General features: G+C 46.7%; 5 protein-coding genes, 1 long non-coding RNA gene and 5 other non-coding genes across 14 annotated transcripts; 3 read left to right on the top strand and 8 right to left on the bottom strand.

Moving 5' to 3' along the window:
* Positions 1–39274: 39274 nt before the first annotated feature.
* Positions 39275–60448, bottom strand: SCARB1 (scavenger receptor class B member 1). Of its 2 annotated transcripts, none has more exons than XM_027651992.1 (12): positions 60271–60446; positions 55948–56105; positions 54169–54310; positions 53517–53720; positions 53220–53315; positions 52491–52603; positions 50364–50530; positions 49639–49757; positions 48521–48594; positions 47581–47632; positions 46974–47120; positions 39275–41341 (listed from the first exon to the last, which is right to left on the bottom strand). In XM_027651992.1, the coding sequence occupies exons 1-12, from the start codon at positions 60388–60390 to the stop codon at positions 41219–41221; spliced, it is 1515 nt and encodes a 504-aa protein (XP_027507793.1). In that variant the 5' UTR covers positions 60391–60446; the 3' UTR covers positions 39275–41218. The 2 variants fall into 2 exon arrangements, with proteins under 2 accessions (XP_027507793.1, XP_027507792.1); XM_027651991.1 differs by lacking the exon at positions 39275–41341 and adding an exon at positions 44519–44644 and having other exon boundaries at positions 60271–60448.
* Positions 60449–64047: 3599 nt separating this feature from the next.
* Positions 64048–65614, bottom strand: UBC (ubiquitin C). Of its 3 annotated transcripts, XM_027651996.1 has the most exons (3): positions 65475–65605; positions 64820–65048; positions 64048–64591 (listed from the first exon to the last, which is right to left on the bottom strand). In XM_027651996.1, the coding sequence occupies exons 2-3, from the start codon at positions 65040–65042 to the stop codon at positions 64125–64127; spliced, it is 690 nt and encodes a 229-aa protein (XP_027507797.1). In that variant the 5' UTR covers positions 65043–65048; positions 65475–65605; the 3' UTR covers positions 64048–64124. The 3 variants fall into 3 exon arrangements, with proteins under 3 accessions (XP_027507797.1, XP_027507796.1, XP_027507795.1); XM_027651995.1 differs by having other exon boundaries at positions 64048–65048; positions 65524–65614; XM_027651994.1 differs by having other exon boundaries at positions 64048–65048; positions 65475–65604.
* A 113-nt stretch (positions 65615–65727) lies between these two features.
* LOC113951240 lies at positions 65728–66677 on the top strand. Its single transcript, XR_003529092.1, has 2 exons — positions 65728–65910; positions 66263–66677. It is a non-coding gene; the product is annotated as an uncharacterized LOC113951240 (long non-coding RNA).
* Positions 66678–68341: 1664 nt separating this feature from the next.
* Positions 68342–68413, bottom strand: TRNAA-UGC. Its single transcript has one exon. It is a non-coding gene; the product is annotated as a tRNA-Ala (tRNA).
* Positions 68414–68714: 301 nt separating this feature from the next.
* On the bottom strand, positions 68715–68786 carry TRNAD-GUC. The gene has a single exon. It is a non-coding gene; the product is annotated as a tRNA-Asp (tRNA).
* Positions 68787–69016: 230 nt separating this feature from the next.
* On the bottom strand, positions 69017–69089 carry TRNAF-GAA. Its single transcript has one exon. It is a non-coding gene; the product is annotated as a tRNA-Phe (tRNA).
* A 329-nt stretch (positions 69090–69418) lies between these two features.
* TRNAD-GUC lies at positions 69419–69490 on the bottom strand. The gene has a single exon. It is a non-coding gene; the product is annotated as a tRNA-Asp (tRNA).
* Positions 69491–69724: 234 nt separating this feature from the next.
* TRNAA-UGC lies at positions 69725–69796 on the top strand. Its single transcript has one exon. It is a non-coding gene; the product is annotated as a tRNA-Ala (tRNA).
* Positions 69797–70859: 1063 nt separating this feature from the next.
* DHX37 (DEAH-box helicase 37) lies at positions 70860–87123 on the bottom strand. Its single transcript, XM_027651990.1, has 27 exons — positions 87006–87123; positions 85905–86074; positions 84846–84958; positions 83908–84235; positions 83067–83215; positions 82243–82335; positions 82024–82120; positions 81530–81643; positions 81052–81153; positions 80455–80569; positions 79975–80070; positions 79330–79406; positions 78516–78654; positions 78187–78263; positions 77380–77612; positions 76830–76941; positions 76146–76252; positions 75574–75762; positions 75325–75449; positions 74941–75057; positions 74649–74821; positions 74143–74257; positions 73561–73698; positions 73166–73260; positions 72655–72728; positions 71696–71793; positions 70860–71250 (listed from the first exon to the last, which is right to left on the bottom strand). Exons 1-27 carry the CDS (start codon positions 87106–87108, stop codon positions 71174–71176), a joined length of 3426 nt encoding a protein of 1141 aa, XP_027507791.1. The 5' UTR covers positions 87109–87123; the 3' UTR covers positions 70860–71173.
* Positions 87124–87408: 285 nt separating this feature from the next.
* BRI3BP (BRI3 binding protein) lies at positions 87409–93622 on the bottom strand. Its single transcript, XM_027651874.1, has 3 exons — positions 93416–93622; positions 92453–92555; positions 87409–91886 (listed from the first exon to the last, which is right to left on the bottom strand). The coding sequence occupies exons 1-3, from the start codon at positions 93605–93607 to the stop codon at positions 91468–91470; spliced, it is 714 nt and encodes a 237-aa protein (XP_027507675.1). The 5' UTR covers positions 93608–93622; the 3' UTR covers positions 87409–91467.
* Positions 93623–100938: 7316 nt separating this feature from the next.
* AACS (acetoacetyl-CoA synthetase) lies at positions 100939–139613 on the top strand. Its single transcript, XM_027651873.1, has 18 exons — positions 100939–101175; positions 104260–104363; positions 107960–108080; positions 110539–110652; positions 116435–116532; positions 120233–120347; positions 120858–120939; positions 121613–121760; positions 125867–125947; positions 127061–127185; positions 129924–129988; positions 130167–130289; positions 131561–131674; positions 132168–132293; positions 133868–133937; positions 134614–134672; positions 135516–135718; positions 138318–139613. Exons 1-18 carry the CDS (start codon positions 101058–101060, stop codon positions 138453–138455), a joined length of 2004 nt encoding a protein of 667 aa, XP_027507674.1. The 5' UTR covers positions 100939–101057; the 3' UTR covers positions 138456–139613.
* Positions 139614–140705: the final 1092 nt, after the last annotated feature.

Below are 140705 nucleotides of genomic sequence, written 5' to 3'. Positions count from 1 at the left end.
TTTCAGCTGATGGGTTCAGGTGGAGGGAAAGCAAAAGACATTTGCTTCTTTTTTTAGACTTGAACGGAGAAGTTGTACAATTTCAGCGTATAAATAATTGAAGGGCTAATGTGATCTCAAACTGAGCACTTATTAAATGGAAACGTCCCTGTTGACAGATGAATTCCTGTAAATTTTCTTTGGTTGAGCTCAGATGCCCATTTTCTGCTTCGAAGCAGATGAGGTCACACCGGCTGGACAGCACACGCTGTGCCTGGCAAGGACCTGGGTCTTTGGAAAGGAAAAAAGGATAATAACAATAATAGTTGTAATAAAGGACTGAGATTTTAAAGGCTGCAGGGTGGTGCATATAGCTCAGTGCACACATTTTCTTTCCCTCTTCTTCAAAGACCCAAAGAAGGTCCCCTGGGGTGTCCCCAGGCAGCTGAAGATGACCCTGGCCAAGCCCCTGTGCATCACCCCAGGGACCACAGTACCAGTGATGTGGGAGGAACGGAGGGGAAGGTCAGGACCCCTCACAGATGGGCAGCACGGAGCTGCCCCTGGCGTGCCATCACCTCCCCCCTTGCTGCCGCTGTGTTTACGTTCTGCCTTCCTTCAATTATAATTAATAGCGGCTCATTATCAGGAGGGGACCGTTTATAAGATTCAATTAGAAGCCATTTATTTTAATGCTTTTGAACACAAAATGAGTTTGATCTCAGGAAACATTTCATTAGCATAATCTTCCCATAACAAGATCATCTCCTGAGCTTGACATATTTACAAGCCGGTACCAGGCGGAGGGACCATGTCTGAGGGGCTGTGGCCCTCGGATGCTGGTACTGGAGGTGGTTAACAGGGCACAGCCTGCACCCTTCAGCATCTCCCACTCTTCTGAGAAAAGCATCCTTAGCCAAGGGCTTCGCTGTTTTGTGAGAGTTTGGCCCTCACCTCTCACCCTCTCCTCATCTCAGGCACTAACATGTGGCTCTTGGAGCTGCCTCACCCTGGCAGGCACCAGCATGGTCCAATGTGCTGGAGCCACAAACCCAGCACTGAGTCACCAATAACCCTTTGCCCTTGACCAAACACAACCTGGGGGCTCTTGGCAACACTCCCTCTCTCTCCCCCAGCTGGAAGCCAGCCTGCTCCAGCTCTAGCAAACAGCTCCCAGCAAAGCTGTGCCATGGCACAGAGAAGGAGTGAGATCATTTTATTTGACTGTTCAGCTTAGGAAATTTAGTCATGAAGCAGGAATGAAAACTTGTGTCTACTCCAAGTCAAAATACTCAATACAGCGTGGCCATTTTTTTTCCCTGGGGATAATCATCTCTGATTTGTTGCCCATATGGAAGATGTATTGGTTTTCCATACACCGGATGAGTTATACATTTCATAAGCTAAGCCGTCCATATATTAAAAGTAATATGATATCATTCACTTACAATTAAGCTGCATAGTGCACTGCCATGTATTTTGGGTATAAAACTATGCCATGAACATATTTTTAAATGCTTTGTCTTTATCAGAGTTCTGTCTGGAGCTATTGCCTTCCAGAGAATGATGCTCATAGAGTTCTGCCACATCCACTGCAAAACAGACGAATAAAACACCCCAACCCTCCTGCAGGCACCGAGCCTCGGCAGCGCCCGTCCCTGGCAGGGGTTGTTTTGGCTCCAAGACACATGGATACAGGACCACAGAGTGCAGCAAAACTGTGCTTTGTTTGTTGAATGGAGAAGGAGCCCCCTTAGCCCAGGGTCCCCCCAAGCCCCCTCTCCAGGCTAGGCTGACCCTGGGCTCAGTCACGCTTTCCCAGGCCTGGTGCTACCTCCCTGTTTAACCCAGGGACAGGTGAACTGCAAACGGGCACGGATTCAGGTTCCAGATCATTGCAAGTGGACAAAGGATAAAAAAAGAATATAATTATTATTAGAACATTGGCATTAGGGAACGGGAGTAGGCAGTGCCCACACTGCTGGCCCCTCTGCTGCCCGGCTCAGGCACAGGGCACAAAGCCAAATGTTCCCTTCCCCGCTCTGCATTTCACAGGATCATATTTTAAAGCCACCTAAAACGCTGGGAAATAAATTCTCCTCCAAGGAAATCTCTGGTGTCGCAGCTCCAGATTATCTGCTAGTGCAGGAGGCAGTGCTCAAATATTTTAAATGTATGGGCCATACGTTCTGGGAAATATAACATACACAGCGAAAAAAAACATTGCTTCCCATATGGGCTTGGAGAAGCTGCGGATTACAACGCATGGAGCCAGATGGCCGGTAACTCAATGCAGCTGAACAAAAATCTCTGGGCCAAATTCATCCCCACCGCAACCACCCCGGGCCCAAAAGGCTTACGACATCGTTTCGCTTGGCTCCTCATGTTTGACTCCTGCAATGTGTGAGTTATCTGCTCATGGAAGTCAGTTTGTGACAGATAGCTGGAGCCTTGTGTCTGCAGTTGTTCTTTCCACTCCTGTGGGGGTCTGTCCCTCCTCCTTGAGGTGTGGGAACAGATGGACCCCTCCCAGTTCTCTCACTCCAGGGTTGGGAATGGGGCACTTTGGGGGAAATTATACAACAGGTTCAGAAACACCTCGTTGCACCAAAGTGTTTCAAACCCACTCTATAGGCTCTCCCTTCTTGGAGTGTTGGGTGTCCTTGAATTGGGGCTGACCATGCCATGCACCCATCTCCTCACCACTACACCTCAAGCTCTGTGCTGCTGGATACCCTCACCTGCACTCTGTTGCTTTTCTCTGATGTTTTGGTCAGGATAAATGAACAGAAAGATCTATTTTTGTGCTTAATTTGCTGCAGAGCTCGGGTGGTGAACAATCCCTGAGCAGCCCCTACAAACCCTCTCAACACCCACATCAAACCAAACAGCACCTGCCCACTGATGGCACAGAGCTGCAGAGGGACCTGGGCAGCGCTGGCATGTCCAGGCCACCAAAATTGCCCCCTGAAAGTGCCCAAACGCCAGAGGGACAGAGAAGCTCCTACAGCCACAGGAGCAACAGGTGTCTCACGCTGACAACACCCCCAGTGGAATTAAGCAGCTGATTACACGTAGGGATTGGAAATCAAGATCTTTCCTAAAACGTGATTAAAATGCCCATTGCTATCACACAAGATGCGTTTCCAGCTGTCACACTGTTAAATAACCGGCTCAGGAAGGAGAGAAGGTTGGAGCTGGAGCTCCCCAGGCCCTGGGCAATGCCAACGCTCCCGGGACAGGCTAAGCCTCCCGCTGCCTTCACGTCACCGAATTTTCCCTGGGAAGCCGGAGCGCCCAGCGTGCCGCATCCTGCCTGGCGGTTTGCCGTGACTCACCCACGAGCCTCCCCATGGAGGCACCAATCCTGCTCCTCTCTCTCCGCTCTCCCTGCCTTACTGTCCCTATGAATCATTAGTCTGCAATAAGGACACCAGATGCGTGTAAAGATGAGTCATTTGAAGGAGGTGAAAGGAAAACCAGACCAGCCACATATTGAAACTCCCTGTAACAATAAAAGGACCCTGTACGTAAATCAGTTTATTTTGACTACAGCGATAATGCTTTGCTGAGAACATGTTGACTCCTAGAGAAAACACCAAGACAGAACATAATCCTGTTCCCCAGCCAAGGGCAGTGCCCCAAAGGCCATCAAACCTGGTGCCTTTGCTTAACGTGGGGCTGAGAGGGGGTACTGGGGGACACAGAGTCCATGTGGCCTCAGAGCAGACACCCTGGCACACCACAGTGCTGCTGGGATGGCTCTTCTGTTTTGAAATGGATACAGAGCAGCTCCGTGTGCATTAGGCACAGGTTAATGCAACCCAGTCACTCAGGCAATCATTCAATCAGAGAATCCCATAATGGTTCGGGTTGGAAAGGTCCTTAAAGATCACCCAGTTCCAACTCCCTTGCCACGGGCAGGGACACCTTCCACTAGACCAGGTTGGTCCAAGCCCCACCCAACCTGGCCTTCAACACTTCCAGGTATGGGGCAGCCACATCTTCTCTGGGAAACCTGTTCCTTCATTAATGCCTTTGGTTAATGAAGTTGAATCTAAACACAGCTCAGGGTTGGAACAAGTCCCTTGATGCAGCACTGGGGCGCTCAGGTCTCATCCCTGAGGTGCACAGGAGCCCAGGTGCTGCTCCAGAACCATGCCCCTGGGCTTGGGGACCCCAACAAAAAGTCAGCCAAAGAGAAACAGCCCTGCAGGGAGCTGCTGCTCCAGCCACGCTTGCCCACCGAAGGGAAGGCAGGAGCTGTGATCGTGGGATTAAAGTCAATTTACTTGGTGACATGGATTTAGATTATTGCTCGGGTACAGTGTGATTAGAGGGGCTCAATGTCACCCTAGTGGGGAGGGAGGGAAGAGAAAGGGAGATGCTGCAAAAGGGTCTGGCCATGCACTCAACGAAGAAAAAGTACAGCTCCCCTCATTATCTCGGCTCTGTAATGGGACCAAGGGATTTTATGGGATTTTTTTTTTTTGAGTCTCACACACACCCGCACCCCGGGACAGCCCTGCAGTCCTGGAGAAGGAGGGAGGGGATGAGCCCCTCAGCACCCTGTGCCTGCACAGGGCCCTGAGGATCCCAGCTGCAGAAGGGAGCCCTGGCCGTGCCAGGCAGCACCGTGGTTCTGCCGGCTCATCCCAAATTATTCACATTCCTCCACTAATCTCCAGGCTGCCCACGCTACTCCTCTCGGCGCTTCCAAGGAACCAAGGGCTCTTTCTCCCCTGCCCTCCCCAACGCTGCCAAAAGAGCTTTTGCAGCAGTCCCAAGGAAAGCAGGGGATGGAATGGGGATGGATTTGGGGCTCCAAAGTGATGTGGACAAACACATCCTTGCTAAGAAGGAATATTCTTCCTCCAGCTAATGAAATCACTAAATGGGAGCGATCTGCCCCTCCCAGACCCTACAGCCGAGCAGGTGTGTGGGGCACAGCTGCTTGCACACTCAGCAAGGCAGTAAATACCCAAGTGCAGCCCTCCAGCCCTTGCCTGCCTCCTGCAAGGAAAATGCCAGGAACAGAGCCATTGCCAACCAGCAGGATGCCAGATTTGTGTGTACCGAGTCTCTTACATGGTAAGACAGAAAGGAAGACGACTTTGAGCTACAGAGAGAGGTACAGAGAGCTCTGCAATCCCTCTGGCTTGACTTCACCAAGGTCTATGTTTAACCAAGCCAGCTCCCTCCCTGCCAAATGCAAACATGATCCTTGGGGGAATAACAGAGCGAAGAATTTGGATGAAGAAGCTTTTAAAAAAAAAAAAAAAAAAGGAAGACATCCAACAAATACTTAAGGATACAACTGAAGAAGAGATTTTCAAAAATTCTGAAGCGTAAGAGGTTGCTCTTAAGAGACAGCCAGTTTGAACATTCCCAGAAGCTGCCATTCCAGCACTGTGCTGATCCTCCTTGGGACGCCCCTGCCTGCCCTGGCAGCCTCCATGCCCTGTAAGGTTGGTTTTATTTCTGAGTATGCCCAGTGGTTACCTACTGAAAGAAACCACAGAAACCACCTCAGGACATATGCAGCAGCTTTAAAGAAAAAACACCAATTCATCTTGGAGAAATCCTGGGGTCCTTCACTGCACCATCCTCCCCCTCAGGCTGAGCAAACCTCCGTGAAACTCCACGTGCTACCTGCAGGGCAGATCACAGTGCAGCCTCATGGGGCGTGCAAGTCCCTGGGGATTGTGGATAAACCAGACTTAATTACCTCTCTACCTTCCTTTTTTAATTTTCTCTCCCTCTGGTCCTCTGTTTCTAGACCACAGCCACTGCTCATCCCCGTGGCAGCAGGATGTGGTGGTGTCCTCCCCTCTGGCCCCATGGGTAGGATGCTCTGTCCACTGAGCACACGAGGGGCTTTGAAACATTAACACCCACCACCAAGGCTCATCCTCTGTGCCCCCTGCTACCACTGCTGACAGAGACAGATGGCCATGGGCCTGCAAGGTCTGAGCAAACAGGAGAGAGTGAGGAGGAGAAGGGAGTGTGCCCTTGCTTTTATTTGCCCGGCAGCAGGGTCACGCCAGGGATTTGGTGCATTAACTCTGCACCGGTCCTGACTCTGCTGCGCCAGTGCCATCCCGGCTCCCCTCACCCCACAGCATCGTCCTGCTGCATGTGCACCCACTGAACAGACATTAAAGACTGTTGGACACATTCATTTAAGTAAATTATGTTGTTGTAAGATTGATTTAGCTGTGTGGTCCTCTGAGTGCTATATTAACATCCTATTAGAGGAAGGAGAAATCCTCTCCCCCAGCTGGGATGGAGGAGCTGTGGAGCATCCCAGTAGTATCATTCCTGTTCTCCTTGGCAGGGCCAACAACAGCACTCAGGAAGATGGGAAGAGAAGTTTGTTTTCAAGACAGCTTTGTCCAGGTTTCTGGGTTTTCCAGATGGTTTGGCTGTCTGGGGATGCCTCTTGATGCCTTTCACAGAACAAGCCCTCCCTAAAATACGGGAAATGGGAACTAACACTAGAGTCCAAAAAACAGATTGCAGGAGACTAAAAATACAGATGTGTCAAGAAACCGAAGGGTGGCTTTTCCCCTTCACCACTATGGTCGTGGGATTCTTTTTATAGCCAGAATATTGATGTATAACAAGCCTTTCCTAAAATGTATAAAGTTCAGAGCCTCTTCCTGCAGCAGAAATCACTGCTTCAACATAGGGTAGACCTGCGTCCGCAGGAAATGGGAGGCTGGAGGAAAACCAGGGAATTCCTGGGGAGAGCATCCCTGGATGAGCCATGGCCTCCAAAGGGATGTGTAATACTGCATATAGACTAGATTACTGTTGTAGGTCCCTTCCAACTGAACTGTCCTGTCCTATCCTATCCTATCCCTGTCGGTGATCATCTCTGAAGTAACAGGAGCCTCTCCAGATGCCTATTCTGTGGATGGGACAGCACAGTACAGTCTCACTCCAACCACAACACCTCCAGCAGCTCCCTCCCAATGCCTGAGGAACCACCCAAGGCACTGCCCTGTTTTATCTGTCACCCCTGGAGCCATGAGTCCTCACAGGGACCTTATTTTGTACCCACACCTCTTGGAAAACCTCCATTTCCACTAGTTGTTTCCAGGGAGAGTCTCTGCTGCTCTGGCACCAGCCCAGCACAGTGGAGAAAGCACTCGGTGCCTCCTTTAAGCAAGAAAATCCATACATGGTAGGAAAGTTTGTAAAAGGCAGAATCATTTCGATCTCAGATAGAGCCAGCATGTGATGGAAAGAATTTCCCAATTGGCAGGGCAGGAGAATCAATTTAAGGTGTTTACACAATGCAAAGCTCCCAGTGTATAATTATCATTTTATAGTCAATCAATTGTAATTCTGATCCAGGAGCGCAGCACGGGAAAATTAGCATTCAGGAGCACCTTTGATAAATTAGCGAGGATTACAGAGTCTGTGTTTGCAGAGATTTTGGTCTGGCACTAGGGGAGGATTTAAAAATGGCAAAGTTTTTGCCTCTGTGGCTCAATACACTTGGGACTGAGGAATTTAAAGCTGTTTAGTTCTGGAAGAGAAGTAGGATTAAAGCTATGGAGAGGGCAGGGATCTCTTCTGTATTTGATTAGGAGTTTTATGATGCAAAGAAGCTTTAGGGAACGCTTCAACTCTCTGTGCATGGGATTATACACATCACTGTATTAATTATTAGTATTAGAATAAAACCTAGAAATCCCAGCAGCATGCAGAGCCCTCCTGTTCCAGGCACTGAATATTTTGGGTATGATCCAGACCCTGCTGAAGTGACCCAGGGATCCGAGCCCACCGCTCACTGAGGTTTGGATACTGTCCCTGGAAGGGATGTCTGCACCCAGTGAAAATGCTCAGGAGCTTCCAGGGATCCCTCACTGCTGCTGTTGTGAATCTGGGAGACCCCAAACCAGGCACAACAAGAAGCTGTTTTCTGAGGAACGGCCGGATAAGGATGAAATCACCCAGTGCAGCCACAGATCTTCCCCAAAGGAAATCCCAGGCAGGGGTTGAAACAACCATCTTGCCTACAGACCTGATGTCTTCCTTTGTTCAGATTCCTGCAATAGGTTCATGTCCTTGTCCCCTGAGAGCTGATGCAGCATTTCTCCCTGCCAAGGTACCACTTTACTGGGCACTCTTGTGACTGTGGGGAGCAGTGCTGAGCTTAGGAGTGTTGGGGTGCCCAGGGCGTGTTTCTCACACAGGGTTTGTTTTATCTCAGGTACCCAGATGCTCAAAAAGGTGAAACTCAGCTCCTTGCAGCAGTCTCACAACCTGCCCCGAGCCCTTTTGGCAACCCTCAGTCACAGCTGGGCTTATTTTGAACATGGTGCTGAGCAGAAAATGCAGCCTTTCCTTTACAAAAAGCCAAAACACCCTCAGCAGGGGGGGAAAAGCCAAGCTCTCAAAAGCTTTGGTGGGCCTGGAATTAGTTCCTTGGTGTCAGGAAAGGTAAGATGGACCCAGTAAAGACAGAGAGAAGCTCATCGGATGCCAGCATTTCCTGCCTGCCTCACCAACTGTCAGGGCTGAAAGCATTGCCAGAAAACAGCAGAAAATCAATCCAGTAAAAAGAGATGTTTTTTCTGCCAGAGGAATGACTTGCCCGGCTCACAGACTGCACTTGAAAAAACAGCTTCCAAAAGCTGATGAACTGAGAAGCTGAGTGCCGGGGTGGCTCCTGGTGGAAGTGGGGCTGGAAGGAGATGTCCAGGGATGGGCAGTACCCTGCACACCCACTTGCTATCCACCTGCCCCTCCAAGCCTTTGCTTTGGGAAAAGGATGAATTTGGAAAGCCCTGGTCCCAGAGGAGCCAGGTAGCCACACCAGGCTTTCCTTCCCTGGCCTGTCCCATCACACTCCTTTCCTAAAAGGCCTTTTAACAGCAGAATTAATAGACAGAAAGGTTCGGGGGAGGAGGGGAAGAAGCAGCAAAAGGGCCCCAAGCAGCAGCTGGGTGCAAAGAGTGTGTGACCAACAGTCCCTCATCAGCTCCATCCTTGGGGAAGCCATCGGGCTCTGGATGGGGAAGGGAAGCTGCTCTGTATGCACAGCCCACCCCTCATCTGCACCGGCTTTATCATGGTAATACCGGGAGCCCAGTCTGGTGGCAATAATCTCCTCATTCTCTGCCATTTCCTCACGGGGGTAAAGATCATGGAGCATTAACACAACGGATGTGCACTTTGAACCAGAAGCTGTTCCCTGGGCTATAAATCAGCGCCTGCCACTGCAGCACAATGGCCCTGAAATTAATTACCCTGTTGCTTTGCCAAAGGGAAAGCGCCTTGTGCCGCTGCGGATGCAGGCACCGGCAGGCACACAGACCCCAGGGACAGCCCTGGGGACGTGCCATGGGGTGGCTGGAGCCATCACCGGTGCCTTTCTGCCAGCCAAGGGCAAACCCTCACTGCCAGCCCAAGGGGTTTTCTGGATACACATCTCCCTTGAAACCTCTTCGGCCATTTGACTGTGCCTGGGACAGTCTGCCCTGCTCCCTCCTCATCCTCACAATGCTGCTGGAGCTCGAGGAGAGCAGTAAAAGTACCAAATTGGGCCATGGAGCCCAGTCATTCATCTTGGGGTAAAATCCCCATGGTTTTGGTCCCTGTGCTGATCCAACCAGCTCTCCCATGGACCAGAGAAAACTGCTTCCCACAGGCTTCAAGATGGACTGCAGTATGCAGGCTGGGTTTATGGGGAGAGCAGACATAAAGAACAAGCTGAGAGTCAAAGAGGGCAGGGAAGGAATGTGGTTTTTTCATTAAATCCTGCAAAACACAAGACATTTGTAACCATTCTCAGATTAAAGAGTCATCCGCTCTTTTTATGCCTTTCCCATTGTTTCTCAGAGGCAGAAAGGAAAGGAACAGGGAAGACACACCAGGTCTGGAATCTAGATGATCTTTTCTGGGTGACTCTCAATTCCTAACAACAGATCCCTGCTGGAGATTGTTGCCCAGTGGGGTCTGTTGCCCCAATTTGCCCCTCCACATTCACCAGAAAGTCTCCCACCACCAAAGGATGCTGTTGCATCCCCACAGATATGTACTTTTCCCTCCAGTCTTTCTGGTTGAAGCTCTCTGACAGCAGACACCTCTCAGGTGACACACTGACCCCACTGAACAGCCGTCACTTGCCAAATTTCACGCTCAAGGAAGACAAGGTGCTGCAGTGGGTGTGCTGGCACTGCCAGGCAGGAGCACTGCCCAGTGGGAATCCACGGCAGGACTGTGCAGAGCAGGGTTACCCTTAGGCTGCTCTGAGGGATGCTCTCCCTCCACACCTCCTGCTGTCCTACGAGACGCTATTTATGGGAAACACAAACCCGCCTTCCCTTCCCTGCAGCCAAAAAGGTCACATCAAATGAGTGGTGAGATTTCCAGCTCGAACAGACTGTTCGGGGGTTGTTTGCAGTAAATTTTTGTATTTTTTTTAACATCTCGAGAACCGGCGCAGCAGAGCCCTCGCACAACGCTTACTCCTTGTCTCACATGAAACACAAGAAAGAAAAACGCAGTTGGTGCCCAGTCCATTCAGAGCCTCCCCTGCCTGACTTCCAGATCCTCCTCCTACCCTCTGACAACTCTCACCTCGGCCCTTCCTGTCTCACCCTCAGTGCCAGGGCTGGCAGTGCCATCCATCCATCTGCATGCCCCAGCAGGGTGACTGCTCGTCCGAGACATGCCGACAGCAGCTGTGATGAGAAGCCGAAAGCGTCGCTGCCTTTGGGAGCCGGCACAGCAAAATTTATGGGAAAATGAGACCTAAAAACATTGGTGTTAATGGAAGGGAGAGGTTGTATAGCACAAATAAAAATACGACCCGAGTGATGCAGAGTAAAATGGCAGTATCCATCAGTTCTGAAATGTTTGCTTGCAAAGCAGAGGCTCTGGCTATTAGTTTGATGATGATTACAGAAAGGAAAGGGGAAATTACAACGCTTTTTCAGCCTGGCTTCCCTCCCACCTGGGCAACCCATCCCTCTCTGTACTAAAAGGTGCAAAAGGACAAAGATGAACCAAGCAAACAAAACACAGACCACAAAGCAAGTCCATTTATTTAAGAGACATTTACATTTTAGGACAGAAAACCAAGTGCATCCCAAATGAACAGCAGTTTTGGCTGTTGGTCCTCTCTCCATCCCCAGTGCAGCCCAGAACCAACAGCTCAGTAAATAACACCCTGCACCCCTTTGCACCTGGGTGAAACCTAGTTAAGCAAGGCCTCTTGGGAACCTCCAGCTGGGCTCTGTTGCTCCATGGCACAGTGCTTGCCAAAAGTTTGAACCAAAAAAAGTTTTCCTTGAAAATTAGGATAGGAAAGACGGAAAAGCCAGCAAATTCACCATGGCAAAACCTGTTGGGATGTGCCAGCACCACCTCTTCCATGAAGGTGCTGCATCAAGAGGGTATTGTACTGGGATGCTAAGGAGCAGTGGCCAAAGCATGGCCTTGCACTCCTCTCCCTGTGCCCTGGACCAGGCCAGCAAGAAGAGGAAACCCCAGTATTGCCCATCACCAACTGGGCACTCTCCTGGATCTATTTGCTCTTGGCCAGGACCATATTCAACATCCAGGAGCTGCCTGGAGAGACTATTTTTTAATTGCTTAGTGTTCTTCAGTTAAGAGCCACAATGCCCAACTGAGGGAGGACCCAGTACTGCAACTGCACCCACCCTGCCATGTATACACCAGGGACATAAAACATGGATATAGTTGTCTGTAACAGGAAAATGTTCCTCATCTCACAGTGAACACCAAAGTACATTTTCAGGGCAATTCCCCCTGAAAAACCTCTTTCCCCAGCATTTGCTGTTGCAGCATTAATTCTTTCTGTTCTGCTGCTTTATAATTGGGACAGAACCCAAAGCGTTTCATACGTGGACTTCTGCAGGAGAATCTCTAATAGCTGTTTACAGCTGATATGATGGAGCAAAAATAAAGCCCCTGTGCTCAGCAAGGCGAGGAACATCTCGCCTCTATGTTGCCATTTTTAGCTACCTGAAGGTACTTGACTGCTCAGAGGCAGAGCCCAGGGACGGGCCTGCTCATCATCCATGGAGTATCTGATATTGATGGAGAAGAGAGAGAGACACAAAGCCCTACCTACCTGTGGGGCTGCCACGAGTAATGGCAGAGCACCTTCTAGGAAAAGAACTTTAATTAAAATTAAACCCTGTTTTCTGCTCACTTGTGGTCACACATCCACTGGTGACGTGAGCTGGTGTGACCACTTTACTAATCACTTCTTTTCCTCTGAGTGTAAAGTAGAACCAAAAGGAAAAATCCTTGCTCACCGCTGAGTTGGACTCAGTGATCCTTACAGGTCCCTTCCAACTTGAGATATCCAACAATTCTATGACAGTTCACGCTTCTGGAGCCAACTTGGGGGTCCAGAGGAGCTATTGCTGCCCAAAGCCCCGTCTCCCTCCCAGCTGGCACATCCAGGCTTTGCTACCCTGTGGACACCCTGTTCTGCACCTCGGCACTGATGCGCCTCGAAACGACTCCCTGACGAGCAGAGCAGGAAAAGTACATTTTTAATTAAGTGATTTTGGCCGAAGTTTTCATAACCGAAAGGCCCCAGAACAAGAACAAAAGCTTCCTTTCAGGTAAAATAAACGTTTGATGAGGTATTTAATCAAAACCAGCACAACTTTGAGGGAAGGAAAAAGGAATTGTGCCAAGATGGTGCGTTGCTGCATTTTGAAGGACACTACGTCCCCCAGCTCAGGCCACCCAGGACAAGGCTCAGCTGTCCATCAGGACAGCATCCCCCAGCTGTCCTGTGACTCCCACCCCACTGTTCTGATTTTACAAGGGACAAATGACCACACCCTGGGCTCTACTCAGACATCCATGGGGGACCAGGGCTGATCCCTTTCAAGAGATTCAGAGCTGGTCCCAGGGAGGGCCCTGCTCTGCAGGGGTTCTGAGTCCCACCAAGTCCCTTGCCTCCCAAACCAAGGCTGCTGCTTCCAAGCCCCAGCTCAGCAGATGAAAGTGGGGAGCTGACTCTGTGCTTACAGGGACCTCACAGCTATTCATCCCCTGGAGAGGGTGCTCCATGCCCCCTTATCCTTTTCAGCAAGTGACCCATGCAAGCATCACCTCATCCTGCTCCAGAGAGCTGCCTTCCCAAAACCCTCTCTCAAAGACCTGCCTTGAATATATATATTACTTTTTTTTCCTTCTAATAATAAAACATTTAGTTCTAGGTCACTAAGCAGAGGAGATGGAAGAGGAGAGGCAGAGCTGCTCTGATCTCTTTTGCAGCTTTTTATAGAGAAATGTTCTGCTTAACTGCCTTTCTGGAAAAAAAACCCCAAACCTGTCCACAGTATAAATGAGGACTGGCCCTGAGCCAAGGCTGCCTTGCTTCAACCTGCTGGTGTTATCAGCTCTGGGGACTCACTGGTAACCAAAGGTAAGTAGTAATTTAAAGGAGTGGTGTAAAAACCCATTTTCCCTGGCTGGAAGAGCCAGGGAAGCTGATGGCAATAACCAGCCCCAAAAACATTCATCTGCATGAGACCCTGAGAGAGGAGATGGGAAGGAAGGGGCACAAACCACCTCCAGCTGAGGAGAGCAGGGCATCACATGGAGCAGGATCATCTGCACCCAAAGGACATGGAGGCACAAGACCCAGCTCTGCCCCTTCCCTTCCCCAGTGCCCCAGCCCCATCCAGCAAAATGTCACAGCTTTCTGGTGACACGACATTCCCCCTTCCCACACAAGTTCTCAATCCCTTATTAATCATCCCCCATCAGTCATGCTCTCCATCCCTTCATTGGTTTTTATTCCCCTTGCCTAAATTTCCTCTGATTTGTTAGTATGAAGGAATAGCTCACGGGTGGTTTCCCCATCACTGTGAGCTGCACAATGTCATGGGAGACTGGGCAGGGGGTGAGACATCAATAAAGCAGATGCAGAAGATAATGATGCAGGGATTTGGGTGATGTGAAGTGCTGGACATACAGAGTCAGACCTGAAAACCCACCAAGGACCACGATATGGCCATGGCATGGTGAGACCATGGGGAGTGACCTGCCTCCTCCTTAAGCACCAGACTTGTGAGGGGTCTGGATTCAGCCTTTCACTAATGCTCACGTGCAGGCAAACGCTGCAAGAAATCACAGGATAATTAAGATCGGAAAAAACCTCTGAGCTCACTGAGTCCACCATTAAACCCTGTGCCTAAGCACACACATCTACATATTTTTTGAACAATTCCAGGGACAGTCAACTTGCTTTGCCCTAAATCACAGTGTTATTGTTGGGAATAACACTGGAGAAATAAAGGGAAGGGGAGTACAAAACAGCACTGGTATTTGGGTGGATTAAGCAGAGCATGAATTTAAACTACTGGAAGTTCATATGCTCCTACAGCAATATGCTATAAAGCTTCATGCACTTTGATTTAGATAAAAAGCAGTTTGCTTATTTTTCATTCTGCACTACAAACCAATAAGAGAGCAAAACCCAAGTCATTACTGAAAAGCCGGTGCTCACGTAAGCCTTACAGAAAATGTCTGTCTCGTGGCTTGATAGCCATAACAAAAATGATTAATAATCTGCTGCAGACACTTATAATTGCGATAGCTTCCTCTTGTGAATTTAAATAGCTTTCTTGAATTACTGCCTTTGACATAATCAATAAAGCTGAGTTATTGCTTTATCAGGTGGTTCTGTATGGCAGGGGAGAAACAGAAACCAGGGGAGACAAAATCCCTCCAAAAATTCAAAGCCAGGGGCTTGTCCCCAGCAGGGCTGGGCCACTGTGGCCCCAGAGCCCCTCCAGGCTTATTTATATCCTTTTAAACAGACTTGACAGCGAGCTAGAGACAGAGTGGGAACCCATCGCAGCCCAGCAGCAAATATTTAATGACTACTTGTAAACCCAACAATATGTTTAACTTTTCTCATTCCCTATAAAAGGGCTCTTATTTAGCCTAAGCAGACTCTGAAGTTAAATATAGGGTCTTATGATGTGCCAGGGCTTCAGGGGGACACAAGGAGATTTTCTAGACCAGTTTCTGTCCCAGGGCAATCCACGCCAGCAGTGCAGGGATGTGACTCTTCCCTCTCCCCAAATAGGACTTTTCACCACAATCAGCAGTAAGGGGAAACACCTTCAAGTTTCAGATTGAAACCAGAAATGTATACATAATTTTTCCCCTCCTCCGAAGAAAATAATAATATTTCTTTCTAATAGGCAGAAAAAAAGCAAGAACTCACTTTGAGCTTTCAGGAAAGTGCACTGATTTGGCAAAACCCTGTTTTAATTTAATACCCTTCCACACAAACTTCAAAGACTAAAGAAAAACAGTCCAAAGCCATCAATTGAATAACTTTAAAGCAAGAGCAGAAAGTCCCAAAGAGATGCTGTCCCATGCACCATCCCTCACGACTGACCAATGTGACCAGCACAGAACCTGTTTCTCCACCTGTCTGTGACAATGGGTCTGGATGGGTTTGAGCAGCACCAAAGCTCCTCAGCAATCCAGAAATGCTCTGGGGACAGATCCTGCTTTCTGGCCTCATCCCACTCTGGTGGGAAGAAGCCTAAAAATGAGATTGGCTAAAAATAACCTCCCTGAGGTCAGCAGCTTCTTGGGGAACAAGTGGTCTCACACAAGAGAGATTTCCGTTTTTGAGGCCAAACTAAATGTTGACTTTTTATTAGATTGGGTGTTTTTTTAAAGCTACTTATCTCATTCCCTGACTGGGGATGGAAACAACCATCCTGGTGAGAGCCCAGTTTTACATTTGGCTCCCCATCACAGAGAGATAATGGATTGACAAGATTTTCTGGTCAGATAAAGGGATTTTTCTTGTTTCCAAATTCATGCCTTTGATAGATTTTTTTGAAGTGCAAAATATTTCCTTTTAATAAATGCTGTACCATATTAGCATTAAACTTGTTTTTTTCCATGAGAATCCTCTGCTAGATCTGCCCAGCGAGCAAAAACACCCCCAAAATTAGGAAAAAAAAAAATTCCCCTGAGGTTAACAAGGACTTCCCATAACTCACTCTGAGTCTCTGCCCTAATGGAGATGGATGAGTCACAGGTGGGGCCACTCCGAGAAAATCACATTTTTCATTTTGATAGCACCTTTTAACAGGAGCTCTCAAAGTGCTTGAAAAACCTTTAGTGCTGCTTCCCAGGAGTGGGGCATGGATGGAAATTTCCCTTGAGGGGGAGGATCAAGGCAAGCTTTTGGTTTTGTTTTTTTTTCCCCTCTGCTCAGTGAAGCCCAAACCCAACCTGATGCCAGGACAGCCTCATGGCTGCAGGACAGGAGCTCACGTCATGCCCTAACATCAGCATCCTGGACCAGTGTTGCCCTGCACATGTCCAAGCTTTCCTGGAAACAAACAAGAAAAAAACTATACCCACAACTAAACCTCGCTACCATTTTGCTCCATCTGTGCTCTCAGCACTGTGGGGGAGCCAGCACAACAAATATTTCCCACAGGATATTTTTTTTTTTTTTAAAGATAAATGAGAAAAATCTTGTTAAATTGAAGACTAGAGACAAGTATAAAGTGGGATTTTCCTGTCTGGGAAGAAAGCGTTCCTTTTTCTTGACTAACCAAACTGTGCAGCATCTTTTCTTGTCACCTTAATTCCCCAGCTGATTCCACCTCATGTTGGGAAAAGCCTTGCACAGCAGGAGAGCACCCGCCATGCTCCCTGTCACATCTCCTCTGGGGAGGAAAAAAAGGGGATTAACACACGTAATCAAATCCCAGTTTTAGTGGAAGCCTTTCTTTAATTTAATCAGCATCACGGATATTACACCAGCGACACGTTAAGCTAATGTACAGGAACGCCTCTGCTAAAGAATTAAGATGATTGAAAACCAGAGGCGATGCTGGCACGGTGGGATGGCTCAAAAGCTGCCTATGGGTTTACCCAGCCCTGAGCCTGGGCAGTGAGTCCCACAGTGCCCATGGAGCAGCACATGGGTGGAAGATAAAGCTGAACTTAGGGGCATTATTCAGGGGAGAAGCTGGTTAATTCTCTTAGATGAGGGTTAAGCAGTAACACAAAGCTGGGGCATGAAAGAGTAACCAAATAGCAACTCATATGAGGTTTGGGTTTCATCAGAGGTGGATATCATAGAGTCATAGAATGGTCTGGGTTGGAAGGGACCTTTAAGTTCATCTTGTTCCACCCCACTGCCATGGTCAGGGATAACTTCCACTATACCAGGCCATGTCCAATCTGCCCTTGAACATTTCCAGGGATAGGAAACTGATGCCAGTGCGTCACTACCCTCTGATTAAGGAATTTCTTCCTCACATCTGATATAAATCTTCCCTCTTTTAGTTTAAAACCATTCCCCATTATCCACCCATGTAAAAAGTCATTCTCCCTTTTTATAACCCCCTTTTAAGTACTGAGAAGAGATGACCAGACCTCAGAGCTGCCAAATGAACCACACCAAACACAACCTTGGTTTGGTGAACATGATTGCCCGTGCCTCAGAGCGGTGCCTGCATTCCCAACTCAGCCTCAGAAAATCCCAGGACATTAAGCAAAATAAAGAGCCTCTTGCAGCAGTGCTGACTGCTGAGGAGGCTCTGCGGGAATGGGAAGTGCTGGCAAGCAGAAGGCAATGTTCCTGTGCTAATGCTGCAGCAATGACATCTTCTTCAAGGGCAAAAATGAAGATAAAGTTCCCGGCCCCAGCCAAAGTGATTGATGATGGCAAAGGAAGGCACAGATTCTGGGGAGAGGGAGAAAAGCAACCTGAAAATACCTGGAAGTGGGAGATGCTCACTCAGAAGTGCTGTGCAGAGCAGTCTCTGCCCAGATCCTGCCCCACACAGGGTCACCCTGGTTGGGAGCCCCTGCTGCTCCTTATCCCCCTTCATCCTGGCTTGTATCCTCCTGAGGGAGGCCTGCCCCTCTCGGTGGCCTCTTGGCACCGGCGCCAGCAGCCTCCCTCTCTTCCTCTCCCCACAGTGTACCTTGTGGGATTGTGAATTTTTAGGTCATTTCCACAATAAAATGATTTAAAAAGCAGAGGGGCCAGCTCCTGCTCTCGGCTGCACAGAGGAAATTCCTGTCTGTCTCTCAGGGGCTTTGCCTTATCCGTGCATCCACGCTGGAGCTGCTCCCACCACCACCTTTTAATCGTTTTTGACTCCTACTTCCTCCAGCTCCTCATCCAGCTGCTCCAATCACCCAATTTCATGATTTCCTGAGAGCAACAACAACAAACAATACAAAAATCTATTAATGTTGAAAATAAACCTATTTAGAGGCTGCAAGTAAGAGACTGGTGACGTGAAGCAAAGGAGGAACAGCCAGGCAGGAGCTCCTGCCTCAGGGAAAACCCTCTGAGTCCTGGGCACGCTGGCCAAAAATTGTAACCACAGAACTCAGCGAGTGCCAGGATTTCCGTGACATGGCTGCGGAAGGCAGTGGGCAGGACTGGAGCAGGGATGATGTGCATCAGCCTGGATCTGGCTGGTGCTGCTCCAGGACAGACACTGTAGCCATGCCAAAGCCCATGGAGCATGTTAAAGTGATCAGGGCTGGTTTAAGTGGTCCCAGCCTGGCTTTGAGAGCAGTGTGGGGTAAATAAGGGCTAATTGGCTCTTTGGGGGAGTTTTTGCTCTGAATTCCTAAGAAAAATCACTGCCTTGGCATCCTGCAGCAGACAGGGGTTTAAATAACCCTCAACAGACACTGGAGCATCCCAGGGACCACGAGGTACAGCCCCAGGGTTAAAAGCTTTCTCTGAATAAGGCAAAAGATTATGATGGGGAAAAGAACTTACATTTTTTTAGGCACCGATCCAGCAAAGGTGTGGTAAGAGAAACTGAAGCAGAAACCCTCCAACCTCCCCCTCTGCCTTTTCCAAATGCAGGGAAAAAAACAGTGGTAAAAAGAGCCAGCATGCTGGATTTAAGAGGATACCTCTGACCTCGTGCTTTCCCCTAATGAAGACATCAGCTGAGGATGAAGGAGGAAGGCAGGGGCTGAATCCAGGCCTTGGGGATGGTTAAGGAAACATTAGCGAGAGCTGGAAAAGCCCCAAGTATGGCTCCGGATGGAAAGTCTGGAAGTTGACACGTTAGGTTACCTCTCGCTGCTTCACGTGCCTTCTGCTTCATCTCCATCATCTCTGGAACATTCCCATCTCTCAGGCTGTAACACATGCACGTGCCAAGCAGGAATATTTTAAACAACCTTGGCACCCAGGTGCAATCGTATGTGGAATTATGGGTGGAGAAAACTTGCAGAAATGACGGTATGCAAAGCGCTCAGAAACCCCCAGTGCCAAAACATTTAAAGGATTTACAAGCTGTAGGAACGGACTTTCTGTGGTGTAAGAGTTATCCTCTAAGGGGTCATCAGGGATCTGGCAGGTCTGCACACACGGATGGCCAGGCAGTGCTCCCCGGTCAGGCTGTTCCCGTGCTTGGAAGAGCCGCCACATAACGAGCCTGTCTCCATTTATTAACACATATAAACATTTCTGTGGTGAGGTTTTTATGATCCCTTTAGTAGCAAAAATGTAAACAGGACCTGAAGATATGTAAGGCTTAACATTCTGCCTCACGAGGCGGCTGCGAGGCCCCGCTGTGGCCCTGTAATCCCAATGATGCTTCGTGTCCCCTGTACCCACACCAAGAGCAGGCACAGCTCTCTTCCAGCAAGGGCAGCCAGTGGGCTCTCCACTCTCACAAACACATCTGAAACTTAATGCAAAACCTGTAAATACCCAAAATTCAAGGACATTTGACTTTGACTTATTGGGACCCAACAAGTCAGTGCACCTCTGGCTCAAACCAGACTCAAAGCCCAGGAGAGTTAAGGGGATACCTAAGTAAGCAGGGTTTGGAGGGTGTGGTTTATTTTTTTAAACCTCCAATGACCAAAAGACCTTTTCCAAAGCTTGGCCCTGTGACCACACCCTGGGGGCAAGGGAACAGCAAGATGGCACTTGCAGCTCATGGAGGAGCCACTGAAGAGCATATGGGAAGTCCCAGAGCTCCTCTCACCTGGCCAGGTGTGTGAGAAAGGAGAAGCAGCATCTGCCTGGGGACTACCATTTCTCATGGACACATCTCCTGCAATGGAAGCGATTCCCTCAGCAAACACCCACAGAGCTCAGGCCACGTATTTAAAGGAATCCATTTAAAGGTAGCATCTAGTAAAATTAAGTCATTCTTGACAAGAAACAGTTTCTCTTTTCTTGGCTCCTGCCCTGAATTTGTGGGGAGGCTGAAGATATCACCTGCTATATTAAGCATGATATGCAGCCTAATGGCCAAAAATCACAGATCTGGCCTTCTGCTGCCTCACCCACCCATGCTCCCAGCTCTTAAATAATTTGCTCCCTTTAATGTTTTTAAGTGAACAGGCTTTCAGGCATGGCAGAAATCTACTCTGAGCAGTCATGGAAAGAAAAGGAAAAGGAGACACATAGAACAGACATGTTCTCTACACTCAGAAAAAAAAACTTGTTCGCAATTCAAGATAAACAGGCACCATAGAAATATAGAGCCAGATGATGAATCCCTGGCTTCCCACAGCTTTGGTACCTGCCCTGCTGCCAAGGGCATGCTTGGGGCCAGCCCCTGACACCACAAACCTACACCAGAATTGGAGAGCACATTAACCCTCAGATCTCTGCAGAAACACAGCCCCCTCATGATACATCAGGAGTCAGGCACCTCTAAAGAAAGGAATGAAAAGCTCTCTGATTCCCATGGAAAAGGAGGATTCAGCACAAGGATGAGCCTCCATGGCAGTCTCCTGCGGGCCACCCTGTCCCAGGTGGACAGGAAGCAGCCCTTGCCAGGGCTTATGCCAATTAATGGGTAGTTGAAATACAAATCATTTAACCAGCAGCCGAGGTGCTGAGGGACTGCCGGGAACGTCGTCCATCTCCCCCCAACACCCTGGTGGCTTCAGGCTGACAGGAGCTTAATTGCAGCTGGGGGGAGAGAGGAGCCCTTCCCGCTCGCAGCCAAGCTGTGCATCCCTGGAGGCATCCTCCCCAGTGAACCAGCTGGTTATTTAATAATCTGCCAGAGTCAGGCATGTTCCCAGGCCTATGAAACACCTCTTCATTAAGGGAAGGGAAAGCAAGAGCTTTCCCAGCCCCCGAGCAGCAGTGGGGCTCCCACCAAAGCCCCTCGTCCATGCCACACAGAATGTTTTTCCTCATCCAGGGCACCACAGCATCTCCACCTTTCATCCCTTCACCACAGTGTTTTTGGCAGGCAATGAGCCAAAAACATCAGTGCCACATCCCATCAGGCATTTGGCTACATTGGGTCATCCTCTGAGATCCCTGGAAGTGTTCACGGACAGGTGGGATGGGTCTTTCAGCATCCTGGTCTAGTGGGTGGCATCCCTCTCCACGGCAGGGGGTTGGAACTCGATGATCTTTAAGGTCCAACCCAAACCATTTGACGATTCCATGATCCCAGCACAGCCCAGTCCCGCTCTCACCAGCCATGGGCATCCCCCCCTTGCAGCTGCCACTGCCTTCACAGACCAGGAGGGGAAGCTGAGGGAATTAAGCTGAGCAAGATGCATTAGGAATTAAACAGGGGGAAGGAAAGGACTGAAGATAAACCTTAATGATACAAATGTACCCTATAATTATCAGTTAACATTCAGGGAAGATAGCCCTCGGATGGAGTCGTTGCTACCAAGGAGAAACGTGGTCATTTATATTCTGTGTGGGTCCAGGAGCAGGCGAGGAAGCTCCCACACACTGCCAGGACTTGCATGTGTAAATAACGGCTCCTTCCAACGAGGGAAAGAATTTACAGCAAACAACACTCTGTGTGCTTGCTCAAGTATCTTATGTTTAAATAATAGGAGCTAAGTGATGCATTTCTGCTCAGGCACTAATCACTGCCAGGGGCCCACGGCTCCGTTAGGGAAATTGCCTTCTTCAATCATTTAGGACCATCTATGGCTTCTCTGGACCCAGAGCTGCTCATTATTAGCCTCAGTACTCCTACTCACGCAAGGGTTTTTGGGGAAAAAAATCAGAATTGGGGATTTAATAGCCCGTATGTGAGTTGCAACCAGCCTGACAGCTCCAGGCAGCTCTCAGCATCCCCTGCCACAATGCCAGGAGGGAGGAGATGCTGTCCCACGCATTCTGTCCATCCAACATGTCTCATCCAAGTGTGCAACAGAGCCCCGAGCCTCAACCATGGTGGGAAGTGCTGTGGTGACCTGTCAGGGTGGGCAGTGAGGGTTGCCCAGAGGAGAAATAAAGACCAGAGCGGCTCAAAGCAGTTTCTAGCAAGTGCAGCGTCTTTCCTCTGCAAGCACACTCAGGGCTCCCCTTGCCAACCTAAACATTATTCTAACTGCAAAACCGAGACCGTAATCCCTGTCACGGTTGGAGACTAGCAGGTTTTTATAACCAAAGCTGGAAAACAAAAGTCCCACATTTAGTTTTAAATACATCACAGCTTTTCCCAGGTAAGAGGAGGAAATCCTTCCCCCAGGGCCCTGTGAACTGCTTGGAGATGGCAGATCCAGGATCTACCAGCTGAGGGGTGGAGAGGACATGCAACCCACACATGCTGTTAAGGCTGTTGTACTTTTCCAACTGCTAAAATTGCAAGTAGGCATTAAATATCTTATTGAGACTATCAGCACATACAATTTGTGGTCATTAAATGCATTTCCTTTATGTTTCCCTGAGGCTAGAACAAACCTTATTTTCAGCTCATTTGCAAGAAAACTCTCCGAAGACTATAATTTACCTGCTACCAACACCATAAATCTTTAAAATTAGTTACTTAACTGTTTGCTAATGACCATGGATGTGTTCGCTAATACAGCTACTTTTTAATTAGCTCACAAGCAGAAATTTGAGCGGAGAGGAATGCTTGGATTTTGTTTAATGGAAGTCAATGCTATCCCAAGATAACTGAGACAGCACTAGTTAAAGGGCCCATCCTCCTTGCCACTCCAAGCCCAGCAGCTTGGGGGTAATAACCCCATCCAGGATCAGAGAGCTGGATCCAGCCTCGTTTCAGTATCCAGGGCTGGTAGCACACACAGGTACACTGGAGCAGCAAATAGCACAATGAATTATGGAAAATGTGCATTATTCCCACTGTCAGGAGGGAGGTGGGAATGCAAACAGCAGCTTGGTCCAGTGCAGTGCCCAGGCACCAGCAGGACACAGTGAGAGGGAATGGGACCAACAGAGTTCCCATGAGCCATACAACCCCCTGCACCCCTGCGGCATCCCCTTCCCCACTCCAGAGCTGGCTCCATACAGTCATGCTCACCTTCCACACAGGGCAACAGTTCTGCCTGAATTCCCACATTTATTCTTAATTACCTCGTGAAGAAGTCAGATATATTGACTGCCACCTGTTCGATACATAATTCATGTGCCAGGAGAAGCAATTTCCAGAAGTTCACCTTGTTGGATCCTTCCAGGGGAAGGGAAAGCAGGTTTTTTCTGGGCGTCAGCAATCACATGCTGTTAGCAGAGATGGATCCCTGCACGTGTTACAGGGGCAGCGGATTTCCAATTGCCACTGCAAAACACGGGGGCTACAAATATTAGCACTCGGAGGCATTTTGCAAGGCAGACATTTTAATTTAAATCGATGAGTTATTGATTCATTTTTCACACAGGAAGGAGAGCACAGTGTGTATTTCTGCCACTCGATCTGTACTTCTGATGACCTCAGGCATACAGCATAAACCTGATGTAAAATATTTCCTTTCCTAATAGGGGAGCTTTTATGGCCTTGGACCTCAGTGAGCAGAAAGTCATCTGGGAAAGGATGCCTGACAAGGAAACCATGGCAAGGAAGGTAATTAATGTTCAGTGCATACTCTCAAATTAGCCTATCCCTGAATAAGAAGGAAATGAATCACAATCTGAACTTTTATATAGCCTCAGGGTCTTCTCAGACACTTACAAAATTTCCTGGTGTACAGGAGCTGATAAAGGGCTCAGATCCCCATGCCTATAGACTTGGGAAGGATGAATGAAGAATGAAGCCAGGAGGGAAAGACCTGTTGCCTTTCCAGAAGCTGCCCTGTGCCCACAGTTTGCTTTAGGGAATTGGGAAGCTGGTGGGAATTTTTTAGGGAGTATCTTCATTAGAAAGCTCAGGGACCAAAGGAAAAGCTGGAATCTGAGCTGTGACTCTCACTGATCCTGCACACTTTCTAATGGGAACCACCCCTGTGCCCACCAAGAGCATCACTTGTGTTTCAGGCTGGGTCCCCTGCTCTGTTCAGCTGCAGAGGGCAGGAAGGGGAGCTGGCACCTTTCCCTGGTGATGCAGATACAACACTGTCTTCCAAATAGTCGGAGGAGGTGTGAAGGACCAGTCTGGTATGGATGTCTACTGGAGGAGGTGTCTGACCACTCCCAGGATGCTTGGTTAGGAGGTACTTGCCCTGCATCTGCCCCTTCCCTGAGCTAGGACTGGGGCATGTGTGCAGTGTCCCAGAGGAACAGCCCCTATCCCAGGGACCTCATCACAGAGCCCAAAGCCAGCTGGAGCAGGACGGAGAGCTAAGCCACAACTAAACATAGGTAAAACATCACTTTTCCAGCCATTTTGCACTTTCGTGAGATGATTCTCCAGCAACGGCTCTTTTGCCTCCCATAAGTTCATGCTCTCTGACCCTGAAGCCATCATCCAACACTGGCAACACCACAGTGACTTTCATGGCTGCTCCTGCCATGTCACGGGGGATGAGGATGTCCAGGCCAAGGAACAATGACCACAGACACCAAAGACCTTGTCTGACTGCAATCTTTCTCAGAAATCAGCAATTTCAGTGAAAATAACAGGAGTAAAGCCTAGCTGTGGGACAGGCTCTGAAGGGAAGTGGTTTTCCACAGATTTCCATGAGATACCAGCAGGTCTTCGCCCAGTCTGCATAATTGTGTCCTTTGAAGTCTGGCTCATAAAGCAGCAACAACAAAAATCACTTTCATGTCTCTCATAAAGCAGAACTATAAAACCATGAGCCAGCTTCCAAGGAAAGCTGCCCTGTGCTAGTCAGGACACCACCTAGGGTTCGGACTGACTGCCTGGCTGCAGCTGAGGACACCAGGAGGAGATGGAGAAAGCAGCGGCCAAGACAAGTGTGAGTGGAGGGGCTGTGCCAGGACAACATGAACTGATCCCCCAAGGGATGTGGTATTACACATACGCAGAGCATAATTTTTGCAATGCCCCTTTTGAGAAATACTGTGTTTTAGCCCCAAAAGCAGCTGCCACATCCCACCTTTGGCTGTGAGTTGGGAAAAGCCTCGTCCTGTCTCATATCGCAGCCCACAGGGTGCTCCTGCAGCATCTGCATCCTGATGAACGCCAGCAGGAGCTGGAGACCATCAGGATTAGCCCTTTCCCCTTCACCACAGGGCTCTGAACCAAGACAGCAGCCAGGCGCCTTCTGCCCCCTCTCCGTGGACAGGTTTTCTTCCCACAAGTGCCACCCAACGTCTCAGCACTCATCTTCAAGAGCAAGCTGTCACCACTGTTATAAGAATGCAGGAGATCTCTATTCCTGGGCACAGCACCCCAGAAACAGCCCCTTTGCATCATACAGAGGTGTCCAGGCACCTCAGTGGCCTTTATTGACCCCTTTTTTCCATAGAGATGGATAGGGTCTGGGGAAGCATTTCCCCCAGCTGCCTGACAAGAGATGCCAATGGTGCAATCCTGAAAATGTCCTTAATGCAAAAATTTCTGCAAGGGCAGGAGTGTGGGAAGGTGCCGCATTTGGGCAGCCTCAGCTGGGTGCTAATCAAGACTTTTCAGTGCAGGAGACGTTGCATCAAGGGCAGTTTTTCTCCCCAGCCCTACAGCAGAGCAGCAAACAGACACCGAGAGAGATCTTTGCAGGTGAAGGGAAGAGCTACCAAACATTATGTGGATAATAATTTCAGGGGTGTTTGTAGAAGAAACCCTTCTGGTAATATTAAATGATAAATTATGTGCCAATAACTTCCCCGGCACCGATCAGAAGGCATTTCAGAGACGAGCAGGAGATGGGGCCAGTCCTGACAGTGACAAATTGGAAGTGCCGGCAGACACGCCGCCCTTCCCAACGAGACGGTGAGGAAATGCCATGTGTCAGCATTTACAAATTAAACCTGCGAGGCTGCCGCAGCCCCGCCAGACACCGCCGGGGCGCAGAATAAATTCCTCTGAGTCACTCGGGTTCAGAGGCGGCTCTCTCCGAAATTAGGCTGACTATGGGCTCATTTGCAGAGGGAAATGCAAAAGCCACATTTGTCATGCACCAGTGTCCCCAGCTGGCAGCAGGGCTCTGCTTTTAACCCACTGCTTTCCTCTCCACGGTGCTTCCCAAGGGAACAGGCTTTAGGCAATGCATTTTGACTGAGACCATGACTTTGAGGATTTTATGCTAAAGGACATTAAGAGATTTAATGATAGAAAAGACATTAAGACTTCCAGCCTAAAGCTCAGAACATTGCTCCCACGGAAAGATAGCCAAGGATCACCCCCAGTTCTGCTCCCTACCAAAGAATAGGGGTACTTCTCAGTGTAGGCTCACTGTGGGAAAAACAAGAAAAGAAAATCTGAGCCGTGCCTCTCAGGGACAAAGGCTGCTCCAAAGACACCTGCACTTGCCAGCAGAGCAGAAGGACCCTTGGCAAAGCTGCAGAGTGCTCCAGAAGCAGAGCTACCTCGCCAGAATCCAGAGCAAACAATAGCTCTTTGTATGGCTAAAACACACCAGATGGCTGGTGTTGTGAGGATCCAAGTTTAAGGATGCACTAAGCCACTGTGGAAGAGGAGCAGGGGAGAGGAACAGAGCAAAACGACCCCGGGCTCAGCCAGCACTCCGGGTGTGGAGCCATAGGGAGAAAGGGCTGCAGGGATAACAAGGTGTAACTTCCATCCCTGCCTCACTGAGCAGCCTTGTAGGGCTCTGCCAAGACCTACAAATGTGTTCAAAGCCCTGAGCATGGTTTGCAAAGAGACCAGGTAAGAAGCAGAGCCTCGAGGAGAGATGAATTATCAGGCTCTGCAGGGAAACACTCCTCTCACGTAGCACAAAAGCAGGATGTAGACGTAGGAGAAGTAAACAGGAGGAAAAACTAGCGAAGTCTGATTCCTGGTGTGCTGCAAAGAAAACTTTCTCCCAAAGAAGTGTCCTGTGTGTGCTACCCCCTACAACGCTCACAGCAAGAGGGCATTGTGCCAAAATCAGCAGACTGAAGGGAGGAAAGCACCCAGCAGTGAGTCAGAGGAAGAGATTTTGTCTATAGATGGTAGAAGTGCAGCAGAGAGAAGTGAAGGGGACATATGGGGAGTGGAAAAGGCCACCACCACCAGATGAGGCAAGCCACAAAATGCGAGCTGTGACCAGGACAAGCCTGGGAGCTGGGCTCAAGATCTCTGCATTATGCAAGGCAAGGCAGTAAAACTACAACAACCCAGCCAAACCCTGCATTCTGCAGCACTGCTGTCATCGTCCCAGCGGGCACCACAAGCTGCAGAACAGCAGGGGGAAGGCACAGGAGGATACCTTGAGTAGTGGAAAACCAACAATAATATAAGTTCTAACCAACTGAATTAATGAATCAAATGAGCCTGAAGCAGAAGCAAGTGGTTCCTACAAGGGAAAAACTAAAATTTGTGTCCAGAGCTGGCAAAACCCAGGGAGATCTGCCCTCAGATCACCCAGGCATCACTGGAAGGGATGGAGCATCTTCTGAGTGCAAGAAAAAGTTTGTGCTGGAAAGTGGGAAACTGCAGCATCAGCTATGAAGACATGAGGGTTGTACCCTCTGGCACCCAGGATTGAAAGGGACAGAGGATGCACAGGAGGAAAGGACCATCCTCTCTGAGCACAGCCTCAGAAGTCCAAACACAGCAACAGAACAGAAACACACCATTTTCAACCTAAAAACACTACGCAGAGCTGCACACAGTCAGGCACCCAGGTCAGGGAGAGGTGCTGCTGGAGTGGTGGGTACAGGAGCTCTGTGTCCACTGCAAAGCCTGGGAGTGTCCCTGGCAGCAGGATTTGGAGGACAGCCAGTGTGAGGCTGTGTTTCCACTCTCTCATACCTGGCACCCAGCTGAGCTCACCCAAAGCAACCTCCAAAGAGTTTAACGCTTCCCTTTGCTGCTGAAAACCACACACAGGTTTGCACAGTGTTCCAGTCCACCCAACAGCCACCCAGCCCCCAGGACAGTTGTACCCCTGGTCCTTATTAATAAATCCCAAGCTGTTCTAAGCAACAAAATGTTGGTTTCCCATGAACTTGTGCAATTTGTCCTGGCAGCCTGTCCCTGCTCCCTGCCCATGACACAGGGAGCAGGAGCACCAAGGGTGCCACACTGCTGGATGTCACTGGGGTCATCACAGGGCAACTCAATAAATCTCCTGCAAACCTCTGATTTCCTCTTGTGCTTCACTTTCCACTCCCAAATCAGACATGCTGCAGCTTTTGCCAAGCTGAACTCTTAGGACAGAGGGGATAAAACTTCTGGTGATTTATTTCTCAACCCAAAGCTATCCCTTTCAGAGGAGGCCTCTTATGCCAAGTCCTAACTGAAAAAAAAAAATAAAATCACATTCATTAGTCAACTCACTTGGCTGGATCTGTAATAAGAATGTAATAAACTTTCCATATGCCTCTGATAAACTAGACAGCTTAAGTTACGAGTAGAAAAAGGCATCAATTTTTAAAATGTCAAAATTTGCCATGTAACTCGGGCCAAGCACTTGTTCCTAACGAGATGGTGGAAAGAGTCAGATCCAAGTTTAGAGACAAAAGAGCTGGAGGAGGACAGGCCAGCTTACCACTTGTGGTTCCTTTTAAAGCCCTGCAACACCAGCAACATCCATGGCAAGCACGTTCCCTCTGGTGCTGTCAGGTGGCTCTCCCTGTTTCCAGACCAGGACCCATCCCCATGGTACCCCAGACCAGAGGTACTGGTGACCCTTGTAGGGCATCCCTCAGCAGCCCCAGGCACAGACACCCTTTTGCTGCAAGCACAGGGGTTTGATGAAGAGGCTTTTCATGTCCAGTGTGGGACTCTACCCTTTGCCCTCCAGCCCCAGGGGTTCAATGCACTTACATTCACAATCACCTCATTGCAGGAAGAGGCAAAGCGATGACCTTTCAGGCTGACACATGTCCAGGGTCATTACCCTGAGCTCAGCTTTGATGAAATCCTGCATTTTAGCACACACAAAGTCAGCTACATTACTCTGGAAAAGGGTCTGAGAAGTTCTGATACCCTTGGGTATGGCCCAAACTTACTCTAGTGGTCAGTCACATACAGCCATGGTGGGAGACCATCACCTGCCACATTCCTGATGCCGAGCCCTGTGGGTGAGCTGTTGGAGGGATGGGGACAAACCCTCAGCCTGTCCCCCTGAGCAGTGGTGCCCATGGATGGTAGCACAAGGGGTGCAGCAGAGATGCAGATCTGAACTGTGGGGTCCATCAAACAGTCAGATTGGGGTACAGAGACTGGTCCCCAGTCCCTATTCAAGCCGTGGGATGGCAGGAGCAGGATGAGAGCAGGCTGAGATTGTGTCTATAGATATTTTACCACCTGTCCTCCTCGCAGCCAGGCAGGGAGCCGGCCCTCACCCGGGGGCGAATCTGAGCACCATCAACCTCAGAGAGTGATGGTCTTTCAGCACTTTAATTACAAAGCAGTAGGCGAGAACAGCCCGCCTGATGTTCAGCAGGAAATTGAACTGCACAAGCACAGCAGACATATTCCTGCACAGCTCCCCTAGCAACTCTGGGAAAGTTTCCAAATTCCTGCACCATTAACATTTAAGGAATAGTCTCTGAACTCTGGTAGTTAAACAGTGAGGAGAAACAAGACACTGTAAATGGATTTGTTCCGTGTAGGTCAGTTACTGAAGGGGTTGCTTAAATCAGGGCTCGCTGCTTCACACTGACAGCAAAGGTCTGCCTCAAAACACTTCATCATTTTAAGTTTTCCACCTATTTTTTTCCCCTTTGACCACTACCAGGCCACAGCAATATTTTATAGTCCTGCCGCTGCACATAGCAAAGGTGAGGGGACACAGAGTGCCTTGGGTGAGAACTCCTGTTCATGTCCACCCTGAGACCACAGTGATGGGCAGCCCAACAGGGTGAGCAGGCCCTCGGAAGCAAGCTGGTGGTCACATCCCAAACATCTATGTGGATCAGGTCAGTGGCCATGTACAACCACAGCAGTGGGTGCTGGTGGGAAGGGGCTACAAGCAGCTGTGCCTGGCATGGGTGGCATGTCGGAAACCTCTCTCCCAGCACAGATCTGAAATCATTGCCTGCCTCTCCTCTACTCCCCCTTACACTGCATCAGAAGACACCTTGATGCTCTGGGCAGGAAAATAAATGCTGTGATTTATCTCCCCACACGCATCGACTTGACATCTTTATTGGTGTTTGCAGCAGGCAGAGCCCTCGGCGCAGGAGCGGGACTGCACGTACCGACCCTGACAGGCGATTGCATTTCTCCAACGCCCAGCACAAGGTGCTCTGGGGTCTCAAGGCTGCCCTTGAGCATCCCTCACTTGGCATGAATCATTTCCTGGCTAAATCACCATATGGCTGTGCTGCCAGTGCGTGCAGGAGCTCGTTATGCCTCAGGATGGGTGGGCAGCTACAGGGCAAGGTTGTCCTCTGGGTTTGTTCTCCAGTGTCCATCTTACGTTTGAGCTTGGTCTGAGTGCCCACTCTCTGTGGGTGAGTAGATGGCAGTGAAAATTGTTCCTTTTCAAACAAGTTGGATCTCTCTTGCCTCAGAGTTTAACACCAGCCCAGAAGACACATGGTTTCTTCCCTCCTCTCTTTTAGTTAACCTGCCTGATGCAACACAGAAGTGTAATTATGGTTATAAACTCCTGATTCTGTGTCCTCAATCCCAGCTGGAGACCCAATTCTGTCTCCACTGTCCTATTGTAAAGGTACCAATCCCATGGATTTGGGTTGCTAAATCTAGGATTCCAATTTTTTAATTTTTTTTCCCCAGGCTTGGGGCTGTCCTGTTGCAAGCTGCTGGGCAGCACAACCTTGCCATTCCACAGCAAAAAGCCAAGGCCTCCTCTGAAATCTTTTCAGAGTGTTTTCTGTGGCCCCTGCCCCTTCCTACAGACAGCAAGGAAGAGAAAAGAGAAAAACACTGTCCCAAATGTGTCCCCGCCCTGGCTGAGCTGCCCCCAACACACACCCAGCAGGATGCACTCACCCTGCCCAGCTCAGCTGGGGTGGTCAGACACACATCTGGGAGTTGTATTGGGAAGGGAGCAGCTCCCCCACTCTGCAGGGAGACCAGGACCACCCAGAGCTTCAAAAGGCAGAGTCTGCACCCAGAAGTGCATCCCAGTATTGTCCTGTGCCCATGCTGCTGATGGCATCTCAATGCAATGAGCTGCAACAGAGGATTAACAGCACAAGTTAATTGAGCAGATCCCTCTTTGGACACTGCCAGCCACCACGGGGCTTCAAGCCATTCAGGTCCCTCAGACTAGTCAGTGAGTCCATGATTTCAGAGTGTGTAATGAGTCAAGGGTATATAATTTTTAAATTTAGAGTAAGTTTAAAAATGCGTAATAAGTCAAAGTCAGCTCCAATTAGTTTTTCCAGGACCACCCTGTGCATGAAACATAGTTAGTTTTGCTCCAGCCTAACAATTCTGCCTTTCCTGCAAAAGACACCAAATTGTGGAGAGCACATTGGCAGAGGGGACTGTCCCCCCTCAGGGTTGGGGGAACACAGAATGTGCTTCTGCCAACAGGCAGCTCCTGTGCAGAAGGTACCAGCGCTGCCTCAGAAAAACAGGTTTGGCATTTGGAAACATACAAAGCACTTGTGTTCCTCTGCAGCCCAAATGCTTGCTGGATGCGTAAATCTCTCCATTAACAAATCCATGAGGGGAAAAAAAAATAAATTCTGGAAGAGCTTGGGTACACCCTCCTGGGACTTTGTTTCAAGTCTAATTGCCACTTACACATCTTTAATTTCAAGTGTTGACCTCACAACTGCTCCCAGTGCAAACTGAGGATGGACAGCTGAGGCTGCTCCTCTCCCCAGCCTGAAGGCAACAACAATTGTAGCGGGTGCTGTGTTAAATAGCAGCAGACTTCCCAGCCTTTTGTAGTGCCAGGGATGGAGTTGAGGCTGCCCTGGTCTCTGCTGAAGGACCTGGGATCCATGGATATTCACCATGGCTGTACTGTGGGTATTTACGCTCAGCAGTATTTTAAAAAATGCATGAAGCCAGCGAGCTGCTCAGCCCTGCACAAGCCTGGCCAGAGGGGCACAGCCAGCCCCAGTGTTCAGAGGAGACCTTAAGAAACCTCTAAAGCAGTGTGGAATGGGGCAGGGAGCAGGCTCTGAGATTAGCCGTGGATGGTTAGTGAGCAAGCAATCCTCCCACACTGCAGCAATAAGGCGAACACAGTCCTAAAAGGCACCCTGGCCAACCAGAGCCAGACCACAGGCAGCACTGCTCACCTTTAGAAGTAAAAAAAAAAAAAAAAAAAAAAAATCACACTTACTGACGCACACTCTCACGAACCAGCACCCCTCAATTTACTGTTATGTATTTCCACAAGTCAAAATCCACCTGGTCAATAGAGCTGGGAGGAGAGCCCATCGCTCAGCCGCCCCGCGGCTCTCAGGCACGATGATGCATTGGCATCAATCACTGGGCGCAGGAGAAATAAAAGCACTGGAATATTGTTGTTCCAGGATTAATGCCTCTTGCTGTGAAAACAAACGTCCCAGACTTGCCTCAACATTCATTTTTGATAAATGATTTGACTTTGCCTTGACACTCCTGTAGCGGCGGGAGACCATTATCCTGAGACAATGTTTTATTCTATTGACATTATCTCTTAATTATAATGTGAGGGATATCAAAGAGAGCAAGAGCCCACCAATTCCTCAGACAGAGTTTTTACAGTTTCTCCTGTCAGGGTATCTGGGAGAGGTTTATTATAGCAGTTCAATGATCTGCTCCAGTTCAGCCTGCAAAGGGGACCCTTCCCTGACCCACCTCTGTTGCAGCCAGGGGAGCTGCGCCCCTTCACACAACCTCAGGACTATATGTTTTTATCCAGTAGCAAGAGGTTTGCTTGGTGGTGTTTTTTTGTTTTGGTTTTTTTTTTTTTTTAAATTTCCAGAAGCAGGGAGCTTTTTAGAAAGACAGAAAGGTCGTTTGCATATTTTAAACTGAGATTTTTAGCAAGTTTCAAAAGAGATTTGGCATTTACTGTACGTCAGTTAACATTCAGATTAAGTTTTTGGAAGGGATCGTAAACCTTATGCTTCAGGAATTATGCCAGTTGCTAACTTCTGGCAGGAGACTGAGGAGGCAAGCTACTTGCTCACCTGTGCTATTTTGGGGTTAATTACCCACTCAGAATCTCCCCGGAGCAGGGAGAGCCCAGACAGTGCCATGCACAGCTCAGCCCATGCTCTGAGCAGCTGGGGCTGGGCTGTCAGCAAGTCTGATTGGCATTAATTGTTTGGAAGATTTTGTTTTGCCAAACTGCTTTGCAACACGCTGAATAAACAATAAGACAGGGAACCAAAACACTCCCTCATCCTTGAATCCCTGAACCAGAGCAAGCATCCCTGCTCCTGTCTGAGGGCCCTGCAGAGCAGCACATCGCTACTCTGGAGGGAGGAAAATACCAGCAAACAGCGTTTTTAATACTTAAACTGAGCCAAGTTAATTAACTTGCAAGAAAAAATGGCACAGCGTTTTGTAGTGGGACGAGCTTTCTCTACACCAGAAAGCACAAGGGCAGGTCTGGATGCCAGCTCAGGCTCCCATCAACGCCTCCAGCCCTGCAGGGCTGGCACACGGGGTGGAGGTGCCCGCACAGCGTGGCGGGAGGGCTGGACCGGGAAAATCAGCTGTGACATGTTCAGCCGAGCGGGATCAGAGGGAGATGATGGGGCTCATCATAACATCTTCATTCCTACCCTGCAGCCATAAGCCAAGGCATCTTCGCCTGTGACAGGCAGTACTGCAAGTCCCCCGTGTGCTCGGGGGCAGAGCAATTAGCAGCGCCCTAACCGTGCAGGCGGGGTCTGGCCTCCCGCAGCCACACAGGCTGGCAGGTAAGGACATCCTTCGAATAACCAGGGGCTCCATCAGTGACAGAGTGGTGGGGACCAAGTCCTGTCTCGGCTCCACAGCAGCACTCACCATTCCCATGCTCCAGCCATGACCAGTTCTCCATCAGCGGTTTGAAACTGGAGCGTGAAGCTCTCCACAGGGAGCATGTGTTGATTTGTTTCACGATTTCCATTAATTACCAGGTAAATGAGATCCCTGCACACTCCTTGGGCACCTTGCCTCATCTGTTTGGGCTTTGACAGCTGCTGGAGCAGTAAGTATGTTTTCATCACATGATGCCTGGCAGTGCATCCTCTCCTCACTCTGACCTCCAGAATCATCCCATCTGTTTTATTTCAGCATCCTCCTCTGGAACTTGTTCTCAGTGGCTAAAATTCATCCCACTGCAGGCAGGGGAGCGCTGAGCCCTCGGGGCTTCAATTAGCAAGGGAAAAATATCTTGGAGACTCAAGGCTGGCTGTAGTGTTGGGGCAAATGACACCCAGTGCCCTGAATTTGGGACCTGGCACAGGGCTCACATCAGGCTGAGCTACCACACACAAGGAACCAAGAGGATTGATTGCTGGTGTGTTCAACTTTCCCTGTGAAACCCTTCCTGGAAAGCCAATTAATGGCACCTAGTGACTGCTCTGGCTGCTCTTAATTTGTAATTAAAGTCAGGCCACAGCTGAGCAATAGTGACCTTTGCAGGGAGGCAGTGGGGAAGAGGGGAATAATCTTTGATTTATTTCGAGGGAGAGAGCCAAACTATGGCTGCACTTGGGACTTATGGAATCACATGGGTTCCATGACTTGAAACCCCATTGCCCAGCAGGGGCCAGAAGGGACACAGGTCTCCTTCTCTGCCCCAGGAAGTTACAGGGATAGAAAGCAAACTGAGTAGGGCAGGAGGTGCAGAAGGTGCCACAGGGCAGCCCTGGTTAATGGGTGACTGAGGGAGGTACTGGGGGACATAGGCAGGGGTGAGCTGAGGGCACCCAGACCAAAGCAGGCACCTGGAGGACACCAAACCCATCCCCAAACTGCATCCCTAGCGAACTGCCCCTCGAGGTGAGCTCTCTGCTCCAGTCCCACATGGAAACAAAGCTGGAGGGCTGGGCACACTCCCACCCCACTGCCTATGGTGATCCCAGCTCACTAAGCTGCTGTTCTAACATAACAAGGATGGTTTTTCTGGGACAGAGGGATGTTTTGGATCAGATGAAGGGGTGGGACACGCTCATTTGCAGCCTGTGACATGCCTCAGTGATTTACAGGCACGCAGAGGGCCTGCAGCCCACTGGGCTTTCAAGGATTACTTAACACAGGATAAAGTAGATCAAATGCAAATGGGTGGATGGTATGTGAACCACTCCAGCCAGCCAGGACTGCTAAACCTTCTGGTTTCTTTCACAAGGCTTTGAAATGGGGAAATGTAGCTTCTGATAATTTATTTGCTAAGGGCACTAAGGAGGGCAGGGAAAATTTATGAGCCGAAGAAAATCCACAAGGTATGTCTCTGGGGATGCACCCGCCAGGACACTGAGTGCTATTTAGACACAGAAGGGGTGATGTGATCCCTGCCTTCAGCCCTGTGGCTGCTGGGGAAAGGGTCACCTCCTCCAGAGCCTGGCAAGAGCCCTCAAACTATCCCCATCAGAGCATGGAAATTAATGCTGTGCACAGAACATCTGGAAAGGGGGTAAGTGCAAACATGGGTTACCTGGCAGCTCTCTGCAGGCAGACAGGGACTGCCCCTTGGTCTCTGCCTCCCCGTGGGGTCAGACAAGCTGCTTGGTCACCAGGGGTGCAGGTGAGACCAATCTCACAGGGAATCTCCCCTATACCTCTCCAGAATGCCCAGCACATCTGGACCAGAGCAGCCCTGCCAGAGTCCTGTGAGGGAGGGGACTGAGTTACCAACACCAGGAACTGCTGTTTGCTAAAATAACGCTCAAAAAAATCCCAGTCACCATTTATTTTTATTGGCACTGAAGGTGCTTTCGCTGCTCCTCCTGGCATCCAGAGCTCTGGAAACACAGTGCTCACAAGGGAGATAACTGAGAGAGGCTCAGTGTCAGAACTGGGGACAACTGGTGCAGAAAAGAGCCATGGGCTGTGAACCTGGACAACACCGACCTCCAGCCCCGGATGTTCCCATGGATCTGCTCTGCTCTGGTTACTATGTACATGGCCCTGAGCCAGACACTTACTTGGAAAAGCAGAGGAAGTCTGCAGTGAGGGGGAGAGGGTAATTCCTTGAAATGCTGTCTTTGGGGATGGGATCTACAGTCACTGGAAATTCCTTCCCTGGAAGCTCAGTTGCAAAGTTCAGCTCCCTCCCCTGAATGGCTTCCAGGCCCTTGCAGTGCCTCATGCTCAGCCCTATGAGCAGTGGGATACTAACCCATGGTCCCACGATTTGCAGGCACAAGGTGAAGCCTCCTGTCCCACAGCACGAGTTGCTCAGCAGGCAATTTCCTACAGGAACCGGGCCAGAAACTAGTTCAGATGGAAAAGACAGAAAGCAGCTGGGTCATGTAGGGAGGTGGGGGTTTTAACAGAGTAGCACAGCTACAAACAGGGTTATTAAGCCCAGAAATGCAGCTGGATACCCCCAGGAACAGTGCTCAGCAGGAACATCCGCAGTCACAGGGGCAGACAGTCAAGATGGGAAAGATCACCTGGGATGGCTGTTGCCTGATGAGGATTGTCTCTGCCTGAGGACAGCAACCACGTAGAGCTGGCAGAACCCCTGATCCGGTATCAGATGCTGAGGATGGCCCCTGGCCCTGCAGGACCAGAGAAGGGCTCATCTCAGACCCTCCTCATCCTGTGGACACTGCATGCATCCAAAGCAGCATCTTGTGTGTTCAGCATCAAATCTGAAGCCGGTTTGTGTCTGGGAAAATCATGAACTTACGACAATGGGAAAATAATAAACTCTTTTAAAAAGAAATCCTTTTAAAATAGCATTGTGTGCCTATGTCCTAACCCTCAGCAACCACGGGTTGAGAGATCAAACCTTGTTCCTCAAGGGACTGATAGCACCATTTGGTATCAATTTTCCATCTGACTGCTCCTTTTTAGGAATTGTTTCTCCTGCTCCAGAAAACTAGCACTCCCAGGGAACCACCAAGCACAGGGAACACTGGCTCCAGGCCACCTTCACATCACCACTCTGAGCCCCACGGACTCAGATTGCAGCGGGAACTCCCCGCTGGGCAGCACCCCACATGGATGCACACGGCAACGGGAAAGGAAAACACGGACTCAGTGTAGGGCTATGGTCTGGTTTACCCCAACAGAGCCAAGATTTGACATGTGAACTGCCATGAGAAAGTGATAGGGTGACTTGAGAAGCCCCATGACCACAGCAGAAGGAATGGAGCATCCCAAAGAGATACTCTGTGCAATGGGCTGGGGCTCTGGCTCTCACTGCCAGGACACAGCAGCACCTCAGTGAAAGGAACTGCTCGAAGCAAGGAGTACATTTCTTTTTCTTTCCCTTTTTGAAGGGCAGGAGAATTTCTGACTGCCCTGGGCAGAGGAGCTCATGCACACAGGCTTATTCCCAGAAATGGTCCAGCCCTGACTCTGGCGACTAGTGAGGCGATAAAATTAAACTCCTGTGTCCTCATGAGCAGGAGGTAGAAGGACATTTAGTCACATGCTTCCAATGAGGCATTAAACACCATAAAGTTTAACACCAACATCCAACACACACTTGGAAGCAGAGGCTTCGCTGCCAAAGCCCGAGCAGCCTGTATTTGCTTTCTGCCACTATAACACACCCGGTGTGGGTCTCAGTTACAAATGTGGAGGGTGTACCCACGGCAGGGCTCACACTGGGGGCGATGCCAGGGTGGCCCAGCGCTGCCCCTCAGGCTGTGCTGCGAGGGAAAGGACGTGGGCAGCAATCTCTGCAGCGTTGGGCACCCCTCGGGCGGGCTGGGCAGCAGCCAAGGCAGCAGACGGCTGCACAGAGCGGGGCTGGCCAAGCACAGAGGGCAGCTCAGGGCCAGGGCTGCCGGGCACCGCTCGCGCCAGCACTGCGGCGCCGAGCAGAAAGACACCGTCAGCTCAGTGTCAGACAGAGAGAGGGCTTAAACCAGTGCAGATCCCCACACACAGCCTAAAGAGCAGGGTCCAGGCTGAACTCGCAGCTCACACACAGGAGGGTTGCTGATTTAAGCTACATGCACCCAATCCAGGACCTGAGTCCTGCACCACAACACGACACAGCAGAGATCCTTGCACAAGAGAGGATTAAACCCAACCTGCACAGGCAAACACTGCAGTGCCCAGGCACAGACAGGCCGTCCAGGCTCTCCTCCAAAACCACATGAGCTGCTTGTCTGCCCTCCAGATATTTCCTCCCAGACAGAGAGGTTCATTGTAGCCAAATGCAAGAGGAACCAGGTGTTGCAAGGCACTTTTTTTCTCCTCTTGATGATGGAGCACCTCGTGCATGGAGATGACCCATTCAACTCCCATGGCTGTTCCAGGGTGGGTGAAATGAGGCTCCCAAGACTCCACACAGTAAAACAAGATCGTTGTGATGTTTACTGAGCCTGTGGAGGCCAATTAAAATTCTCGGGAGAAGGTAAATGACTTCAACCTGGCTTAGCGCAGGGGAGGGAGGGTGTTGCACCAGAGGTGTTTGGCCTGTGACAGCCCCGAACACGGCGTACAAAGGGAATTGGCAGAGTGAGTCAGGGCCAGGAAAGGACTTTGGGTTGTGAGAAGCATTTCAAAACGAATTGGAAACCTCACAAGCAGCCAACAAGGTGAACGGAGTGCAGGGGGGGAAACAAGGGGAGCGCTGCGAGGCGATGGAGGGACACATCGCAGCGTGGCCCCGCCGGGGCAGGGGATCACTGCCGAGGGAGGATCTCTGCCCGTGTCCCCCATCCCGGGCCGGACCCGCCGTTCCCGGGTCCCGCTGCCCCCACCCGGGACCACCCCGGGCCCGCACCGACCGCGGCCCCACAGCGCCCTCGGGCGGCCGCTCGGCAGCGCTGCAGCGCCCGGCCCCGCCGAGCCCCCCGCGCACCCCACGAGCTGCGGTAAAAGGATGAGCTCTCGAGGAGCGTTTTGCCGCAAAGCCACAAAAAACCAACCAAACAAACACCCACGAACAAACCGACCACCAAAGCTCGTGCTAGGAGCGGTATTCCCGTGTTTTTATTTGTGTTCACTTGTCCAACAGCAATTAGCACCGGTATGTCATTAAAGCCTCTCGCAGGGAGCCCATGGGGTGGTTATCGCTGCTCTGCCCTCAGCTTTGGGTCTCATAGGTCTGAGCTGATGGGCTGGTGTCCCAGAGAGCCTCTGCCCCACTCCTGTCTCCGTCGCCGCTGGCCAAGGCTGTAGGTGTGAGCTGCTGTTTGCAGCTGGGTACGTTTGGATTTAAGGCCAGAGAGAGTTTACAGCTGTAGTTTAAGCATCACCCTCAGTTGAGGACTCGTGCCACAGAGATAACCCAGCAGTAGTGGCCACAAGAAGGGATTTGGCTAGTCCTGTTGTACCTGTGAGACACACTTCAGGCATTGAGGTGAGTTCAGCCCATGGACCAAGTTCTGGGGAGCTGCCACCCTTCCCTGTCATGACCCAGGCTGTGTCACAGCTGTTTCCACAGTAAGGCAGCCCAAACCCACTGCAGGACTGGGAACATGGCCAGTAAGGAATGCACTGGCACAGGAATTGTGATGTTGGTTTTAGTTCCTGTGCTCTTCCTGCCCAATAAGATGGACAGAGGTCTAAGGGGAAAAGTATTGCTTACCCCACTAGAAGGTCACAGGGTTGTCCTGGACAACACTTTCCAGACCCCAACAGTATTCATGCCACACACAGTGCAACAATTCCTCTGGTCCAAGGAAGACCCAGCTCTGTTTTGTCCTTGCCAGATGCTTCAACACTGGCCCCTTTAGTTTTCCTAAGGGCTACCCCGGCTCCTGGTTGGAAGTGAAGAAGGCAAGTGTGGTAGACAACTACTGACTGGTAGTTAGACAAAAATATCCCTGTGCTTTGGGCTTTTCCACTGAAGTGTGATCCCAGCCCACCCACCCCTGGGTAATATTCAGGCCCAGGTCCCCCAAGACACCGTTTCAGAAATCTGCAATAGTTTAATCAAACTGTACTAAGGCCATTGTTACTTTCATGATTGCAAATATTCCTTGCTCTCAAAAGCACAGATATCTTCATTAACACTCAAGGACAGGGTTAAGCTTCCCCCTTCCCATGGTCAGGCAGAGTGGCTGGAGCGACCAACAGCCTCCCAGCACCGACAGCCACAGCCAGAAAAGCTGACCCTGGATGGCTGAGCAGGCAGCAGGGACAACTGCCAAGAGCTGAGTGACAGCTCAGATGTACCACAGAGTTTTTGCCAAGGCTCATCTCACACAGTCACTGACAGCAAGGAGAGGCAAAGTAACAGGGCTGTGAGCTGGAATGACTGGAGTGCAAGGTCATGGCACAGAACTGGGGCTTTAAAAGTCACCACTGTACTCTCCAAAACATGCAAAGGCTGGAGCAACCCTGGGCAGGCTCCAGGTACCCTGGGAAGAGACATCACTGAGGTGACAGCACCCAGAATTGATTTGCAGTGTAGTCCAGTTACATCAAGTGGCAATAAAACCATAAGTGGCTCCAGCACAACTGCCCCATTCAGTGAGACAAACAGTGGATTTTAAAAAGATCACTAAATCCCATCCCTGCTACCTACACAAACCTCATTTGTTTTAAAGGCTCCCATTAAAGTGCCTTTTATCCCTAGCAATAGGCAGTTCTAAATTGCAAATAACTTCTCAGATCAGTCAGCAACCACCTTCATTCCTGCTGGCCCACCAGAGAGAGGGGCTGTGGCAAAGGCCGGCCCTTGGGGTCAAGGGTTCTTGGACACTGTGTTGAGAGTCTGGATGAGGTCTCCCGTTCCTGGCGCGGGAGTGCTGTGCAGCAATACTGTCCTGTGGCTTTGCTGTGGTTGTGCAGGGTCTCCACTGAGCTGTCCAGGACGACTTCAGCTTCCAGAGACCTCTGGGGATCCGAAGCAGGCCTCGCCTCCAGCACGGGTGTGTCCCGGTGGGAAGCGTGGCGGGGCCGGTGGCTCAGGATTCGGCGTCATCCTGGCTCAGCGTGTCAGCGTCGTGTAGGAGCGGAGTGGTCTCAGAGGAGGGGGGTGGTTTGCTCTGCCTGGCGGGGGGACGTGGGCTGCTCTCGGCGGCGGTTCCCTGCAGGGGAGGGACAGAGGTTACGGCGTGCATGCGCCGGTGGCACCGCGCTCACACCCGACAGCGCGTGCCACCGCACCCCCAAGTGGGCCACACCCACCCCAAGCCTCTGGAATTTTCCTGGGGGCACACAACCCTTTTCTGAAGGCTTCTTAAATTGAAGGGGTTTGTACCTCCTCCCCCAACAAAACAAAGTCATTTCCATTCCTGCCCACCAGCATCGCTAACACACCCCACCAAGCACCCAGCCTGAAGAGGTGTGCCGAGGAGCTACAGGACAAAGTCAGTGTGCTGTGGGAGGATGATGAAGGATCTTCTCAGGGACAGAATGGCTTGAGGACCCCCAGACACCACCTGCAGTACACACGGACAGCACTCGTTCCCAGTATAATGGTAGGTGCAGCCTCTGGAGAAGGCGAAGGGTGGAAGCTGGTGCTTCCTGACACCAAGAGGAGGGTTCCTCCTCACCTAAAGGCTTACACCTACAGAACAGGTTCACCACCCTCAAAACTGAGGAGGAGTCAGAAACACCTTCACGCAGATCACGTGGGCCCCTGACTATAAATCATACAAGAACCCCAGGGGGAAGCAGGAATTGACAGAATTGGGTCACTCGCTGCTGGTGGGGACAGAGACACCACCTGCCCACCTAACTCATCATCTAGAGGTGTTTGCTGCTCATGGGGGACTGGGGTGTTGTGGAGGGACTGTGAGGCTTATCTAACCCTTTGACTATTGCCCACTGCTGCTTCTGCGTGAGCACCACTGATACCACCAGGACCACCTGGAAACTATTTGGGCATGGTGTTATTTGACTTGATGATCTTGGAGGTCTTTTCAACCTTTACTGAGTCTATGATTCTAAAAGTGACTACAGACCTCATGTAGAGGAGGCTACAGTCAGGGCAAAACCGGTGGTTAATATTCAAGGATCACCTCCTCCAAGTTCAAGAACCTAATAAGCATCCAAAGCCAGGAAAAAATACCAGCAGGCCTACACGGATGAACCAAGAGCTCCTGGCCAAACACAAATGCAGAAAGGAAGCATATGGAAGGTGGAAGCAGGGACAGGTAACCTGGCAGGAATATAGGAGCACTCTCCCAGCATGCAGGGATGAAGATAGGAAAGCCAAAGCCCAGCTGGAATTGAATCTGGCCAAGGATGTCAGAGACAAGCAAGGCTTTTATAAGTACCCAGGTGACAAAAGAAAGAGTAAGGAACATGCAGACCTGTTCCTGAATGAGGCAGGGGACCCCAGAAACCAGAGGAAAGTCTGGAGCAAGGAAGACACACCCTTGGTGGAAGAGGATGAGGTCAGAGAATACTTAAGTAATCTAGACATACACAAATCTATGGAGCCTGATGGGATTAGCAGGCTAATATCACAACAAGACCACTGCCCATTATCCTGGTAATGGGGAAAGGGGCCCAAAGACTGAAGGGAAGCAAATGTCTCTTCTATCTTGAAGAAAATCAAGAAGGAAGACCTCAGGAGCTACAGGCCACTCAGCCTCCCTTGGGAAGGTGATGGAGCAGCTAATCCTAGGAACCATATCCAGGCATATGAAGGACAAAGAAAGTCATCAGGAGTAGTCACCATGGATTCACCTAGGGGAAATTGTGCTTGACCAACTTGGTAAATGTCTGGGATGAAATGACTGGTTTGGTAGATGAGGGGAGAGCAATGGATATCATCTACCTGGACTTCAGGCTTTTGACACTGTCTCCCATAAAAACCTTATAGGGAAGCTGATGAAGTATGGGCTGGATGAGCAGTGAGGTAGACTGAAAACTGGCTGACAGTAAGGCCCAGAGGGTTATGAGGTAGTTGGAGGCCAGTAACCATCAGTGTACACCAGGGGTCAATACTGGGTCCAGTCCTGTGTAACATCTTTATTAACGATCTACAAAAACTGGGAGAGTGACTGATACACCAAAAGGGATCTCAGTAGGCTGAGAAATGGACTGGAAGGACCCTCATGAGGTTCAACACTCGGGCAAGAACAACCCCCTGCACCAGTACACAACAAGGGTCACCCAGCTCTGAAGCAGTTTGGCAGAAAAGGACCCGAGAGTCTCAGGGGACACCAAGCTGAACATGAATGAGCAGCGTGCTCGTGTAGCAAAGGCAGCCAACTGTATCCTGGGCTGCATTGGGAGTGTTGCCAGCAGGTCATGGATGTGATCCTTCCCCTCTGCTCATCATAGGGGAGGCCATACATGGACTACTGTGTTCAATTCTGGGATTCCCAGGCTAAGAGAGATGGAGCTGCTGGAAGGAGTCCAGCAAACGACCACTAAAGTGATTATAAGACTGGACTGTCTCTTATGTGAGCAAAGGTCAAGAGAACTGGGACTGTTCAGCCTCAAGAATAGAAGGTTCAGGGGGATTTTACCACTGTGTACAAGGATCTGAAGGGAGTGTGCAAATACAGAGCCAGGCTCTTCTTGGTCATGTCCAGGAACAGGACAAGAGCCAAGTGGCATGTAAACACAGGATATTCCATATGAACATTAAGAAATACTTTTTTCCTTTTCTTTTTCTGTGAAACTATAACAATGAAGATATTAAGAGACATCTGGACATGGTCCTGAGCAACCAGCTTTAGATGACCCTGCTTGGTCGAGATGCTGAACTAGATGACCTCCAGAGGTCCCTTCCAACCTCAACGATTCAGTGATTTTGTGATCCTGTAATACAAACCCAGATATTTTATACATGACAAATTCCCTCTTGAAAGCCTCTCTGTTGAGGCTCCCTGCATGCAGGGGAAGGGTGACACCCACCAGTTGACTGTTACCCCCACGAGTTTTTACCCCATTCAAAAACTTACCTCTGGATCTCAGACACTTGGAAGTGGGGGGAAATAGGCATAGGAAAGATTGGTGGAAACACCAACCTTACTTTCCCCCCTGATCCCTGCTGGTATTAGGGCCACAGATCAGGTACACCAGGAGAAACAATAAGAGTATGTGCTTGCAACGTGGTTAAGTGTGAGTATTAAGACATCTAAATTGGCCTGAATAAAGCCATGAGACAACGTTGTTCCATCAAAGCTTGCCAGGAGGGCATGTCTGGTAGATGTGGACAGTAAACGTTTAATTTGATTGGTTTTAAGCAAAGTTTAATCAAATCAGGATGAGAGAAAAGCATGTTACCTTGACTGGGTACCCACCTACAGTCTGGCTTCCTGCAACACCATCCCCTTAACTGGAGGCAGCTTTATGGCAGAGGTGGCCTGGCTGGCCTTATTACTGTCTGAGTTCTTTTTATTGCTACTCCAAAATAGAAAGCATTTTTCCTAGAAGACAATCAGTCTTGTTTATGGTGCACTTGGACACAAATTTCATGAGGGTTCCAATTTTCAGAGGAGATTTGAAAATCACTGTTGAACTAGAATCTAGTTATTAATGAAGATTTCAAAATTTATATTAAACTAAGTCCTATTTAAGATTTTGGTCAGTGTCAAGCCAGTTTTAAAATGGTCTGTTTGCCTTTTAAACGAGTCACCACACAGGCTTCTAGGCCACAATGGCAAAGGAGAGATACAACGTCTGGGTGTGTTTTACACCTGTATAGAGTTACGCATTTTTAGAGCTTTGCGTCCAACAGATGCATTTCAAACTGGCTCCACTATAAACTAGACTAAGATTTAAGTGTCTCACAGTACCACATCTGCACTGGGTTCAGAGCACACTGCTCCCTCCAGAAGCCAGAGGCACACAAGACACTTCAGGGAGGAGCTGGGTTCAGGGAGACCTTCACGCTGGCAGACACGTGAAGGTGCGGACAATGTCCCCCGCTCAGGGTCCCCTCTGACACAGCCTGTGACTTCAAGAGGCAGAACTGTGCATGATTAAGCAATCAGCGCCAGATCAAAAACACTTCAATCAAATGAGGAACACACCTTGGCTGCAAATCGCTGTCTTCCAGTTTACGAGCTCTTATCTACTCAATTAGGTGGAGACATTCATGTGTTGTTGTACAGCTTTCTTGGGAATTTAAAAGGTTATTGGAGGTCTTTAATCACTTTCCAGGTAGTCAGGCACTTTCTGCAGTTGACTTTCAGTTCTAACACTTCATGACAGTTTTGGTTGAGCATAGAAACACAGCTGGCTAATGCCTGGATTTGTGGCATTGCACGAGCAGATATTCAGTCGGCTTGAATGAGTTTAAAAATCCAGCTTTTCTCCCTGACCCTTTCTGGCATGGTTAAATCTCTTTGATACCGGGAATTAAGACTTGCACAAAGCAGGGTGAGGAAATGCCAGTTCAGGGCTACGTAAGGTGTTAGAAACAGCTGCCCAGCCCTTTCTCAGACCCCCTGAAATGCAGCAGAGCGTCTGCCTGCCACCGACCACTCACGTGTGCTGAAGTGGAGCCGTTCATCCCAGGGCCATCCTGGGAGCACAACAAGGGTTTGACGATGAGCACTGGGCTCCATGCTGGGCCCTAGCAATGCTCCCACCCTGCAGGGAAGTTGTGTGGAGGAAAAAGGGGATTTGGGATCATGTGTTTAAGTCACTTAAGTAATTGTAGGCTTGGTTAAAATCCAATTACGTGATACTCCGAGAACTCCAGGGGTATTTAAGGTGGGTTTGCATTAGAGTTTCAGTAAGGGCAGTAACAGGAGGCTGAGCAAAGGAAGCCCCTCACACAGGCCTCTTCTTAGTCTGCTCTTATCCCAAGCATTGCCTTTTATCACCACAAGTAGCTCTTCACCTCTGTAGCTTTAGAGCCAGCCTAAGCCATCTGATTGTAGTGCAAAACTAAACCAGCTTACTTTGATACAGGTTAGGGTAGGGAGCTAGATCTCTACTTCAAGAGCTAAAGCTTGTAGAGAGCTTAGTGTTATCAGATCACTGTCATGGAGCCGGAGCCACAGATCTCCACTGAGTGTTTTAGCTCTTTTATATTCTGTCCTGACAGCTCCTCAGCCTCACCCCCACTGCCTGCCCCATCACAGGCCAACTGCTGCCCAGCTGCCAGATCCTGGCAGGCTTCAAAGGTCTGCACTTCTCTGTAAGCCCCAATCCACAAAGACTCTGAGGGTTTCACTTCCAGAGCTATTTGGAGCACTTTGCACAGCAACCAAGTACATTTCAGTGGAAAACAGAATCTGAGCTGGCCTGAGAAGCAGCCACAGTGGCTGCATCCCCTCTGCAATAACACAGCAACTGCATTTCATCTGTGAACAAGCTGTGCTCAAGTAGCTCCATCCTCTGGAGAAGCCTCTGCTCTAAATGGAAAACTGTTGTGACCCTGCAGAGATGCAGATCTGTGCAGTGGCACAGACCTGCTGCTGCCTTCTACAGAGGCTGGGTTGATAAACTAGGCTTGTTTCTTCATCAGCTGGCTGAGCTGAGAAGTACCTCCTTCATGAAGCCGCTTTCATCACCACTGTGCCCCAAGAAAGCCACAAATGCTTTATGTTATGTATTTGCAGCCCAATTTCTGGGTGGCTGAGGAAGTCCTGCTGCTATCTGCTGGCACCTGGCACCATTAGGAGATTGTTGGTGGCATCAGCCAATGTTTCCTCAGGAACATTAGATTGTCAGCCCAATCTACATCATCTGATTAAGTCTGATTTGACTAACAGCGTTTCCTACTAGACATCTGCAGATTCTTACCTTATTCGTTACCATAAGCACAGCTGCTGAGATAATGAGTGGGACACTCAGTCCAAGGAAGATATACTGCAGGTATTCCAGCAGAGACGGGAACAGCACCAGGTTGGTGTAAAACTGGTTTAGGACTGAGCCGTCGATGGATCCGCTCTGCTCAAAAAAGCAGAGCTGTCAGTGGCATTTCCCTCCCACCCAGGGCTGACACAGACCAGCTAAACAATTCCTCTCCCACCCCCTCCCAGCCTAAATTAGGGAATTTATGCAAGATTCAGTCAGGCTAGAAGCTTTTACTAAATAGCTGGAGTCAGCCGGACATGCACACAGCTGGGGGCTACACTCCCTGGCCCACATTAGTACAGGGATGCTGGCAGCTCTGTCCAAGGCCCTATTTAACCCCACATCTAGGGCAGAGCCAGAGATTTACCAAGTATAGTGCAGGGTTTGTTCAGCTCAGAGGGATTAATGACATAGCCAAGTATTGAAAAGCCTTCTGTTGGTGCCTAATTAGTCTGGCTGGCTTTAATCTTTATCCAAAGTGGAGTTTCCCCAGCACTGGGTGATGGGGAAGCAGGAGAAGCTCTGCAGAATCAGGTCGAGGAAGGCAGCTCACCTCTGCAAACCACAGCAGCGGCAGGACCACCGGCTTAATCTTCCCTGTTTGACTGGGGGGGGGAGGAGAATTAAAAACAGAAACACAGTTAGATTTATGGTTGATCAAGCCACAATTAGTGCCATAATTCTTCCTAAGGGGATGGGTCTGATAGACTGACAGTGGCCAGGAAACCAGTGTAAGGAGGTGGCAATCCCTGCTGCTTCAATGAGCTGCTCCCACCATGGGGGATCAGGTCCAAGCTGGTCTTTTCATGCAAGAGCAGAGCTTATGCTTTGATTTGGGATGAACTGCCTGAGGACAGCACTAAGTGCCATCCCAAACCTGGGCTCCAGGGACATGAAACTCAGTGAAGCAGAATGCTGAAGTTCATGTCTCAGTCACCTGGGTGGTACCATGGGGTGGTGCAGCCGAGTTGGCAGCGTGGGGACTGTCTGCAGGTATGTGCACCTCAGCCAAAGCAGCAAGAGCACACTCTCACTCTTGTGGATATTGAGCATCTGGCACCACACAATTTGGTTACAGAAACCTCCTGTTTGCTTTCCTAGAGCTGGAAGTGTCTTTCTGGACACAGGCTCCACTGTTAACCCTGCAGTGTTTGGCCTCTCCATGTTGGAGGTAACACCTGAGAGGCAGCACAGCACAAGTGAACAGCTCCTACTTTACCAGGAGAAGCAGTCTATCCATGAGCTGTCTGGTCAGGAACAGGAATACTGTCAGAGCTGAGCAAACAGGCAGCCACACCTGCACTGCTAAAGGATGGCAGCTGGTGGTCACTGGAATGGCTGACATTTCAGCAGGAGCCAGCTGGCTCTGGCAGTCAGGACAACTGGTCATGGTAAAGCTGCTTCATCTTTGGAGAGAGTAAACTCTGCAGTGGCTCAGCAGCACTCCCTGCTCAGGGAAGGGAGATGGACACTTCTAGAAGGTGACTACTTACAGTATACCAGACACTTGCTTTATGTACAGGTTCAGCTGGAGCTTGATAGAGCAATTCATGGGGATGCCCGTCATCTGCACAGGAAGACACCAACCAGTTAATCAATAACCTCTAAGTGACTTTGTAGGAACCAACAGATCCTGTCCAGCAATACCCCAAGACCATGAAAACATCACACTTCAAAGCTGGGTCTTGTTGGCACCCATTAAGGCAGTGGTTTCTCATGACTCTGCAGTTTTGCAACACATTTTTACAAGCAAAGAATTTTTGTTGGACTGTCCCTGTTTTACTCAGCAGACTGCAGCTAGATAAGAACTTATTTAACTTTACTTTTATCAGTAGATGTTTGATACTGTAATAAACTTAATTAGATTTTCATAACTGCGATAAGAAAAGCAGTCAGAACCCAGTGTGCAGATAAGACACACAGTTTACCTTGCCTCAAGAGGGAAATTGGCTTTTAGCTTGAGCAAACATCACCAAACATCTGGAAAAACTGACCATACACAACAGAGGCTGTGGGTGGAAAATCCCAAAGTCCCCTCCCTATCAGCAGCTGGGACAACAACGCCTCAGGATGCCTCAACTCATGCCCCCTGAAGTGGTGACTTCACCCTTACACTGTGGATGTGTGGGGAGTGTGACACAGCAGCAGACCAGGGCGAAAGCAGCCATTTCGATGAGCAGGTTGAGAGACTGGAAGAAGCTAGACCAAAAATTGGTGGTGCCAGCTTGAGCCACAGCATGATCTGCAGCCTTTGGCAGCCAGTTTCTAGTGGCAATACGTGTTTACAGATTTGGGGCATAGCTGGGCTGCTGCCAGATACACCTCCTGGTGTTATAGACCTGAGTCAGTAGAAAGAACTTGACTGCACTTATCAAAACAATTACGCTTATAATTAGTCCTGTAATTCCCCAGAAGCCAGGCTAATTACTTAGTTAGTTTATGGCTTTGACATTTTTATCTGCACATGTCCTCACCAGTCTTTGCACTATGGAACCTGCTCAAATCAATGCCATGAGACCAGAGTGTGGCCACCACTCAGCTGATGGCAGGCTCCCTCCCCTGTCTGGGCTGGCCCCTGGGGAGACAAGAGGACCCCAGTGGGTTCACTCACCGGGTGCACATCCAGGAAAAGTGCATGCTGGTCCTTGCTGGGGTTCAGGCCCACGACGGCGTTCACCAGGGAGGGGTCGGCGTTGTAGAAGTGAGGGTGGGAAATGAACATTGGTGCATCTAGATGAGATCAAAGGCACCTTAAGATCCTCCACACCCACCTGGAACACTTTGTTGAGGTTTCTAAGCCTTTGCACTACCTGTTCTGAGCAGGCTTTTATCCCTTTCTCCTCCCGACCAGAAGGCTCCTTCCCTTCCCACAGGTTATCCCGTTGCCCTAAGAGGATTAAAATCAGCCCCCCTTTCCTACCATGCACTGCTCAATGCTGTGGTAACTCACTGTTCCCAGATGCAGGTCAGGACACTAAGTTTGGATTCTCGCTCCTGGGTGACCCACACTTAGTATTCAAAGTCAACATTTAATTTGGCAGTTACATGAGCTGCCTCTTCCTCACTCCCCTGTCTGCTCCCTCCTCAGCTCCCACTGTATCCTTGGGCATCCCCACAAACACCACGCTGTCCTAGGGCCAGGGACCAAAGGAACTTTGGGCACAAGGGTTTGCCTTCCTTCCCTCCTTGCTGAGGTGCCTGTGGAGTGCATGCAGAGCCCAACAGCACCTTTCAGCACTCCGGCAGACACCAGAGCTGGTTTTCCAGACAGTCAAGCTTGTATTGTCTCAAATTTAATATCAGTACGGCAGGGACAGATGGGAGAAAAGGACTTACTGAGCCTACAGGTGCTGACGTTCAGGATGCCAGACTGCATGCAGGGGCAGAAGCCCTCGTTGGGTGGATAGTCTGTGCCATTGGCAAAGAGGGTTTTCGGCGCCACGAAGCGATAGGTGGGAACACCCTTGAACTTCCCGGACTGCTCGTACACCAGTGTCAGGGATCTGGGTTTCGGTGGAGAAGGATCAGAATTAGCCAGCATGATCCCAGCCCAGAATTGGGTTCTTATCTTGGCTGGATAAGATGCAGTTGCAATGTAACTTAGACTTTGAGATCAAGATAAACCTCAGAGCAGTGCTTGGGATGGGGAATGAATATTTAAGCTTTTTGCTTCCCATGTTTTAAGCACAGATAAAGGGCTGGTCAGGACTAGCTATGGAGAGAAACCACAGGCTTGTAAATCTGTTTGCTGTATCCAGGTGAGATTTGTTTAAAAGGCATGTAGTAATCCCCAGGGCAGCTCTCCAAGAGATAATACCCACTTTATGCAAGCCTTGGCTCTGAGGTGCTCCATTACAAGGGATGGACACTGCATAAATCTCTTCTGAAGCCCAACTCTAGCCATTGTCAGGGGAGTGGAAAATTTTACCACGTGACACAGCAAGATTTTTTTTTCTTGCTACAATAGGCTATTGATGTTACACTGCAGTATTGCTACCAGCTGGCCAAGATCGATGCAAGTTTCCAGGACAAAAGTTTGCTCCCTTCACACTTGAGTGAGGCTTGCAGGGATCACAGAATAGGTAAGGGGTCACAGAAGGGACCCATGACAGCCTGGGCCTGCCAAGGGGATGCTCATGCCTACAGATGCCTTCTGACACCAGGACCAAGGATTCAGGGCATGTCGAGTACTTACACTCATGCCTCTGGGCTCTGCTCACCTTCCAGCAGGGAGGCAGAAGCTGCTATAGCACATCACCAGGGTAAAACCTTGCCTACCTTGCAGGGATAACCAGGTAGGTTATCCCTGATGCACCTCAGCATCAGGGATAACCAGGTAGGTTATCCCTGATGCACCTCAGTATCAATCAGCTGCACAGGAGATAAGCCCTGCCTGTCCTGCAGCAAGGCAGATACACTTTTAGTCTATCAACTGAGGTTTGTGACTCTGGATGAACACAGAGGCTGAGGTAGAAGTTTGGGGAGAAGACACAGACTGCCCAGTGAAGAGGCTGAGCCACTTCCCCCACAGCTCTGCCTGGCAGGACCCTCCTATGCTAACAGGAAACCAAGTTTGGTGTCCTCCACTTCGCTGGAAGCATGCTCTGTTCTAGAGATTTCTGTAGTTTTACAGAAATAGGTATGTGTATTTAAACTTTGGTTACAGGTAAACTTCCCTCTAAGTTCCTAGCTCCAGGTCACTTCAGTGTTTGCTGATGTCCCTTGTGCAGAGGAATTCCTGTACTACTGCTTGGCTCAGCTGCCTTTGTTTGTTCACTGAAGAGGTCATTGTTCCCTATTCAGCATGAGTACTTGCTTGTTTTGCAGTGCTATCTACAGAGCCAGAGTTAACATTAGCCTCCCCAAGCTGAGCACAGGGTTTTTGTGCCTGCTTGCCCTCCTTCCAGCCTCAGGTATACACACACGGGGTGGTTCTGCAGGGTACTTTAGTCCCTGTGTGATCAGCTAAGGTGAGGGTGTCTTATACAGGACAGGCAAGCAGTGCATCACCCAGGCAGGAAAAAAAAAAAAGAAAAAAAAAAACAACTAAGAGAGACGTGAAATAGTGCCACAAGTTCCCCTCTGACATAATTTCTACAAGGGTTTAGTCAGCTAAAAAAGTTCTGCAAACAGTTAGAGCTGCATTTCCTCCTGACAACCCCTACTTCTCCCTCTCGTTGCCCACATCTTATCTAGACTGGTTATTTTCTACTGATTCAACGCGGGCAAGTTGGACTCCTCCAGTGATCTGGGAGGTATTTATGGACACCACAAGATGCTGATAATCAGAAAACTGCGCTGTTTGCTAAGCTCAGATACTGCAACCCCGAACCGCAGCTGAACTTTAACTACAGAGACGAGTCCTGAGGCCTCTGCGTCACTGCACAGGTACTCTGTGTGCACAGGATGAGTGCAGCGTGTCCTGACACCTGCACAGGGATGGGCTGGCAGCTGAGGCCTCACCTGCAGGCATCAGGGCTGTAGAACTCCAGCGAGGTTGGGGGCATGAACGGTGGCCACATCTCCCCCGACGTCCCATTGATCATGTTGCACTCACTGCTCCGCCAGTAGTTCACCTGTGGGACAGGTGGAGGGAGAAGAGCTCAGAAGGGTGAGCTTGCTGGAGTTGGCTTCCACCCCTGCATGGGACATCCACCACCCTGCACTCCTTCCACAGCAGCTCAAGAGCGCAACACCAAAGAACGTCAAAGATCCTTCCCATCTTAAAGGTCTTTTCCAACCTCAGTGATTCCATCAGTCAAACATCTGCCCAATTAATGGAGAAAAGATCCACCACCCGTCATGTTTGATGTGTAGATTCAGTTGATTGTAGTTAGGAGTGATATTCCGCGAGGGAAGAATAAAGTGTCCCTTTAACAAAGGTATTTAAATACTTTAAACACAGGCCACAGGGCCCTGAGACTTCAACCATTAGAGGCAACCAGCTCCAACAGCATTTCAAGGGAGTCCAAGTGACACCCATGAGAAGCTGAATTTAATGCTTCCTGACAAGCCCCTTGCCACATGCCTGCCTCCTGGTAACTTCCTAAACAGAAGTTGTAGCAGTTTAAGTCCTGTAGAAACTTGTCTTCAAACCTATGACCCAGAGACAAGAGCACCCAGAACTTTCAGTTTATCTTAGTTTATCTCAGGCATTGCCCCTGTATTAAAGGTTTGCCACCTGGTACTTACCTTCTTTAGCCCATTCCATGAATCCACCATGTGAACTTGACTGATGTTCTTCATGCCCGTGTTCACTGTGAACAATCCTGAATTGGAGTTGTTAAACTGCAGAGAGAAGAAGACTTTTTAATCCACTACACACAGCAGGACTGCAACACATTACTGACTCTGTGTGCTTCACCGGCTCTAGGGGTGCTTCACATACTGCCAGCTAATTAACTTCTACTTATTTCAGTTAAGTGCCTGAGCTACCCCCAAGACCACTACTGCTGTGATTTTAGCATTCCCAACCAACACTTTACTCACCTCTATAAACAAGCCAAACTTCCCCTTGAAAGGAATCAGACCAGGAACGAGTGTATTTATTGTGTCTATAAGAGGGTCTTCGTACCCCCACATGATCTCCCCCACCGTCCGGTTCATGAACGCCTCCTGTTTCATGCCAGCCAGGGCTCCACTCAGTAAAAGCTTCACAAAATCTGGCAGTTTTTCCATCATTACAGCTGCTCCCTGGAAAAGAAAACAAATCTCTGCAGTGAGAGCCCCATCTTTACCCAACAAGCATAATCTTTGGTGCTCAGCAAGATCCTTCTGCTGCTCCCATCTACAGCCCCACAGAAATCCATTGGACAGAGGTTCTTCATTTATTCCCAGTTTGGGAAGAAAGCAGTTGAGGGTTCACAGGCTTCATTTCCCCACAGGATGCTCAGGGGAGGTTTCATACTTAATCCCAGCTGCTTTGCCAGCCCCTCTGGTTTTGGAACATGCACACACTGGTTTTGGAAGAGTAAGCGCAACACAACAACTAACAATCAGAAAGAAAATTGCATTTTATTAGTTTTACACCTCTTGATGAGCCTTAAGCCCTACAAGAAAGTAACCTTTGATTTAGCATTAGGCTTCACCACCCTCCCCGCAAGCTCAGAAGTTGGAACCCATCCAGGGAGGAAGCACTTACCATCATCAAAATGTTTGGCACAACGACATAGTCTTCTTCAGTGCCATTGGACATGTCTGGCTGGAAGAAAAGGTTACGGTACTCCAGGAAGGAAACAGTGTCATTGTCATGGAACGTGATGTTTGTTTTATACCTGTACTCCCTGCAAAGAGATGAAAGAAGTCATGGGAACCTTCCCACAGGTAGAGCCCCCGCAGCCCCTTTGGAGCAAGGATGGGCTGCACCGGCCTGGGCTTGTGGAGGAGACCGAACCTCAGGGAGAAACCACAGGGCAGAGTGCCAGGGAAGAGGCACCACCCCAATCAGGGTTAGGGTCTAGCAGGAGGGATGGAAGTCCAGGTGCAAGGCATCCCTGAGAGACTGGATTCTTGCAGACACAAGGTGTTCTTTCCCAACTCAAGACCCAGCTCACAAGAAGTTTGAGACAAAAGCGTAAATCTCCTCTGTCACTTTGCTTACAGCCGTCGAAAAGCCCAGCCCCATCAAAGAGGTGCCCAGATATGCAGAGCCATGCCAAACTACACACTAAAACCAACCTGCAAACAGGAGACTACCAGCCAAGATGCCACAGGACCCACCAGTAAGCCCACACTGATTTGCTCCCAAGCTCCCTGACAGCTTCCAGGTTCAGGGCAGCACAGCATTGTGGCCCTCCTGCTCCTCAGGGCTGCAGGCCATCCAACTCCTGCATGCTGCCCAGTGCTCTTGGACTTTACCCCACGCCACAGGGGCAGTCCAATCTCATGGAGGCTGCTATACCCTCCCATAGCATGAGGTTGTCCCCAACACCATGAGCCTGTCACAGCTCCTGAAAGAACTGAAGCTCAACTCACCAGCAAAAACAAAGTTCTTTACTGTGGAGCCTCTATTTTACGGCCCACATTAGGGAAGGGCACTAATCTTGCTCAGCGGGAACACAAGGACACTAATAAGCTTTGCCCCTTTGTTTATTCTTATTTACAATAAGTGAAGCTTTTTCCCCAAGCCAAGTGACTGATTGGATCATAACATACAGAACCCACATGGTATGACTTGGCAAGTCCAGATGAAACAAGGGCATATACGTACTGCCAGGTTTCCCCCCAGCACTGCTCAGCTTTGGATTAACCAGTAATCTTTCCACATGAGCTTGCTTAGCCTGCTGACTTAACCTTGCCACATTAGAGTAGGCACTAAGGTGTCAAATATGACTACTGATGGGTAAATTCACACTCTCAACTCAGCATCAACCATCACTTCATGTTTCAGGTGCAGAGAAGCATCTGGGACTTCAGCCACCATCCTCAGCCACGGCAAATAGGTCTGACCAAGTTTTAGTGGTCCGTTCTGGTTCTCATGACCAGAACGCTCATGTTAAGCAGATTCTGGGTCTCATATTAGATAAGGACCCATGAAGTTTGATATTGAGGTGACTCCAGCTCCAGAGCTGGACTCTTAAATGCACAGTGAAGATGAAACGAGTACACTCTGAAGATGAGGGTCACTCACCACCACACCAACAACCCTCATGCCTATGTCTGGACCTTATCAGCCCAGGTCTGGCTGTCCAGCAGGCCCCAGCACAGGACTGAGCTCTACAACATAGTGAAGAAGAGGTCAGTTTTACCACCCGAGTGGCCAGGGGTCCTACTGGTGGCTTTAGCAAGATCAGAGCAATTAGAGCACATTTGGGTCACTTTAAAACCCTGTGCCACTGGACTCACACCAAGTATGCAGCGCCATGCCCTCCTGCCAGAGGAGTCAGCCAGCAGCTGAGTTGGACCACAAGTGGTCCCTGACCTGTACACGTAGGGTCCACGCTGGGTCAGCACCGGCTTCGCTCCCTGGAGGACTTGCTTGGGGTTCAGCACTTCGAAGAAGTGCACAGACAAGTAGAAAGGAACAGGAACGACTTTCCACATGTTGAAAGAGATGCTGCTGGGGTCAATCCTGACGTTCTGTAAGGGGAGGGGGAAAAAAAAAAAAAAGAGAAAAAAGAAGTGAAAAAAGGAGTAAGGAGAGACAACTTTTGGGCTCCGTGGCTGCAGATGAGCATATCCACCCTCAGCTCCACGTAAGGCCCAGCTGAAGGCAACAGTTCCTGCAGAGGCTCTCTGGAGGATCCAGGTGGGCAGACTGAAACTGAACTAATCTAAACTGAGAACTTTTACATATGCAGAAACATCAAGTTTATGCTACAGGATGCCTGTTGGCTTATTTATTCAGGCTCCATTTTATAGATCCTACCCACAGGATTTGAGAGTTCTTTTGATGTGCTGGAGACTCACTCTGCACTAGACAAACCAGCACTGAATATTCACACCTCTGCATGTTTCATTTACTTGGCAGAACAACCTTGCCCCAAAGGCCTTCGGTGTGGGTTTGGCAGCTCCACACAGCCAGGAGGCAAGGGCTGGGAGAAGTGACAGCTATCCTCACAACTGTTTGGGTACCAGCAGGAAGAGCCCATTAGATTCCCAGAAGATGGAGAATTGGGATGGCAACTGAGCTGTGTCCTAACAGCACAGGACACCTCTGATTCCTCTCAGCTGCCATCCTGCATTGACTCAGAGTTGATCATGAAGCAGGCCAAAGACAACACACAATTGTGTTTGCACATCATTGTCCTGTTTGCTGTGAAATGACTGCAGGAGCTCAAAGACAACTTAAGCCCTCCTCAGCTCAGGAGCTGGCATCTGCATACACCTGCCTCCACTCCCTCCTTGCCTTCGGGGTAGGGGGGGCTGCATTAGGGGCAACAGCCTGTTCCTTCTTGAACATGTACTTTGGGTGCGTTCCACCATAATCTTTTCTTCTGCAGGCACAAATCCTTGCCCTGGTTAGGTAAGTCAGTCAGCTTATGGAAGTGGGGTTGATCCACTAACTGCTGAAGGCATGTGGGCTTATCACAGTGCAGCTTTATCACAGTGCAGCTCAGCAACCCCTCAACAGCTCTCCTGCTCTGGAGCAACTTGATCTGACTGGGCACATATTTGTTGGCACAGGGGACTGAGACAGAAGGCTGCCAGAGACCTCCCCACAACACCCCATCTTTCTTTAGTCATTTCATGACAAGGCTGGGCTACCCACAAGCAGCAGGGCTCTGCAAGCCCCTCATCCAAGCCCTACCCCCAAGCAGACACCTCCACAGTGCAGTGTAATCCACCTAACCCAGCAAATCCTTCCCACCTCCACTTCCATGCCCACATGCTGCTGGACAGGGGCCTCCATCCTGCTAGCCTGAAGGATTTCAGGGCAAAGAAGCAATGATAGGACAATTTTTTATTTACTCTGCTTTACAATCCTGATTCCCAAGTGTCCAGCCAAGTATGATCAGGAGTATCTGGTTTCCTTTACTTTTTTGTTCTGTCTTGCACTCCCTGAATCACCTGTTGCATATGTTATTTATTTATGTAATATGTACCCAGTCAGCATCCAGGACCTTTGAGCATCTCAGCTCAAGGCTGCCTGTCCCAGCCCCCTCCCATCTGGGCACAGCAGCTCAAGGTGCTCCATAGGTGCTGCTAAGTAATATCCACTGACAGGGTAGCCTTGGAATTAAGCTACTTGTAGGTCAAAACAAACATGGTCATATGCCTGAAATAAAAATAGAATACTTGTCAACTTAGATAAAATAGAGTATTTGTCAACTTAGATGGGTTATAAAGTGTCACTGAGATGTTTGATCCCTTCCAATCAGGATGATCCTTGTTCCTGAGGAACTGAAGGGAACTGGTTACTGCCCATTGGCTCCAGGAAGGACCAGAAGAGCAGCAGCTCTACCCAAATCCTGCTTCTCCAGGAGGGAGGCTTCAGCCACCCTGATCAGCAAAACAGAGAGTCAAGGTTTCCCCTGCAGACCGAGAGGAGCAATCACACTGGGCGTCGGTCAGACCTCACCCTGCACCTCCTCTCACCACCCTCCTCCTCACCCTGCTAGAACAGTGAGGACAGGGCTGTCAGCCTTCAGCCAGGACAGCACCAGAGCTCCCAGGTGCAGCAGCAACGGCTGGCAGAGGGATGAGCTGGTGCAGCCTCACTGTGTTCAGGTTCATACCTTGTAGGTAAGTCTGTGGCATTCCAGATGCTTCCAGAGAAGCAATATCCCCAGGGTTTGCATGGCCAACACCGCAGGCAGCCCAATTCAGATTCAGTTTCTGCAGTTGGAGCAGGAGACAGGCTCCAAGTTCCCTGTTTCTACTGTGTCTTCTACAGATTTTACCCAAAGATATCCTTGAAACTACCACCTCTTTGTAACCAAGCGCTTTTCCATCAGGAATCACCATCCTGACAGAGCTCAAGAAGCCAGCATGGGCAAACAAGCCTTCACCTGCCCAAGACCAGCCCTTTAAGCTTCCCTCACCCAGACTACTCTGAAGACCAACCCAAGAGTTTCAGTGAGCCCCTGGATACTTCTCACCACCCATCATCACTCAGTTATGAGGCTAAATGTGAAATGGAAAAAGTAAGAGCTCAGGGCCATTTTGGGTCATTTTGAAGATGTGGAGACCAGTGCTTGAGATGAAGGGAGAAGAAACAAGAGTTGGTCTTTTCCTCATCTTCTGTTCTCATTGCAAATTATTAGGATTTAGCTAATTAGGTTGAAAGAATCAGGATTAGCTAAAAAGAGGGCAGAAAGGTTTTTTGGGGGAAAAAAAAAAGAAAAAGAAAAAAGTAATTTCTGTTCTGCAGGGGCCATCCAGCCTTTTATTTGCAGGTACCAGCTCCTGATGTCCATGAAACTGAACAAAGATTTTTATACCGTGTAATCCACAGGACTGCCTGGCTCTGCCCAGACAGCAGCACTTCCAGGGGATATGTTTAAGTAGGTCATTTTCGGCAGAGACTTTGCATCACATGCAATGACAGCCATTGGCTGTTTGTTCACCTCTTTCATCAGAAGCCCATTTTCAGGGGCTGACCTGGGTAGGTGGAAGCTTGGAGAAAGGCCCAGGCAAGGAGCACATCTGCTTTGGACAGCGAGAAAACGGTTTGGCTAAATATGCTCCACATTACAGCAGGATAACTGGGGTCCTGGCAGCAGGGACAGGAGTGTTGGTTCACAAGAAGTGCAGCAGTTACTGAACAGACCAACAACTCCATCCACAGACCCACACTGTGGGGGACAAACCCTCTTCAGCCCCAGGACCTCTCTTGGGGATAAGACAGGTCTTCTGAGAAGCAACTCTTTAGGTTTTCAGCCTAGGGGAGAGGACTCAGAGGCTGCTCAGGGCTCCTTCCATGTGCTACTGTACATCATTTATCCTGTTTCCACTCGTGAAAGCATCACACCAGAGTACACTGAGACTGACAGTCTGCCCATCTACTCATGAAAGGAACAACTGGTGCTGCAGATAGAGACAGGAGGGATGGGAGGAAGGGCTGGTGCCCAGGGCGATGCTCAGCCCAGCACTGGGTGCCCAGCCAATTCCAGGGATGTAAAGAGCCCTCGTTAATCAAGGGTGGGAACATGCTCATTCCGGGCACGTTTGCCGTCGCCAGGAGTGAAATATCCCAGGGGTGGAATATCCCAAGCACGGATTTGCTTAGAGTAAGATCCTGAGGCTGCTCGGGACTGCTGCTGCGATACTGTCACCTCCAGGGCTCGGTTGCCTCACGCTCTCGGGACCGCACTGCATAAAGGAAACGTGCCCACACACCAGCCCGCACCCCACCGGCTCCAACACACCACGCTCCGCACCAGCTCCGACCCTGCATCCCGCACCGCCACCGACACACCCTGCTCCGCACCAGCACCGACCCTGCATCCCGCACCAGCACCGAAGCTGCCCAAGGCTCCTTCCGAGTGCTACTGCACATCATTTATCCCGTTTCCACTTGCGAAAGCATCACCCCTGCATCCCGCACCGTCTCCAACACACCCCCTGCTCCGCACCGTCACCGACCCTGCACCATCCCGCACCGACACCGAGCCCCCGCACCACGCACCAGTTCCAGCACACCCCGCTCCGCACCGCCACCGACCCTGCATCCCGCACCTCTCACCGCACGCGGACCAGCCCCACACCGATGCCCTGGCCACGCACCGGCTCCAACACACACAGCCCGCTCCGCACCCCCGCATCCCGCCGCGCCCCTCCCGAGCCCCCCGGCCCTGCTGACCTTGATGACCTGCTCCCTGATGATGAGGGGCCCCACGATCAGCAGGCAGCCCCCCAGGAGGGCGCAGGCCGCCCCGGCCAGCCCCAGTCCCACCGAGAGCCTGCGCCGGGTGGCGGCCATGGCGAGGGGGAGGTGGGAGTGGAAGCGGAGCTGAACCAGGAGCGGGTCCCGCCGCCGCGGCCCCTTTATGGCCCCGCGGCCCGGCCCGGCCCGGCCCGGCGGAGGGGGCGGGGACAGCCGGGAGGGGGCGGGGCCCAGCGGGGAAGGGGCGGTGTCAGTCGTGCCAGGCCACGCCCCCTCGCTCCGGCGGCGGGACGGGAGCAGAACCCGGGGATGGTGGCGTCATGAACACGTGTGTGAGCACGGAAAAATAGGAAAATAGGTAAAATAGAGAGGGATATACAATATGTACGTAGATAAAATATCGTCCAATCATAGAATCGAACAGTGGTTTGGGTTGGAAGGGACCTTGAAGATCACCTCATTCCACCCACCCTGCCATGGGTAGGGACACCTTCCACTAGGTCAGCTCAGAGATTCATGCAACCTGGCCTTGAACACTTCCAGGGATGGGGCAGCCACAGCTTCTCTGAACAGCCTGTTCCAATGCCTCACCACACTCACAATAAAGACTTTTTCCTAATATCTGGTGTAAGCCTACTCTCTTTCAGTTTGAAGCTGTTCCCCCTTGTCCTGTCACTACATGCTCTTGTAAATAGATAAAAAATACATAAACATGTATGTGTGTGTTCATGAGTATATATATATATGTATAGTATGAGTGTATATATATATATATAGCAGTGGCCCAGACTACTCCCATGAGGGTCTGGGTCCCTCCATGACTGCTGTGTTGGCAGGTTGGGGAGCTGCAAGCCTTTTGTCACGGCTGGTATTGGGTGTCTTGGGAAAGGGGGCATGGCACACAGACAGCCCAGCAATCAAGCAGAACCCAAGGCTCAACCCCAGGCTCTCCCCGAAGAGAAAACATCCATCACCCCTTAACCCACCATGTTTGCCCAAGGAATTGGGTTTTTTGTCTATCTTGTATGTCTAAAGTGTCCCCGACTAAAAGCCTCATTGAAACTCATCCCTAGAAGTGTCTAGAAGCCAGCAGAGACTAAAAAACAGAGTCCAGTTTGTGACAGCCTGTTTGAAAACAAGACCGTTGTCCCTGAGCTACAGGGACTGGAAACTGGAGTGCACCCAGCTCCCACACACTGTCCTCCATACAACCCACAGCTCCCACCAGGCAGAGGCCAGCACAGCACAGCACTTGACTCTTGCCATGGCCTTCACCTCGGTGGAACACCTGCATTTGTATCTTTACCCTCGATTGTGTCTTTTTTGTTTTTTTCCTTCTAGACCCCTTTTCACTCTGGTAGTTGCCTCTGATTAATTGCCAGATCAATTAACGGATGTCTCTGATCGATCCTTGTTGGTCTCTGCAGGTGAGGCAGCAGCGGGCTGTCCCCCTTCTCCCCAGCAGCAACGCCTTCAGACCAGCTGTGTTTTCTTTTACTTTAAAACATTTTGCTACAAAGAAATTCCGTGAAAGGAATTTTTTTTCAAATCCCAATAAAGCCCACTAAAATCCAGGAGATGCCCTGAGGTGCTGCAGAACAATGTGATCGTGAGAAGGTCTCTCAGAACAGCATGTTCCCAGAGAATGTTTTTGGGCACACCATGGTTAGAACAAAAGACATCCTTAACGTTTATTAAGTACTTTGCTGTTCTCATCAAATTTAGCTGTTCTGTGGTTAATCCCACTCCAGATGTGCTCTCTGATCAGGGGTGCCGCCTCTGAAGCGTTGGCACTGCCACTGTGAACCTTGAAGTTCCTCAAACCAAGCAAAGCGACCTGCAGAGGTCACGGAATCATGGAATGTCCTGAGCTGGAAGGGACCCACAAGGATCATCGAGTCCAGCTCCTGGCCCTGCACAGGACAGTCCCAAAATCCCACCATGTGCCTGAGAGCATTGTCCAAACGTTTCTTAAACTGTGGCAGCGCTGGGGCCGTGACCACTGCCCTGGGGAGCCTGTTAAGTGCCCAACCACCCTCCAGGGGAAGAAACTTTCCCTAATATCCAACCTAACCGCCATGACACAGCTCCATGGCGTTCCCTTTGCGAGAGGCAGTGGCTGACTCAGCTCAGGAGAACACTGCATGGGTTTCCTCTCCAGGCTTCCTGTTCTGCCTGGCTGCAGCACACTCCAGGGTTGCTGTCAGGGGTTTGTACAGCATTGTCGTTTTTAAACATGGCATTGTAGAGTTTTTTTCACTGAGACTTTTAAAATAAAAGAGTTTCTTAAAACACATCTCTGCAGTCATTCATGTAGGCTTTTGATGTGTCCTCCTGCAGCTCCCCCCCCCAGCAGTCAGGCTGCCTTCAAATCAGAACCACTTGAAGTTATTTTCTCCAGCTTTTTTTTTTTTAATCACCAGACTCCCAAAGCTAATCTTACCAAGCATGTAGAGAAAGGCATTATGAAAACACACCAAGCTGCACTCCTTCCTTGTTCCATAAGAGCAGCTCCCTGCATTCCAGCAACACTCACCCTTTAGCTGACCAGACCTTGTGTTTAAGGAGTCAGAGCCCTGCTGAAGGGCTGCTCAGTTTGTAACTGCTGCGTGAATTTGGACGCCCCAAGAGGCCAGAAATCCCACAGGATGGCAAACTGGTGGTTGCAGTTGTTTGGCGATCAGTTACTGGAACCAGGACAGGCGTGGGCAGAGCCCAGTGCCACCCCTGCAGGAACACGACAGTAACTTAGCGATGGCACAGCACCAGCCCTCACCCACATGGGATTAGCTCAGCAGTGTTCAGACGCTTCCGCCAGATCAGCACAGATCTCTGCGATCCAAACTCGCTCCTTACAGGCCACACAGCCCTAAAAGCATCTTCCACTGCTTCTTAAAATAACACTTGGTGTTACTTGAGTTCAATCCCACTATCGGTGTTAAGATCCCTTTGGGTCCCCCTGAAGTCAGTGATCAGCTCAGGTCACTACTCAGCTCCCACCACCATCCCCTTCCAAAGGCAACCACTCTTTAAAAAGGGCACTTGTTTCCCTCAGCCTCTCCCCTTCCCACATCCCATGGCCAGCACAGCTGTGGTTAACAACTTGTCAGCTCCTAAATCCAACCCTCACCACCAACTCTTCAGTGGAAACTTCCCTTCAGCCAGGGCTTTACAGCACACAGGAACTGCTGTGGTATTTTAGCACAATATTTCCAGCTGGAACACAGCTGGAATGAAGTTCATTCCAGATTTCCACTGTCTGTGAAATTAGTTTAATTAGTTTACTTAATGTACTCAGGCTGCCACACCACTTCCCAAGCCCAAGGGCTGCAGGATCAGCAGTGACATCTCACTGTCCCACCCTGTGTTGGAGCTTCAGGATCACCCTTCTGCTTGCTCCACTAATCCCAAAACAAGGGCAGAACCTGGCAGTTGCTGGGAAACCGAGAGCTGGGTTTCAAATCCTCCCAGCTCAGCAACAACTGCAGTTTCCCATTACATGTCCACCCTTACACAACACCCACAGCTGCGCAACATCTGCAGGTGGGCACTGAGCTGCAGCTGGTAGGGAACACTTATACAACCCAGGAATACCATGGCTGAGGGATTAGCTACACTTGCCAGACAAGTGGGAGCCTTGCCTAAAGCAGTTTTACAGTTCCTTTGTCTGCAGAAACTACGTAATTATTGTTTATTAAAGAGCTGGAGTTGGGAAATGGCACAAACAGTTGTTCACGTAACCTGAGACACAAATTTTTGTGGATGCAACAGCTTTATTGGAATGAACAAGTGCAGAGAAACTTTTTATTTGGATGCAACAACCTGCTGGTTCAGTTACCACCCCTCAGGCGCAGGACAAGGTGCAGGGTGGACTCCTTTTGGATGTTGTAGTCAGACAGGGTACGACCATCTTCCAGCTGCTTCCCAGCAAAGATCAGCCTCTGCTGGTCAGGAGGAATGCCCTCCTTGTCCTGGATCTTGGCTTTGACATTCTCAATGGTGTCGCTGGGCTCGACCTCAAGGGTGATGGTCTTGCCAGTCAGGGTCTTCACAAAGATCTGCATCCCTCCCCTCAGGCGCAGGACAAGGTGCAGGGTGGACTCCTTTTGGATGTTGTAGTCGGACAACGTGCGACCATCTTCCAGCTGCTTCCCAGCGAAGATCAGCCTCTGCTGATCTGGGGGAATGCCCTCCTTGTCCTGGATCTTGGCTTTGACATTTTCAATGGTGTCGCTGGGCTCGACCTCAAGGGTGATGGTCTTGCCAGTCAGGGTCTTCACGAAGATCTGCATCCCACCTCTGAGGCGCAGGACAAGGTGCAGGGTGGACTCTTTCTGGATGTTGTAGTCGGACAAGGTACGACCATCTTCCAGCTGCTTCCCAGCAAAGATCAGCCTCTGCTGGTCGGGTGGAATGCCTTCCTTGTCTTGGATCTTGGCCTTGACATTTTCAATGGTGTCACTGGGCTCAACTTCCAGGGTGATGGTCTTGCCAGTCAGCGTCTTCACAAAGATCTGCATCCCACCTCTGAGGCGCAGCACTAAGTGCAGAGTGGACTCCTTCTGGATGTTGTAGTCGGACAGAGTGCGACCATCTTCCAGCTGCTTCCCAGCGAAGATCAGCCTCTGCTGATCTGGGGGAATGCCTTCCTTGTCCTGGATCTTTGCCTTGACATTCTCAATGGTGTCACTGGGCTCAACCTCAAGGGTGATGGTCTTTCCAGTCAGGGTCTTGACGAAGATCTGCATTTTTCCCTGCAAGAGGCAAACCCGCTCTGTTTTAGTAACGCTCTCGCTCCCCGGGGCCGCGCTCCCCGGCGGTGACGTCACAGCGACGGCCCCGCCCTTTCCGGGATGTGGGCCTGGTCCCCGCCCCTTCCCTTTCCCGCCCGCGGCGCGCGCCCGCCACCATCTTGAGGGGCGGCTGCGCCTGCGCCGCCGCCATTTCGCTGGTGCCCGCTCGCCCTCGCCCCTCCCGCCCTTCCCTTCTCCGCCCCCGGCTCGCGGTGCTGCCGTTAAGGGGAGGGCAACGCCCCGGCCCTCACAGCCCGCCACTGACCCCAGCCATCGCCCTTTCCTTCTCAGCGCGCACATACATTCTGTGTGTCCCGCCCGGACACCCAGCATGCATCTAAGCCCTGTTGCCGCCACGCCAAGCGGTTCCCCCCGCCGAGCACTCACCGCGGGGCTGGCAGGTCAAGCCGACAGAACAACCCCCTCACAGACACACCCGACTCCAACTGCGCCACACATCCCCCTCCCGCCCCTTATATGGTCTCGCGCGCCCCGCCCCCACGTCCGGATCACTCCGCCGCGCACTATTTTCTCGGCCCCGCGCGCCGCCGCTCTCCTGCGTGCGCTGGGGCGGGATAGGACAGCGCGCAGGGATCTGCGCCCCGCGCGTGGCTGTGCTGCGTCCAGCGCGCGCGGGGCAGCGGGCGGGGCGCGAGCAGTGCCGGGAAAACCCGGCGTGGAGCCGCCGCCGGAACGGGACTGCGGCCATGGCGCCTCAGCAAACCCACCTCGGAGACTTGCCCGTGTTTAAAGATTTATCTCAGAGCCTTACGTTTTATTCAGGGCTTTAGACATGAGGACACAACCCCGCTGGGACGGGCAGGTCGTGCCAGACCCTCAGTGCCACCATGGCCGTGGGAGAGGGGACAGGGAGGAGACGGTGCTGGGACATGCACTGAGGCTAGACCACCTCGGGAAAGGGGGGGCTACAGGAGGCTCCTGCCTGGGGTGGAGAGGTGACATGAGGGACAAAAAAGGCCCTGATGGATACAGAGTTCCAAGTCCTGCAGACGGTCTGCCTGAGATACAATGAGTGTTTATATACACACACATAAAGTAGACTGTGCATCTGAGCTATCGTGGAGTTCATAATTCAGGACTAAGGCCTTGCCACCAGGGTAAAATCAATAATAAACAAATCAGAATAATGCCTATTTCTTATTCTGTTCTTGCAGAGCACATTCTGGCAGATCTCTGCTGCGCTCAGTTGGCTCCTGTGCCATCCCAGTCAAACTGCACAGCAATTCCAGGCCATGGCTGAGAACAAAACGGGGCTTTGTCTGCAAGACTCAGGAGACGCCATTCAGTCCAATCCGCCTACAAAATCCTTCATTTGCCAGCACCCAAAGAAAATGGAAGGGACACAGATAACACCCAGGACTGCTCACCAGCAGGAACAGAGCAGAGGCCCAGCAACAGCTTTGTGATTAGTTTGAGGGAAACCGCCTGTGTCTGGCTGACACATGGAGCTGTTACAGGAGGGGAACGCTCTGGGGAGCTCCTTGGCCTCTGCTGCCTCGTGTTTGTACCAACACTCATCACAGCAGCAGTGATAATAATCTCAAACACTTGGGTCGTTTAGACGGGGAAAAAAAAAATCCACAGAAGTCTTTTGGTTTCTTCTCAGTGCTCAGTGGCTGACACTGTGTGCACTGGGAGTTGAATAAACATCAAAGATTGGAAAAGCCTTCCAGGTTTAGGTCTTTCCTCAGCTGAATATTAATGTTAAGCTTGTTCTTTTAGTTACAGAGGGAGCACTCAGAACTGGTCTGAAAATAGTAAAAAATGCACATGGAAAGGTATTTCCTGACAAGATGGAGTTTTGTAACAGGAAGAAATAAAATGACACAGTGCTGTTCTTCATCTAATTAGGGTAATCAGCCAAGCACTGAGCATCCTGAATGAGTTTATACCTGATGTCTGAATCAAACACAGGAGGAGCACACACTTAAAGGTTGAGATTGGCAAAGCAGATGTTTGGCCCTCATCCAATAGTCCTTAAACACATCTGTATGGTTTGCAGGAGGACAGTGTTTCCTGAGCTGGGAGAGGATTTCTGTGAAAAAAGCCCTCCCGTGTTTATCCTAGTGTTTATCCTACCCTGCCTCTCTGAGTACTCATCGTTAGGATTTCAGTGCAGGGTTGATGAATAGTGGGATGTTGATCTTAACAGAGCATGACCTGCTTTACTGACAAATACCAACTTCCTGTGCCAAAAAGTTACTTTGTGCCTGTTAGAACAAACTATTTCTTATATTTACATGCAGGGCATATTCCAGAAGTACAGCTGCCCAGGGAGATCCAGGGAGTGATTTACAACAGGGATATTCACACTTAGCAGTGCTGTAGCCAAATACTAGCTCAAAATAACAACTGGAAGTAAGATGAGTAAATAAATAGCACAAGGAGCTTTTCAGCCACTGTGGCAGGAAATGTCACTTTGCATTTGTCACCGATCATCTCCCACTGCTGTTGGATTCACCGTTGGTAACTGAAAAGTGAGATGAAACAGCTGCCACTGAACTGTGTAGATAAAAGCTGTTTCAGGCTCTATGTGGGCTTTGGTCTCTCTGGGCCAAAACTCTCAGCTGTGCCATAACTCAGCCCTCCTGGCTCCAAAGGGTTTCCTGATGAGCCCAGCCAGCCTGAGATCAAAGCAGGGAGGTTGTTTCCCCAAGAGCTCTTTCCAAGCTGCTCTGGGTGAAGCTGCCCACGCTGCCGAGGGGCTGAGCAGGACAGTGGAGGGGAGTGGGCACCGCAGAGCCAGCTCGGAGAAGGGGAGAAGCTCCTGCATTGTCGCAGCCAGTGACTGCGGTCACCTGTGGTGTCCTGGTGTTTCTCCCTCCCCTTTAGCTCTGGGAATGTGAAGCAGAGACCGTGAGCTCTGTGTTGCTGCAGGTCTGCACGTCCCCAGCTCTGCCAGGCTGTGGGATGAGGAGGTGTCAGGTGGGGCTGGCCAGCGTCTCCTGCGTTTTGGAGTTTGGAGCTTTGTCCCTCCTTTTGGGCTGCTGTAGGGCCTTGGCAAGGCGACGGAACTCCAGCAGAACACAAGACCCGTGTGTGTTTGCACAGGCCTGAAGAGAAACAAGTAACAAAAAAAAAAGCTTTCTTATGCCACCGGGGACCCGTTTGAGGAGCAGGGTCATGGCGCGGTTTGCTGCTGGCTTAACGAGAAATGGCGACTTTAACTGGATAAAAGACATCACGGGGGGAGGAAGGGGGAAAAAGCCAAAACCAAAAGAGCAGTAACCCCATGGAGATGCCGGGGATTGAACCCGGGACCTCATACATGCAAAGCATGCGCTCTACCGCTGAGCTACATCCCCCTGCCCGCGGGGCCGCTCCTGCCCGCCGCCCAATTCCGTCCTGTCCGCGCTCCCTTGTCCCCGGTGCGGGGAAAAGCGGACAGAGCGATGCGGGCACCGGGTCCCCGCCGGGCCTGGGGAGGGCTGTGGGCGCTGCAGTGTACGGACTCCTCTGTGGTCTTCACGCAACCCTTGGAAACATGGGAACGCGCTGGTTCGCACACACAAATCTGATTTTTTTTTTTTTTCCCGTCCTTCGGAAATTGGAAAAATTCGTGCGGGACGAAGAAAAATGAATTTTAAAGAAAAAAGTGCTCACAACCTCCCCGTCGGGGAATCGAACCCCGGTCTCCCGCGTGACAGGCGGGGATACTCACCACTATACTAACGAGGACGGTTTATCATTGCCTTCCTGCGCGCCTGGTCATGCCCGAGGTGACGACCCGGGACCTGCTACACTGCTGCCGTCCTCCGGGAAGTGGTTCCCACCACAAAATCTTCACCCACCTGAGCGCCTGCGGTGACACCGGGAGAGCCGCCCCTCGCAGGGACCGCAGCCCCGGCCCCGCTCCGCCCGGCGGCAAAAGCACGGGCCGCTACCCGCGCGGGGAACGAAAAAGCTTCTGCCGAAACCCGGGATCGAACCAGGGACCTTTAGATCTTCAGTCTAACGCTCTCCCAACTGAGCTATTTCGGCGGGCGACAGCGCCCTCGCTGGCCGCGGATACGACCCCGCCCATTCCCCCCCAGTGGCGCTGCCCGACCTCCCGTGTGGGTCCCACCCCCGCGGCACCAGCGCCCCGTTCCTGGCGTGTCCGGGGGTCGCACACCCCCCGGTACTGATGTCCACTCCACGGTCCTCAGGCACCACTCCTGGCACGCCCTGCCCTGCCAAAAACGCAGCAGTCCCGGTTCTACCCCGCCCCTCTCGCGGGGGGTGACGGGGCCCGGGGTTCCGCGCCACGTCAGAATCCTGCGCGGGGTCGCCCGCAAAAAACGGCGTCCGGGGGCAAAATATAAATCGGCCTCCCCGTCGGGGAATCGAACCCCGGTCTCCCGCGTGACAGGCGGGGATACTCACCACTATACTAACGAGGACGGGCGCGCAGCGTATTGTTTTCGCCTTGCAGTATAACAGTGCAGTCCCGCCCCGGGCGAAGCCGCCGCTCCTCCCGCGGGTGCTGCGGGTCCCGGGGTCCCGTACGGGCTGTGCGGGGCGAGGGGGGCGGGACGAACGCGGGAGGAGCGCGGGGCGGGCGCGGTGTGGCCGCCGGGCCCGGCGTGCGAGTGGCAGTGTGTGTTTATGGGCTGTACAGAACACCGTGTCAGTCAGGGGATGTAGCTCAGTGGTAGAGCGCATGCTTTGCATGTATGAGGCCCCGGGTTCAATCCCCGGCATCTCCACTTTTTGCCCCCGCCTTCTGAAGCCGGTGGGTTTTTTGCTTTCTCTTGCCCCGTTTTCTAAATTTGGAGCCACAATTTCCAAATAAGCTCCATAATGGCTGAGTTTTTGTTCCCTTTCACTCCCACAAGGAGTTTGCAGACTTCTGCTGCAGTTCTTGTTAGAGAAAGGCAAGACACCCCCAGCACCCTCCTGCCTGGGGTTATCACAAAACACTGCAGAGCTGCACCGTTTCACTTACAAACACAGTGTAAGAGGCTGGATTCCTTCTTGCTCGAGAACAAAAGTTGCTGTTTCATCAGCTTTAGATATTTTTAATGCTTACTTGTGTCCTGGCCTCACCTCTGATGTGCGTGGGAGCAGTGGGTGAGTGGGAGCAGTGGGAACAATGGACATGCATCCAACCTCTTCTCCAGTTGGCCAGCACCAGTTTTGGCAGGATGTGGGCAACAGAAGGGTCCTTGCCCACACCTTCTACCACAGTGTCATAAGCAATCAGTTGAAAGGGAAGATAACTCTACATTTTCCTTTGGCACCTCTACCAAAATTTCTTGTTGTGAAATGAGCAAGTGGTTGAAGTCTGCCCTGCTTCCCAAAACTGGCTGCATTCCCCAAAGTGCTCCAGCCTGTGAAAAGCAGGTGGCTCTCCAGCACCAGGATAAAACAGCCCTGGCCAACCATGTGGCAAAGGCCCCAGGAGATCTGAGTGCCTGCAGCACTATGCCAGGAATGAGGAGAGATTTGAACAAAAATTTTTGGAAGCAAGATTAGTGGATATCCTGGAGAAATGGCAAACTCCTCAAGATGCAGGAAAAGAACAATTAGGACTGCACTGGTTTGGCTGGGCTGAAGTGGATTTCTCCATAGCAGCCCCCTTGCTGCAGTTCTGGATGGGTGACTGACAGTGCTGACACACCAGTGTTTGTGTCTGGGTCAGGGTCAACCCACCACCAGGCCCAAGGGTTCTGTCTGTGTTTGGATCTGCTAACACATGTGAGGAAATGACTACACAGCTCCCAAATTCTGCTCTCTGCAGCATCCCACAAAGAGATCATTTCTCCCATTCAAACCAAGAACTTTACATATTTATTATAGTTCGTACGACTAATATAGTCCAAAAAGAAACTTCTGATTAAAAAAAAAAAAAATCCATAAAATACAATGGATAAAATTATCCAAACATTAATATTACAAAGTACCAGCCAAAGAGCTGGTAGGACTTCTGGGAACATGGAGGACTTCCCAGAAAAAGAGAATAACACCTGGCTCTCTTACAAAAAGGTATCGCTACAGTTGGTGAGTCCATCTGTGTCAGATTTCCAGGGAAACTCCTGGAAGCTCTCGAAACACCTTGGAGACAAGAAGTCCATCAAGAACAGTCATACTGGTGGCCAGTTCTGGGCGAGGTCATCGTGCATGGCTTCAGGGATCCACTGACGGTAGGCTGAGAGCAAATCTGGAATGGAAGCAGAGTGGTCAGATGGCTCTGGGAGTCAGGGACTGGGGTGGTTTGGCTGGAAAAACAAGGTCCTGTGGGATCACCCACTGGGAGCAAGAACCAGCCTTTCACCACTGGGATGGTGCTGGAGCTTGGACTCTTGCATGCAGATGTAACAGCATCCAGTGGGAGAGAATGACTGTGAAAGTCATCACCGCATCACTTTGCTGCTGTTTCTATAAAGACCTCTTATAATCTGGTAAAAATACTGAATAAAAGCCATTTTACCTGGAAAAAAAATTTCTTTGCAAGAACCAAACACAGGGCATTACTGTTTCTCATAAGAAAATAGGAAATATCTGGAGCTTATCAAGTGACATTGTCCACTTTTTAAATTATAATTCAACAGTGGCTCGAGGTACTCCACTGATATGACTGATAATTAAGCAAGCAGAACACTTACATTTAGGATTTTTCTTCCATGCAGCCAGTAAAGCATTATGATTATCGCAATTTTCTGCAACTAGAGCCTGCAGGAGGGATTCTGTCCTGGGCTGAAGTCTGAATCAATAAAATGGTGCAATAAAACAATGTTCATTAGCACAGTTTAGGTCAGCTTTCTGAATTCACACTCCATTTTGAAAGGCTAAATATAGATGTATAAACACGCAACCTCTGCACAGAGACGTGCCACTGGCTCAAGAAAGTTCACTCTAAGTAGATTTTTCTCCAACCACAACTTTTTGTGGTTAGAAGTAGCAGCAGGTTGCTCCTATGTCTGCTATGCAGCTGCAGAGCACAAGGTAAAGCAAAAAGGTCCCATGCTGAGCTCTGGATTGACTAAAACAGGGAAACACGTGGTCACTGTAGGACCCTCAGATAACAGCAGTCACTTTTAACAAGTCTTCCAAAACCCTTCCATCCATCAACTCCATGAGAAGTCATAGAAGACTCAGAGAGAGTTTATTTTGGCAAGTGAGAGGAGGATGAGGGGAGAGAAAGGCAGTGACAGCTGACAGCCTTTTGGAGGGTCACAGGTCTCTAAATGTAATCAAACCCACGGTCTGTTGGAAACATGTTTTTGAAAAGAAAGGCAGAATAATTGGCCGAACTGCAAAGAAAAGCAAGGAAAGCAGCAGTGCACATCTGGCCATTCCTTAGAGGTGTGAGCAGTACCAGTGAGCAGCAGAGCAGAGCTCAGTGGCCAGCAGGCTGCGTGTCCTCCCACACTGCCCTCACAGTCACCCAGCTCTCCTGAGACACAATTTTTCTTGGTAGGAAAACTAATTTTCCTCGCCCTGCAGTTACAGCCAAGATCATTATCTGCAACACCCTTCCCAGCATTGAATTTTTTTAATTTAAAAAAGAAGTGAAAAGTGTTTGGTAGAGACAACAACCTGAAGTTTGTTTTTAACAACTTACTTGGACCATGTCTTCAGCATTATGAGGGGACTGGACAGCAGGCACTGGCTGTAAGAACCCAGCTTTTTAATGACCTGGAAGATTTTTAAGAACAAGGTAAATTAATTGTTCTGTGGAGACAACCATCCATCACCTAGCACTACTATAAATTTCCATCTCATATTCTCTTTTACCATCTCTTTCCTATCCATGTCTCCACACCAGTCTTGTCCTGACTGGCTTGTTAGACAACTCTTATGTCTCAAAATGGACAAAGACATGAGCTAAAACTTCTTTTCCTTTGCAAAAATGATACTTGAATTTGGGGGTTTCTTTCATTCAAATACTGATTTTCATGCCTTTTTTTTTAATTTTAGAGGTATCTTCCCCAACACACTAACCACAGTAAACTCCTCCATCCACCAGCAAGTTATAAGCAATGGCACACACACACAAAAAAATTCTCCCCCAGAAGTGAGGCTAAAAGCTTATTGATAACATCAAGGAAGTGATGCACCTGGAACACACTCACCTTTCCTTCAAGCAGGAACTTGGCAAAGTATTTGTACCGATCAATACCTTCTGGATAATCAACTTCCACAGCAGGGAGCTGCCAGCTAACACGATCTGGAAACAAAGATCACACCATGCTTGAAGAGAAGGGCACATTTCCATGGAGGTGCTAAGAGAAGTGGGAAGGACACTGCCACCACCCAGCCTTCACAGGAGGAGCAGCGGGCTCCATAAAATGCCCATTTAAATGCTATGAACCCCATGGAGCTGTTCAAACCACACTGTTAAGCTCTCTGAACAGCCCAAGCTGAGCCTGGCCTTTCTGGTGTGCTGACAGCCCTGTTAAACCAGTATTACAGTGACAACAGGGCAGCTCTCGGACAAAACTACTGAGAGACACTTTAAGACACTTACAAAAGACACTCGGTCTGTGACACCGAACTCGGCCTCTCTGGGGGCAGTACGAGGGAGGAGGGTTTTCCAGAGGCTTCCCAAAGTGGCAGTATGGTGGCAACAAGGCAGGAATCCACTCAGGTTCAACTGCAGACACACCTTAGGAGGGAAAGCACACACTGAATGCCAAGGTTTGCTGCCAAGGACCACCACTCACCAGCAGCCCCACAAGTACATGATCTCATGTCATGATCTCATCTCCAAGGATTCACTTTGTGTCATTTTTCAAGTCAACTTTTTTATGTTGTAAAAAAGCTGTTCAGAGACCAGCAGAGACCAGCCCTGTCAGCTGGTGCACAGCAGCTATTTCAGAAGCTGAGCTTTGCTCCAGCCAATTCTACTATACAAAAAAAAAAAAAAAAAACCAAAACAGGCCAACTTATCCCCTGATCCAGATCTAGAAAGCATAAGGATCCAAATCCTAGGAGTCACAACCACTCTATAAGGAGAGCATTTAGTCACTACAGCAGGGAAACACTCTGCCAAGGAATTTTTGAGTTCCTCACCAGACCTTCAGCACAAGCTGGCCCACAGCAGTCTTACCTTTCATGTACAGCTTTGTAGTCTCGACAATTTCTTGATATACCACAAACTCTGGGAGTTCTTTGAAGAGAACTGAGCTTGGGTGGATGAACACTGGGTCCTCCAGGAGAGCAGTCTGTAAGGAAGCACAAAAGATTGAAGCAGAGTAAGATGAATTACTGGCAATCTAATTTCTTGGTTGCATCTAATTTCAGTCTCAGATGTACATTTATATGGTTTCCCTAAGCGATGGAGGTTTTTAATAACCCCATCATTTTCTGCTTCACCTTCTCTGGAGACATCAAGAACTTTGCAAGATGGACTAATGAACCTTTTCTTAGCTCTTTTAAAACAATTACTATGTGAGGACTGGGAAATTGCAACACTGCAAACTTAAATTCTAAGGAGAGAACTTGCAGGAAAGTCAACACAGGCAGTCCCAGTGCTGCACCCAGCCAGAAGTTTTGCACAGGAGTGTCTTTCTGCCACACAGGGGAGGAGGAATTCAGCCCAATCCAGCTGTTTACCTTGTATGCATTTTTCCACTTGTCATCCAGAAGCTCTTCTGCCTGAATCCTTCGGGCAACATGATCCCCCAGCCCTGCCAGCACGATCTGCCTCAAGTACGTTGCTTGAGCTTCTGTTGGGGGCTTCATCTTTGGATCTACATAGAGCCCAGCATCTGTGCAGACAGAGTTCACTGCGGGGAGAAAGAGGTGAGATAAGAGTCAATAGGAAAAAAAAAAAAAATCAGCCCAGTTGATGTGTCACCCCCCCAAAAGAGAATAAATGCAGCAATTGCTCTCAAAACCCACTTACCTGCTGTTGTCAGCTGCCCTCTCAAGCGCCTGATTTCCAGCATGGCTTTGTATCGGAGCCCGTTCTCTTCACAGAATTTGCGGGTGCACCCAGCGAACTCACAGGCCCCCACTGCCCCTGGGAGTGAACAGACAGGTGGAGAAAATGGCTTAGCTGATCAGTTTTCCTAATTAAACCAACGGTGGGACAGCTCTGACACAGTTAACAAATGCATTTCGCTGTTCCACCCGGGAGCAGCACTGGCAGGCTGCCCAGAGGAACAGCCTAGAAACTGCACCACTCAACTTGGCCCTACAGCACGAGGATGCCTTTGGCTGTACAAAGCTGAGGGCTCAGGGTGATGGAGGAGAACAGATGAAGTTAATGGTGAAGGGAAATCAGTACCTAACATCACCATGAGGTCCCCCAGCTTCTGCATCGGCCCCTGCCCAGCCCAGATCTTTTGCATCTGTAAAAACCTCGCTCTCTTCCCCTTCAGCTGGGCTGTCTCTTCCTCACTTACTGCTGGCCTGAAAGAAACACAGAACAGTGTCAGTGAGTGTTGTGTGTAAGTGCAGAGGGGTCCCAATATGAGAGGCATGAGCTGTGAGGGTGATGCCTCCTGTAAGGAGGGTGTTGGGCTCACCCACTGACCTGTCAAACTCTTCGAACAGCTCCCGGACGGTCATGGCAGACACGATGGTGATGGTGTAGGGCAGGCAGTCGTGCTGCCTGCTCAGTGCCAGCATCTTGGCATAGCGGGGGGCTACAGGAAAAGTGGCCATTATTCTGCCCAGGGGACTAATGGGGCAGCTCAGCTTTGCTGCCAGCTGCTGCTTCAGCCTGGGGAAGGAAGAGGAAACTCATGTAATGAAGTAATGTCTGATTAGAACAAGTCTGTGTTCCTGGTTTTGGCAGCCCAATTAAATTGATGTGTTTTCCTCAGGTTTTGTTATGTGCTGGTTGGAAAGGCTGCGGGAAAGGCTCCTTTTCCTCATGCAGCTCCCACCTGCCCTTCATGGCACACTCCCAGCACAGTCTTTCCCTGCCCAAACATAATTGGGGCCAGTAAAACAAAGAAAGGTGATTCAGAGATTGAAATTATGGCAGTTCCTGTACCAAAGCCCGCCCTTGGATGTGAGGGCTGAGAAGGAAAGGAAGTGGGAGGACAGCAGTGCCCACAGGCTTGACAGAGGAAGAAATTCGTGGGGGACCACAGACATTACCTTCCCGTCACAGGGGGTTCCTTCAAGGCTCCCAGGGCTATCAGCAACTCCTCAGCTGCTGCAAGTGTTTCTGTGGGAGGTGGTGTTGGGAATGGGAAGTTGATTACCTATAGACATCATGAGAAAAAGCCCATCAGTACATCACTGACACAGCCCACTGAAAAAAAGTCTGAATGCAGTAAGAAGCTTCGGAAGGGAGTAAAATTCTCCCCTCTGGTTACATGTGCCAAAGTAAAACATTTAGGATGTTTGCCAGGAGCGAGAGGAAAGGACACATAATGGGAGGAAATGCTTAGAACAAGAACATTAGGAAACAGGAATACCAGAGTCACCCTTCGCCAGGCACCGCCTAGGGCAGGCTGCTCTAAGGTCTAAATTTATGTATTGTGCTTTCTGAAAGTGCTCCAGTATCTCCAAAACACAAACTCCTGTTTGGACAGGGGGTTTTTATACCTCTAAGAACATAAGAAATCATTACTACCTGAACAAACATGTTTGTTAAGGCCTGTTGGAATTCAGAGCAGCTTCTGCAATTTGCAGAACCAAAATCAAGTCTCAGGATCCTAATTTCTAACACAAGGCACAGACTCAAGCAATGACGACAGAAGACATTTCTCTTTGTTTCTGACTCCTAGGGGCAACCACTTTAATGAGAGCTGTAGTACAAAGCCACTTCCACCTCACCTTTTCTATATTTAATGCCTTCATTTGCAGAATCAAGTCTTCTACCGGTCGCTTGGTTATTTCTGGAGCAGAAAATTTCTCAAAGTCCATGAAGACTGCAGAAGAGTATAACCTAGTGGACCAGAAGTGCTGCTTAGAGTCTTAAAAGAAATCTTAACTCAAAAGATACACATGAAAAGCTGGCAAGGGATTTAAAAAAAGGCCGCATGTGTGTATTATTTACATAACTATGTCATTATTTATGATGCATATGCCTTATTCACAAGTTAGCTCGGCTTGGAGTTAAATCCATCCAGCCATGGTTAAATCTAATCTGGCCATGGAAATAAGGGTTCTCAGCAAGAGAAAGGCCCTTGAGAAGCCAAACTGTCAAACTGACACCACCAGTTCACGCTTGGCTTTATCTCTCCTTTTGAACCAAGGGCAGGCACACCCAAAGCACTCCAAGCAGCACCAGACCCCTGCGAAAGGGGCAGCAGGGTGGGAGAAGCTGGCAAATTCCCACTGACCCTCCAAAGGGCTTTTTGTTTCTCCCCAGCAGGCAGCTGACCTGTAGCAGTGCCCTGGCTCCGTGCGGCCGGCCCGGCCCGCCCGCTGGTTTGCCGAGGCCTGGGATATCCAAGTGACTCTGAACGACGACACCCCCGTGATTTTGTCGTAGAAACGTTTCTTGACCTTCCCACAGTCCACCACGTATTTGATGCCCGGGATGGTAAGCGATGTTTCAGCCACGTTGGTGGCCACAACACAGAGTCTGGTGCCAGGAGGAGGAGCCCTGAATACCTACAAGAGACAGATGGGCCTGTGAGGTGCAGCGCCAGCAGCGGAAAAGGGACAGGCAGTCAGCTTGGATGGGCTGCAAAGGGATGACGGTGCATATGGCACTGCAGGGGAAATCCAGGAGTCAGAGCCGAGACTTAACTCTTTGTCTCCAGCTCTAGAGCTCTCTGTCCAGCTCTGTGAATCCTCAGAAACACCCACAGAGGCTCCAGGCAGGGCACACACCATGTTGTGTTCAGACATGCTGTTGTCACTGCTGAAGCCAAGAAGGAACACAAGGATCCGTACAAACTGCCACTTGGCAGCAGGATCCCAACGTGCCTGGGGCCAGGGCTGATTCTGACATGCTGCAGGACTGTCACTTATCATCAGTCCCAACCGACTGAACTGGCATATTAGGGAGACCCCAGCCCAAGCAAGACCTGCCCCAATCCCATCCCAACCTGCCCATTGGGCCATTCAAGTCTGCTCATTGACAGATAATCCAAGGTGGGAATTTTAACTCACTTGTGGCTTTAGACAATGATCACACATATCTATAAGGATCATTTACTCACTGTGGCAATAAATCCTTTACCTTTGCCTGTTTCTCTGGTGCCAGCAAGGAATAGAGTGGGAGCACATACAGGGGGAGGGATGAATCAGATTTCTCATCTGTGAAGAAACAAACCCACATTTCAGTACACGGTACGTCAACTTCCAGGCTTAGTCCCAACATCATCTCCACAAACATCACTTCATCAAAACCAGTAAAGTAATAGGTATAAAGCTGAAACTGGAAAACCTTAACAGCTTTTTCACAGGTCTGCTGTGATGTCACATTAGTTCAGCAAAGGACAACCAACTAATGTCACCCATTTCGCAGGTAACAGGAGATAAGGGGTTTTTCTTTCATATGGGCCAAACCTTCTTCTGAGTCTCCATCTCCTAAATCCAGGTCAATATCAGACCCTGCAGCATCATCATCAGTGTCAGCATCTCTGTCTTCATCTCCTTCATCCACTGGTACCACAGAGTAATTGTTCAGATCAATTTTGGGGAGTGTCTGAGAAAGACAGGAAAGACAAGACAGAGCATGAGGGGAGGACAGAAACAGCACTTTGCATTGCTTTGAAAGCAAAGCTGAGCACTTACTCCAAACATCTGCTGACCTGAAGGTGACAGGGGGATTGCAAGATTTCGTTGGTATTTTAAGATTCAGCATTTGGTAATTGTGACAGTTGGGGGGGAGAAACCCAAGCATTTTAAACAGTATTTTGTGCCAAGCCAAGCTTCTTCACTTGGAGGACAGTGGGAAAGGGTAAAATTTCTTTACTTTAGGCCCCTTCAGCTACCAGGATACAATGCCAGTGGACAGTATATCTACAGCACCAAGATCTCCCACTAACAAAGTGCATTCAGGATGGGGGCAGAAGCCAAACTCTATCCTTGGTAAGAGATGGATCGGTCCCAATTTTGGGTAAAAAACAGTGAGATGAGGAGCAGCCCTGGAGCCAGCAAGTCTGGAACTCCCTCCATTAAAGTTTTAGTGGTCAGTACTCAACCTGAATCCATCTCCTGCCCATAACATCCACAGTGTTAGTTCTCTGCTGCTCCTGATGCAGCATCAGCAGTGTGGGCAGTACTGCTGGAACTCCTGAGGGGACACACAGGCTACTGTTTGCAGGGAGGGACCTGCTCCTTCCTGTCTCTTGGAGGAATTCTACCCATCACACATTACCATAACTTTCCTCCGCTTCCTCGATTTCTTAAATTTTCTCATTTCTTCCACTGAGTCTTCTTTGTCATCCTCTCCCCCTACAAAAAGAGACAGTGGAACAACTGTTAGCTGAGCATGCTTCCCTCTTGGAAAAGGTAGTGGGAGGAGTCTGGTCCCACTCCCACCTTTTTGGGATTGCAAAGTGTCACAGTGTGAAAGAAGCAAATAGTCACACTGAAGGCAGAGGGGACAGGGATGACACACAAGTTTAAGGTTATAATTCCATTTGGGAACTATACAGATGATCATCAGCAGCACACACAGCAATTGTATGTCTGGAGGTTTAGGAGGCAACTAGCTCAGCTGTATAAGAATTTTTTTTGAAATTCCAGTATCTGAAAATAACAGTCATCAACAAGCAGCAGCACTTTAATTCCCAACAGAGTAAGTGAAGAAATGCAATGGAAGAGATCAATACACAGAAACCTTTTCCCAGACTCAAACCAGCATAAATTTAACAATCAGTCATGAAAATCATCCACAATGAACCGTTTCCCCAATCCTTGTTTTTTGTGTTTTTAAAATAAAAGCTCATTTGTTTAGGTGCAAAGCAAACTCACTTGTCAGTGGGATAAATTCAAATTTTAACAGTTTCTATAGCATTACCTGCAGTGTTGTTTTTTTGGTATGGGAAGGCTTTCCTTAGCCTTCTACAGAGAGAGTGAACTTCTGCCTGGCCTGTTAAAAACACTAAAATCCCACCTGCAAGAGAAGAAAACACCAAACCTCAGCACAGGCATTTCACCTTGGAAAGCTTCAGATCTTGTTTTTGATAACAGACAGGTCAAATATACTGTGAAATAACAAGAAGGGAAAGGGTGTTTGACCACATCTGTCACCTACCACTCTCTCAAGAAGTTAATATAACTATGATTTAGTTGAAGGGTTGGTTTCACAAGAAAAAGTAAAGTAAATAAAACCACACAAGACTTCATTGAAGTCCCATGTTCAGCTTACAAAAAACCTCACCCCAAACCAAAACAAAACACTCCAAATATCTCCCCCTTCCACCCAAAAAAACCAAACCAAAAAATTATAGACATGTAAAGTACAAAGAATTTGAGAGGTTCTCAGCAGTGACCTTACCTGAGGGCAACATTCGATGGATTTTACAGACTTTTCTGAAGCACTCTCCACTGTAATCATCCAGGGGGGTTTTCTTGTTAAAATGAACAGTTACAGGGAATTGCCTTGCATCTACCTGGAGAGGAAACACAAAGAAAGGGTTTGTTTGCTGTCATAGCTCCAGTACAATCACTGCAGTGTTCATGGGACAATTAGGAAAGCTCATGCTCTATTTCTGTTCAGCTCTTGGGTTTGGTAGCTACAGAACACCAGACCCACAGAAATTATCAGTGCTGTCTGCCCTGAACACCATAAAGCCAAACAAGAAACCAAAGCTTTTCTCCCTTTTTGATCATCAACTCAGATTGAGGCTTTCTAGTTCTCCTGAACTTACAGGTTTTCAAGATAATAAGATTCTGCCAGGGTGGTTTTCTGATAAAAGTGGAAAGAAAAACACCCAGTCCCAAAAGAAACAATAGCCTAAACAAAATAACTATTTTTAAATTGGTATCTGAAAGATTTCGGCACCAACTGGAAAGATAAAGAGTGCTCCTACTTTGTAACTGGTTGTACTTGAGCCAGTACATCTGAGGCAGATCCCAGGGAGGAGAACAATACCTGAATGATGGGAGGTTTAACAGAAAACAGCCTGTTGTTGTCAGTGAAATCCTCCACACGAAGAGTGGCCGACATGATGATCAGCTTCAGGGGCAGCCCTTTCTGCAGGGACACAAATCTGTCACTCTGTGCCCCACATATCTCCTCCCGAGCTCTGCTGCTGGCAGCTTATGCCAGTTCAATGATAAGCATTTTGCTCTCTACCAGGCTCCTGGTATTCAATTATCTAAGTCTCAAACTGGATGTTGCCTGAAAAGTCATCTGTTGGTACTGACATGTACTATTTCCCCCCTTTCTGTAGGCTCTGTGCTTCTTTGATCATACAGAAAGACAAGCACATTATGTGTTATTTCATCCTTTCTGTCAGATTTCCATGAACTTCCACACCACAGAGAGTCCCTCCTCCCACAGAGCCTCCTCATGGCTGACATTCCCCTCCCCACACCTGTGTCTAACACAGGAACACTGCTCCTCTCACCTTCTGACGAAGGGGCACGATGCGAGACAAGAGGCCTATCAAGATATCTGTGTACATGCTCCTCTCGTGGGCTTCGTCAATGATAATGACTTTGTACTTGGAAAGAAGAAAGTCCTGGGAAGAGAAATCAATTTCACCACAGGAAGCCTCAACCAAGGACGTCTTTCTGTCAGAACACCCTACAGCTGCACAAACACTGACTCCCCATCCTCACGGCTGCATCTCTCACACATCTGAGCACAGTTTCATGTGTTCACCACACACAAAACAGCCTAGTTCTCAAGAGTCTCTTCCTCACTCTCACTTTACACAGCAAGATTACCTAATGTTTGGGGATTTGGGCAGGAATGTCAAGGGTTGAGATGAAATACACCTCCGGTGCTGAAAGGGATTCTGCTTTGAAAGTTTGGTGGCACATCCGTGCAAAACAACTGGTCTCTCTTCCAGCTACAGAAAACGATTCCCTCTTTATAACACTGAGGACAGCAACTTACCTTCTGAATCTCCTTCAGCAGCACACCATCTGTCATGAACTTGATCTGTGTTTCATCTGTAACATTCCCCTCGTATCGGATTTGATACGAAACCACTCTGCGAGGAAACACCCGGGGCACCCACAGGAAAAAGCACAGGGAGAAACAGAAAGTCCGTGACATACACAGAACATCTCAGTGTCACCTTCCAGTGAGGTCTCAAGCTGTTTTTCTGCTCACCTGTGTGACAGGTTCATTTCCTTAGCGACTCGTTGGGACATGGACACTGCAGCCACGCGCCGAGGCTCCGTGATCCCGATGGTCCCGCTGGAACTAACGGGGCCAAGGAAAGAAAAGGACAGGTTGTTTTTATTAAACTTGGAAAGAACCTAGAAAGATGACAAGAGGATTTCTGCACAGTGGCTCTAGATTAAGTAGCATCGCTCACACGGTATCATTTAGATACAGTTAGAAGGAAAAGACAGAAAGGAAGTTTTGCGTTTCCCAAATGCATTACATGTGTATTGATCTGAAGATGCATTAGCACAGGAATTTTTCCCCTGCAATTCCAGCTCACTGAACTCCAGTCCCCTTGGGCATCCCTCTGGCATTGGGGTCCATTTCAGAAGAACTCAGGCTGGGGCAGCAGCACAGAAGCTGATGCAGCTCACAGGAAGCACTTTATGAGGTGCCTGAGCTCATAAATGTTACCAAGTGCCAGATGAACCGCACCTATTTTCAAAGCTATTCTTAAGAAATACACACATTTCCTTGCAGAAGTAAAACCAAACCTCTGAAAGCAGAGGGTAAATCCCTTCTGCAGGAAACATGCAAGGGGCTTTTAAGAGAATTTTTACCTTAGAGGTTTGAAAAGATTACTTGTGCAGAGAGACTTCCGCAGGTCAGTCTCATTCCCTTCAGATTTCCTAAAAGCCCACTCAGTATGGCCATTACCTGGCCATTCCCACAGGGAAGACCAGATTCAGTTCAGCCATACCAGGAGTGACTGAGCTCTGCTTGAGTTTTCCTAATTCCATCTGCTGGATATAAAAGCAGATTCCTACCTGGCATAACCAGCTTCATAGAGAAACTGAGGTACTTGTGTGGTTTTACCGCTTCCCGTCTCTCCGCATATGATCACAATGGGATTCTCATTAATGGCTTCCATGATGACTTGCTCTTCAGCAAGGATTGGAAGTTTTAGTCTTGCTTCCTAAACAATATAAAACACATATTTTAGTTGCATTGTGTCTCACTGCTTTTTTGTTTTCCTCAGGATTGAAAACTGTTACTTTCCTCAGACCATAAGCCCACAAAAAAGAATTCTGCAAACCTTGTGGCTTGAAAAGCTCTAAACCAGCATGTCTGAGAATCAGTCATCAAAACAGCTTCCCAGAAAGCAACTGGCAAGCCCTGCACTTTTAATTTGTGAAACTTCAGAGTCACTTGAGTTTCTTAATACAGCACTTCAAGGGAAAACTCATTTCACAACTGTCCCAACTGTTCAGACACATGCAGAGCTCTTCCCATTTCCACAGGACACCCTGCCTACAATAAATGGGATAAAACCATCCAGCACAAGATACAGCACAATGGAGAGCTAAAAGGGACTTCACAAGATTTTCCAGTGAAGGACAATAAAGGACTCCTAATAGATTTTATATATAATATCAGAGACAAACTCTTATATCCTAAAACAAACTGAGTCTTCCTACTGCTAGACAGACAGGCTTAAAGCTCAGATCTGTACCTGAACAACTTGCCTGAACAAGGGCACTCTGCTGCTGGGCCAGATTAGCAAGAGATGCAAGACAATGCTACAGTGTCTGCAGGGGCCCAATCCAATGGAAAATACCACCATTCCCAACATCTTTGACAAGCACTGTACTGTTCACAGAGCCTCACCTGAATCTCAGGAGACCTGTCCACTGGGATGAACACTGCAGGCTTGCAGGATGGTTTGTTGGAGGCTCTCTGGGAAGCTGGAGCACTGGGACCAGTTGGAGGCTGTTCAACTACTGCCTTCCTCGCTCCTTCCTCTGGCTTTTCAGCAGCACTCACAGCACTGGCTGAGCACTTCTCAGTTTCTTGTTTCTGCTCTTCCTCCTCCTCCTCAGAGCTACTGGGCTCTTCCTCAGGCTCCAATTCTGAGCCTGAGCTGTGCCTTCTCTTGTTGGCACCACTGATGCTCCTGATTTTTTCAGGTACATCAGTCCTTGGCTCCTGTATCACCCTAGAACAAAACATGAACACATGAACTAGGTTTTGGTCAATATTCTCCAGCATCTCAAGCCAGACATGATTTCCACACGAACCAGGATCTCCATTCCTGGAGGTTTCCACAACTCTGCCAGGTAAAGCCTCAGCTGACCTGATTGCTGTATTTGTATCTAAGCAGGTTCTATCCTGGTATTTATTCATTTCTTCAGATGGCACCTTTGAAGTCTAATTATTTCAACTTCTGCCAAAATACAGCTCTTGATAAATCCAGCAACTATGGACCACATCAGCAGATGTTTTCCAATACAAGAAAAAATGCTTAAGTAAATGTTTAAGTTAAGATAAATGTTTATCCACCAATTTTGTAGTTTAGCATAATTTGTAGGAGTCTGCAGATGTAACTCTCACCCACCTTGTCCCCTATGAAAGGAAAGACCAAGTTCTTTTAACTAACATCCTTTCAAACAAGAAAATATTATCCAGAAAAAATATTATCAGATAAAACCCAGAAAATTATTTCACTCCATCCATTCCATGTTTGCAGCAAGAAGAAAAAAAATAAGGAAAAGCAGCTCAAAATGTTGCTGTTCAACCACAGTGGTCCTTCCCAAAAAAACCCTTACCTTTTAGCCTGATACATGCGCTCCCCAACACCCAGTTTGGAAGTCGTGTACAGGAGTTTCATTTCTGCCTCAGAAGCCTGGACCTCGTTCAGCTTGCTCAGCCACTCAGCTCGCTTTTTGAGGAAAAACAAAAAAATCAGTGCTTACTGTCACCAGGAAATAATTTCATTTCAAGATTTGCACTTGTGCACTACAGGGCGTGCTCTGTGCTCTGGCAAATCCTGCTGTGAAGTTGTAAAGACCTTCCTGCTGTTACAGGGTCAGACCTCCCCGACGAAGATTTCAGCTCTACACCAGAGCAAAAATAGAAATGGGGACTCGACATCACTGCAGTGAGCAGCTCAGCTGCACCCTTCAAACACAGGGGAGAAGATGGATTTGAACTAATGTGCTGGAATGAGGGCTGGAGCAATGGGAGCCTCCCTTCAACTCTCTCATGTGGGACATGGCACTAGCAGGGGGTCAGGCAGCCACAGTTTTAAAGTACCTCCAAAACCAGAGTTCCTTTGTCTGACACTAAAAAGAACAGGAATTCTGCCTGGAAAGGTTTTGTAAAGAAAGAATGCTCTATTTACATGCAGAAAAAATACAAAAGCTAGAAATAAGCACTTCAGGAGCACCAGCAGAAGCAGAATTAGGGGTGCATCAAACTTTGCATTCTGCAGCAGGACAAAGCTGCTCATACAACCCACTTCATGGAATGTTTTTAAAATGTAATCATGTCATTGACTCTGCCAGCCACTTGTCTACTTCCCAACACTTGTCTACTTGGTCTGGAATGGGAACCTGAGCCAGAAAGGGTGTGTTCCTGCAGCACCTGACTCATTGGGAGGGAGGGCAACGCTCTTCACCACTGGAGCTGCACTCACGAGCCCATGGGTGGTGCATCTTCAACACAATGCCCAGCACAGGGGTGGCTGGTGCTGTTGTAACATAAACTTCAGCACCTGCATGTCTGTGAGTTCTGCTCATCATCGTCCCATTTTCCACACACTGATATTAAATTATCACTTTAAGAGAAGTGACGAGCCTGGAGTTGCCAGCCAAGCAATAACATACCTCTTTTTTCTTTTCCTTCTGCTCCAAGACTTTCTGCAGGTTTTTCTTCTGTTTCTTGCTCAGGGGTTTCTTCTGCTTTTGCACAACACAGGCAGATTTTTTCTTCTTTGCTTTTTTTGCTGGCAGGACCAGGGCATTGCTTTCATCAATTCCCTTCAGCGTTGCTCCATCTGAAATCAAGTCTTTGATTATCCACCGGCGCCAGGTAGACTGTTTTCAGCACACTGCTTAACAGCCTTATCACACACCAGGACAGATTTTGGTGTTTCAAACAAACACAACCCTCGTGTCCAGCCAAAAAAAATCCTGCAACATCAGCAGGGGCAAAAGACCACAAAACTGTGGATTAAATAACCCTGAGCTTACTACAGCCCTGAGGGAAATTTTCCATGACTTATGTAACAACACTCTGCAATTTTTGTCTTTTTACTCAAATCCCCAGGATCAGGGGGCAGTACATGGCACAGTGTGCCTTGGGGTGACTCTGCAGACTCCTGCCTTGCCCAGGCACCAGTGAATTTTAATGCTAAAAATCTGCATTACTAAATTCTGAAAAATCAAAATAGTATAATAAACGCGGGGTTTTTTTAAAGATAACATTTGAGAATGCAAATGTTAAACATAAAACCACTTTAAATAATTGCTTTAATAAATAATGGAACCACTGGTTGTCCTGAGTTGGAAGGGACCCCGCGAGGATCATCGAGTCCAACTCCTGAATTCCCTGAAGGCAGTAATGCTCCAACAGAGCTGTTAATGCAAAGTCTGCAAGTCACAGAATCACTCAGGCTGGAAAAGACCTCTGGGATCATCGAGTCCAACCTGTGGCCGAACACCACCCTGTCAGCTGGACCATGGCACCAAATGCCACATCCAGTCTTTCCTAAACCACCTCCAGGGATGGTGACTCCAACATCTCCCTGGGCAGCGCGTTCCAGGGAGATCCTTTAAAATAACATTAATGCTTCCAATAAAAGCATAATAAAAATATAGCAAAGGCATGACAGTAACTCCAATCTTAGCAACTCTGCGGCCCCTTCAGCCCGAGTTCTCAGCAACGAATGCAACGCCCGGGAGAAGCCGGGCCGGGTCCCGCCGCACCTCCCAGCTCCAGCGGCAGCTCCAGCGGCTCGGCGGGCGGCGGCGGCGCGGCGCCCTGCGGCAGCCGGGCCTTCCAGTTGTGCCGGCGGCGGGCACGGCCCATGGTGGCGGACACACGACGCACGACCGGTCACGACACACGACAGGACCCAGCGCCCACCCACGTGCGGCTCCTGCAGCCACCACTTCCGGGGGCGCGGGGGTCTCGCGAGAAGGGGCGGGGTCGGGGGCGCGCAGGCGCGGGGCTGCGCCGCGGAGAGGCCCCGCCCTCCCGCGCTCAAGGGCCCCAGAACCGCGCCGGGACCCCCCCAAACCCACCCCACCCCATCCCACCCCATCCCACCCCATCCCACCCCATCCCGGGATCTCCCAGCCCGCGCAGCCTCACCAGGGACTCGCTGCTCAGTGCAAAGTCTCAGTAAACATTTATTCGAAGCTTTGCCACACGATACCATTAAGTTGATTTGTGAGATTTTTGTTCTAACAAATACTGAACTACGGAGTACACGGGTTTGGCTGGTCCGATAATAAATAAATAAAGGCATGTTAAAGCTCGGTAAAAAATGAGTCTGGTACATTTGTAGCTACTTAACAGTATTATCAGCAGAATCTCGTATGTCTCTAGGATTGTATGTCAGAAGTGAACACAGAGCATCTCTTCAGACCAAATCGTTTTCACATGAACAATTGTACAAACTTAAACACTGTGAAAGCTGATGTACAAAACGGTGTGAAATCACTACCATCAGTGCCAACAATGAGTGCTACCACAGCAAATATAACTTCTCATCAAAAGGAAAAGGTCGGTTTTTACATGTGCTGTCATCACAGGTCGATGGAATTATCCAAAAAGTTTAAAATACATGCGGATACAATAAAACCTTTTATTTTCCAACCCAGACAAAGAGAACTCATGGTCACTTATGCCATTAGCTGCCAAATACGGATCAGTACATGAGGCAAATCACACTTAAAACACCTCTACACCACCGAAGCTAAGGTTGATACTGGTCTATTTTCCACACTGACGATGCAACGAGTCTCGGAAAAGCAAATCACAATGTGAAGGACGGGCTATAAATACAGCACTGAACTACACCAGGTTTGTACACAGCACTCTGACACCCAAAACCACTGTGAAAGCACCACATTCCATACAACACATCGGTTATCTACAGCCGGAGGTGCTGCTGCAGACGTCAGCTCTGCAAAGATGGGAGCGCATGGAAAAACACTACAGGAGTTTCAAATATTAGGTCCTAAAGCACACAGGTTTAAACACTCCAGACCCAAGGGGATCTCCCATCCTGGACAGCCTGGAGCCCCTCCTCAGCCGGTTACATGGGATGATGTTCTTTGCAGGGGAAGGTCCATGAGCAGGATCCATTCTGGAGGAGCAGCCAGATGGGATATCCCCACACCCAGCTGGTCCCAGGTCACCTGTGCCCCCTCACAGCAGGTCAGGAGGGCCATGGCTGTGGCAGGAGTGCACAGACATCGCTCCCCCCTCTCTGTTTTGCTGGATCCCAGTGAAAAGCCGGAGCTGTGAGGTTTGGTCCAGTCCCATCTCTGCCCCCAGCCCAAGCGAGTCCATCAACTCCCAGTCTTGGTTTGTCCGTGGGTGACAAGGCAAGACCTGCCTGTCTCTGGGATGCTCCTACCAATGGCAATACAAAAGCAGTGCAACCACTGGCACGGGTTCTAAAAAACAGCAAAAACCTCCATGGATAAACTAGATGGCCTGGTATGGAAAATACTTGTAAAAGGTTATTTACAAAAGTTGAAAGAGATTAAATACAATACCACATTCATGTCCCAAAAGCGCTTTCACTACAGTGCATGTTTAAAAATACAGAGCATTTTTAAAGTATATATATATATATATATATTGAAGATTAGATTGTGCTTTAAAAAATCATTACTTCTGAATTTGACTAATGTGAAAACTGAGTGCTGGGAAAAATACTGATTAAAAATACCCAATTTTATATATACCACTTTTGACATAACATTTTGCTATACATGGGATGCAAGTAAATATAAAAATACTTTTTTTCAAGCAGCAGGGTGATCAAAATCAAGAGTATTAATATAGGAGGGCTGATTTTACAAAACTAAGATAAATGACTAGAGCAAGACAGGGAGAAACTATAATCCAAATTAACTTTTATATAGTAGTTTTAAAGAAATCTTTATAATAGACAACTCTTAATATATAAATGATTCAGTATGTTTAACTTCAACGTTAAATATGGATTACATAAAATACAATCTATGCAAACTGACTCATGCACATAGTCCTAAGAAGGCGATGGAGCCGCTGACACGAGCGAGGTTTGCAGACTTTGGTCCTCAGGCCTTAAATTTAACAAAACACATCAAGACCTGACAAGCTGTGCTAGTCAATTCCTAATTTCCAGGTCGGTGTTTTAGCCCAGTCTTCTGTGCACAACAGTAGGCAAAACTGAGTTTACAGGGAAGACTCTGTAATACTATGGAAAATGAGCTGGAAAAAGGAATACATTGTATTTTATATTTTCAGCTTTACAAAGCGGACTATTTGTTGCCATAGTCCTTATCTTAAGTTGTGAAAACCAGTTATTTTACAACCCTAAATGTTGTATTTCTCAATAAATGGTGTGCAGGGGGATTTACAGGCGACATAAAAAACTAAAATGGATTCCAACCGTGCCAAGTGCATATGAACTTCAACTGTGTTGAACTCAAGTGATCACCGTTCGGAGTAAAGGCCATTAACATGGATTTTAAAAATAACCCCTCATGTAAATGTCACATACAGACCCAAAGAGGTTAGGCAAGTAACACACATTCCAAGAAGAACATTAAACTTCAGCATAAAGAGAAAAATAAATTTGCCCAACAGTTACATTCAGTTAAGCATCACATCCAGCAAAAGTTCTGCTCAACGGAACAAGAGGACAAAGGCCAAGCTGTGCTCAGCTGCCCTGGCCTGTCCTACTGGCACTCACAGGCATGGAGAGGAGAACCTCCTCATACTTGTTCCCTTGCTTTGTAGCCAGGCCCTATCACAGACCAATTTTTTGTTGCGTTTTTTTTAATGTAATTTTAAGTTTAGACCCTACGGAACACAGAGTGCTTCAGCTGTGGTCCATTCCACCCCTCGTGGTATCAGTGCTCATCACTACAGGTCAACGCTTCCCCTCCCTCCCCACATCTCTATCCTCAAATGCTGTTGTTCCCAGGTCAAACCACGTTCCTGACTTCCTTCCCTGAGGTTACCTTTGTTTCACTGCATTTCAGCAAACCGTTCACACAGCCAGTGATACTCTACCAAGTCAGTCAGTTCTAAGTTACAAATATAGAAATCCTGCAAAATAAAATTGCTTCAAAGCTCCACCGCTTTGAAATAGAACCGTTTCCTACACCCTCCTCTTAAGGTGACTCACTTTCCCCAAAACCTAATGAGGACACAGACTTCAAGCAAAAAGCTCCTATAAAACTATTACAATTTTAGAAAAAAATCCAGATCTTCCTGAAGATAATTTATTGCCGCTTATTGGTCCTGAGAAAGCTTTAAGCAACAATACATTTGCACGTGTTTTAACTGCTGCCTTTTCTGAGAAAGTATGTGGGTCCTGAGATTAAAAATCATGTTTTAGTCTATGCATTTATGCTTGGAAAATGCTTCACTGTGCAGATCAAATATGAATTACAATTTGTCACGCTACGTCTCTTCCCTCTGTGCCAATTCATTAAACCAGATTTCCTTTCAGACACCAAATTAAAGGTCTTGAGATGAAATGCAATGAAAAAATGCCACATGTGTGTTTCTCAATTCCTCCCATTGGACTGGCATTTAAGGACTTCAAATCTTCCTTCTCCCTCATTCCCCACCTCCTGTTAAAAGCTATGGTGTGAATTTTTTGGCCTGGATACCAGAAAATTCCTCATCTGATACTCTATGAAAGGCAACTTCAAGGCAATGAAATAAGCCAACAAAAACACAAACACATTCACAACTTTGAAAAAAATAAAAATGTGGACCCACAGCAGATACTTCTCAATGGAAGTGCTTGGTAGCTTGAGTTTTTTGTTGTTGTTTTTTTTTTTTAACTTTTAAAGTGTCAAATTTGCATATGTTTAGCTCAATTTCAATATTTGAAAGACTACTCAATTTGCTTTTATAAAAACTTTACAAAAGATGTTTTTAAGTGCTTGTAAAAGTAAGCGCTTATCTACTGAGAAAATTCTAGTACTGGATAAAACTCTGAATATACAGCTGAATTTTGTAAATGTTTTTCTTTCTCCTACAAGTTTAATGGCTGAGTGTATAATCTAGATAAATTAGTCTCACACATGATGAAAAGTTATAACTTTGCACACTTTTTACCATGTGACGTTTTTGTTGCTTTGTAACTTTGAATGAGACAGTGCTTAGGAATTTTCTGGAGCTGGTGTACAGTGGTCTGCAGGGGCCGGTTCATTGCTCGCTGCCCCTGTCCAGGTTCTCAATCACCCTGGAAAGGCGGATGCTCAGCAGTCTGATCTGACTCTCCAGGTGGTCCATCTTCTCCTCCAGGCTGCTGTTGTTGTTTCTTCTCCAGTAAAATCCAACCGGCCCCGTCATGAAGTAAACGGCGACGACGAAGCAGAGCGGCAGGACGGCGTGTTCCGGATCGCCCTCGTACTTCTGGAGGATGTACACGCACGACAGGGTGAACAGGGCAACCCTCGCAATCCAGAAAAACCGACCAAACAGCATGTGCAGGAGATAGAAGAAGAATCCAAGGAAGAGAGATAGAAACCAATAGGCAAGTAAAATGGCACCGATCAGCAGGAGGGCACGGGTCGGGTTGTTGGCAATTGCTGCTGGGCTGAAATAATGAGTCAGGTTGGAGGCTGAAAAACAAAGGAAAATGTACAGAATGTTAATGAGGGCAGGCTGCAGTGGTACAGGGAGAAACACGAGCACAGCTCCAAAAGGTCAGTCCCCCACAGCAGCGGGGTCATGGCTGTGTTTTCTAAAGTGAGGGGTAAAACTGGTTTATCCGTTTCTGGATGGACCTTCTTCAAATCACTGGCTGACAAGTTCATACTGGGGCTACAGATCCTGCTTTGTAAAAGTTATATTCTAATGGCTCTCAACTGTGTTTTTCCTTCCTCTAGTCCTCCTTGATTTCCCTGCACCATTCCTGGCTGCATGAATCCATCTAATGATGATACCAAGAAATCAACCATGACTTGTAACTCATTTTACAGACATCCCACAGATACATTTAGAGAAATGGAATGGTTGAGTTCAGTCTTCTTGTTCGAAGGTACTCATAGCAAAATCAAAGCCACATAAGCAGGCAGAGACACTGCTGATGGATGTTTAATGCAGCATGATAAAATGATTTTCCCATTTGCTTGTAAACACTGACACAAGCTGAGACAGTTCAAGGGTAAACAGGCATCACACTTACCATCAATTCCAAGAACATCTAACAAATCAGTCCATATTCTCCAGAATGTGTCCATTAATACATCCACCCCATTCACAAACCTCTCTGTCAACCTTGAGAAAAACTGAGAAATAAAATTCAAAATTAAAAAAATCCTCAATTCCTAGAAACATACTTTGAGACTTTCTAGTCATAAGTAGAATCATAATCCATTAAGCAAGAATTGCAGGTTATTTTGTAGTCCCCAAGGGAAAAAAAGTAATTTTGTAATTTTTTTTTAACTCTGTGAATCTTAAATTTGCATATTACAATTATCCTTAGTGTAGGTATTTGGGCATGTAATTGTATATGTTGGCAGCACTTAATACTGCACTTTATGGGCTTTAGTATTGTTCTGAAGTTTAGAGATAACACAATCACTAGCAATTGGTAAATCAAACCAGGGAATTAGTTTTATCGAGGAACTGAGAGATGTCCCCAGCACCACGCACAAACGTCTCAAGTGTAGGTCGATTTAACAGTATTTATTATTTCTTCCTACTGCCTGAGGGAAGGAGGAACAGAGAATCAGGTCCTGCACGCCTGATTTCCTCTAAGTTCCTACGGCCCTACGAGCGCAGGATGCTCTTGCTGATGCAGAGAGACCGGATTTTAGCTGAAGGGCTCCCCACCGACAGCGGGCTGCCCTGGCCGTCTCCCCCACCTAAAACAACCTTGATTTAGACATTTCCCTGACAATTTTTCCCAGGCTGCCGCAAGCCTCGGCTGCCGTTTCCCTCCGCGAAGCGCCGTTCCAGCCGTTCCGCCGCCTCACCCGCACAACGACGAGGCCGCGGCGGGTCCCACCGCGCCGAGGGGCGATGGGGGAGCGCGGCTGTGCCCCGAGAGCCGCCGGGTCACCCCGGGGAGCGCAGCGGGGAAGCGAAGGAAGCGCGGGAGGTGTGCGGGGGGGGGGGGGGGGGAGAGCAGCGCCCGGCGCCTCACCTTCTGCAGGGCCCGCACGTTGTCCTCGCCGAAGAGGCCGCTGACGCCCTGGTAGAGGCCGCTGGCGGCGCGGCGAAGGCTGTTCTGGCGGTCGCCGCCGCGGCCCCGAGCGGCCTCGACGCCGGGTCCCGCCGAGCCCCAGAGCAGCAGCAGCAGCAGCAGCGAGAGCAGCGCCCGCCGCGCCGCCGCCATGGCCGCCCCGCTGCGCCGCCGCCGCCGCAGCGCCGCCCGCGGGACCCGCGGAGCAACGGCAGCGTGAGGGACGGCGGGTGAGGGACGGCGGGTGAGGCGGGGCCGGGCTGCCCGCGCACGGACCGATGGAAATCGCGAAACGATCGCTGAGGGAACCGGGGGGGAGCGTGGACAGCGCGTAGAGGGGATCCTACCCCTCTGCTCGGCCCTGCTGAGGCACGTCTGGAGGGCTGTGCCCAGCGCTTGGGCTCCTCTGTACGAGGAAGATAATGAGCTGCTGGAGAGAATCACAGAATCATAGAATCATAGAATCAGCTGGGTTGGAAGGGGCCTCCGAGATCATCAAGTCCAACCCTTGATCCAACACCACTGCAGTTGCTAGACCATGGCACTAAGTGCCACATCCAGTCTTATCTTAAAAACCTCCAGGGACGGAGAATCCACCACTTCCCTGGGCAGCCCATTCCAATGTCTGATTACCCTCTCTGTAAAGAAATTCTTTCTAATATCTAACCTAAACCTCCCCTGGAACAGCTTAAGACCATGTCCTCTTGTCTTGGTGATCGTTTCCTGGGAAAAGAGACCAACCCCCACCTTGCTCCCCCCTCCTGTCAGGGAGTTGGAGAGAGTGAGGAGGTCTCCCCTGAGCCTCCTCCAGGCTGAACAGCCCCAGCTCCCTCAGCCTCTCCTCATAGGGCTTGTGCTGGAGTCCCTTCCCCAGCCTTGTTGCTCTCCTCTGGACCTGCTCCAGCCCCTCAATGTCCTTCCTGAGCTGAGGGCCCAGAACTGGACACAGCACTCCAGGGGTGGCCTCACCAGCGCTGAGTACAGGAAAAGAATCACTTCCTTGGACCTGCTGGCCACACTGTTCCTGATCCAGGCCAGGATGCCATTGGCCTTCTTGGCCACCTGGGCACACTCTGGTTCATGTTCAGCTCCCTGTCAATCCAAACTCCCAGGTCCCTTCCTGCCTGGCAGAGAAGGTTCAGCAGAGGCCACAATGGTGGTGAAATCTCCCCGTGCAACCCCCCCACCCCAAAAGGTCTGTTCAAGTCTCTTGCTGTGTCCAGCCTGCCCTGGGATTTAACTTCTCCCAGTCCATTACCAGTTCCCAGATTTAACCTCTTCCACCATCCCATCTGTCACAGTATTTAACCAGTTCCAGGTGAAATTTCACATGTAATAATACACATGGCAATTTTTTTTCCCTACTGTAAATCAAGGCTTACAGTGTCTCAGTTTAGGGTCATTGCTCTTACTGACAGAGCCCTGGATGCTGTCAGGCTTCTTTGCCACAAGGCCCATTGCTGTCTTGTGATCAACTTTCTTGGCTCCTCAATCCTCTCCCATGGAGCTTTTAAATTACTCGGCTGTTGGGGCTCTGGAGACTTGTCACAGTCTTTACAGAATACAGAGAGATGCCTTTCCTGCATGGGTATGAAATCTCCTCTGAGGCAATTCTGAGATGCAATCCCCAAATGACAAGGGGAATAGAGAACTCTCATGTCTAAAAAAATGACGTCTCTCTTTCCGGTACTCTATCAACTTCACTTTGAGGGATTCTGAAGGATGCTCATGCCCTTCACCCTCGAGAAACTCTGACTCAGATGAAATGCCAAAATTCAGCACGTTTCATGGTGTGACTCCCCCTTCTGACAGGTTTTGTGTTGATTTTTCCTTACTAACCAGGCTAATAAAGAAACAGCTGGGAAGTGTAAATTAGACAATGTTATCAGGTCCTTCTGTGTAGTGAAGCCTAAGCAGGATGTTGGCAGAGTGAAGTAAGAATCCCCAGGAGATAAAAGAGCACTTCATTGCCTTCAGAGCACATTCTGATTCATCACTGATTGACAGGAACACAATGATTGTGATATAAAAATAGATCCACAGGTCTGTAGCATAGATTCTTCACCGGCTGGTGACGTGAACTGGGGCAGCAAGTGTTTGCTAAATTGCCCAACAGTAACTTCGAGGCATGAGGGATCCTGATGTCCTCCCCAGAGCTTCTCGGTGACCTTGGGAAGGTGTAGGCAGCCCATGCTCGTGTCTGTGCACCACTCAGGGTGTCTGCTCTGAAAATTACAGGGCAGATCTCTGCTTTTACTGGCTCCTTCCTGGGGAGTTCTCGCAGAGTCAGGGATGCAGCTTGTAGCTCTTCCAGTCTCTGGAATAATTTGAAGTATCTCTTTCCAAATTTATACCCCATGTTCTCAATGTTTAAAGCTCATGGCTTGGCCTAAGCCTGGTAGCTGAGTAGTTGAGTAGACATCTAGAATAGAGACATCTCTGCTATGGCCTTTTTCCCAGCTTTAGTCTGGCCAAAACACTTATTTTCACATTTAGCAGAATGGCCTAGACCTTTCAGCATTTATTTCTATTTGGCCCTTGAAGGCTTGGGCCCAGATCCAGGAAGGTACTTAGGATCTTACTTGATTTCAGTAGGGTATAGATTTTTAGATTTATAAATGGTGCTTTCATTCTTTTTTAAGATGGCCCTGAATTTGCTGATTTGTTAATCCCTGTGTATATTCGGAAGTCTATCTCATGCTCTCCCAAAATGGGTTGGCAACTGATGACAGGCATTTCTGAGGTTCTTATGAGGTTTCTGGTTATCTGCCCTCAGTGTCATGCTGTGCTTATACTCTGAATACACAGTAAATGTCAGCTTCTGGGGCATTTCTTGCATCTAAAGAGCCCCAGGGTACAAAAAACCAGAGGTAATTAACTGTCATGAGTGTTGTTTTCTATGCCAGTTATAATTCTTCAATTTGCTTCCAACTGGCTTGGCCTTCTCTGGGTCCCTTTGTGCTGCTTCTCGTCCATTGGGTCTTAAATCGGAGAATTTGGGAATGTTGCTATTTCTCTACCTGAGTTTCCATCGTGAGATCCCTTCAAAATCACTTCTGCAAGTGCCTGTTGTTTCTTTCCATCTGCTCTTTACAGAGTTTCTGAGGCCTGAGGTAGGGTTGGTTGCCTTTGGAAGCCTGCACTCAAGGCTGTCCTTCACACATCAGGATATTTTGGGAGTCTTCCCGGTGTTTAACTGATTCCCTGATCTGTCTCAATGAGCCTATTTCAGGTACGTTCAACTCTCCAAATCCACAGCTCTTATGAAATTATGTGGTATTTCACCCTTCTTGTTTAAATAAATGAAATAGCGTCTGCTCAAAGAATACATTGCATCATAGCATGAAATATTGATCTCAGCCACACTGAACCTCTTAGTGAGGACAACTGTGAGGTTTCCAGAAAGATCCTCTGATGAGGGTCTCACTGTACAGAAGAATGAGTGTGCTTCTCTGTTTCCTCATCTGCACTAGAAACTGTGTAAGATGTCCTATGCAAATAGAGGGATTTAACAGCAATTTGAACTGTATTTAGAAGAAACGGGGGTCTGTTTCCTAGATATCTAAGGTTTAGCAGATCATAGGGCTCTCTCTTTTTAAATCTTCGTAATGTTGAAAAAAAATGGCATAGCCTTAAAGAAAGCCAACTGGTGTTACTGTGGATCAGTTCTTAACCTCTTTTTTTTTTTTTTCTGTCTTTACTACTCACAGTCTCAACCTGCCATAGCTGATTGCTTTATGACCTCTTGTCATTTTAAGCCTTTTCACGTCCTCCCTGTGAGGCTTTTCTTGCAATGTGTCACTGTTTCTTTTCTTTTTTTTTTTCCTTCCCCTTTTCCTTTTATTTTCCCCTTTTCCTTTCCTTTTCCTTTTTTTTCTTTTCCTGTTTATTTTCTCTTTCCTTTCTTTTTTAACTCTTTTTCTTTTTCTGAAAATGCCTTAGATTTTGATTCTAGTTACTTGTATCTGATACCACATAGAGGTTGCAGAGATGACGGACATCAAATGAGCCAGAAGTGTCTTATTCTTATCTAGACTTATTAACCAGCTGGTGCATGCTCTGAATATAGGAATTTTTTACAAAAACTTTCCAAAATCTTTATATTTCCTAATCCAGATGTTGGATCACTGGATCATGGTCAGGCCTCAGCATACTGCAGGTATTGCCACGAGGTATTATTACAAAACTTCTGTCTCACAGATCCCGGAATTTCATCACTCAAACTCCCAAGTGACTTCAGGTTACCTCAGAGACAATGTGGTAGTGCCATCACCAGTGTTATTACTGTTCATCGGCTCTGAAGAATCTTTTGAAGGGCCCCTACTCTAATCTAAAGCAGAAAATATGATCTCATTTTTAACCTTTTTACTATTAGCAGGCATAAAGCAAGGCTTAAAAAGATTTGAAAATGGTCAATTCCAGTTAATCTTATTCAGGTTATTTTCCTGCAGCTATCCTAATCTAGTCTCCAAACTAATTGCAGTAGTCACTGCAGTCCTCCTAATGCTCATTTTCTCATTAAAGATTTATTTTATTTTCCTTCTTCCCATTTTTCCAAAGTCACTTTTGAAAGAGGGAAAAACTGATTTGGATAAAGCAAAGCTGGAATGAAAGCAAGGAACCTGGATGCATAACCCACTCTAAGTAAGGATGCAATAGTAAAACTGCTGTTAATAGGATAAAAGCACTGTCAGACTTTCCTAAAAGCCCTGGTTTTATCATCAAATCCCAGCACATCCCTTCCTCCCTGAGCTGTGACTGCGTCAGTCCTTTTTAAACACCTTTTTCAGCTCAGCGAGAGGACTTTTGGGTCTCTTCTCAGGTAATTTGGCTGCTCATTTTCTTTTTAGAAGGCCAGGTTGCTCTGGGTGGGGGAAGCAGCTGTTTTGCTGCTGCTTTTAGGAAGAATTTCTTCCCAGAAAGGGTGATTAGACATTGGAACGGGCTGCCCAGGGAGGTGGTGGAGTCACCGTCACTGGAGGTTTTCTAGGAAAGCCTGGATGTGGCACTTAGTGCCGTGGTCTGGTTGACACGGTGGTGTCGGGTTGGACTCGATGATTTCAGAGGTCTTTCCCAACCTAACTGATTCTGCGATTCTGTGCATTTTATCTTAAAACGGGCAATTTCGGCATCGCTCCGGCGCTGAGGGGACCCACGGCGGGACCCCCACCCCTCCCACCGTGCGGCATGAGAGCCCTGCTCCCATTGGGCACACCTCCCCCGATCCGGCCGCTCATTGGCCGGCAGAGAGAGGGGCTTGAGAAAGCTGTGCGCCGATTGGTTCTCCGTGGCGTCGGCTCTTCCCCCGTCAGCCCAGCCGCGAGGAGAGCGCGCTCTGGGCTGATGTGGGGCCAGGCACGCCGCAGCCAATCAGACGCGCCAACGTCACGGCCGCCGTGCGCCGCACGGATCCGTCCGCGGGGCGGGGCTGCCCGGCCCTGAGGGGCGGTGGCGGGTCACGGAATCCGTGCATCGATTAGGTCGGAAAAGACCCCTGAGAACATCAAGTCCAATCTGTGACTCAACACCACCATATCAACCAGACCGTGGCAGCGAGTGCCACATCCAATATTTCCTTTAACATCTCCAGGGATGGTGACTCCATGGCCTCCTTGGTGGTTCCAATATCTAATCATTCATTCTGCGGGGAAATTATTCCTATTGTCCAAGCTAAACCTCCCCTGGTGCAGCTTGAGACTATGTCCTCTCATTCTGTCACTTATTTACTGGGAGAAGAGACCAACCCCGACCTGGCTACAACTTCTTTTTGGGGAGTTGTAGAGAGTGAGAAGGTCCCCCTTGAGCTTCCTTCTCCAGGCTGAGCCCCCCCAGCTGCTCATCATAGGACTTGTGCTCCAGACCTTTCACCAGCTCTGTTCCCTTCTCTGGACCTGCTCCAGCACCTCAATGTCCTTCCTGAACTGAGGGGCCCAGAACTGGACACGGCATTCGAGGTGTGGCCTCACCAGTGCCGAGCACAGGGGTCAGTGGGTGGCCTCGTGTCCGCCCTCCTGGGCTGTGACCCCCTTGGGAAAAGAGTGGTGAGGGTGCCACAGGAACCACAGCTTGGCTTCCAGTCCTGTCCCAAAGCTCACCTGTACCCCCGGAGCAGGGCAGGCTGTTTGTCAGCTGGGGGGAAATGGTGTGGAGGGGCTGCATGAGGTCTGAGGTCTGTGGTGGGGCAGGAGGCAAAACCCTCCTGGATGCTGCCCTGCATGTCCTGTACTAGTGTCGTACCCACACAGGTTAACACTGTCAGTGTCATAAACACCTTCACAACACAAAGAGTTAAAAGTCACAGAGAGATGGGTTCTCCAGCCAGTTTCCCTTCCACAGGCTGTGGATCCCAAGTCCACTCCTGTACTGCCTTCTCCCTTATCTCTTGGCAGGTGTCTGGCTGTGGATTTCACACTTCCATTGACCTCTGAGTGCTGCCAAGGCAAGGGAGGCACGACAGGCAGATAACGTGTCCCCATTCCACCCCAGCCTCCCCAAGGCCTATAGCTCTGGGGAGAGTTATTTAAAAATATGCCAGATGTAACATCTGTCTCTAGGCAAATAAACTGTGGACTGTTTAAATCACGTTTCCATGGTCTCCACATTTAATAAAGTACTTGCATTCTGGTAGCACAAAAATCTAAATGAAATTTAGAGCAAGTATACGATCTACTACATGTATTTTACTTTCATATACAATATGCCTGTATATAATTTATCATCAAAGTCCCCTCTTTTGAGGCTTCTATGGATTAGAAATGAAATCATGACCTTGAAAATAAGTTACATAAGCAGCACGGATACCCCGTGGAATCGTTTAGACTGGAAAAGATCTTTAAGATCACCGAATCCAGTAGTGAATTTCACATAGTTAAGTGCCTCATTAATGGCAATTCTTGGCTGAAATCACCGTGACAGCCACTAGCAGAGGTCACACTCGGAAAGCAGAGCAGCAATAGTAGCTTTTAATCCAAGGTGCAAGCTGTGCAGGCAGGGAGGGTTACACAAGCGCAGCTGGGATGGTGAGGCCGTGGAAAGACGCGTTTCTTGCCTAATTTTTAGGTCAAAGACACTTGTTGCGACTTTTTCAGGGGGGGGTGGGGGAAAAAAAGGAAATTAATAGAGCGGCGGTGATTTCTCAGAGATCCGGTGAGAAGCGCGAAGGGATGGTTCCTCCCGGTGCCCTCACGGCGTCTGGTGACCTTTAGAGGTGACAGGGACCGACCGCCGGCTCCCGGGTGTCCGGCGCGGCCGCTCCCCCATTCATTCTGTGCCCGCGCTCCCGGGGCCGGTGGAGCGGGTGACCCCGCACTGCCCTGGCGGGCACCGGCCCGGCCCCGCCGCCCCTCCCGGGCCCAGCTGCCCTCGGTCCCTCAGGTCCTCGCCGCCCCTTGGGCGGGCTGGGCGGGGCGCGACGCCCCGCACTTTTTTCCCCGCGGCGGAAGGTTACGGAGTGAGGCGATCGGCGGCGCCTTAAAGGGTGCGCGCGGAGGAGGGGCCGCAGTGAGCGCCGAGGCGAGGCGGGTGTGCGGGTCTCTCGGGCGGTACCGCCGTTACCGGAGCCCCGCGGGACGGACGGTGCTTGTCTCGCTCCTCTGCCGCCACCATGTCGCGTGAGCCCGAGATCATGGAGTCGCAGGTGATGTGGGAGCCGGACACCAAACGCAACACCCACATGGACCGGTTCCGCGCCGCCGTGGCCAGCAGCTGCGGGATCCGCCTGGGTGAGCGCAGGGCGGGGGCGGGCGGGCGCTGCTCTGCCTTCTCCGGGCTGGCCTCACTGTGGGGCCGCGGTGGGGCTGGGGGCCGTCCTCCTACCCCTCAAGTCTCTCATCCCTTGGGCGTGCGGGCATCCCCCGGCGCAGGAGGGGCACAGTGGTCCAGGCGGGATGCTCTGCTGGAGCCTCAGCCGGAGGCCTCCGGGGCAGCATCCGCTGAGTGTGAAGGTACATGCTGGTGGGAAAGGCAAGCAGCCTTATCTGCGCCTGGTGCTGCGGCTGGATGTCAGCCCAGGCAGCGCCGGCATCGCTACCTGCGGCGGCTCCCGGTGTGCAGGGAGCTGCTGGGGCCAGGAGCAGCACTGGGGTGACTTGGTGTTTTAAAGGGATGTGGGAAGGCAGGATCACTGCCACCATGGCTGGGAGGTTAGTGTAAGCCTTGGTATGATGCTTTAGTGACATAGGTGTGTGAGATTTAAGTTAAGGCCATGTGCATCTTTGATTAGGGAGAGTATGTTTTTGTAATATTCAGGTACGCTGGGAGGTGAAAGGTGATGCCCAAGCTTGTTCAGTGGTGGAAGATAAGGGTTTTTTGCTATGTATCTGTCAAAGCTTGTGAACTGCAAGCTCTGCTTTGTGCTTATGCAGGAATACCTGTATGGCTGTAAATAGGTGTGTGTGGTTCTTTGACTTGGACACAACGTGTTGTCTTTGGGATGAGCTGTGCTTTGAGCAGGGGTTGGACTTCCAGGGGTGTTTTCAACCCAGAACATCAGTTTGTCAATGCTTGCTGACTGTAGGTCATGTCTCCAGGGTATCAGTGGTTCTGGCTGTGTGAGCTCAGCCACATCATGGACGAGGTGAACTTCAGTGCATGTGTGGGTCAAACCCTCCAGTTCTGACTAGCTTGTTTTATGGTGTCTGCTCTTCCTAAGTGTTTGAGGGCTAGGTTGCTTGTGTAGGTTTCCTGTGATCACTTGTCTGATGAGGGATGAAGGGAATAGTTTTGGTAAGTGATCCTTTCAGTCCAGTATAGATGTCAGTGGTATGAGCAGAGACATTCTGGAGTGGTAGCAGTGTATATAGTGATTCCTGCAGTTCATGTCCAGAAAACAATTCCTCACCTTGATTGCTATGTAGGCAAACCAGGTCATTACTTTGACTGCTGGTGATTTCCCCTGGGAAGGCAAATGGAGAGTGTCTAACTCTCCTGCTGGATGGGAAGCAAGTTACTACAGTGTTTTAGCCAACTCCTGAGTGAAATGTGATGTAACTGGTACTCATATGATCAAGAGTGAATGCAGTTTCAGATGGGCTGCCTGTGTTTATGGCTGAAACAACTAGAACTCTTTTCATCCCACTTTGAAGTGGCTTTCTCCATTGGAAAGTGGATTGCTCTGCATATGTAGAAACCTTTGTCAGCCTCCATTAGGTTTGCACTGGTGTTCACTGGCCTGAGTGCTATTCAACAGCAAATAATGGATACTTTATATGACCTTAAGATGTGGACTCTCTGAGGAGAGCTAAGGGCAGTATAGCCCTTTAAGCAGCATGGCTCTGCCTGGCCCTAAAAGTGTAGTAATAAGATGCAATGTTTAACTGCTGAGTAACAGGCCTGTGCCCTGAAGGACTTGTGTGGTGATGCTTACTTGGAACAAACTGTATAGACAAAACAGAACAAACTTTTCATGCTGTGAGAAACCAAATTAGTAGTGACTTGAATCTTTTTGCATTTATCAAATTATTTGGAGCATGTGGTGCAGTTTGGTTTTGAAGGGGGAGATGCCAACTTAAGCTCTTCTTGGGTAAAGTTTTATCTCCACACAGCTGATGTGTGATGTGCAAGATAGTAACTGGGGTGGAGTGTAAAAAGGGTATGTAGGAGTCTGGGATTGAGGCAATATGTAGGCAAAACATGATTTATGGAGAAGTCTTTGCCTTTGTGTCTATGTCAGTAACACCTATGGAATAATCTCACACTGATGGAAAGGGTCGAGGTGGAATAAAATGTTCAAGGGACAGACTGGATGAGGAACCTGCTGTAGTGGCCATGTGTAACAGTGCAGAGGTAGTTCTCAATGTTTTTCTCTTACAAAGCTGGAAGGTGTCCTCTTTGTAGGAAGAGGATGCAAGCTGGCTTCTGAAGCAATTGGCTGGATAACAGGATGACAAACCAAAGCTAATTGGTGAAAATGCTTCTGGGTGGTTTAGCTGAAAGCATCAAATAGGGCACACAGTTGGCAGAGCAGGAAACTTATTCTCACTGATGGCAGATATTCATATTTAATTGGTTGTTGGCACAGCTTCAGACAGCATGGACATGATGAGGAAATGTCACTTTCAAGCTGGTGATGCGGCATCAGCTTCAGTTATTCATACTTAGAACTGTTTTACACACTGAATTTTGGTATTTAGTTTGAGTTGTGGGGTTTTCTTATGCATTCCTCAGGTTGCTTCATTGGCCTCACAATCATATAATATCTTTAATATCTAGCTACTAAACATCTTGTTTCACTTCATTCATGCTTTTCCAGCATGAAAAGGTAAGCTGCAGACTGTCAGACCCCATATTTACTGCAAGTTAGGCATGCTTCCTCTAACAGTCCTGTTGATACCACAGTTGGACAATGAGTGTCACATAATCCCTGTGTCACTGAGCTCTCAGAGGTCTTTGGCCCCAGACTAGAACCGTATAGCAAGTGTCCCTTCTCAGGAAGCCTTGTGTATCTTTTGCTGTGTGAACATATCCTGTCGATATGATAAGGGAGTGAAAGTGTCAGCAGACGGGACTCTGACCGTTTGATCTTCAGCTGCACTGATGTAGGAGGAAACAGTTACTAGGAAAGGTTTCTGTCTCTGTGGTGGCAGATAGCTTGTAACAGTCAGGTGAAGGGATGCCATGTGTTCAGGTTCAAGTAAACTCTGCTATAGTCACTTACCTTGAGCTAAAGTCATCTACTCTGTGTGGTCAGATTTACCTTCCTGCTTGTTTTAGCCACAAATTTTCTTTATCCAGGACATCCCTAATTGTAGTTTGTCTGAATTCCTGTAATTATCTGCATAGTGCTGACACGTATCTATTACTTCCAGCCAACTATGATGACCTATACCAGTGGTCAGTGGAATCCTACTCAGACTTCTGGGCGGAATTCTGGAAGTACAGTAACATCGTATGCTCTCGCCTGTATGATGAGGTAAGTTGAGTGTTTATCTTACAGTAAGTGCAACACAAACAGTAAATAAAGTGGTTTCACACTCAGTCTTTTGACCTCTTTTTTGAACTCTTGCAAGTGATATAAAGAATCTCTTAGATGTCAAGTCCTGACCTTCCTTGTGTGGTGGATGGTGGTGTTCTGTTGCTGGTACGCTTTAGGACAGTGAAATCCTCAAGTTTTATTGTCCTAAGCATTTCTGCTGTAGTGTCCTTGTGTTCATGTGCTCTTGCACACGTTATCATTCCTGGCTTCTTGTGAGGAGCCTACCAATACCTGTCTTCTGCTTTAGCATTGTGCTGGTAGAATACCACCTTGGTTTTGTAAATGCTGGCGTGCTGTCAAGTTCATGTTTGACTTCCCTGAGTCAGCTTACCTGATAAGCACACCTGTTACTCTCTGGCTTTGTAGAACTGGTTTTGGAAGCTCTGCAATCAGGCTTGAAATATTTGAGGGAATGGTAGTGGTTGAACACTGTCACGGTGCAACACTAGAGTGTGCCCCAGAGTTGCTGTGGGATAAAGGTGACTCTGAAGCTCTTGCAAATAGAGGGCAAAGCTGAAGCCCTTTTATAATCCTAGTGTAGGATATCAACATCACCCTGTAGTTTTCCATCTGAGGAAGATGATGGGTTGATTGCTTCGAAAGATTGATGCAGTGGAACCTTCCTGGGACTTAGTGGGGAGGACCAGACTTGTTTCTTAATCCCTGGAGGCCATCTGTTCCAAGAACCCTCAGAGTACTGGCAGTCCTTCAGAAGGGACTGGTAAGTTTCTTTTGAGTTCTCCTTCTGTTTTATGAATTTCTGTACTGATGTGATAGATCAAGTGGTTCTTCCTGCCATGAAACTGCTTTTTCAGGTATCTTAATGTGACTCATCCTTTAGAGGAGTGAATTCATCAAGAATTTAAGAACTAGCCTGCTTTGAAGTGTATAGTCTGAAGACTGTAAACACTTAATCTTTACATTTTCTGTAGATGGTAACTCAAAATCTTGCCAGGTTGAATTTGGGTACTGTCTATTTTCTCTACATATTCTGTGCTCCTAGCAAGTCTATCCTAAATTTCCACATGAATTCAAATTGTTTTGAACAAGCAGTTCAGAGCAAGCTGGACAGTAACACTTGCTCTCTTGCCTTACAGGACTGGTACTTCTGGAAGTCAGTCCCTCCAGATGCCAACAGTGGCTGATGAATTGGAGGGAAACTGGAGCAGGGGATGGTGCCCTAAAAATGGATGTTTCCTGGGGATGAGTAGCAAGAAGATGGGGATGTTTAGAAAGGCTTTAACTAGATTTCTTGTGAGCTGCAGGCCTGTGTTGTAGTGATCTTGCTGTGATGTCAGGTCTTGAGACAGGAGAGGGAGGGTCAGCTGGTGGACAAGGACTGTAGAAGATACTGAGTCACTTGTTATGGCTGTTGCTGTTTGCCTTTCCCTCAGTGTCAGCTTCAAGGCTTGACTCCAGCTTTGCTGACTTGCTGTTGGTCCATTTCTGTTGTGTGTCAGGAGGGAAGGAAGGTCACAGTAACTGAGCTGGTCTGTGGTAGCTAAAGAGCTGAGAAGCTTGATTTAAGGTACCTTACAGCTTGATCCTGGCTGTCTATTGGAAGTAAGCATTATGCTTTGAGGTAAATAAGATTTTTCATGAACCAGAGCTAACTCCTTTGTTCCCAGCCAGTGGAACAGTTTATACTTGCACAGGTAATTCAAAGAAAAACAATAAAATATTTACATTTTACATTGTGTACATATAATATGAGCAGCCAGTGTTTTACTTAAAACCTTTACTAAGTTTAAATATTTGATGTAGACATGCTGTTGTCGCTCTGTAGCAATCAATATCTGTGTCACTTGTGAAAAGAACATGGGTACTTGCAGTGTGCAAAGCTACACTGACATGGCAGCTTTGGCATTGGCCTGTCAAGTTACAAGTAGCTGATTTTAAATGAGGAATGTAGAATCTATTTCTTTTTGCTATGAGAAACACCTGACAGCTGTTTGTTGGTCCTGTGCAGGGGCCTCTAAGCCAGAGATCAGGTTGTTCATATCACAAAGTACCACTAGCAAAGACAGGGTATTAACTAGGAGTCACAGGTGTTACCTGGGGAGAAAATACTGGAGCATCAAGTATTATATGATTTCAGCACCTTGTGCTAGTGGAGCTCTTTGAAGCTTTTTAAAGGATTTTTTTTTTCCACTTCAGGAAAAAATAGTTGTGTTGGATCTTGTCCTGGAAAACATTCTGCTCACTTTTCTTCAAGCTAAGGAAGTCATAAATGAGTCAGATCTAAGAGGAGCTTCTAATTGATGCAGTAATATATGTTAGTATATAAAAAATATTTTTGCAGCCTGAGTTGATAAAATGTAAATGTTACAACTCAATTTTTATTTGTTAGGAGTGAAGAAATCTACATGAGTTCCCATTTTTAGAAAATACATTTGAAATAAAGTAATGCAGTAGAGCACTTCCACATGAGCTTTACGTTGGCTTATAAATTAATTTTAGGATTGCCTCCAGCAATACATACACTGCCCATCTCAAAGCACAAAACCATTAGGTTTTCTGGAATGGGAGGTATTTTGAGCTCTGCCTGGCTTTCAGAAGAGCCTTTCAATTGATTTGAAGGAATGCTGTTTTTATAATGTATGTGCAGTCCACGAGAGAACCTGAGGGTATAAACTGAAGCTTTCAAAAACACATCTATAAAATAAAGTTTCTATTTAAAGATTTCAAAATACATGTGCTGCTGAGCAGTGGTGCATTTTGGAAGGAGTTTAGAGCTTTGAGGCTAATGCTTAGGGGCTCTTTATATCTATTACTGTTTTAGAGGTATAGTCTTAACTGTGACTGATCAAGGGGTATATTAGTACTTTGAGGCTTTATTAGTTCAAGATGGGGAAGTTATTTCAGCTCAATGTATTTTTGATGGCTTTTCATTGCATTTTTCAGTTCTTTGTACGTCCTAGTCCTAAATGGGGAGTTACTTAATATTGGTTTATTGTGTTGTTGGACCCTCTTAATTCTAAAGCATGGAGAATTGGGTACATTTGACTACACAGTTCATTATTTTGAATTACAATTGTTTGAGTTCCTGATGTTGGTCTCTCTACCCTGTGACTCATGCTGGGGAAGGGTGGGTGCTCACACCTTCCTAAGAGGGAGGCTGGGGAGTAAGTCCTGTGACAGAGTTTCCATATACTGCAGCTCAGCCCCTGTTTGGGGTGTTCCCAGAGGCTAAATCCCAGTGGTCATTGTGGTTTGCCTGTGCCTTGTGGCCTGGATGTTGTCACAGTGGTTTGCTTTGCTTGTGTATTAAAGGCTGGTCCAAAGGTAGAACTGTCAGCAAGGAACTTCTTTAAGTTTAGTTGTAATGACGTATTTGCTTGTGACAGTTGACAAATAATTAATCTTTCCAGGCCAGTAATTACAGGATTCAGTGTCTACCTGCCATCTCTAAGCTGGGAGAAATGATTCTTGCCTAATACAGTCTAAAAAGAGCTTGGAATTAATTAGCTGATTTCTCTGAAAAAGAAACTTATCTTAGAGTTTTCCAGGAATGTATTATGTATTCTTTCCAGGTGGTTGATACATCCAAAAGTATTGCAGATGTCCCGGAATGGTTTAAGGGCAGCCGTCTGAACTATGCAGAGAATCTCCTGAAGCACAAGGACAATGACAAGATTGCACTGTATGCAGCAAGTAAGAAAAAATTACTGGCTTATATTTATTTACAGTTCACAGGACTAGGCCTTGTGAAACAGCTCTGATGATTGAAACCTTGAAATAAACTGGTTTGGGTGAGGAGAAAAGAGGGTAGTATGATCAGTAACTCTGCACAATCTGTGATACAACTCTGAAAAAAAACCCAGAAAAATGTGCTTTTAACAGCTACACAATAGTTGTGCATCGTGTCCTCTGCTAAGGAGCTGCAAGACTCCATTGTTCATTGTTTAAGCTACTAAGAAGCATCACTGCTTGTTCAGTCTTATGATAAGGATTAGGTCCAGCAAAGGGGAAGCTCAGAACACAGCTCCCTAAGGAAGCACTCACACACCTGCACAGAAGATAATCTCATCTAACAGATTAGAATCTGGTTTTTAAAGTTACCAAAGTCAGCAGACAATAAAAGTCCCTTCTCTGTATCTCAACGTTACCATCCTTATGGCTATGCACAGATTTTACTACACTTTTATCTTCAGTGTAATCAAAAAATTAAGACTGAGTTTAGTTTTCCAGACAAGTGAAATTGCAAGTCCCCCATGCACATAACTGTCCTTTCTGTATTGTCAAAAACAGAGTTAATTCATACCTACACCCCATGTAGTCCTTCATATTCCTAAAATAAAAAGCATAGGAAGAGGGTGGGAGAGACAATATCAGCAACAGTGCCAAAATACTTCCTGAAGGCAAGTGTTTATGACAAATGTGAAATAATACCTCAAATACTGAGTGCTGCTAAACATAGCAGGACCTCAACTACCTTAATTACATTCTAAGAAAACTTCATTTCATCTGCCAAGGACTTCCTGTAACTGTCTGTGTTCCCAGAGCACGTTTGATTGTGTAGGTGTTAAAAGTCTTAATTTTCAGATACATAGGAATTGGTTTTACATGTATGTTACTCTTCTGATAGCTGTTTAAAAAGGGGAGTTAAATATTGTCACTTCAAATTACTGAAGGAATTATTATCAGTTTAGTGAATTGTCTCCAACAAGAAGCAAGATCTACAGGGAGTCATAGGTTGTACTGGAGATTCACTATTTTGTGTCACATAATCACAGGTGATGACACCAAAAAGAGCAAAATTATTTTCTAGTTGATTATTGAATCAGTACTGGAGTGAACACGTTGGCTCATCTGTGGTGAACAGACTTCCACCTGCATTTCTTTCATGACCTCCTGCTGTGTTTAATCTTCTTAAGACCTCTTAAGTCAGAGTATTTTTTGTTAACCCCATGCTCCTAGGTCAGAGTGGTGGTTTGGGAACCTGGTTTGTGTTCCCTAGGGATGAGTCTGTGGGAGCAATGTGGGTGTTCTAGAGCACAGGAATGCAACTGTAACGTGCCTAAACAATTTCACTTGTCACTGGTTCCTGCAGTGAGTCCTTTTTGTGATTCCCTTCTCCTGGGGCCTTAATCATGAAGCAAGATCAGAGTCCCATTTCCTGTTGTTCTGTGGGAACACAGACTCTGTTGGCAGCCCCTGCTCAGTTTATGAACTACACGTTATGTGGACTTGTGTTGTTTTGCATCATGACCTGCTCCCTTGCTCTGTAAGTCCAAATTTACTGGTATGAAATTCTAAGAAGGCAAAAGATTAAAAAATACTGTTCCCTGCTTAAGGCAATCAGACTGATGGCAGCTGTTCTGCAAGGACCAAGTAACAGGGTATGCAGCTCACCTTTCTTGTGACATCCTTGGCATATGTGTTTCCTGGATACTGGAAACAGGACAGGCCAAGTGGTTTGCAGGAGTCACATTGAGGAAGTACAGGAAGGGACCTTTAAGATGACAAATATTCCCTTTCATAACATTTAGATTTGTTCTTTTTGTTTCGCAAGTGATTTATTAACAGCTTGTGTAACATCTGACATTCAGTACAAAAGTGAAAACACCCTGCAGATCCTTTCAGAGATGAATGGAGTCCAGGTTAGTTTATTTGCTTTGTGCTATGTTGGCAAAGGCAGGTGTTTAAAAGTGTATTGAAAGTCAGGCCTATATGTGCATGATATTCTGGATAGTGACTTACTGTAATATAACCTAAACTTGGCAGCTGGATTCTGCTTCCTAGAGCTAATGAGAGAACTGAGCAAAAAGGGAAAAATGATGTTATTTCTGTGTTAGACATTAGTCTTGGTGAGTGCAGTCTATTTACCATGAGTACACACCTTTCTCCAGTGAATATTTTGTGGTTTTTGCAGATGTATCTATTTTTAGAAATGTCCTTGTGCCTTTTGAATGAATACCACTGATTAATACTTGATTCCCACTAAAAAGAAAAGCAGAAGAGGAACTTAACAAGCAAAAAGTAGAAATATTAGTGGAAACTCTTATCTTAAAATTGCTTTGTATTCTTCCAGAACTACTTGTTTGTACTAGACTCTGCTTATGTTACAATACCTAATTTCTGACTGACTGTTTTAATTTTCTTTCCTCAGGGGAAGGCAAAGAAGAAATCTTGAAAGTTACTTTTGAAGAACTGAGACAAGCTGTAGCTTTGTATGCTGCAGCCATGAGGAAGATGGGAGTAAAAGCAGGAGACAGAGTTGTTGGTGAGTAGTTTTTTTTAAAGGTCAGGAGGTGGAATTGCTTTAAATATGCAAGTGGCTAGTTGAGTTATAGAAACCTGAATATGAAATACTATTTCACAGGAACTTTCTAAAGAAAAGACCCTTATGCTGCTGTATTTACATTTGTAGGAAATATACTTCTAGAGGGAAGGAACCTGGATTAGCCTGCAGGTTCTCTAGCACTGAAGGGGGAAGAAAAATACCTCGTTCAAAGCTTCACTAAGGTCTGCTTCGTAAACACTCCCGTGGAAGCAGAAGTGAGAGACTTTCCATCTTTCTGAGCTTTAACTCACAAGGTCTGGCATATTTAGTCAGGGGTAGTCTGGGAAATCATGGTCCCAGGTTGGTTGTTCTGGTGCCAGCTGGCAATTCCTGACCCTACAGCCCTGGGTAATCTGGTGTTCTGTGAACTGCAGGTCTTGAGGAGTGGACTTGTACTGCCTCCTCCCACCAGGGCCTTTGGGAGGAATCTCCTCCAGAGTGGTGGGGGTGAACAGCTGGTGGGCAGTAAGCCTTCAAGTCATACCAGTGTGAAGATCAGTGCTTAGAGCCCTGTGATCCTTTCAGTATCTCACCAGATACTCTGCAGTCATAAGACTGTGATGTAGATTTTTCTCTGTAAACAGTTTTTTGTCTTGTGAATGGCTTGTACAGTCCAGGCATGGAAAGGGGTTACTCAAGCTGGTCTCGGTTCATTTATTTCTGAATTGCTGGTTTTGATCTTCCAGCTGAGCTGCTTCATCTCTACTTCATGTGCTCTGTAATTCTTTAGTTTTCTCAGCATAGTGCCAGTCAGAACTGCAATATCCTTGAAGCTCTTTGACTCCTACCTGGAAGTTCTGGTGTGTGTATCCATCGTACTACGGGAATCACATGTTTTTGAGCAATACTTGGCCATTATCCCAAGTATGTGTAAATTCTTATGTGATGCAAATCCCAAGTGATGAAACTGTTGGTTTGTTTTCTCTGTGTTACAAACTTGAACCTGTATCTTGAAAACCACAAGGGTGTGTTTTTTAAAGCCATAAGTATGACCTGAAAATGTGAAATAAACTCAGAGCTCATTTCACACATATGGTAGAAATATTCTCTGGAACTGGTAACTGAGCACTTAATTATCACAGCTGGTGGCTTGATTTTTAACACAGAATTAGAGCTAAATCCTTAATTGGGTATGAACCACCCAGTCAAGTTGAGGCTTGTCTGAGTGAAGATTTAGATGCTCTAATTTTGTCTCCATTTTCAATCTTAACACTTGTCATGTTCTTATCTGACCACTTGTTGAGGAGCAACAGAGCATGTACTCTGTAGCTGGAGAAAACATGCTCTTGAAAACATAGCTGTAGTCTGTGCTGCTAATTGTGCTACTATTATGACTTTAGTAACAATTCCTTTTAATTAATGACTATCTTGTTTAGCACGACTGCCTGGCTGCTGCAGGGACCAGGGATCTGTGTGGAGTGGGGCCCCTTGATCATTTCAATATCTTAAGCATATCTTTATGAACAGCTGCAGTTGGTTTGTGGAAGAAGTCTGGCATTGTAGGCTTGGAGTCCTTACAAAACCCTTTACTTTTGGTAACAAAAGAGATTAATGAATCTAGGCAGCCTCTTTTCCTTAAAATCACAGTGTGGTTTTGGGCTCAGGTAGAGCTTTTTACATTTGGAGTCTTCATGTATGTGTTTTCTTCTGGGCAGTTTTTTGTGTTCTGCATTTTTCCACTCTGCCCTCTTACCCTGGCTGGGGAGACTCTTTTCCTTGTAATCTTCAGTCAGAGGAATCTGTATCAGTTGAGCTGTTGCACAGTTCCCGTTCTTTCCCTTCCCCTGGTGCCCCTAGTCCCGTGATCCTGGCTCCCTGCTTTGCCTTGGGCAGGAGCCCACATCTAGGGAGAGCTTCCCTGTGAAAGAAATCCAATGGGATTTTTGACAGTAATCCCATTATTTAGATATATATATTTCCTTGCATTGGGTTTCAACTTCTTTCATGTGTTTCTCTCCTATACCAGAGGATACTGGCAATCCTTGGAAGAGCTGAACTGTAACGTTGCAGTCAGAGACTGAGGCTTCCCAAAATGAGCTGGGGAAGATAATTGAAGTATTGGGTGGGAAAGTTTGAGTCCTATGTCCTTTTGTGGTATCAAAGGTCAGGCTCTCTGAAGCTTGCCAAAATCTGCTGGCACTTAATTTGTTCCAAAATTTATAGCAGATGGCAGAGGGAAGGGTGATTCTTCATGTGGTTTATAGCAGTAACACAGGGCATGATTCTACTGCTTCTGAAAAATCAACTTTTAAATAGAAGGGAGATATTCTATTAATTTTATTTCAGCTACCTAACACTTAGCGAGCCTGTCAGGTTCTGATGCCCTTTAACACTTTCTCTTAACATCTTGAGCTGTTAGAATCACACATGAGAGCTTTTTAATGTTGTTTTCCTGTGGACTTCATCCCCATGCTCTACTGCCTCTAAGACAAGACTACTTTAATTTTTCATTACACTTAACATATCCCCTAGTTTGTTCAATGCAAGTTGTGGTTGCATCATGACAGTAATAGTATGTTAAAGTTGGAGGTGGGTGAATGTGGGTGGACAGGCAGCAGTGTCAGCACTCTTTCAGCTTGATTTCATCCTAGTCTTCCCTTTCCATCACTAAGGAGATGGAAACTTAATAGTAAACATAATTGAAGCAGGTGTGTGGTGAAATATTTCTTCCTCTAAAGATGTCTTGCAGTACTGTCAGTGATGCTTGAGCAGTTGGAAGAGACATAGGTGCAAGCTGCACAGATCCACATGTGAGGTACTCCTGGTCTCCCCCTGGCCATCTGTTTGGCGAGTAACAATGACTGAAACAGGAATAAAATAAACCTGGGAGTGTGTTTCTCATCTCTGGATATGTTGCTTCTATTATATCCCTGTAGCCAGCTTTGCTCTGTTACAAGTCAGCAGTTAAAAACAATCTAATCTTCCCCATGTGTTCACACAAAAACATCCTCAACAAAACATGGATGAATAATATTGTTTAAAGCTGGTATTTTATCTATAGTAACTGTATTAGCCCGAGTTGCTTACGTGGGTTTTAAAGCTAGCTTTGTAAGGAGATTAACATGTTACTAATAGTCTCAGGCCACAGTAATGTTAGGTAGGATGTCCAACTTTCAAGTCCTACAGGAATATGAAATGCTATGTTAACATTGAAAAGGGAAACTGGTCTTTGAATTCTCTTCTGTTTGAGAGCTGGTGTAGTTCAGTAGTATAAGCCACTGAGATGTTTTAGTTGTAGCTCTCTATTTGCTTCCTCCTGATGCATTAGTTCAATGCTCAAAGTCTCTGATGCAGGGTTTCAGTTCAACTGTTTTTTCATGCAGTTTTTTGTCCCATTTTAGACCCTTGGGACCTGTCAGCCCACAGGGTGCTTTGAGGAGTAAGCTGGTATCTCAAGGGGTGCAGTCAAATGCAGGGAGCTTTACACATGGCAGTTGCTGTGCTTTGTCTGCTCAACTCAGATCTGAGAGAGGGAGAAATCAATTTTTATAATAATCTTTCTTATTTCTCAGAATCTTGTTTTAATCTGAAAAACTGGCTGGAGAAGTAGTCTGTGTCATTGAGGGTTGGGAGCTGCTGAGAGAAAAGTAACAGGAGCTCTTACATTGCTGTGTTTGGAGGATCTCTGGTCAGAATAGAAGCATCTTTATTCATAATACCTGGTGTTGGGACAGATGTGAAATCTCAGTGATCTGGCTGCCTGCAGAGATTGGGTAGATAGAGAAATGCAGAGTAAGTTGCTGTACACGTTTCATACCTTTGGGCAGTGTTGGCTGGTATCCTCCAAAACTCAACCACCACCTCAAAGCCAACTGACAAATGAAACTAATGATTTAATTGTCTGGCTCACAATAATTAGCAAAGACTTGTGTTCTTGCCTTGAGGGCTTTTGTGTGGGAGTGGTGAAAAGGAGGATTGCTTATAATAGAACTGAAGCTTGTAAGATATGGCAAGGTATCAACTGCTCCAAAGCAGGGAGAGAGATCTTTCAGTTTTTGTTGCACTCTGGCCCCCTGATCATCCCATCTAAGAAATGCTCAGTAGAAATACTTGGCATCAATTAAAGAACTGCTTTTGCCACACAAAATGACATTTTAATCTGTTCAGGTTCATATATTTCAAATTATCACTTAGGGAAGAAGGTTTGTCTTAAAAATCTCTAAGGTTTTGGGATACTGTACCCTGTTCATAAACCTTGACCCCAAGGGAAAAATAACAAAATAAATAATACCTCTATGGGCGTGAGATTTTGCTGCACTTTGTGCTTAAGAACTGAACTGAACAAAACACCACAAGCTATAGGCAATTCTAGGGAGTAATTTATATCTTAGCATGGTAGGAAGCTTTTATTCACAGTTGTGTGTTTTCCAGAAATTGTTGTGCTTAAGTCATAATGCTGTTTTTAAAGTTCCTACTTCCAAAAGCAAAGCTACTTAGAGTAACTGAAGTGGCCATGCTGGTTTAAGAAGGTGATTTCACTGATTTTTGACTTGAAAAAAATCCATCCTTTTCCAACTTTGTAAAAAGTAAACTTCAAGTGTTGTGGACAAACTGGCAGAAATCAAGCTCAGCATCCTCTTGCTTGATAAAATTAATGTAACAGAAATTGCTGTTAAGATCTTGATCGTAGTTCCTGTCCTGAAAAGTACATCCATAAGTATCTTCTTTGAGAGGTGCCTTGCATTAGGTAATGTTTGCTATCTGATAGCACTTGTGGTGCACCTGCAGTCCAAGATCTGTCAGTGTTCACCACTGATGTTAAGCAGGTGGAAAGCATTTTTGTTGCCACTTATTGCCATTTAAGTTTGCTTTCAAATGCTGAATTCTAGTTAGGTGTTAGAATACTGCAATTAGGTCTGTTCTGTGCCTTTTTTTGGTTGCTTAAGAAGGATGATCTGAAACTGCAGATCTTTGATCTACCTCAGTATAGTTTGTGAATTCCAGTTGCATGTTTTCCTTTGGGTTGGATTCTGATCAGTGCAGAGTCAGTCTCAGCCACCCAGCACCTTCTGGAGAGTTGTTCAAGTTGAGCTTACCAAACCTCTAACTCTTCTGACATTAATTTATTCTGTATGTCTTAATAAATTGAATTTAAAACTTGAAATCTTGCTGCAAGCTAATGAGATAAACCTGAAGAGCCACAATAATGTGGGAATGTTCCAGGGCTTGTCCCACTGTATTATTCCCTTATCAGCTGAGACACTGGTTCTGCTTGTTTGGTGTTTATGATTCTGGCAGTGTCTACCAGACAACATTTAGCTTTGTAAAGCTGAATCTCTGCTGTTGAACTATTTATAACCTTTCCTTCCAGATACTCACTTCTTCTCCAATGGTTGTTCCTGCAGACCTGTTCTATTCCCTTGCATATGCTGTATTCTTATGTACCCTAGTCAATCCACAAACTTTCTCTCCCAGCTATTCTTTTCAGTGTGCTGCTCTCTTATCCTGAAAGGCTCATTAATTAAGCAGAAACACTTATAAATTGGGGGTAACCTTCTAGATAGAAAACCTGATACAAATATTTCTATAAATAGGTTTATTTCTAGCACCTTGTGTAACTGATTTGACTTCAAAGTAGTTCATTATGGTTCTGTGGGGAACTTTTAATCATGCTTCAGTCTAGGATTCTGAATTTTTAATATCTGTCTACTGTATATATTGTATTTACTGTAAGATTTGATGTTTTTGTGTTCCATCTCTAACCATCCCATCCCTGCCCTAGGTTACTTACCAAACAGCATCCATGCTGTGGAAGCAATGCTGGCTGCTGCGAGCATCGGTGCAATCTGGAGCTCCACATCACCAGACTTTGGCATTAACGTGAGTGGCCTCATTGCATGTGCAGAAAAGCTCTTGCTGTGTTTCAGACAACTGTGAGGGTGATAAATACAAGTGGCAGATCGATTCTGTTCACTTTAGTCTTGCTGCCACCTCCTGGCACAGCCAAGTACTCCGGATTTTTTTTCTAGCTACCACAAACTCAAACATGTCCTTTCAGTTGTCAGTAATGATTTTCAGCTTAGAGATTTGAGTAACTAGCTCATGTTGGAATATTTAGCTACTCAAGTTGGAATATTTTCAGATGGACTCCATAGTCTTGGTGAGTTTTTATTTTATTAAATATGCAGCAGTTCAACTGAGTTGTCTGAAGTTTGGTCCTTCATCCCAGGCTGCTTAGCCATGTTCCAGGTTCTTTGCCTAAGCAGTCCCATCCTTTTCCTCTTGTGTGGGTAAACTCAGCACCATCCCAGCTGGTCTTTTCCAGAAGGCTTTGTTTGCCAACAAGGTGGAGAATTTCAGGCTAATCTCACTAACCTTGTTTACTTAAGTGAAGAAATAAATTTTTGCTGTATTTCAGACACAGCATTATCATGGCATCCAAATAGATATGCCCTAGAAGCTTTGGGAATATATTCTGCTTGCGTTGGGAAGTCTTTACCACCCATCAACAGATACAAATTATTTCTACAGTAGAGTGTTGAACCTTTCTTCTATCTAAAAGTTGACATGACAGCATTTGGAGAATGTGCTGTTTGTGCATTGCAGGGCACAGAACACCAAGGCTTTTAGGTAGTACCCTCAATTTCAGTGTTTAACTCCAGTGTCTGGTTAAACGTGTGGAATGTGCTCCCTGGATTAGCACTAGAGGGCGGCAGCATTCCATGTTTTGGAAAAAAACTATTAAAAAATCATTACAGCATGTAACGATCAATCTGTTCTACAAATATTTTCTACTTGCTCAGAAAATGACAGTATGGAGTATCTTCTCTGCAATGTGATTTGATCTCTCATCTGGGGGAAGATTGTTCATTTTGCTTGCATTACAGAGGACTGGTATGTTTTCTGTCCATGTTGATTTGCTGTTATTTTCAGTGCCCAGCTTTTAAGTTTTTGTGATAGTTTTTTAATGAAACTTAGCCCTGGAGCAGCAGTACCATCAATATCATTTATTCTCCTTTGGCAGCATGTGTTGGCATGAATTCAAACCCTAAAATCTTGAGGGAGATCAGCAGAGATCCTCAGACATATTGGCTTCCACCCTAAGGAAAATATATTCTTCCTTCTGTGCAGTTGCATTAATCCTGTTAATGTAAATGAAGATTTTTTTGGTTGTGTTTTGAGAAATAGTGTAGCATTTTCAACATTTCAAGTCCAATTGTGTATATATGTTTGAAGCTTAGAAATGTCACTTTTCAGAGCTGCCTACACACTGCAGTCTCTGAATGCCATACATCCAAAGGTTTCAAGCATTCAGGAAGTCTGCTGTCAGAGAACCAGTGAGCTCCCTCCCACACAGAATGCCACTCTTGGCAGCTCTTGCTTCATTTCTCTTGTCTCTGGTAATCCATTTCCATATATTAATAGGAAAGTGGTGCTCTGAGACCTGTGTGAGAGAAGTTGTTGGATATAAAAGTTTATAAAGGAGCTCTGCACTTAGAACTAGGTGAGAAACCTTTGGTGAGCCCTGGCACAGTCAGTGCAGCTCCATTTGTGGGGTCCTGCAGAATTTTTAGTACTGGATTTGAGGCTCATGGAATTGAACAAGCCATATCTGCTGTACCTGAGCTTTTTGTGAAAGTGATTCCTTGCTGAGCCATCTGGTTGGATTAAAGTTCCAGTGTAGCAATTACATGTTCCATCTGTTTGTATTGCCTTTGTATCATGCCAGGCTGCCCTGTGGGATTTGATCCTGCCAGTGCTAATGAATCCAATGGAGTGTGTTAGCAGATTTGGTAAGATCCTGAGTATTGGAGTCATCTCTGTTTCTGATTCACTCCTCTTCAGATCTGATTCTTCTGTTAGAGTACCCTTAGTTCTCATTGGTCTTCACTTTTAAATACCAGGCAGTGTGGAAATGGGGTATATGGGCTCTGTGCTCAGCATGAGTACACACAGATACGTAAATACACCCAGCACATGTGTGTGGCTGCTTGGTCTGTTCTTGGAAAAAGGTACAAAGAAGTAGGTATGATAACATACCTAAGAAAGCAGGAAAGTGACTGTAATGTATTCATTAAATCTGCATTTCTGAGTTTGTTAGCTAACACGTTAGGGGCCTCTTGAAAACCACTTCTGTCACTGAAACAGATTCTGGTGATTTTTATTTTAAACTAATTGATGTATTTGAGTGTCAGTGCATTGTCACTGTATTTTCTTACAATGTGAACAAGGAAAATGAAATGCATCTTTGATATGACAGAAAGCTGTTAAGTGACATACTCAGCAGGGACAGTTAAATATTGATATTTAGTCATATCCCTCTACCTTACCTGTGGTGTTCAGTGAGCTTTCCTGAAGAGAAAGAAAGTCCATGGGAAGCTGTTAGGACAGGACTGCTATGCTTTTTCAGGAGGCTTTCTTTCAACCCTGAGGAGCCCAGTTTGAAAAGAAGTTTAACAGAGATTACTTGATTGTGATGTTTTTGCATTCATCTTCTAGTTTGGTAATTTGTTTCTCGCTTTGGCTGCGAAGTAGAAGACAAAATAGAAAACAGAAGAATAAAGAATGCTGGGAGGAGTAAGCACATAACTCAAGTCTGACTTTTGTGGCATGATTTAGGAGATTGTTCTTGAACAGTTAGCTGACAATTTTACAATATTGAGTAATCTTATAGTTCTTAATGCTTCAAGTAATGTAGCTAGAGAGGTTTGAACATCTGAGTGCTTTTAATAAAAGGATTTACTTCTTGCTGTTGAATACAAGACGATTTATTTCTGGTAGGCTGTGTACATGCAGTGTACATGGAAAAAGTGCCAGAAAGGTTTTAATCTCAAATAGGATGATAGTTGTGATAAATTCCTGAAAAGAGTGTAAGCTGGAAGAGACACCTGAAAAATTAGCATTTGAATGTGCCCTGCCCCAGAGATTCTAAAGGAGATGTGGTAGTTTTTGCTGGTAGCATAGGTGTTTGTTCAATATGCAGATTATTTTGATATTTAGTTTCCTTTGTTAATTGTAGCAAAACAAAGCTGCCAGTTCAGGTGAAGTACCACCTTACTCTATGATAAATGCATCTCCCACAAGACTGGACTGTTTGTTTCCCCCATTCAGACCCCCAACACAACACTGGTGCCCTGTCAAAGGCACCCCAAGGGCACATAGAGCACCTGCCTGCAGGTGCAACCAGGAGTCCTGTGGGCCTTTGAGGAAATTAGGGGCCCAACTCCTGCTCACATCATTGTCCTCTTTAGAGGAGTTTACAGCTGACTCTCAAGGTGACTTTTTTAGCTGCTTAGACAGCTTTGTGAGCTTGACCCTTCAGTGAACAATGTTCTGTGGTCCGTGGGGATTTTTTTCTGTATTACTGTTTGATATATTTGGGGAGCATGAAATAGATTGTTACAAACCTGTTGTACTTTGGAGATCTTGTGTGAATGAAAGCAGGCAGTCTTTTAACAACTCTCCTGTTAATTCCCGTCCTTACTCCTTGCTTGAATTGAAATTTGCATTTAACATCCACTGAGATTTCCTAGCGATTAATTTCGGGGCTTTTTTAACTTATTTTTGTCTTTGTCCCTAGGGTGTGCTGGATAGATTTTCCCAAATTCAGCCTAAACTTATATTCTCTGTCGAAGCTGTAATATACAATGGCAAAGAGCACAACCACTTGGAAAAGCTGCTGAGGGTGGTAAAAGGTATTTCACTGCATCTTACCTAGTCTTAGTTATGCTGTAGTTCTGTGAGCACTCAAAGCCTGCACTGCCACTGCTTGTTGCTGTCCTTCCTTCTTTACCGTATCACTGTGGTCACTTAGATTTTTCAGAACAGATTTGAGTAAAAACCGAGTGGTCCTTTCTGTAATTTTAACAGTTTTCTGCTCATTTAACTTAAATAGATCACCAGATATTAGTCAGCAGTAGAAGCAGAGGAACAGGAGCTGATGATAGTGTTTTTAAGCTCAAGTCAAGTGCTGCTGAAGACAAATGAAAGAGGTATTAAAGCACTAGAGCTTGCAGATTTACACATAAAAGGCTGGCAATATTGAGGAAATTATATCTTGGATAACAGTTTAATCTTTTGGGGTTTCAGTGCATCAGAATTATTTCTGTTACTTCGTGCATTACACTATATGATTCAATCAGGCAGAAAAGACCTTTGGGTATGTAACTGAGTGTAGTAAATAATTGTTTTCTTCTTTCTTTCAGGGCTTCCAGATCTAAAAAAAGTGGTAGTGATTCCATATGTCTCCTCAAGAGAAACCATAGATATTTCCAAAATTCCAAACAGGTAATGGGAGCTTGTGAACTGTGAGTGTCCAAAACTAGGCAGGAGATGGATATTGATAGCTATGGAAACTGCCTGACTGATCTCTTGAACTTGGAAAAAATGAGATTTAGTCAGATTTAATGTGGTCCATCTTCATACTGGAAACAGAAGTGTAGTGTAGGTTGCTGCAGATGTTTTGCTCCTACAAAACCACTGTTGGTATTACTGGCTCTCAGATGAAGGCAAAATTCAGTAGGGAGAACAAAGCTTCCTGAGCTGAATAATTAATAATCTAAATGACATTTTTAGAGTTTCTTTTGCTTACTTACTGATTTGGATTATGCATGTTTAAACACTTTTTGGAAATGATTGAGTCCCAGGGTTAGACTCAGTTTGTTCCTGTCTGCTTTGAACTGTTAAGACTGGTAGCTGGTCACAGGGGCAGGTTTATAGTTTTGGTGTTGTTGTGTTCAATCTAAAGATTATACTAATGCTTTATTTTAAGACAGAAAAGGAAAAAAAATAATTAGCAATTCAAAGAGTAGACTAGAAATAGAAATTATATACATAATTTGGGTATATGGCTTATTGTAAATGAGCTATTGAATACAGAGGTGATCTTAGGTATGGGCTGGGGTAATGCTTTCAGAAGTTTCTGAAATGGTCCTTTTTTTTTTTCCCCCCTCTTGTGCAGTGTCTTTTTAGAAGACTTCCTGGCTACTGGGAAAGGAGACCAGGCTCCCCAGCTGGAGTTTGAGCAGCTGCCTTTCAGTCATCCTCTCTTCATCATGTATTCATCAGGCACAACAGGGGCACCAAAATGCATGGTGCATTCAGCAGGGGTATGTCTTCCCTCCTGGAGCTGCACTGCCTGTACTTAACTGCATGGGTTACATCTTCCCTTTAACAGCATCACACCATGGTGTACTTTAAGGAAGAACTGATTGCTGACAGTGTTTCAGTAACTTGCAGTGAACCTTTTTATTTATAAGTGGCTGTTTGAAAGCAAATATGGATTGCTATAAAATATATTGGTTTAGAAATCAGTGTGGAGACCTTTCAGATTTCTGGCAGCAAGTATCAGTCACAAAAGGATCACTAGAACTGGCCTGACTGATACTTGTAGAGGAAAGGCCAAAAAACTTGACTTAGGTGTTTGGAACTGATTTTTTGAACACTGCCAAGCTAAGGCCCATAGGGAGCTTGCAGTTTTTATAATCTAGATTATTTTTTACCTTAAACTGTATTCTGTATTTATTAGTTCACAGTATGTTATCCTCATCAATCCTTTTTTTTTTTAAGGAAGGAAGCCAGAAGGTTACTATCTCCTTGAGTGTAGATTTTGCTTTGCATGGAAACTTTGCTTTAGGCCATGTCTTGTTGTGGCTAAAGGTGTATATGATATTAGTGCCAAAATGATCTGTACTCACATTATTTCCGTTTACTATTGATGTTCTCAAGCTCTTAAAGTAGAGGAAGTGACTCCAGCAGTCAGGTATAGTGTTGAAACTTTAACTCTTCCATTAGTGTAATCCTTAAAAGGCAGGGCTTTTTCCCCCTCAAGGCAGGCAGGATGTTTTGAACAGTGCAATTGTACCAAGACGTGTAAATGGAACTGCACAACTTTTAGCCAGAGTCCATAATTTCTGCTGTTTGCTCCTGAAGTCAGGATGAGCATCCTGCAAGGCTGGGAGACCTGAGGGCAGAATCCTTTGATGCTGTGCCCATAGTGTGTATGTTCTTGCCTCTCTTTGATGGCAAGGACTGGAGGATTTGCCTGCAGACAAATCCCCTGCTGCCTGTAAACACTCTGCTTTATATATTATCAATAGGAGTTCATACCAGACAGGATGTGATACACAAAATGGTCCCATTGGGACACATCCAGTGTTTGTGGAGAAGGTATATTTTGTGGTTTGACAGCTGTTTTGAAGCTGTGCTGGCTTTAGACTGGTTAAGTATTTGCAGGGGTGGATTAGTAAAAACAGGATGGGTGTTTTGTTCAGTGATGGATGATAAACAGTAGAGATGAAAACACAGATGTAGATCAGACAGCAGGACTCTGCAACAAAGTTCTTTCTTTTCCCATGTTACCTGTGTTACTCCTTAACTGAATCATTGCTCTGCTCTCCATCTTTTCAGTTTGCACAGAGCTACCTTAAAGTTTAGGTACAGATTACTCATCCTTGCTGGGGAGGAGAGGAGGTAATGGATGGATGAATAGGTTTGTAATAATTCTATTCCTATTGAGCAGCTCTAGTTCTGTGTTGCAGGGTGACTTTTTTCCCCCCTTAAGTTCTAGAAATTGCCTAAAAGCAAGTTGTTTCATCAGAGGCCTCAGGAGTTGCATGCTTTGTATGTGTCAGTGTGAATAGGGCCTGCAAAAAGTCCATGCAAATAAATTCTTAGATGCCTTCTACACACTTGGTTGGGTTCCTCTGTTTGTTCTTGGCTTAATCTTGTTTCCACTGGAATTAATAGTAGGATTCTTATTGATATCAACAAAAGCAAAATTAGTCCACCATCTTCGTTTCATTTTCCAGCCTTACATTAACTCAAGTTTGGTTTTGGTAATTAAAACAGCAAGAAGAGATGACATTTCAATGGAGACATTTCAAGTATTGCTTATTTATAGCATGCTTTGATACTGTGTTGTTACTGTAGTGATTTTAGATGCCAATAGGCAGCTTACTTTAAATTCACAACTCAGTTTAGCTAATTTTGCAGTATGTTTCTGGTCTATTTGCCCTGCACATATTCTGTTTTCTTGATACACAGTGAAATGACACATTATAAATAAAGAAAATGCAGCCAGGTCATGGGAGATGTTTTAAAAAGTGGTGCCTCAGAGAGAGTAGGCTTTTTCTGGTGTGTATGATATTGAACAGTTGGGTGTGCTACAGAAAGACATTTGGAGGGTTCTTTTTAATACATAAAATACATTAGTGAGTAATTGTTGTTCTTTAGTCCTAAAAACATGTGTTCTGCTTCTTGCCTCGTTCGTACAGACCCTTTTTCAGTTATTCCATATTCCCAGCTATCTAAGGAGATAACTTTTTGATAAAATCCACTTAATTCCTTTCCATCTTAAAGACTTGCAAGACATCTGCCCTGCTGCAGACTCCTTGTGCAGCTGCAGGCAAGTCACTCTGAGGATTTTTCATGCTCAGACTCTTTCTGAACAGCATGTAGAGAACACTGCTGGTTTGAGACCAGGCTGAGCAGCCATGAGTAGCTACTCATGGCAGGCTCTCAGCTGTGTAACTGTTTAGCACTGGTCCCTCCTGAGCCACAGTGTGGCCCAGGAGCAGCAGTGCCTGCTGGTTTTTGACACTGCAGATGCTCAGCACTTCACCTGCCTTATGTTGAGCCCACTGAAGACAAGTAGACCAGTAAGTTTTATCAGCTGCCAGATCTGTGTCAAGAAATGCTACATGCTTGGGATTTATTTTGAGGGTTGAAGAAGTCCTATAAATGCACAAGCCCTATAAATAAACTTGAGAGAGCATCTTGGGCCATAAGCTCTTTGGAACAGCTCTGCCTTCTCCCACAGTACCTTTGTTTCCAGGCTGAGTCTTAACAGGTTTTGCAGGGGAATAGTTCATAACCTCTACCTGAAGTCATTGTTTTAAAATCCCCTTTTGATCCCAAAACTGTGAAGTAGCAAAAACTGAATGAAGGAAAAAGAGAACCAATGCTTATTTTAATTGAATTTGACTTTTAATTTTGCCATTTCTTGTGGCTCTTTCAGAATCTCCTGCAGGGGCAGTGTGATTTCTTTTTGTAAATGCAGTAATTATGTTAACACCTGCAATTCTTTTGGCAACCTTAACAATTCAGTTAGACACAGTGTTTCTAAATCCCAAACGTTTTGGTAATTTTCAGCCGTAGATGACGGTAGCTATAGCTAGGTGGCAGCGTTGTGACAGCTGAGGGTGTTCAAACAGCAGCAGGTGAATTCAGACCTGATTCCTTTGAGCCGTGAAGCAAAAATAAGATTTACTCCTTTATTTTTATTTAATGTTTTCTGCCTTTTCTCCCAAAGCGTTTGCCAGTTTTATGACTCTCCTTTTTCATTTCAAATGTTTATCTGTAATCTTTTTTCTTTCAGTGTAAATCTTGTTTCATGCTTATGAGGCTGTTAATAGTTTCACTGTAACTCCTTGCATAAATGCAAGAACCATTTTTTATTTTAACATCAGCCACGTTAATTTGTCACTGAGGTGAAGTGTCTTAATGAAGTAGTCTGTAAATTTATTTATCCTAACAAGTTATACTTTAATGATGATCAGGAAGGTGCTTTAGCAGCATTTCCAACAAAAGAAAAGTAATATATTTAAGTATATTATTAATACTGATGCTCTGAGCAGTGAGACATTTCACATTGCTAGTCACATCAGTGCTTACAGGAGATCTCTAGTGTTAGGTCTGATGTCTCCTAGATGTTAATAGCTAATTTGGATACATAGTGCTAATGTATAGCAGCTGCTGCAGTTTATAGCAGCTCTCAGTCCTTCATTCCTCCCAGTTGCCCAAACACACTGAAAATGAAACTCTGTCAAAGGGCTTATCTTGGAAAATCTGACTGGTAAAAGCCTGCTGTTTAAAATTATGGTCTGCATGGAGTATTCTGCAACTCTGATGGCTGTGTAGAGTTGAAAGTCAGGGAAGTTATTTATTCCATGGATTAAAAGTGATGTGCCATGGGAATTGCTGAGGTCTAATGAGAGAGGCTGAAAAGTTACGTGAGAATGAAGAATGCAATTGCTGCTGCAGTAAATAGGCCCTGGGATTTACTTCAGTTGTAGTTAAAGGAAATACTTGCTTTAATCCTGCAGTACATCCTGCAAGGTATTGACTACATTAGTAATTTTTAAGTCTTAATGGGCTGTCAGAGTTTTGCTTTCCACTTACATGATCTTGTATTTTTCTTTCACTGTCTTTGCAGGGCACACTAATACAGCACCTGAAGGAACACATTCTTCATGGCAACATGACCAGCAGTGATGTGATTATGTACTACACAACGGCAAGTGGGGCTTAAGGCACTTCTAAAACCACTATAATAAATGTTTCTTATAAAGATGAGACAGCTTTTCATACAAATCTACAAGTACATTTTAAAGTATTTTAAATGTTTGTTCTGCAAGGGATTGTCCTATGTAACTGAGTTTAAAAAAAATTCAGGTAAAATAATAAAATACAACCTTTCTGATGAAAGGTCAAACCCATGTTAAATGTTTCTGACCTAACTGGTGAGGAAAATGAATTGATTTTTACGGTCTCTTAGGTTTATTGATCAAACTGCCTCATCAATATCACCTACAAATCAGATTCCAGTTTCCTCCATCATGCAGGGCTGCATCATACAGAAAATGAGAATTTCTATTATGTCTCTGTTTTGATGGGAAGGAAAGGAGCTGCCCAGCTCTAAACTTCATAAAGGAAAGGGACTAAATCTTATCTATGTAGGAGTTCAGGTATGGGGTGGGGGTGCTTTTTCTAATGCTGTGGTAAAAATGATTCCAGAGACTCCCACTACTGCAGCTGTTTGAGAAGGCTCATGTCTTTCCTCATGAGTTCCTTTCTGAGCTGTAACACAACTAGGCAGTTTGCAATATCTCCATGGAGGGATCATTGTAATTGCCTTGTCTCCAAGTTGTCTTGTCTCTTGACTCATGCCTTAAAGCTATGTGTGTAGGGAGGCATGGAATTCCCATCTCATTAGATATTTGTAAGGATAAGTTAGATGAGCATCCATCAGGAACGTGTAGCTGATCAGTCTTGGGACAGGTGAGAGGATAAGCAGTGCTTCAGCCTTATTTGCTGTTTCTTAAATAACATGGTTAGACATAATAAGTGGAGATGGGCGTGAACTCAAGTATTTAACAGTTTCTTACAGCAGGAAAACTTCAGGCAAGGGAAGTGGAGGGCAGGGTGGTACCTCTGGCACGAGGACAGGGACCATGCCTTGCTCCAACTTCTGCCAACATCCACACCTGTCCATCCTTTTATAGTTGCCTGTAGCTCCTCTACCAGAATGTGACAGCAGACAGCCCTCCTGATCCTGTGCTAGAGCTGCCAGAACAGCAGACAGGGAGCTGATGAAGATAAACTGATGTAGGTATCCTCTCTTTTCCAGACTGGCTGGATGATGTGGAATTGGCTAGTGTCTGCACTTGCTACAGGAGCTTCAGTGGTCCTGTATGATGGATCTCCTCTAATTCCTTCACCAAATGTGCTCTGGGACTTGACTGACAGACTAGGGTATGTAAACAAGATTAAACAGAAGGATAATGGCATTTGCTTCTGTCACAGTGACCACATCCAAGCAACCTCACTAAAGGTGTTGTTCCCTTGGTCAGGAACTCGTACACAGCATGACATGTTTGTCTTTTGACTTAGCCTTGATTGGAACTACTTTTAAAATTTTGTGCTAAAAACACTTTTTGAGAGAGCAGGAGAGACAAAGAGCTAACTGTTTCAAATTTGAGTCAAGTATTAGAATTCCAGGCAAACAAAGAGTTCTGGTTCAATAGTCAGTTTTCAAGAGCAGGCTTTTCAAAAGGCAGTAATTGGGAGCAATCTGACGAGTAATTTCTCAGTGCACTCAGAACTTAGTAAATAAGAATCCTTTTTTCAAGCAGCTCAACGTAAGACTCAACATAGAACTTTGGCTTAAAGACATAAATTGACTGTAAAGACTCAGCAGGGTTGCTTGTATTTCCATACTTTGCTTTTTAATCTATAATGCCTAATTCTTGCTGACAAGCTATTCTGTAATTGTTTTATACTGTTTTTTTTCTGCCTGCAAATGCTCATAGTGCCCTTTCTTGAAGCCTAGAGAAATAGCAGGTATCACATAAAGTGCTGTAAAACACTGTGGTGGCATTTAACTTTGTGCACTGGTTGAGCTTTGATTTTTATTTTTTTTTTTAATGTTGTAACTTTCCTATTTTGCCAACTGGATGTAAGCAGTAGATTTGAATGTTATTACTGGTAAAATAAGTGTCATTTTTAATTGATAATTAAAATTAACTTGGTGGTAGAAAGTGGATGAGTGGAAAAGATTCACTTTCCAACTCTTGATAATTAATAATTTAAACCTCATTGTCTCTTGTGGCATGTAATATTTAAAGAGTGGCATTTTGTCTCTGGCTGTTATAACTGAAAGTTAATGCCTAGTCAAAATGCTTCCAGTAGAGAAACAGCACAAAACAAACCCACAAACTTGAGCCATGCCCCACCCCCTAAAAACACCCCGGTAGAACAACAGGCAAAAAATCAGAATCGAGAAATAACACAGCTTATTTTTAAGCATTGTTTCTTTTCTACATGCCAAATCTGAGTGAAGATAAATGTGTCTGCATGTCTCACTTTTGTAATCTGGCGCTAAAAGCGGTGGCCATCTGGGTGGTACTTCATCATGCAGTCTGTTCCCAGCTCACTCATATGTTAAATATGTTAAAAAAAGGCTTCAACATGTGAAGACTACCTTGCTTCCCTGGAGAGGCACCACACTTGCCTTCAGATACCCTGATGATACTGTAAGAATATGCAATCTTCTACTGCATGGCAAGAACTGCTCAAGTGGACATCTATTAAATGATCTGTTGAAGTGAATTAGTGGATGGTGACTAAATGCAGTTATGTAGCATCTGGAAGGGAATAATAGGAGACTTGGCTCTACTGTGCTATAGAGGAAGTGTCAAACATTAAAAATAAATAGAGAAGTATTTTGTATTCTAATGTAAAATAAGCACTGATCAGAGACATGGAAGGAAAGTAAGAGATTACATAAGCATAAAAATAGTTCACATGGTTGGGGTACATGGGAACTCAGGAGCAGTGTCCTGTGGGCTCTTGTGATGGAAGGTTCCCTGCCCATGGCAGAGGGGTTGGAGTTAGGTGACCTTTAAGGTCCCTTCCAAGCCAAAGCATTCTGTGATTCTGTTGTGCTGTTCCCATGTGCCCTGTAAATTGCTCTGTGCACTGATGTGTTTGTGCAAGTAACCTGAGAGCTGAGAGTCATCCACCTGAATGGCAAAGGGAAAGCATCTCCTTTTGGTAGTGTTGAAATATCTCCTTGCCTGGAAGTGTTCTACCTTCTGTCTTGCCTTTGGAGTAAAAGCCAAGATAGCAGGATCTTATTTTTAAGCTCTTCTGGTGTCTGTATTGCCCATGTTCTCTGCACTGAGACTGTAGCCTTATCCTCATCTATCTCTGCATTTTCTTGAGTGAGTTTATTCCTGAATGAGTTTATTGCTGTAATATAAAATGAATTAGCAGAAGGCAGGGAAGAGGATTTCCTGCATGTTAGCAGAAACATTAAACTAGCACTTCTATCAATAGAGTAAGGAAGAGTCACAGCCTTTGTTTCAAGTTTTAATTCCATTGTATTGCAGAGCTCTAAACAGACTTTGCAAGGGCAGGATTGAGTTGTTCAGTTGGGCCAAATTTCCTGTTTGTTTAGGTACCTGCAGTTCAGGCTTTCACCAGTGGAAACTGAAAAATCCAATCTCTGGAAAATCACTGAGTGCTGTCTCAGAGTAAAGTATTTTTTATCCATCTGTGCCCTGAAATGGCAAAGTTTTTCTGTGTAAGAGTGTACCAAGGCAACAGCTTTGCATTACACAGCTTTGTGGCAGTTATGGCCCATTAATGAAGTAAACATTATAACATTTTCTGATGTCTTTGGAGTGCTCTGCAGTTACAAATTCCTGTAAGTGAAAGTGAATGATGTTTTCATGAGGTGGGAAAGCTTTGCTTAATATTTAAAGATAGAACGAAAAGTTTCAAACGTGCAGAAGTGACACGTGATCTGACTAATTTTGATAGTTCAAAAGGATGTGCCTTCCACTTAGAAAGCTTTAAGAGACTGCATTGTTTGACTAATCCACATACAGAGTGTCTAACAGTCTCTGCTTACAGCAGTGGGAATTGCAGGTCTTTGGAATCTTAGCATATTTAAATATGCAAAACATTTAAACTTTTTTTCCCTCTAGGATCACCATCCTTGGAACGGGTGCAAAATGGCTGGCTGTGCTAGAAGAGAAAAATTTAAAACCATGTAAGCTTGAAAAAGCTGGTGAATCCCTCCTGTCTTCCCTCCTACCTTTCCTCTCCTGGTTTTGGGCCTGTATCTTGTCACAGTCCTTTATGTAATTATGCTGTGTTGTAGTGACAAAGAGCTCGAAACCCTTGTAAAAATTATACCTTAACCTTTGTTGATTTTTCTCCTTTCTAAGGTGAAACACACAATCTCCAAACACTCCACACTATCTTGTCTACAGGATCACCACTCAAATCTCAAAGCTATGAGTATGTCTACAAACACATAAAAAGCAGTGTCCTCCTGGGATCCATTTCAGGTGATGCTTTTATACTGCAGCATCTCAGTAATTCTCATGATTGCCTGTGCATTTCCTTCTTGCTTATTTGTGCTGTATGTTTGGGAAGCTTAAGCCTTGGATCATTTGGGAATGGTTATAGTTAAACTGAAATGAACTGTCTTTTTAGTGCAGAGATTTTTCTGCATAATTCACTGTGCCATAATGAAACTCATAGACTCCAAAAGGTTTTTGGTGGATGTTTTGGATCTTAGCTCTTTTTAAGTATGATCATTTATTTTGACTGGCTGTCCTTAGGGGTGGCAGGGTTGAGATCAAGAAAAGAGTCTATTAACCTGCAGAACATACTGTTCTGCAAATAGCTGACTTTAGCAGAAAATATCTCTTGGAGAATTCCCATTTCAGTTCTTTTGTGCCAAGTAATTGGCACTGCAGACAGATTTTTTGTAAATTAGAGAAATATCAAGCCCCCATGCTGTGCAGTTTGTTGTGAGGAGTGCTGAGGCAACTTCCAGTCACATAAGATCCACCACAGCACTCTTCCTTTTGCTTTGTAACAAGGACTGACTCTTTCAAAGGGCTTTTTAACTCAGTTTAGTTTGATTTTTTTTTTTAAAGTATAACCATTCTGCTGAAGTTCTCAGACTCTGAGCTCAATAATAGTGCTGAATCTAGAACTTGCTACTACAGACATTAATAGACTCTAATGCAGAAGCCTATTTTTGAGTAAAGCTAGCATGATTGATTTGTGTCTTAATTCTTCTTCCTTGAAGTCCTAGGAAGACTATAAATATTCCAGTTAAGTAAGCACTTTAACAGTATCTATTTTTCTTAAGATAACTGTTCATCCTATAGGCATAGCTCCCCTCCTGCTATGCTAATAAGATATAAAAGCTAAGTAAATGTTGAGTGGAATAGCTTGACTGGTTACTTTAATCAAAACATACAAGAAAACATTTCTAGGTAATTCTCTAAATATCTTAAGTCTGTAAACTAGGGCCTGTTTATTTTCTCATTCTCCTATAAGTGGAAATTTCCTTAAATGAGATTAAAGAAAATGTTGAAAGGAGAAAAGTTATGCCTGAAGGGGTAGTTCTGCATGAAAGGCATACACATATAAAGACATATAAAGCAAGGAAGGAAATCTTTTAATAAAAGCCACAACATTATTGTAGATAATACTGTTTGGTTTATGGTGCTTAATGTGGATCAGAAGCATTTGGCAAAGGTGGCAGTTTACAGTTCTAGAGTTCGAAGTACTGTATATTCTAAATGGACTTCTTTTATTATAGGTGGAACAGATATCATTTCATGTTTCATGGGTCAGAATGTTACAGTTCCAGTTTACAAAGGAGAAATTCAGGCCAGAAATCTTGGAATGGCTGTAGAAGCATGGAATGATGAAGGTAACTATTATCCAAAACACTATGCATGCTTATAAAACACAGTAGTTACATGACCTTAATTTTCATTCATCAGATAGGTCAACAGTCAGCTGTTTAATGTGTGATTCCACTTCAGAAACGTGTTCCACAAAAGCTGCGTATGGATCCATCTGATCTGGATTTTAAGGGACTCCAGTGAAGATAATAGTCCTTCCTTTTCCATTACTCTGCTAAAGCACATCAGGGCCAAATTCCAGCTTTTGGTGTGTGTTCCCTAGCTGTGTTGCTGGGTATGCCAGGCTGGCTTCCACCCTGTGGTGTAACTCTCCTGAAGTTACTGAGGTTAAGATAGGGATGAGCTTAGTAACTGAGCACCAGTTGAAACCAAGACCAACAGTCACAGCATGTCTCATATTTATACCAACATCTGGCTGTAATAATAAGTGAAAACTGCTTTGGTACCCTGTTATTTACAGGAGGGAAATGCCGAAAATGCCTCTTTCTTTGTAAACAGGAAAACCAGTTTGGGGTGAAAGTGGAGAGCTGGTTTGTACCAAGCCTATTCCCTGTCAGCCCACACACTTCTGGAACGATGAGAATGGAAGCAAATACAGGAAGGCTTATTTCTCAAAATTCCCAGGTATGTCATGAAGGGCTTTGGATATTGCTCAGGCTGGCCAAGGATCCAGATTGTGTTGCTGTTCCTTGCAAGGCACAGGTTTATTTGCTATTGCCCAGTGACAGGCCCGTGCAGCTTTGCGTTTTGATTCCCAGGGTGAGAACCCCACAGCGTGTTATCTCACTCTGTTTTCTAGTGCTTTGTTTTGAATATGGATCCAAACCAAACTAGTAAGAACCTCTGCAAGGCTCTAATCTCATTTTGCTGCTTTCATTAGGCAGATCTGACTGTCACAGCCTCCCAGACTGCAGTGCAGACACAGACTGCTTGGCATGAGTGTGAAATGGAAGTGCTGAATAGGTCAGGTAGCAATCAGCTATTAATGAGTGCTACTGCACCTCTGCCAGACTGCTCCTGCCTAGCTGGAGGAGTGAATCCCAAGGGATAAGTGCTGACCTGCTAACTCATTAGCATGAAGATTAAGTATATGCTGCCTCAAACATGCATATTCTGCATTCATAGTCTCCTACAGAGCAAAGGAAGAGGCACTGTGGGCCAGAGGCTTTCTTCCTAATAATTGTGGAGGACTCTGCTCATCCAGGGCTTTTCCTGATGTGGCACAGTGATGCTGAAATCCCTGCTGCCTCCTGGGCAGGGTTTTTATAGGAGCAGGATCTCCAGCTGCTGTTTTTTGGAGATGGAAGCTTTTTTAAAAATAGCAGCAATACAGAATGGATTCACAAGAGAAGTCAGATGTTTAGCAGGAGATAATCTTATAGGAAAATTGAGGGAATGTGGAAGTTGCAGTCTGCATGTAAGCCTGACAGCAGTAAATAGAAAAAATGTGTGTGACAGTTGTTAGACTGAAATCACTGTGATCCAGAGGTTCTGTCTTTCTTGGGCTTAAAGTTGTAACAATTAAGTTAGAAGATGGTCTTACTTGCACATGCATGTGCAAGTAATTGAGTTTGGAATTTTTCTCTAGAAAAGCTTGAGTAGAATTGGCTTGTACTTTTGGTTTTGGCAGGCTGTGTAGCAGTATCAATCTTAAAAATAATACAGAAGACATTCTAGCTCTGAAAAGTCAAATCAGATTTTATGTTAACACAGATCAAGAACATTAAGCACATAAGCTCCCTAGGGAGATGTTGAGACCTATTATGCAAGCCCAGAAAACTTCTTGCACAGAATTTTACGTTCTAAAAGAAGTGGATCAAGAAAGACTGGTGGGAATATTGTTACCTTTGTAGGGGATTCTTCCAGTTTGCTCAAAATGTGGTGTTCAGAGGAGCTATTCATCTGCTTTGTAAAGGATGCTCTATAGTTATGCAAACAAAGAACCAGAAGATAATGTGGAGTTTGATCCTGATGTGTGAGCTGCTCCTGGGTGTGCTAGCTCTTTGTAGTAAATGCAGTATGAATTGTTTGTGTAGTTAAATACTGCTACACTTGCTGTGGGTAGTTCTCAAAGCATATCTGATAAATTATACTTAAGTATGTATTTTATTAAGTTAATGTGAGTTGAGTTACACAAATGTCTACTGTGACTGGATGAGTAAGAAATCAGCTGCTTAACCTCTGCCATTCCCTAATAGGTGTCTGGGCCCATGGTGATTACTGCAAAATTAATCCCAAGACTGGAGGAATTGTCATGCTGGGTCGCAGGTAAAGTGTTTTGAGTAAACAAGTGCTAAAATTTGCAATCTTCACTTTGGAGTATGATGTCCATGATTCTGTGTCACACCTGTTAGCTTTATATTTTATTTAATCCAGTGTTGTGGGTTTTAGCCCTTAAATTAATCAGAGCAGCTGGATTAGAGGGAAGGGACTAATTTCCGAGTTCTACACCACTTTTTTTTATATGTGAACACAAGACAGTGTTGGACTTTCTGCTTTCCATGGTTTATAATGATCACTGAATTTCAATTGGGAGTGCAGCACATTCAAGGTGGTGAATTGGAGACTGTCCTCTGGTCTTGCCTTTAACATTGACTTGTTTTACAGCAAAACTTAATTATAGAAGGTCAGGTATTAAGCTCTGCCTGTTTTAGTGATCATTAGACATTCAAGATCACAATTGGGGCTGAATTTTCTGCTTGCATTTCAAAGCTGCTGTTTGAAACAAAGTTGAGTGAATGAATACTGTTGAGGTTCTTGGTACAGGTTCCTTTTAATGAGCAGAATGCCTTTTTGAATTAAATCCTCTTACAACTGTTTCTGATGTGGCTGCACTTTCACTGCCTGAAATGTAGAGAGACTCGGTTAATTGCATCAATTTTTCCTCTTCATCAAACTGTAATCACATTTTAATGCTTCTTTTTGTTTGTCTGTTTTTTTTCAGTGATGGTACATTAAATCCAAATGGAGTTAGATTTGGAAGTTCTGAAATCTATAACATAGGTATGAAATCAACTTTCCACCTCTTTCAGCTATGCCATTGTTGCCTTAAATCTGAAATTCAAGCATTATAAAGTGCTTGAAAGGATTAAGTAATGAAAGACTTGCTGTCTTTCAGATGAAAGACAATACAGGGTATATTAGCATTAGCAAAATTTGGTTTTGTGAACTTGAAGTTCTGGTTGCTTTCCTGAAGTATGTGTAGGGTGGGAGATGACTAGTTGAGATTACACAAAAGCAACATCTTAAGGAGCATATAGTAAGGCTTTACAGACTAATAGTATCATGTAGGTTTATAAGAGAACACTTAACTTGTCAGGCTTTTTTTCTCCCCAAGACAAGCTCTTGACATTGTTTTTATTGTACCTTACCTGGTAATTAAGCAGCAGTTCTTGAGCTTGTGCTTTGTGCTTCAAAGATGTTGTGGCAGGTGGTGAAACTGTCCCTGCAAAGGTGCTAATCTGAGACTTAAGCACCTGTTGCCTCTTTGTTCTGGTGTCATCAGGCACATTATTCTCCTGTCTATGCATCAGTGGGAACTGTGAGGAAAGCCATAGAAAATGGCTTAGTGTAAAAGCTTATTATCTGTCCCAAAAGCTATAGGAATTTTTTTTTTTGTTATGGACCTAAATGTATATGATCCTTAAACCTGGATTTTCACCTGGGCAGGAGTTAAAATTTCAGAGCACCCAGAGGGGAAGCTCAGTGTAGGATAATCTAGCCAGGTTGTTTGCCTTTGCAGCTCTAGGGGAGGTGATTTTTTTTTTTTGATACAACCACAAAAAATGTGCATCCAGAATGATACATAAATACGAATACTAATAAGGACTTCCCCTTCACTTTCAGTGGAAGCCTTTGAGGAGGTTTCTGATAGTCTCTGCGTCCCTCAGTACAACAAAGATGGGGAGGAGAGGGTGATACTCTTCCTGAAGATGGCATCAAACCACACGTTCAGCAAGAGCCTGGTGAAGAGGATTCAGGACGCGATCCGGATCGCGCTCTCCGCCAGGCATGTTCCCAGCCTCATCCTGGAAACCAAAGGCATTCCGGTATGTCATGAAAAATGCTGCCTACTTTTTTCTTTGTCACCTTGAATAGCAATTAAGGAGCAGTTGTCACTGCTCTTCAAACCCACATACATGGAAATTTTAGCACCTCAAAAGTGTATTCGAGCTTTATAAATAGTTTGTCTATGTTGCCTAGCAACATCTTTTTATCTCCTTTTCAGCTAAGCATGGTTTTTGTTTTTTAAATGTGTTGCATTTTCTCAGGAATATATCCTTAGTCTTTTAAAGGAAAATATTAAAAAGGTAACTTAATAGCTTTTCTCGCTATCCACAAACTTATTTTGTGTCTGTTTTCCTGTTACAAGTGACATTCTTAGGGAAGCTGAGAGCACCCAGCAAATTCAGAAAATCGTTTTGTAAATGATTTCACTTTTACATCTGTTTAGCTGCTTAAATGTACCTCTATCACTCTTAACTGTAATAGTAATTAAAATTAAATTGTTGTGCTTGTGTGGGAGAAGTTTGTGTAGCTCAGGGTTCTGCATGCTCAGTCTTCTGAAGCTGTTCTGCCACAGTGCTCGTTGTATGAACTCTTTAGTTAGAATGTCTGTTTTTATAATCTTCTCTAATGCAACAGTCTCCTCAACAGCTCTGAGCAGCAGAATGGGGGTGGAGAGTGTAGGTTTCCCAAGTCCATTTGCACATAAACTTGAGTTCTCCATTTGATACTCTTGGTACCCTTTTGCTGCCAGTGTAGGTTTCCCTGTGAAAGTGCTTTAGGGTTCAACACTACCAACTTCTGTGGTCCACATATTGATCTGGTTCTGATCTGTTGAGTTATTTCTGCTTCAGGCCACTGTTGGCAAATAGTACTTGGCTCAAAAGAGTGTAAAAAAAAAAAAAATATCCCCTGAGGTTTAGGTTTTCTGGGCTGTAACTCATCTTCTACATGAAGTGTTGAACTTGTGAACTGTGTAAATCACCTGAATGTACAGCACAAAGTTGATGGTAGTGAGGTGTTTGTGATGGGCTGCCCCGCAGGAAAGCCTCTTCAGATCATTAATTAGTTCACACATTGACTGAATTGAGAATTGAGTGAATTTTAATTACCTTTCAGATAAATATGCCAGTGGTAAAGTGATCAAAGCTGTCTCCCATCTTCTAAAGTTTGCTTGGAAGGGAAACCTCCTATTTTCTCCTACTTTTAGAAGTGTTTGCATCCTCATCTGCAAATACAATCTAATCCTCACACTGATTTCTGGTAGAAATAGTACAGCTGTGGTGAGGTGATTCAGTAATACAAAGAATGGCTTTAATGGGATATCCAGTAGTGCAAATCTACCTTGTCTTGTCCTGAGTAAGCATTCTGGTCATCATCATCAACAAGATTTACTGATTCAAATAAATAAATTTGCTTTGAACAGTCTGATCTTTGCTTTCTAAAGGGCAGAATTCCCCTGCAGGTCACTGAGATTTTCTGGTTTCTGGGCACTTGTGAGAATTAGTTTGCTAATCATTGAGGAGAAGGAAGAAGAGTGGTTAATCAAGGTGGCTCAGGGGGGTTGGATTACACATGACTTCAGTAGATCTAAGAAGGACAAGTTTGGTTTAGCATCAGGATCAATATTGCAAGTGTGCATTGAGTTGAGGATTATTTAACTTGGCTCTGAATGATCTCCAATGAAAAATGGTGGTGCCTGGAGTTGAGTTTCAGTGGTTTTGGAGGCCAGGAACAACCCGAGTTCTTTGATCAGCAGATTCATTAGTAAAGCAGGTGGGGATCCTGTTCCCAGAGCAGACAGACAAAATTAAGGAGATACTTAAAAGTCAGTTTTTCCAAGTTGACGCCCCAAAATGTCTGTGGTATCAGAACAAGGGAAGGGCTAAGAAAGCCTTGGTGCCTGTAAAAGCAGAGATTGTCCAAAATGGGCTTTGGCAGTTCCTGTTCACATTAGAGTAGTTGTTCTTTCCCATACTTCACTAGGTAGAAATTAGTGCTCTGATCCCAAAAGGATGACAACTAGGGTTTTGTTTTTCTGCAGTTTCCTTACTTAGAGTAACACAATGTAATAGAATTCGTGTGATACATAAGTGGAGGTGAAACATGTTTGTTACACTTCATTTTGTTTGTTATGGTTTGTTTTGAAATAACATTTAACTATAGAAGACCAGTTAAGCTCTGAGTTTCACTTTGCCCTTTTAGAAAAACTGTCCATTTAGGATAAAAAAAATCATGATTTCCTTCTCCCAAATCCCAGTGCAGATGGGCTTTGTTTTCTTGTCCCACCCATACAGAACTAAAAATTGTTTGAAAATTGGATGTGTCAGAACATAAACATTAAATATTTTTTGTGTTTATACCATGATTCTGATCTGGTTTTGTTGTTTTATATTGGAGCTTGATCGTGTTCCCACAGTATTACCAACAGGAGTAATAAACTAAAATGACATATAAACTCTTTGAATTCCACCTACTCTTCAAGTGATTTTTCAGAAGAAAGTACTTCAAATGTAACAGAAGAGAAGGCATTGTGCTTAAATTTTGATAAGAGTTCTGGAATTGGTGGGGGGTTTCATGAATATTTCCATAAAGCTGCTACATCAAAAAAAATGTAATTTTATCTTTGGTTTTGTTTTTCAGTATACAATAAATGGGAAAAAAGTGGAAGTAGCTGTGAAGCAAATAATTGCAGGGAAAGAAGTTGAGCAGCGGGGAGCTTTCTCAAACCCAGAGGCTTTGGACCTGTACAAAAATATTCCTGAGCTTCAAGACTATTAAAGTCACTTATCTGGGTTTTTTTGCATCTGTCTTTGTTTTGTGTTTGTTTTGTATATACCAATACTGTATGTAAAGAAAAAGCTCTATTTAATACCAGTGGTTCTTTTAAAAGAAAAAATATTTCATGAAGTGCATTATGAAAGGCTTGGATAAAGCTTAGCTCCCTTTTATTGGTTAAATATGCCATATATTTTGGTGGGGTTTTTTCCAGCCTGGAAGGAGAAACCTGCCTGTTTTGATTTTTATATATATGAGTGCATCTTTTCTGGTTAGATTCACATCAGCCCATCAAATGGGAGCACTAATAGTTGCGGTTGCAGATAGAATATTTCTTTCATAAAATATTTGCTTTCTTTTTTTAAACTGGATTTTTAGCAACGTTTTTCAATCCCACGTGTTTCAGTCACCTGTAAGGAATATACAGTGATTTTAACTCCTTGAACCCTGAAACATGCAAGTGGTTCTATATATAGTGTGCATTTAAATGTTTTTATAAAGCCAAATCATAATGCACTAAACCCATTTGACTTGACTCAGAGTAATTTCAGTCTTGAAATATCTCATGGTACCCTTGAAGGTAATTGCTGCTTCATTTTGTGATGTAGCCTTCCTATTGTTTTAAACTTCTGGTTGGTAGATTTCTGGGGGCTCAGAAGGTGAGGGAGCAGTTGCCTCCTTGTTTCTGGGGTAACTCCAGGTTATTTCCATGGATTTTGCAGTCATTTCTCTGGATTAACATAATTGCAGTTGAAGGTGTTTTGCTTCCTTGGTTGAAGTCCTTTATTGGCTCTCGGGCAGAGATCCCATATTAGGCTAACTGAGGAATTCCAGTGTGTTTGTTTATTAAAAGCTGATGGGGTTTGTAACTTTTTTTACAAAATGTCACATTGAAAGTGAAAGACAAGTGTTTTCTAGCTCTGTTTCCTTCCAGTTTATAAAGGGAAAAGTACTGTAATGAGCATACTAAAACAGTAAAATGGAAGCACTAAAGTGTTTTATTTTTCATAAATACAGTTGCAGTAGTTGTACAACCCTCTGGCATCCAGTGTCTCCTGCACTATTTAAATTTTGTGGGTGAAATATTATTGTACTTACAACTGTGTTGAATGCATTCAGCGTTGATAAAGAGTTAATTAAAATTAATTGATTCTTTATATATATAATTATATATTACTTCTGTTTCAACTGTTACTGTCTTATTTTTATTTTTCTTTAGAGTGGGTGTCATGGGATAATTTTTAGCTTAATTTGTTACTGATTTTAATGGTTTTAATTCAAGTCTGACTTACTACAAAACTTTCTCTGTCAGTTTTATCCTATTTTCTTGTACAGAGCCTAAGACACTGTGGACACCCCCCACACTCACTGTGGGTTTTAGAAATCCGTCATTAGCAAACGTGGCTTTAAATGTGCTGGTACTTTCTATACTGTACCAAGTCAGACCATGTTGGCATGATAAATGTGGTAATGCAAGTACCAATCACCCATTAGAAAAATGTAAAAAAAGCTACCCAGCTGCCAATAACCTATGATTAAAGGTACTTTTAAATTCCTTCCCCCTCTGGCTTGCTACATATAAATTTTACATTAACTGTGACTTTGTATTCATTAAAACTTCATTATATTGTTCTTTAATTCATGCAAAATGTGTGGAGTTTACAAAGCCCACAGATCCTTATTAATAAGTCATTTTGGGATATTTAATTAATTAAAGATAGTTTAGAAGCACAGATACTTTAAGAACATATACAATGCCTGGAGGCTGCTTTTTAAATCCTTTATCCTACTGGAAACACTGGAGAAAGTGTCATTAATGGATATAATTTGATCTCTTGCAAATGTCAGATGTTGCAAAGCTCTTCCCAGACATTAGTTACAAACAAAAATAGAGATCTGCTTCTGTATTGCTCTGTGTACTGAAGTGACTTTATATGGCCATAAAGCCCTGATGGGTCCTGCAAACTCTGCTGTGCCTCACCTAGTCAAGGGTCTGAGTTTCAGAAATGCTGGATGTTGACAGCTCCTGGAAGCCCAGAGATGAGAAAATCTAGAGATGAGGAAAGGTAAGTGGGTACTTGAAAGGAGGCTGTGGCAGAGTTGGGAACACTGTCCACACTTCCACAGTGCAGCTCCTCCCGTTCCCAATCCTGTCCTCCAAACATTCAACTTGTATTTGTCTTTGCTTACCCATAGTGTAAGTGCCCCATGTCTTTGGATGCTGCCAGAGAGCCATGAGGATGGCTGTACTCC

The sequence above is a fragment of the Corapipo altera genome, unplaced genomic scaffold (assembly GCF_003945725.1).
Source record: "Corapipo altera isolate COAL_440 unplaced genomic scaffold, ASM394572v1 67, whole genome shotgun sequence".
In the NCBI taxonomy this organism is placed as follows: Eukaryota; Metazoa; Chordata; class Aves; order Passeriformes; family Pipridae; genus Corapipo; species Corapipo altera.
Note: the sequence above shows the minus strand (reverse complement) of the source record. Positions and strands in the feature narration are given on the sequence as shown.

What these genes read in the sequence shown, in the direction of transcription:
- SCARB1 (XM_027651991.1), bottom strand. Translation starts at nt 60,390, where the DNA reads ATGGCCGCCACCCGGCGCAGGCTCTCGGTGGGACTGGGGCTGGCCGGG. An exon ending in CATGGAATGGGCTAAAGAAG is followed by an intron (nt 52,604 to 53,219) that starts GTAAGTACCAGG and finishes CCTGTCCCACAG; the next exon opens with GTGAACTACTGGCGGAGCAG. An exon ending in CGCTGCTGTGGTTTGCAGAG is followed by an intron (nt 47,121 to 47,580) that starts GTGAGCTGCCTT and finishes TTTTTTGAGCAG; the next exon opens with AGCGGATCCATCGACGGCTC.
- DHX37 (XM_027651990.1), bottom strand. Translation starts at nt 87,108, where the DNA reads ATGGGCCGTGCCCGCCGCCGGCACAACTGGAAGGCCCGGCTGCCGCAG. An exon ending in AGATGGAGACTCAGAAGAAG is followed by an intron (nt 78,264 to 78,515) that starts GTTTGGCCCATA and finishes GTTTCTTCACAG; the next exon opens with ATGAGAAATCTGATTCATCC. An exon ending in AGGCATTAAATATAGAAAAG is followed by an intron (nt 76,253 to 76,829) that starts GTGAGGTGGAAG and finishes TGATGTCTATAG; the next exon opens with GTAATCAACTTCCCATTCCC.
- UBC (XM_027651995.1), bottom strand. Translation starts at nt 65,042, where the DNA reads ATGCAGATCTTCGTCAAGACCCTGACTGGAAAGACCATCACCCTTGAG.
- AACS (XM_027651873.1), top strand. Translation starts at nt 101,058, where the DNA reads ATGTCGCGTGAGCCCGAGATCATGGAGTCGCAGGTGATGTGGGAGCCG. An exon ending in GCTCTCGCCTGTATGATGAG is followed by an intron (nt 104,364 to 107,959) that starts GTAAGTTGAGTG and finishes TATTCTTTCCAG; the next exon opens with GTGGTTGATACATCCAAAAG. An exon ending in GACTTGACTGACAGACTAGG is followed by an intron (nt 127,186 to 129,923) that starts GTATGTAAACAA and finishes TTTTCCCTCTAG; the next exon opens with GATCACCATCCTTGGAACGG.
- BRI3BP (XM_027651874.1), bottom strand. Translation starts at nt 93,607, where the DNA reads ATGGCGGCGGCGCGGCGGGCGCTGCTCTCGCTGCTGCTGCTGCTGCTG. An exon ending in ACGTGCGGGCCCTGCAGAAG is followed by an intron (nt 92,556 to 93,415) that starts GTGAGGCGCCGG and finishes TTTATTTCTCAG; the next exon opens with TTTTTCTCAAGGTTGACAGA. An exon ending in AGATGTTCTTGGAATTGATG is followed by an intron (nt 91,887 to 92,452) that starts GTAAGTGTGATG and finishes TTTGTTTTTCAG; the next exon opens with CCTCCAACCTGACTCATTAT.